At 50.2% G+C, this 140,235-nt stretch overlaps 4 protein-coding genes across 5 annotated transcripts in view; 3 read left to right on the forward strand and 1 right to left on the reverse strand.

Annotated features, from left to right (window-relative positions):
• The first annotated feature begins 5,769 nt into the window (after window positions 1-5,769).
• Window positions 5,770-45,865, forward strand: IPO9 (importin 9). The gene is made up of 24 exons (XM_066335872.1): window positions 5,770-5,936; window positions 15,969-16,030; window positions 16,649-16,735; window positions 17,683-17,884; window positions 18,329-18,417; window positions 18,691-18,777; window positions 20,425-20,544; window positions 26,442-26,542; window positions 27,814-27,872; window positions 28,370-28,521; window positions 29,568-29,666; window positions 29,799-29,905; window positions 31,476-31,615; window positions 33,246-33,405; window positions 34,350-34,576; window positions 34,782-34,930; window positions 35,776-35,904; window positions 36,835-37,110; window positions 38,746-38,912; window positions 40,860-40,993; window positions 42,472-42,591; window positions 43,463-43,564; window positions 44,334-44,410; window positions 45,011-45,865. Exons 1-24 carry the CDS (start codon window positions 5,786-5,788, stop codon window positions 45,119-45,121), a joined length of 3,108 nt encoding a protein of 1,035 aa, XP_066191969.1. The 5' UTR covers window positions 5,770-5,785; the 3' UTR covers window positions 45,122-45,865.
• Window positions 45,866-48,492: 2,627 nt separating this feature from the next.
• LZTR1 (leucine zipper like post translational regulator 1) lies at window positions 48,493-84,289 on the forward strand. The gene is made up of 20 exons (XM_066335903.1): window positions 48,493-48,728; window positions 48,801-48,863; window positions 49,072-49,128; window positions 49,744-49,823; window positions 50,905-51,013; window positions 52,623-52,706; window positions 54,163-54,220; window positions 54,798-54,937; window positions 55,107-55,308; window positions 69,416-69,526; window positions 70,685-70,777; window positions 71,687-71,782; window positions 72,843-73,026; window positions 74,863-75,032; window positions 76,870-77,026; window positions 78,307-78,433; window positions 79,519-79,668; window positions 79,880-79,985; window positions 80,666-80,746; window positions 83,489-84,289. The coding sequence occupies exons 1-20, from the start codon at window positions 48,553-48,555 to the stop codon at window positions 83,603-83,605; spliced, it is 2,361 nt and encodes a 786-aa protein (XP_066192000.1). The 5' UTR covers window positions 48,493-48,552; the 3' UTR covers window positions 83,606-84,289.
• Window positions 84,290-86,232: 1,943 nt separating this feature from the next.
• RNPEP (arginyl aminopeptidase) lies at window positions 86,233-94,466 on the reverse strand. Its single transcript, XM_066335531.1, has 11 exons — window positions 94,053-94,466; window positions 93,430-93,570; window positions 91,694-91,842; window positions 91,041-91,157; window positions 90,689-90,924; window positions 89,828-89,941; window positions 89,473-89,585; window positions 89,056-89,164; window positions 88,254-88,478; window positions 87,520-87,662; window positions 86,233-86,495 (listed from the first exon to the last, which is right to left on the reverse strand). Exons 1-11 carry the CDS (start codon window positions 94,464-94,466, stop codon window positions 86,331-86,333), a joined length of 1,926 nt encoding a protein of 641 aa, XP_066191628.1. The 3' UTR covers window positions 86,233-86,330.
• Window positions 94,467-109,119: 14,653 nt separating this feature from the next.
• NAV1 (neuron navigator 1) overlaps window positions 109,120-140,235 on the forward strand; it is a 60,081-nt gene continuing 28,965 nt past the window's right edge. Inside the window, exons 1-4 of one of the 2 annotated variants that reach the window (XM_066335687.1) lie at window positions 109,120-109,706; window positions 110,107-110,207; window positions 112,333-113,043; window positions 139,684-139,786. In XM_066335687.1, coding sequence (XP_066191784.1) covers window positions 109,120-109,706; window positions 110,107-110,207; window positions 112,333-113,043; window positions 139,684-139,786 — 1,502 coding nt within the window. Of the gene's footprint in view, window positions 109,707-110,106; window positions 110,208-112,332; window positions 113,044-139,683; window positions 139,787-140,235 lie in introns of those variants that run through there. The other variant, XM_066335685.1, reaches the window with a different exon arrangement.

Here is a 140,235-nt window from a genome sequence, read left to right on the forward strand (position 1 = left end):
TGCAAAGCTTTTCCAAAGGTGAAATTAATTGCAGGTCGAGTGCATGAAGAATTGCAGGTACAATTTGGGACTTGGCAGGGGCAGGAATGGGAGGTTCACACGGGAGGCAAAGGTGTGGGGCAGCTTCTCCTGCCAGGCCTGCCCAGCTGCAGCAGAGGGGAGACCTTCCCTCCCTGCCTGGGCTGGTGGCCACAGTGACCCTCTGTGTGGCCCACAGGGAGCTGGCTCTGCTCTGCCTCTGGATGGACTCCCTTCAGCTGCTTCTGCCTGCATTTAGCGCAGAAGCCTGAAGAATAAGGAGATTTCTGGTTCTCCCAAAGGCTTTTCAGGGCCTGTAGCTGGGGCACTGCAGGTGTGGCACCATGATCTGCCAGAAGAGACTGGAGCTCTGAGCAGCACAGCTTGAGTGTTCAGGCTCACCTGGCACTTCCCACACAGGGTGGCACCCAAAATCCCTTGGAGAGCAGTCACTCTCCAGCTGCAGAACACAGCTGGAAGTGGCCTGGTGACAGGGATGTGCCTCCAAGGCCTGCCACAGGTGGAACTTCTGGAGCCCAGGGAGATGGGAGGGCTGGGGATCTTTGTCTCAGGGAGAGCACTCTCCATGACAGTTTGTCCTCACCAGAACTGTGGGGGGCTTGGTGTTCACTCATCACCAGAAGGAATTTGCTGGTAAGGTTTTTCCCTGCTGGTTTTACCTCTTTTCCTATGGGCAGAAGTGCCAGGGTCACTGGGGTAGGGCAGAGCCTTGGAGCATCTGTGGCTGATGGTGGCATGGAGGGTCTGTGCACGGGATCATAACTGTAGGAATTTGGTCCCACATGGGTTTGGTTAGGGGTTTTTTTTAAACATTAATTTTTGACTCTTAAAAGAATCTTCAGCCTGGCCCAAGTGATCTGTCTGAAAGTGCTAGGGTGAGGGAGAGCCTTGAGCCTGTGTATATGAGTTGTGTCAATGCTTCCATGGTATAACTGGTCCTTTTCATTTAAGTACCAAAAGGATGCTTTGAGAAATAGGGTTTTTTTCCTATTTTTGCTTGGAAGAATCTTTGCATAATGCTGAGATAACAGTCTGAGCTGGGGAAAAACACTGCTCTGTAATAACTTCCTTTCAGAGGGGACAGACAGACAAACTGGAGCTGGAGCTGGAGCTGGCAGAGTGTCTGATGTAGCTGAATCATTACAGATTTTTCTCTGAGTCCCCTTTATTTTTTTTTTCTGTTGAAGAAATGGCTGTTTATCAAAAAAGTGCCAGAGGAAATGGGATGCAGTTAAGTTCAGCATGGTGATTCCATACAGGACCAACCATTGTCAGTTTGGGGACTCAGGGGGTCAGAGGAGACTTCTGGCATCCCAACAGCAGCATTTATTATCAGGATTATTGACTGCAGTAGAATTGGAGTGCAACTTTTGGGAAATGGCCACATTGTTGCTTGAAATTTTTCAAGAAATGGAGCCCCCAGTCCGTGGGTGACCTATGTGAGCTTAGGACTGCTGAAAAATTGGTCTTATTTGCTGCTGGAGCTGTGACCCCTGGACAGTGGTTGGAGGCTGGAAGAGGTGACAGTGCCTCCATGCCACAGACCCTGCCCTTGGGTTCCATCCCAAGGGTGAAAGGTGGATGCCCAGACTTGATGAAATCAGGGTTTGACTTCTGTTAAACAAAATAAGAGAGAAATTAGTTCACTTGAGGCTCTGCTGTGTTGCCCTTTGCACATTTCTCATCCTCAGGGAGGGTGACGAGGGCAGAACATGCTCAGAGTCTGGGTGCATGAGCTGCCCTTTTCACCCCTCCTTTTGTGCACCACAGATTTCCAAAGGTTAAGCCAGAACAGGAGAAAAAGTCTCTTTCACCTCATTCTGCTGCTTTTAAAAAAATTTTATTTAATTTTTATAATACAGCAACCAAGTACATCAAACCTCCCTGTATTGTTCAGATCCTAATTCTTTATTTAATGAGAATAGTTTATGGCTGCTGCATTAGTTTAATCATAAAACAAGGACAAAAATGAATTTAAGTAGCCCTACCTGTGGATTTGAGGCTGAAAACTCTCATTTAAAGCCTGCCTGTACCATGTGCCAACACCCTGAGATTGTACCTGCTGTGCCACCTTTAGTCCAAGGGATGTAACCTGTGTTGTATCCTGGGAGCATCAGAACAGCCCAGTGTGGCCACACAGCACCAATAACTCACCCAAGGAAGAGACAGGGCTTTGATTCCACTCATTTAGGTGCCACAAAGATGCTCCATGGGGCACATTCCCTCTGCTCTGGAGCCAGGCTGGGAGAGCTGGGGGTGTCCAGCTGGAGAGGAGAAGGCTCCAGGGAGACCTCAGAGCCCCTGCCAGGGCCTGAAGGGGCTCCAGGAGAGGGACTGGGGACAAGCATGGCATGACAGGACAAGGGGGGAATGGCTTCCCACTGCCAGAGGGCAGGGTTAGATGGGGTATGGGGAACAGATTCTTGGCTGTGAGGGTGACAAGCCCCTGGCACAGGGGCCCAGAGCAGCTGTGGCTGTTTCTGGATCCCTGGAAGTGCCCAAGGCCAGGCTGGAAGGGGCTTGGGGCACTCTGAGACAATGGAATATGTCCCTGCCATTTCAGGGGGTGGAACTGGATGATCTTTAAGGTCCCTTCCAACCCAAACCAGCCTGGGATTCCGTGATTCTATGAGCTTATCCTCTGGATACAGAACATGGAATTCACTCCAAGACTCTCCATCATTCAAAATTTATGGAAGATAAAACCAATGTTGGAGAGCATTTGCTGGGTGTTTGGGCTGCTCCAGGGTCAGTGCAGCTCAGGGAATTGGGGTTTCCAGCAGGGTTCAGCTGCCAGGACCCTGCCAGGGCATGCAAAACACCAAAAAATGGGAATGATGAATGTTTTGGCTGCAGGAGATGTCTAGCACACAACTAGAAAGGAACCATCTCCAGAAGGCACACACAGCAACACAAGGAGCTGAGATGGCTCTTTTGTGAATCTAGAAATGAGTGTGCTGTTCTGAGAGAGTGGCTGAAGTACAGCCCTGACAATTGCATTATCCTTCATTGAGGAGGGAACAAGTCTCATACTGAGAGCTTTCCTTCAGGATGTGAACACCTCAGTCTGTGGAGAAACAGCTCCTCACCGAGAGCACCATCAATGGAGATAAAAGTCTGTCTGGAAGAGGAGATAAAGCAGCCACAGGAGATGAATGCAACTGCAGGTTCAACACTCAGCTGCTTTGAGAGACAGACAAGACTGGGATTAGGGAGTTCCTGCAAAAAGGCCTTGGGTAGATGGAACAAATACTTTATGACAAAAAGAAAAGTCTGTGTGATCATGTGATAGACTGCCAGGTCCAAAATTCCGCTTGCTGAGAGGGAGGTTTGCTGCAAGATGGTTGAAAAGAAATAGTGATGTACCCTAAATTCAGAGGTGCAGCTTCATAAGCTTCACAAAGGCTCCTTGTGCACATCAGTTCTTCAAGTTCTGAAAAACTGCTTACAGTAGTGTTTTAAAGGAATTTAGCTGCATTAGGAATTCAGCTGCAATCTGTGAGAGCTGGGCTTCTAAACATGTGTAAGTTAAACCAGCAGCCCGCCCCCCGTCTAAAGCACATGGAATTCACCTGAGGACACTTTCCATTGTCCAGGCTTTATTGAAAAATTGGAGAGTGTGGGTCAAGTGTTTAGGCTGCTTTGGTGTCTGTTGGGATTTTGGCTTTTCATGTTTTTGTTACTGTCTGGAGTTGGATTTTAACAAGCAGGGGACAGATTGGGCTAACACCTTCTAACTCAGGCCAATCCTTTGCCTGCTCCAAGTGCTGCCCTGGTATTTCTTGGGGGTTTTTTGTTGGTTCCAGTAGTTCCATGCCACCTTCCTGTGGGGTCTTCCTTGGCATGGGGCTCTGGGGGGAGCTCAGAGCTGTGCTTTGAGCTGAAACAGCAAAGGGAGAATCATAAAATACCTTTGCATACCAAGAACATATTTTTGTGGTCAGGGAACTGTCCTCCCTAAAGAAGGTTAAAAAAAAAGGATGACAGAACTGGGATTGGGCTTGGAGGCAGAAGTATTTGACCAGCAAACTCTGAGTGCTGACTATGCATGAGGGATCCCTGCAGAAACGGGTGGGAATTCCAACCTGGAAAAACCTGGAAGATTCAAAAAAGGGCAGTTTCTACAAATACAAGAGGATGAGTCGGCACATTCAGAGTGGTTATGCATCACTTCAGCCAAAAGGAGGATGGGCTAGACTGGCATTGCTCTGGGACACCTCTCCTCTCCCTAAACCACATCCTCTTTTTTTGCAATGTGTCCGTAAGGCAGAGGAAACAGTTGCCATTGTGATCCCTTTTGTCTCTTCCTGACAGATCCTTGCAGAGAGAGATGTCTCAGCTCTGCTGCTGGCACTGAGAGCCAGTGATAGCCTGGTGTAATGGAATCAGAGAATCACAGAATCACAGACTCAAAAGGGTTGGAAAAGCCCTCCAAGACCATCCATTCCAACCGCTCCTCCAGCACTGCTGTGTTCACCACTAACCCATGTCCCTGGGTGCTACATCCACACATATTTTGAACACTTCCAGGGATGGTGACTCCACCACTGCCCTGGGCAGCTGTGCCCCCGACCACCCTTTTGGGAAGAAATTTTCCCCTCACACCCAACCTGAACCTCCCCTGGAGCAACTTGAGGCTGCTCTTCTTGTCCTGTCCCTGTTCCCTGGACCTCCTGCCTCACTGATTTTGGTGCAGCAGCAGCTTACTTATGTTTTCCACTAAGCCAACGTCCTGGGACAGTGCAGAGATGAGTGATGACCCTGGGCTTGCAGAAGTTACATTTATATAAACATGGGTTTATTCCTGCAGCAGAAGCAGCATTTTGGGAAAAACAAGAGAGAAAAATAAGATATTCCTCTTGCAGAGACCTCTCTGGGGCCAGCAATGACAGAGGGCTGGCATGAGCTCCCTGGCTGTGCCACTTAGGGTCTGGGTCGAGCAGCGTGGCTGAAATGTGCCCTTCTCTTGCTGCAAAAATCCCAGGATCCCTAGATGCTCCTGGTGGAAAAGGACAAAAGTCAGAGGGTCGACCAAAAAAATCGAAGTTTTATTAGTAAATCACTTGTCATAGAAATTGCTGTGTTAATCTCAGGTTTACTATCTAAGCCCACGGCAGTGGGGTTTGGATAAAGGGGAAGGAGGAAAGGGAAGAGAGAAAGGAAGAGGTGAATTAAAGAGAGGGGGAGAGAGTGATCCATCAATCAGTCAATCAGTCAATCAGCAGTCCTAGTTCCAGCCCGCTGGTGCCGCTGTCCGGCCCGGCCCAGGGGACTCCGGGGTCCTGCCGGGGAGGGTGGCATTCTCGGACAGGTTTCCCCAGCAGGAGCCAGGTTTCTCGCTTCCCACGCCGATGAGTTCTCCTGTACAGTCCCTCCTTTCGGACCCTCCCGAAATGGGTGGGAGCTTTGAGGGTGTTGCTGGTGTTGCCCGGCCTCCCTCCTGCGCTGCTGGAGAAACGCAGCGCCGGGCTGTGCTGATCCCCAGAACTACACGAGGAGGTCTGTCCCGGGGAATCGCTGCCGTGCCCCGCAGGGTCCCTTGTCAGCCCATCGTGCTGCTCCTCATCGTGCGGGCTTTTGTCATTCCCAGCTCTTCCCGAGCTGCTCGGGGCTGTTCCCTGTCCCGGGACGGCCGCGCCGCCGCGGTCCGCCGGGCCGCCAGGGGGCGCTGTGCGGGGCTGCCGGCCCGGCCCCGCCTCCCGGCGCGCGGTGCGTTTGGCGCGCGCGGCCCGCGGAGGGGGCGGCGATGGCGGGAGGCGGCGGCGGGCCCGGAGCCGGGCCGGTGGCGCAGGGGCTGAAGGAGGCGCTGGTGGAGACGCTGACGGGGATCCTGTGCCCGGTGCAGGCGGTGCGAGCCGCTGCTGAGGAGCAGGTGAAGGTGCTGGAGGTGACGGAGGGTGAGTGAGGGCCGCGCTGAGGGGATGGGGGGACCCCAGGCCGCCGCCGCAGCGATTCCCGGGACCGGCGCCTCATGGCTGCGCCCCGGCCTCGGCCGAAACTTCCAGTCTCATCGCTCGGGCCGACGGGAGCAGGCGGCCGTGGCTGGTTTCCTGCCGGCTGCCGGTGTGTGCTCCATGTCTCTCCAGGAATCACAGAAGAGTTGAGGCTGAAAGGGACCTTTGGAGACCATTCGGGCCAAGTCCTGGAGCAGGTGACACAGGGACACGTCCCGGTGGCTTTGGGATGTCTCCAGAGAGCGACCTCCCTGGGGATCTGTTCAGCGCTCTGCCTCCCTGAATGTAAAGGAGTTCTTCCTTATGTGGAGTTGGAACTTCTTGTGATTTAGTTTATTCCTCCTTGTCCTGTCGCTGGACACCACGGAAAAGACTCTGGCACCAACCTCTTTGCGCCCGCCGCGGAGGTGCTTTGTATGCACTGCTGAGATTTCTTTCTCAGTCTTCTCTAGACCAAAACAAGCCCAGCTCCCACCATCTGTGCTCACCAGAGAGATGCTCCAGGCCCCTCGTCATCTTTGTGGGCTCACGGGAGCCGCTCCATCAGCCCCGTGTCTTTCTCCGGGGCGGCCCGGGGACACGGGCTGGCTCCGGCCTGCGGCGGGCTCCCGGCGGGGCGTGTTCCCGGCTGCTCTGCTCAGGGGGCTGCAGGGCTTTGGGACTGGGGCTGGGCTGCCGTGGGAGATCTGGGCACCACGGAGCGCTCAGAGCTCACCGGGGCTAGGACGTGGAGGGGCTGGGTGGTGAAGTGGCAGGGCCGTTGCTCTGGGTTCCTTGTTCCACCTCAGCTGGAGCCCTTCCATCTCAGACCCTGCCCTACTCCCACAGCTGTCTTCTTCACCTCCAGATGTGTGTCCTGGTGTGTGCCCGTGTCCTGCAGGTTGTCCTCTGTACATGGTGTGTTTGAGGTTAGAGTGGTTAGGATGTAGCTGTGCCCTCATCCAGTGTGAAACTCCAGTGATGGAGCTCCACTCTCTCTTATGGAAAGCTGAGGACAAGCAGGACAGTGGAGCTGAATGGCAACTGGTCTATGGCTTTGAAAAGAAAAATTTTAAATGAGCAAATAGTCCAAGTTCAAGCAGTGTCTCTAATCATTCCATTACTCTTTGGCCTTTTTCTGGTGGCATTAGGTTAGTTCACGCATTAGCTGCTTTTTCTTTATGGAAGGTACATTTAAAAACATATTAATGCTGACATTCTTTTGCTTCAGCCCAATGACTGGAGTTTGTAGAAACCACAGGAAGATTTGCAGATGACCTGCTGTGACGGGAACTGGAGAGTGCAGCACTGCAACCCTGAAGTTTTGTCTGTGGCCTGGCAGCTTGATGGGCTGGTTTGGCGACCCTCCTGGAAATTTTGCCTTACCTTTAGTCTGATTGCAGTATTCTGAAGGTGTTTTGTGAAGTGTTTCTGCTCCTGAACTTCAGCTCAGAAGTGTTACCAGAGGCAGTTTGTGGTACAAAGAAGGAAGGTGTAAAGACGAGACAGGGCCAAGAGTGGTGTTGTGATTTTGCTGCTCTGGGAGTGAAGGCAGGCAGATTGTTTGACAAAATATTTGTTGTTGTGCGTTCCCTTAATGTGCTTGTACCACACTCAGCTTTTCCTGGCATTACCAGGAATTCTGTGTGTTTCCCCCACAGCTCTTGGAGTCTTATTGAGTGGTTTGATGACATTGCAGCAACACAAGTCTGGAAGTGCTGGGAGGTTCATTGACTGTAGAGCCTTGGCCTTCGCAGCTACTACTTCAGTGGCAGCTTCTCCCCAAAGAGTCTGAACTTTCCATAGTCTGTTTGGGTGACAGATTTCCAGAGAAGAATGTTTTCTGAGGATTGTAGGCAATGGATGTCCCTGAGGTGCCTTTAAAAACCCAGGATTGCAGAATTGCATTTAGTGGATATTAGGGTAAGAGGAATGGAGTAATCAGCCCTTCTGTTTTGTCATGGTTTTACAAATCTGCTGAAGTCCCCAATATTTCTCTGCAGTTGTAGGGCCAGAACTCTGAGGTCTGGTGCAGGATCTGTCCCTGTGACCTGGAGGAGGCTGCAGAACACCTTCACAAGCAGTTTGCAGGTGACACCAAACTGGAGGAGAGGTGGTTGATGTCCTGAGGGCAGAGCTGCTGTCCAGAGAGCCCTGCAGGAGCAGAGCCAGAGGAATCCAGCAAGGACAGATGGCATGTTCTGCTCCTGGGACATTCCACTGCCGGGATGTGGGTCAGGCACTGCCCGGGGAGCAGCTTTGGGACTAAGGGCCAGGAAATAGCAGTGGCTAGTGAGCTGGACAGGGCGTGCAGTGTGCCCTGCAGGCCACCTGCCGGGCTGTGTGAGCAGGAGCAGAGGCAGTGATCAGCCCTCTCTGGTCAGTGCTCCTTAGACCACAACTGGAATTCCCGGGCGGTTTTGCCCCCATCTCCCGTGATGAGACACAGCAACAAACGGGAGTGAGTTCAGCAAAGGGTCATGGGTTGGGTTGAGGAATTACAGCACTCACCACATGAGGTGATGCTGGGGTTGAGGGGTTTTCCACTGCAGAAGCAAGAGGGTTTTGGGGGCGGGTCTGACAGCAGCTTCTGGTAATTATGAGGAGATTGTCAGGACACTGAGAGGTGGGGGAGGATGAGGGTTAAATGGGCACAAACTTGAAACAAGAGGTTCCAAGTGGATATAAGGAGTTTTTAAGCAGATTGTCTGTAGAAGCTGTGTTATTTCCATCCTTGAGTATCTCCAGGACCTGCCTAGAAAATCTGAGCACCCTGGTCTAATGCTGCAGGTTCTGCTTTGATCATGGGGGTTTGATTGGAAACCTCTCGAGGTCTCTTTCAGGGAATTATTTTGCACACCTTTGATTCCTCCTCTCTTGTATTAGTTAAGCAGCATGGGAAGAATAAGCTATATTCTCCATTCTGTGCTGTCTTTGGTATTTGGAAGCTTGCAAAAACCAAGAGGAGGAGCTACAGGTGTCTGGTGTGTGCCAGAACTGTATTATTGAGGTAGAGGAATGTAGATCATATGTGTCACAAATACATTAAAAGACCAAAGAATGTATCATTTGGCAGCGTACTGAAGTAGAAGTGAAGGAGTAGGAAAGAGCACAAGTGTTGGCACTTTTAATGCAAACAAAAGAAAGTAGGGCAAAAAGAGATTGAGGAAGAACTAGTTAAAGTCATAAAAACTTAAAATGCTTTCAAATGTTGCAGAAGCTTTAAACACCTCTGCACCTCTCAGAGGTGTTCAAAGCCAGGGACTGACTTGGGAAGGTACATTCAGTACAGAAGGACTGCAGAAGAGCTAAATTCCTTGTGCTGATATTGACTTGACTTGTGACATTAAGGAGTCTCTACAGGAGACATGCTGGGGAATCCATGTCAGATTGAAGCCTGAGCAGAAGCAGTTCCACTCTCCAGTTTGCCATAAACAGCAGGTGCTAAGGAATGGATCTCCCAGAGTTTAGAGGGACTCAGACATTCAATTACTGTGCAAAAGTTGGGCTGTGAAACTCACCACTTAGGGACCAACTAAGTATTAAGCTGGTAAACATGGGGCAGCCTTTAGTGAGGGCTCCAAGGCAAGGAGCAGCAGGGGCTGGTGCAGGGGAGTGGGTGTGGGTTTTGCACTGCCTGTTATGGTTAAAATTCAGCAGGGATGGGAAGAGACAGGCACATGAAATTTTTGTGGCAGGAGAATTGTTTGTAGGAGTGCTGGGACTCACAAAAAGCCCATAGGAAGTTCACTTGCTGAAACTTTTTGCAGAAACTGAGCTGCTGAGCACAGCTTTAGACTGGCAGGGTCAGGATTAAGCTGAGCTGCTCAGCACATCTGTAAATGATGTGGAACGAAGTGAATAGTGGTGGGACAAAGTTGCTGATAGTGCTGCCCAGTCTGGCCAGAGTGGGAATCAGTGGCACAAATTACAGGATGATTTTACAAGGTGTGTTGAGTGCAGATACTGAAGCGAGTCAGTGTCGGTCAGCAGAGTGGTGTTGGGGGAGGGGGAGACAGTCCAGATAATTCCCTAAAAAGTTATGGGCGGTCCTAAGTATTGCCCTTGGGCGAAGAAATCCCATTGTCCGTGTGGAGAGTTCCCTGAAAATACCCAATCACTGCTCTGTCATGCTCCAAAAAGCCAAATGGACCGTTAAGAAGGGAATAGAGAACAAAGCCGACATAAATTCCTCGTGCCTGTGCTGCACGCATTGCTGGCCTGCTGCTTTGGCAGGGATCAAGCAGGGCAGCAAAAAGGCAGCACAGACACTCACAGAGGTGTGAAAAAGCTTCCTTTTTTTCAAAGGACCATTGGCTTTTCTGCCTGGGAAAGAGTTAGCAGAGATGGAGGCCCTGAAATAATAAGCTACAGAGAAGATGAGTTAGGAGGGATTGTTTGTGGCTTCTCATAAAGCTGAGATCACAGAATCATGGAATATCTTGGGCTGTCAGGGAAAATGAATCAGAAGCAGCAGAATTAGGCTGTTGCCCCAGTATGCAAGCTGTGGAATTCATTGCTGCTGGATATTAGAAGTGGAAATGGTTTTAAAATGATTTAACATTTCTGGAGGAAGAAACTCATCAAGAACCGTTGAACACAGTGATTGGATATAACACCCACTTCAGGAGGTTCCTAATGCCAGCATTTCCTGGGGAGTGTTGGGGCAGCATTGCTCTGCCCCCACCTCTTTCCCTAAGCTGCTCACAGACTGGGCTGTATAATGTGGTTAAGCCAATGCAGCTGTTGGCTCTCCTATGTGGTGTGTGCTGCCCTCTCCTCCAAGCAGGTTTTAGCCAGGTCAGGATGGTTCAGGTGTTTAGAGGATGCAGTTGAGCTCCCTGAAGCAGGGTGACAGTGGATCTGGCCAGTGCTTGTGGAAGGAGATGAGTAAGCATGCACAGTCTGAGCCTCTGGAACAGGCTGAGCTGTTTGAGGGGTGTCTCCTGTCTGACTCCATACGTCTGGTCTGGAGGAATATGGGATGTCTCCTCTGGATTAAGGACATGGTAGCAGTTTCTTCCCACCGTGTCACCCTTTGGCAACTGCCAGACATGTCCTCAGCCACCAATCTCTCACCTTCTTCTGCAACTTCTTTCTCCTGAGGAAACAGACACCACTTGCAGCTTGGGAATGGAAGATGCATTACTGTCATTCTCTGGAAAGAAGAGAATTCACCTGGTGACCTTTGTTGTCTCTGGATTTTAGTGGAACATAAATACAAGCAATGCCTGAGACAGCAGGGGGAAGGCAGAGAGCTGCAGCTGTGGGGTGGTGCTGCTGTGAGCGTGTCAAACTTGTCTTGGCTGTTGTATCAGCATGTTGCTGGTGAAAGTGGGGCTTCTATTCCCTTTATCTGGTCCATTCAGGTAGCACCACCTGATGCACAATGGTGTGCACTACTGCCAGTGTCATATGACCTGAGGTTAATTACCCAATGTGGAAAAATGATCTGTCCCTCTAAGCCTTACTGTAGTGGGGAACATGTGTGGAGCCCAAGTCATCTCCAGGAGTGCCAGAGCAGGGCAGTGACACTCTGAGGGGAGTTCATGTCCAGCAGGAGGGGCCCAGACTGCTGAGAATCACAGACTGTTCTGAGTTGGAATGGACCCACAAGGATCATCCAGTCCAACTCTGTTGAATGGCTTCCACCCTTCAGAGAGGAGCATTGTCTGCCACACAGTCCTCTAAATTATGTGGATAAGGAGGTTTAATGACAGCTTCTCAGGCAGTTGGAAAACACTGCTCCCTGCATTCCAGGTTAGATACCAGGTTTGATGTTTTATGGTGACAGTATTTAGTTTCTGAGCTGTTGGCTCTTGTGCTCTGGAAATGTGGTGAGACCTGAATGGCTCCAGGCTGGAGAATTGCCTTTCTCTTGCTTGTCTGCCTTATGTGTTTCTGTGTGTCCTTTGCACAGGTAGAAAGGCACCATAAGGGCATCTCCAGCATGGTTTATGTTGTGACACCCCATGTGTGAAAAGGTGCCTTCAGCTGAGTCCTTTACAAGGTTGTTTGTTGCCAGAAGCTGAGACGTGCAGGTGGCTGTGAAGATGGCACTGACCCTGGTAGATTGACTCGGGTCAGTCTGGGCATGCTGACCCTCTTGTCCATCTTGTTTGAGACTGGTCCTGTCTGGGAGACGACCAGTGCTTTGATTTGAATATGATTTCAGAATGGAAGACTGGCTTTATGGGTCTTATAAATGTTCTTTCATTATCTCCTCTTCCAGAGCAGGTGGGTCAGCACGATGCTTTAAAACTCGTTGATTCTCTGATGATATTTTCATGACACACTTTGCTGTCCATTTGTACCAGAACACCTACAGCTACCATAATGGTACAAAACATATTGCATCACTTGTGCTTCCCTGGTTCAGCATGGTTTTGCTTATGGTCAGCTCCTTCCCAACAGAACTGCTTTAATATGGCTTCAGGAGGGATTTCAGTGTTGCATCAGGTGCTCTGTGAATACATAATTTTATGCCATAAACCCAAACATTGTTTGGAAGGAGATTGTGGAGAACATAGAGACATGACCACAACGTGTGGTTGTGTGGTGCTCCTTTGGCTGTAACTTAAATTGTAGTAGAGTGAGTGAGGGGCAGAAATGAGTGGAAGTCCTGTGGGTGGATTGAGCTGAATTCATAACAGGAGTAAACTTTAACATTGAACTGATTTGTAACAGGGAAGTTGAAACAAGAAATGACCACATTGCAACATATGATACTGTCTGTCCAGAAGAAAGGTTATTCACAGCAGCAAACACAAATGTTTGCTCTGTGAAATGCTGCAGTTACCTTGAGTGTAGAGAGAAGTTCTGAAGAGGATTTCAAAGGAGGTACTTAAAATCAACACAGCTGCTGGAGAAGTGTGACCTCAGTCTTTCTGTCTTTTGCTGAGAAATGAGGAAAATATGAATGCAGTTTTAGAGGTGTGCAAACAAAAGGAGTGCTTCTGGAACAGTTCTTGAGCATTGTGATAGAGGATGAAGAAGTTCCTCAAAGCAGCGCATGTGCAGAGTGTCAGAACTCTGGCTAAGCATTAGATTCTTGCTTGATGTTTCCTCCTAGTCTGTCTGCAGATCCTCATCCTGTTCTGTGCTGGTCTGATCTTGTGGCTGACTCTGCTTTGGGCAGGAGATTGGACTGGGTGATCTCTCGAGGTTCCTTTCAACTCAAGTTGCTTTATGATGATGTTATTGAAAGCCAGTCCCATGGAAAACATATGTGCCTGTGTGGCTGAAGACCATTATGCACAAGGGTGGGCAAGTATTGGGTAAAGGGAAGCCAGTTTCTGGTGCTGCTGTGATGGTGGTGAGATCCAGCCTCTGCAGACCAAGTATTGCTTTAGTTTGGAGGGTCAGTGGCCATGGGGCCCTCTGGATTCACCAGACTGGCTGCAGCCCCTTCCTCCACCTCACCCTGACTCTGCCCTCAGCAGAGACCACAAAAGGGACCTTTAACAGCTTCTAAACCAGCTCTGTGTGGATGTGCTGAGCTGACTTTGTCAGTGCTGACCCACTTCAACTAGGCAGATAGGTGCAAAGATTCAGTAGAAACTTCTGCTCATTTATTCTTTCCTGCTTGCTTACTAGTAATTTTTGGGTTTATGTGGCTTAGTTTTGCAAAAATGTTGGGGGTGAAGAGGTTACATAAACTGGTTACATGGTAAATAGAACTTGTTGTGAAGGAGGTGGGTTTGATTTTATTAATATTGCAGTTAATGAAGAAGAGAAGCCGAGCTGGGGGAAAATGTTTTTGCTAAGGGCTCTCTATGCCAGCCCCTTCATTAAAAGCTTCTGATCTTTGATGTTTACAGACTTTATCTTGGGGAGAAGACTTGGTATTTCTGATATCTCAAATCTACAAAATATAAGTGAAGGAATCGCCTGTCGAGGTCCATTTGAACTGCATTTACCCATGATAAAGATAAAAGTTTCCAGCCAACTGGGAAAAAACCCAATCATAAACCAACCCTTTGAGAAAACAGGAGCCAGTGAGCTGTACAAGGATCAGTGTAATAGCAGTCCCTGGAAAGATTCTTGGAGCACCTCATTAGACAGCTTGTCAGTGTCTATAACAATAGGATAAATAGTTGCTACACAACTAGTTCTGTTTTATGTGATCCATTCTTGATAAATCCAGTTGATTTTGGTTTGACAGGAGAGCTGGCTTGTTGTTTAAACACGTGCTGGGTGTGAATGATCTGAATTCAGCAGGATTCCTGATAGGAATTTGCCACAATGGTAATTTATCAGTTAAGAAGATACAGTTTTATAATATTTTTAAGCAGGACATCGGGCTGAAAACCTGGGTGGGGGAGGAGAGGGTTGTCAGTGGCTTATTGTCACACCCAAGGGGTTTTTATGACAGAGCTCTTGGTCACTGCAGCAGTGAGTATTTCTGGTGTCCCAGCGATGGCGCTGCAGTCTGCCTGGGGAGCAGAACCAAGGTGATGGAAAATGGAGAGTCTAAATGTTGTGAATCACAGGCAGAGCACTGTATGCAGAGAGAATACATCAAATGCATGTATGTAAACAAATTAAGGATTGTGAACTAGAATACTGAGTTGTAGCTGTGTGAAGCTGTTGTGGTTACTCTGGCTTCCTTTATACCTATCTTTACTCTTTTTAGCTTTCCATTTATACTCTTTATACCCTTCCAGCTTAGCCTTTAAAGATGAGGCTGAAATGTAACGCCACACTTGAGCGTGAAAATCACAGATAGCATGTGGAATAATCACTGCTTCAGTAAAGAGAAGTATTATGTTAAGTACATCTTAGAATGAGGCTCCCTGCTTTCACAGCTGGGATAAGAGGGTTATTTTCCTCTTTCTTAAATGCATGATCTATGAAGAAAGGGTAAAGGAACTGGGTATGTTCAGTGTGTGCTGGGGAAAGTGAGAGGCAATTATCTCCCAACCCAGAAAAGCCTCTTAGCAGTGAGGTGGGTATTAGGAGACACTCAATAACCATTTGTGGAGCCCTCAGATGTGCTGCTGAGAGAAGTCGCAAAACTCCTTTTGAGAAGAATTTTCAGTCTGTTTTTGTCAGGGATGCTGTCAGCACCTTTAGCTTTTCTGCAGGAGGCAGGGTGTGCTGACAGGACCCCAGGGCATAACTTCTGTTCCACAGCTTGTAAGAACTAAAACGTCACAAATGTGTTTCTTAAGCAGACTAGTGAAATTAAATGAAGTATTTAGGACAGTTATCAGCTGCTTGGAACTTAAAATTGCAATTTTAAGCAAATTTATTGAGTTGTATGGATTTACCCTACCAGAATAGCTGCTCTTCCTGGCTTTTATTTCCTGTGCTCAGCATCAACACAATTGTTACAAGTCTTTGAATTTTGCCAAGCAAGCCTATGGAGCTTGCTTGGCAAGAAGCCACAAGAAGCTCTTGGTTTTTCTGGACAGATTCTTTGCAGGAGAAGGTCTCGCAGCCCCAAGGATCATCCAGGCAGTGCTGGTGTCACTGTGCTGGGCACAGTTTTCTTGGGAAGGAGTTTGGTGTGTCCTGGGCAGTCACAGGGTGAGGGCTGGGACAGCTGAAGTGATGCCTGCACTTCCCTGTGGATGAACCCAGGGTGTCCAAAAAGGGACTGCTGGCTGCCAGTGCTGCTGTCTTGCTTCATCCTGGATCTTTTCCATGCACCTCTCCTGTGCGAACTTGAGTAATGGTTTTACATCGTAGATAAGATTTTTATATATGTATTTAAAGTTTAAATAATTTGTTTGTTATTAGCCTGCATTGAAAAATTTTCTGCCCACGAGAGAAGAAAATAAGATGCCAAGACAATAAATGAAGTTTTTGTGGAGAACACAGGGAAGAATTAATGCTCATGATTTATTTGAGTAGCTGTGCTTTGGAATTGCCTTCTCCTTCCTACATATGAGTCACTCAATTGGTATTATGTCCTTCTGCAAAAATCTTGATGACTTTTGTTCTGTGGCAATAAAAATTACAATACCAATATTTGGGGTTTTTTCCTTGCAGAATTTGGTGTTCATTTAGCAGAACTGACTGTGGATCCTCAGGGAGCTCTGGCCATCCGGCAGGTGAGTTTGCCTGGAACTGCAGAAAGAATTTTGATGGTGATTTCCTTGGTTTTTAAAATATTCTTCCATGTTTTCAGGTGAAAAATTGGAAGTAGCTTTCTGTTACTGTTTCTCCACTTTCTTTTACATTTCTCTAGGGTCTTTCTTTCAACATTATTCAGGTGTTACACTCTTACATTTTTTTTAAAAAAATTTTTTGGACTTAATAAACCTGGTGCTGAGACAATACTGTACTAGAAGTGCACACAACTTAGGAGGTGGCTGGTAGACATCAGCAAGCAGAAGTGTGCCTTCTCTTTGCAGAAGCTTTTTCTGTAGATGTTTTCCTCCTTGGAAAGTAAGTTTTGATTCTGTATCTCTTTAGTTACTTTGTGACCTGTATCTTGTGCCTTTTTAGAGCTGCTGCCTTGGGTCGGTGCTGTGCAGACCATTGTTCTGACCCAGCAGTTCTTTTTACTGCAGTAACTTTGTGGTCCACTTCGTGGATTTTTTGCATTTTTGGCAAGTCTTGATGCCCCTGTAAAAGAAGCATGGTGGGACAGGAGGCTGAGCAAATGGGTCAGGAGTGATCATTGCACCAGGATATGTCTCTGATTCCTGACCTCTCTCCTGATACAGCTGGCATCTGTTATTCTGAAACAGTATGTGGAAACTCACTGGTGCTCTCAGTCGGAAAAGTTTAGACCTCCAGAGACCACAGAAAGGGTAAGACTTGGTTTCATGTTATCTACTCTGAAACACTTTATCCATCAAGGATATTAATTCTGTAGGCAGTTAAAGAAGTACCAGTGCCCTTGTGTATTTGGAGAATTAATGGCTTCAGTTAAGGTTTTTTGATATTTTCCACTTCAAAAATCTGTTTTCAGTTGCTTAAAAGACCGCTGGGCTTGAGAAACTTGGGCTGCTTCCTGTAGGGAAAGTTCAGCCACAATGCTCCTGCTACTCTCAGAACAAGACTAGAAGAAAAGCTGCTTCCTAAGTTTCACAAATACTGATTCTGGCACTCCTTTTTTGGAGATTTGCTAAATTTTTTGTTATACATCTTGGGACTTAAAGGTTATTTTCCCGTGACAAATTTTAGTTTAAAGCTGCTGGATTTCATTAAGAGTCTGTTCAGCAGGAGTATTTAACAGCTAGGATGGCCAGAGATTCCAGCCTTTTTCACTGACTGTTGATTGAAGCATCTTTCATATCTAGGGTATGATTCATCCCATCCAGAGATAATTGCTTGAATTATGCCCCAGAAGTGGCTTTTATTTTTTCCTGTCCCTTCAGGGCTGAGTGACTGTTCTTGTTTACTGAAATCTTCCAAAGTAAGCAAACATAGTCCCTGACACTGGAGCTGGGATTTATCTCAGCTCACCCTGGATATTTTCCATGTAGATCTGTACATCTTGTGTAGTTGCAGCTGTGAGCTATTTACTCTGTGCTTGTCTGATGCTGTGTGTGAGATGATGCTGTGTTAAAACACACCATGCAGTTTTCCCTAAAAAATTACGGGGTGTAGTGTGCAGGAGTGTTTTTGTCTCCTGGGTGTTCATTTTGTAAAACCAATATTGAACCAATATCAGGATACAGCCATAGGTCTAGATTTTCTTCATCAGATTACGCTATGGCTGTGGATCTACTCTAAACGCTGTTGTTTCCTACAGGCGAAAGTTGCAATCAGGGAGCTGCTGCCCAACGGGCTGCGGGAGTCCATCAGCAAGGTGCGCTCGAGCGTGGCCTACGCCGTGTCAGCCATTGCCCACTGGGACTGGCCCGAGGCCTGGCCCGAGCTCTTCAACCTCCTCATGGAGATGCTGGTCAGCGGAGATGTCAATGCAGTGCACGGGGCCATGAGAGTGCTCACAGGTGTGTGGGTGCCCTGGCTGGGCGAGCTTGCTGTGGGAAGCTCTTTAGGCTTTTCCTTGTGCCAGTGTTCTGTCACGTTTCGTGCAAATTGAAGAAATCGGAATTTTCTTCCTCTCTTCCCCTTGGCCTGGTGCCTGTCACTGGCTGTGGAATCGTGTCCTCAGCAGGTGTCATGAGAGCTGGGGAAGGAGGTGCTGTGCTGCAGGTTAAAACTCAGCAGGGACTTGGATTGTAACACCCTGTTTTCCAGATAACTACAGTTTCTGGTGTGATATTTTTCTGCTTGCCTTTGAGGATTGCCTCAGGTAGATCAGGTGACCCTAGTCTAGTAAAGTGCAAATCAACGTGGTTCAATACACTTAGTGTTTCCCAATGGTTCTATTGTTGCTGTTCTCTACAAATTGGATTTCTTTTAAGAACTTCTCTTCCTTTTCCATTTTTTAGAATTTACCCGAGAAGTGACAGACATACAGATGCCACTTGTAGCTCCAGTTATTCTTCCAGAGATGTATAAAATTTTCACAATGGCAGAGGTATGGTCTTCACAGGGAGGTTGGTATTGGATGAAATTAGTGGGAATATTTCTTGAAACAGAGAAAGTCCAGATTTAATGTCATACTGTAGTATGACTTAGACTTAAAGGATTTTCTTGATGATGGCAGCTAATGTTTCAACAGAAAAGTTGAAGTCAATAATAAAATAATAGAATAAAGCTAAAGCAAAAATGAAATACAGTTAAAAGATAATTAAAGGAAGTGTCTTTTGCAAGAAGAATGTTGTGTTCCTGATGTTTAACTTTTCTCTAGGTGTATGGGATTCGCACGAGGTCACGTGCGGTGGAGATATTTACCACGTGTGCCCACATGATCTGTAACATGGAGGAGCTGGAAAAGGCAAGAATTTAACTTGACATATAAGATACTTTGAATTCAAACTGAGTGACGTTCTAAATAATGGTTAATATGGAAATGAAACATTGGAAAATTACATACTGTGTCAGCTGGAATTTGGGGGTAGAGGCTGTAATTCAATACATGTAAAGTACCTGACTCTGCTTTACATGCATGCCTTGATAGTGGGACTTGATTTCCATAATTAAGGTTATTTTATGGTTTATCAACAGACATGTTTGTAAGAGCTCAGGAAAGGGAGGAGTCAGCATGGGGAGGAGGTAGAGTATCATCCCTTTGTTTGGAAATGCCTGGTGTGTGTCCCAGTCACCTGCTGGGCCTTGGGCACCTGGGTGACAGCAGACCTTTGGGTGAGGCTTTGGTTCCAGACTCCCAGAGCTTCACCCGTGCTTCAGGAGGTGCCTTGGCCTTGTGTTCCTGAAGGGGTGAGGGAAGCCAAACCCAGCCCAGTTTTGGAAGAATAGGTGCTAAGAAACAAATGCAGCAGTCAAGCAGCTTTATTCATGAGTCTCCTGTCTGGCTCCAGCTGAGCACATCTGCATTTTAAAGGGCCTTTGGCAAGTGGCTTTTCCAGCACTCCCAGACAATAAATGGTTATTTTTTACTTTTTGGGGTGTAAGGATAGGGAAGGGTGACTCAATCTAGCAGCTGGTCACTGCTGAGTGGCTCAGTGGGCTGTTCCCTCCCTGTTTGCACAGGGAGCAATCCAGTGCAGACTTTTGGAAAGTTCTGGTAATTGCACTGTGTCTATACTGCCTTGACAAGGTTATTCATGCACTATGTGGTGCAGCTGCTACTGGTATCCAAGAGATAGTATTAGGTCCTCACTCTTATTCTGGAGAAGGGCTGAAGGTGTCCTTTACATTGAATCCTAAACCTTTTCTATTGAAATTTTACTTAAAAGATAAAGGGAATCTTTTTGTAAATGGAATTTCCTAATTGATTTAAACATAGGACTTCACTGTCCTAGCTAGGGAGTTAAGAGAAATAATCTCAATAAAATTATATTGGTCCTGTATTACTTGCTCTGCCAAGGACTGCTTATGGAGTGCTCTGACATCTGGAAAAATACTTGCTGCATTTTCCTAGGAAGAATCATCCTGTAAATCTTCAGGCCAGCTGTTGATACTCAGCTTGTTTGGTTTGGGGGATGGAGGCTCTGCAGGGAGATAAATGCCAGCCGCAGTGTTTGGAGTAATTGTGTGTGATGGAGCCACCCCAGGTTGGTTTTGTAGCCTGGGGGTGCTGGGGTGCAGGGCAGGATTCAGCTGGTCGAATGGGATGCCTCTCTCAGAGGGGGTGAGCACTGCTCCTGGGACTCTCCAGACTGGATTGTCTGGATCTCTCTTGAGACTCCAAAGTAATGAGTTTGGATGCATGTGTTTTGTGGCAGCCTGTGCTGTGGGGTTCTGAAGAGTGGGATTCAGCTGAGCTTAGTTCCTAACACGGAGAGCCCAAGTGATGTCTGAAACAGCTTTCATGTGACTTTGCAATATTCTGCACTTGCCATGAGTTTCTCTTCTATTTTGTACCAGAAAAGTGCAATTGCTGTTGCTTATAGTGCTTTACCTGTCAGATGTGGGGGTTCTGCATCTGGTATTCAGCTGTGCTTGCATTGTCTGTAACCAGGGTGCTGCTAAGGTCCTGATTTTCCCTGTGGTGCAGCAGTTCACAGAAGCCTTTGTCCAGGCCCTGCAGATGCCTGATGGACCAACATCGGACAGTGGGTTCAAGATGGAAGTTTTAAAGGTGAGTCACTTAGGGCTGATTAAGTGAGAAAGAATTGAATACCAACACACTCAGATGTGCTGGAAAACAAACTCAGGTGGCATATCTCCTAGTATTGCTCGTGGTATGAACAGTGAAGGCTTTTGGCTCCCAGCACCATCCACAGTGAAATAAATTGCTTGCCTGTACTGAAGGTACCTATGCTGAGATCCGTGAGGATCTGTCTGTAAAATGATCCACAGGAATCTGGTCCATAGGACCATCTGTCCTTGTCATTTGCTGATTTAATGTATTTTGGGTATGTCTTGTACACCATAATCTGTAGTTAAATACCAGTCTTTTTTAAAGCTGCTGCAGAATTCTGCTGCAGTGAAGTTGTAAAAGTTTATTAACTGCAGGTGATTTTCTGGAACTTGCCTGGTTTTTAATGCTTAATGATCTCTGAGAAAGAGAGATGGAAGGTCTTTGTACTGTCATGGTTTCCTGGAGAAAGGAGATTGGATTGGAGAGCTCTGTATGCATGGGGATGAGAGCCAGTGCAGACTCCTGTAATGACTTGGGAAGCACTGGGAGTGGAGCCTGCAGCATGGGAGAGCTACGAGCCAAAAGCATCAGTGTGGTGGTTTCACATCTGCCAAATTTGTTTGCTAACTGGGAGATAGGATTTTTGGGAGGAAAAGACAAAAGCATGCTCAATTTAGAAGTAAAAACAAATAGATTTTATTAATATACACTAAGAGAAGAAAATAAGAAAAGAAAGAAAACAACACAAATTAATTTCTAAAACCAACCCTTTCTCCCACTACAAACTGCTCATTTTCTACCAACAATGTAAAGAGGCAAAACTCAGAACTCCAGGTCAGTACCACTTAGAGAAGTCTTTCATTCAGTCTTAAAGAGAGAGAAGTCTCTCCTGTTGTTTGGTAATGTTCCACAAGAGAAAACGGTCTGCTTGTGGCTTCCAACTCACAAGCTGCAAGCTTGCCTGCCCAGGACAATCTGCAGTTGTGGAACTTCCATATCATGTAGCCTTTCCCATGACTACATATGGGCCATGGACTCATAGATTGGGGTGGCACTTTTTAAAAATGAGCTGTTTCAAAAAAACAGAGGATCTTTTTTCAACTCAGGGAACGAGATCATCTTCTCACTTCTTCACTGGCAGAGGGCTTCTCATCTCTGTTCAGTCTCTCAGGGGGTCACAAAAAATCACAGCTGCTAATTCAATATTCACTCAGTTCATCACATATACCTTTGCTCAAATCCACAAATCATCTCCCCAATTTATATTGTCTCTGATTTAAAAGATTGTCTTGTTACCATAATCCGTAGGAGATTTTTCAGCCTAGAACCAAGGCAACTTGTCATCTCCACCACTTAAAAGTCACTCTTCCTTTACTGACTTTGAAAATTCCATATTGTCCCTTTACATGTCTCCAATCTGGCCTTTTATTCATCTCTGAGAAGGGTTAAAGTCTCAATCTGTGTCAGGAAATAGTTAAAGCTTGCCCAGGTCTGCCGTGGTCAGGTGCTCTCTGCTGTGGCAGCTGCAAATGTTTCAAAGCCATGCTGGTGGAGGGGAGGCTGATGGATACCTTGTCTTCCACTCCTCCATCTGATGTTGTGAGCTGCTCACAGCCGATCTGTAAGGCCCAGCATAAGGGTGGGGGGTGGATTCCATCCTCCCCTCGGGCTGGGGTGCCAGCAGCCAGGCTCCAAGGCACGGTCCTGCCACAGCCCAGCCCAATCCCTGCCATGGCCCTGGCCCTGCTGCTTCTGCAGCACCCTGGGGGCAGCCAGGGCCTGAGCTGGGGCTCTCAGCCAGCCCACGTGTTACCTGCTTGCCAGACAGGAGAGAAAGAGGGCATCTCCAACCCAGCTTCAGCTTTTATATGGGTATTACCAAACCCATCACCTTCTGTTTTCTGAGTGGTCAGAACTGCATGCCAATCTAAAACCTGCCCCCCTACTCCATAGGTCCTTGTCTTTTCCAGAGAATTCTAAGGTCCTAGCAGGGAGATACTGTTTAAAACCAAGACAATCAGTTGCAGGATTAAATCCAGATCTTTCATTTCCTTGCCTGTGTGCTGGGCTGAGTGATACTCAGGTCAGTGTGTACAGGTTTCTGAGGATGGGCACTGAGGCCCATTCAGATCCCTGAAGAAAGCAATAAAGAAGTTACTGAAGACAAGTTCAAAAGCTTTTCAGGATGACCAGCTTTGTGCTGAAGTAATGAAAATACATAGTGGGAAGGTGCTGTTGTGTTACACAAATCAGCAGCTCCTGAGCTCAGTGTTGTGGAACTTGTCTCAGTCCTGTTCCAGGTGGCAGCAGTACCTGGTCTGGGCATCCTGTGGCTTCTCAGTGAGGGGCTGCAGCTCTTGTACTCTAGGAACAACTGGAGCTGTTCTCACTGTGCAGCACTACTGGAAAGGAGTTTAGGGAAGGATGTTAGCAGCTTTTGCTGAGAGAGTATCTCTTGTGTTTTGTTTTTTTTTTCCTTTCTGTTGCCTGTGCACTGGGATTCCTGGGGCAGTGATTTGTGGCAACAGCAGCATGAAAGGAATGCTGCAGGGTATCACCTTGATTGGAACAGCCTGCAGCTCAAGAATACTTGGATCTCTTACTCCAGATACTCACATTTGGATTGTTAATGAGTAGTGGTGTTTTTCGGCCTCCACAGAAAGCAATTGTAACTGATGGCTTCACTCTAAACCAGGCCAGTTCTGTTCTCGTTATATCCATGTATTCTGAAGCCTTTTCTATTATTTAAGTAAATGCTTTCTGGCATTGGGCTGTTTGCATGAGTATGTCAGCACTGGTCCCATCAGGACGTTCTTGAACAATGTGACAGGCTGGGAAAGTCTCTGAGAAAATGTCACCATGTTCTTGCTCTGCTCTTTAGCTGTGTGAGGGCCTCTGCCTTTGGCCTCTGCAGGGGAGGTACAGCACAAGAAGATTTGGATCTGAATACACTGCTGGGTGTAGGGTGCCATCGATGGCAGCAGAGAATCATTGTGGATTTAAACAGTAAATTCAGATCTGCTTCTGACAAGTGGTTTGTAGGAGGCTCTTTGTGAAGAGATGAGTCTTCTAGCTGTGGACTTAAGGCAATTCATGGTTTTGTCACTTAGGGTTTCTAAGCTGATGACAGCAATTTTCTGAGGAAAAAAGAATTCAGGTGAAAGACCTGTGAATTGCCTTCTCTTCCAGAGAAGTGGATTTTATAGTCATTGTAATGCCGAAGTAAGAAACCTTAGGGGATTACTTAAACCAGCTCTACAGATGAGGTCATTATAAGAACTCCTTGAAAAGCTGATGCAATGGAAGAGGGAATTCAGAGTTTTTTATAGCACATTTTCAAACAGATGCAGACTCAATCCCATCTTCTTAATGAAGCGCTGTGTGGCAAATGACAGGAAGACTTTTTTTTCCTTCCCTGTCACTTGAAAGCTTCGTACTCCAAAGTTCATGGAGTTCTTGGTGGAAGTTAGAGGCAGCCCTGACCTAAACTGTTGTGCTGCCCATGTCAGAACGTTCTGCAGGACAGTGGCAGAAGCTTTAAGGAATGCTATTGCAGTGTGCACTGATCCCCTGCAACAGTTGTCCTGGTTAGGGAAGTGAATAGTTTAGATCACATCATGGGGAGCCGCTGATGGTTAATGTGTCCCAAGTTGTTCCCAATATAGTTACAAGTTTTTAAGCAGTGTTCAGCAGGAAATCAGGGCCTTTTATCCTTGGAGGAGATGGGAGATTTGGCCACAACAAAAATAGGAAGTGTGACGACTAGAAGGAAATACCCATGGTGTAATTTATTCTTGTGTTTGATAGTTCAGCATGAATTAAACTGCTGTCTCTAAGGATGAATGAGCTGCAGCTATACAGTTCTTGGATCCTAATTCCAGTGTTGAACATGATACTATTGATTGTTTTGAGAGAAACAGAGTGATTAAATATGACAGGTGACAGATTTAAGGCAAATTTCACAATAATGGAATACAAATTGGAATACAATGATGTACTTAGTGTGTGGTAATATATCAGGAACACCAATTAAACAACAATCTTGCAGCCTTGCTGTTGTGCTGCTTCATTTGTGCTTAGAAGCTGTTCAACACCTGTGGGTCAGAGAAGTTATGCTTAGATTTCTCCTGATGCTGGAACAAATAACTGGCTAGGAAAAAATAATTAATCATAACCTCTTTGTTCTTGGATGGAAGATGAGGTGGTATCTGTGTCTTGGAACAAACTTTCCAAGTTTATGAACAAGGTACTTCACCTGCCCCTGCTGAACTCTGACTGACCGTCAGCTTTAGCATGCTCTCTAAGTGCACATTTTAAGCTTTTTATCCAAAAATTTGGGGATTCCTTCTCTGTTTAAAGATGCAAACAGGAAGAGAAGCAATAAAAGGCTTTGATAGAGTGACTTGAAGGAGCAGTGCTCTGAAGAGAAAAGGATAAGGGATTTCTTGAAGGATTAATAAGTGGTGGAGCAACACGTGGGCATTGGCAGAGGATCTGTGAAGCAGTTCTTTGAGTTCAGACAAGCAGTGGGAATTGGCAGAATGAGGGGCCAGGGTTTGAAATACAACATCTGACAGGAGAGTGCTCTGATTTTTAATTACTTGCTCTGCAGGACTGTGGTGACCTTGCAAATGCAGCCTTCTATTGTTACAGCCACAGAGCCGTTGAGTTGAAGAACTCCCTTAGCACTCCAATAGCACTTCCTGCAGAATTGGTTGGGTGTAGAGATTAGAAACATTTACATAGGGCTTATATGCAGTGTCATATGGTGCAAGTCTGTTTGGATGCTCCTGTGGCCCTAGGCAGGGTGTTGAGTTTGCAGCAGTCCTGAAGATCAGGTTCACATCCTTTGCCAGCACCTGCATAATTTTTTTCCCCAGACACTTCAGCAGGTCTTTTCTGTTATGCTTCCTTCTAGCATCTGCCAGACTCATTCCCAAACCCACATATCTGGGTCATTCTTGATGCCTACTCATCTCCCAATACTGATATTAGATTGCAGTTGTTTTTCTGGAAGGTGAATTACTATTTTTTTGTTTCTGTCAATGTACCCAATGCTGCAAACAAACAAACTTCACAGAGTGGTTTGTATTGGGTAAGCACAAACAAACTGACACCTGTGTGTCTGGGAGCAGCTACCTCTCAGTCAGTTTGTGAGGGGCTGTTCTGTAGCAACTTTAACACAGCTGGACCTGTGTCCCTGGGGAGGAGAGGAGGGAATGAGAGCTCTCTCACTCCTGTAGAGTCCCAAAAAGCTTTTGACAAGTGTCAGTGGAAGGGCTCCTCTAAGTCAGGATGATCAGCTTCATGAAAATCCCGGCACAATCCCCTGTGGAGCTGCCAAGCTGCTCCCAAAGCAGCCCCTGTGCTGGGCTGCCACAGCCGCCGGTGTCTGCCTCCAAAATGGGAAGGGAATTGATCTGGGTAGGTGTTTGCTTCTCCAGCTACTCTGTGGGTGTGCAATGGATGTGTTGCTTGCATGAGTAGAAGTGTGGAAAATGGGCAGTTCTAGTTTTACAACTAGAACTCTAGTTTTCTAGAGTTCTTTTTCTGGGACAAGACACTTCCAGGATAGTTGTATCCAGACAGGGCTGCACTGTGATGTGCTTTGGATTTGAGTCATTGTCTTACCACCGCGTTATGGCATTGTCTTCACTCCAGAGTGCCACATCTTGTGTTATCCCTTTGCTTCTCTGCAAAAGAGGAAACACCAAGAGAGGTGTGTTGGTCAGTGTTCGAGCAAGAGAGTGGGTTAGAGGTCAGGAGTTAGAGATGATTTCAATGACAGGAAGACTTTGGATGATCTCAGTGATTAATGAAACAGCAGCCTGTGATTTGAGTGTGTTGATGGCTTTCCCAGTTTCACTTTTGACTGGTACTCTTTTTGGTTCCAGGCTGTAACAGCACTTGTGAAAAACTACCCAAAGCACATGATTTCATCAATGCAGCAGATCCTGCCCATCGTCTGGAACACCCTGACAGAAAGTGCTGCTTTATATCCTTGGTAGTGAATGGATTTAACTGGAATTAAATGAGACAAACTTCGTCTGATACCCACGAATGATCTGGCTGCTGGAAAAGCACAGTACATGGAGTGCTCTGCCCTACCAGACAAAACCGGAACTTTCTGTTACTTCTGGAGGCTCTGTTAAGTTTCTTTTAGCTTAAAATGTATGCTGATTGATGCATGTGCCTTGTAGAAATGCCATGAGCTCTGGATTGTTTCTGGTACTTTTTGGTAAAAATTGTCTTCTTAAAAAGATATACTGGTCACAGTGTCAAGACTTCAGAAGCAGGAGAACCAGCAATACCCCATGCTGCAGTAGAACTAATGGCTGACTGCACTTGCTGCAGAAGTTGATTTGCCATTTGAATTTTCAGTCAGTGTTCCACTGCACACCCAGCTGTGTCAGGGTGGTCTGTGGGTGTATTGCCCAGTACTTCAAAACTGACAACTCAGATCTCTCAGTTTGTTTTTTCAGACCCCTGTTACAATACAGTGGAGGATGTCCCTACCCATGGCAGGGGGATTGGAACTACATGGTCTTTAAGATCCCATCCAACCCAAACCATTTTGTGAATCTATAAAAATACAAGGAGCTCTTTGTTGGATTTTTGATGGTATATTTTTTGCTCTCCTGTCCTGACTCCTACTACAGTCCTGCTGGTACCTGAGCTCACAAAATGGGCTTTTGTTTGCAAACAGGGAGAGTCTTGTTCTTCCTTTCCTTGTGTTTGCTCTGGTATTTGTTGGATCTTCAGTTCACCGTCCCCAAAGAAGGCCCCTTCCTTCTTACCCCCAGGTTAGTTTTCTGCCATTTCCAAGGGCAGGCACTTGTGGAGAAGCTTGGTAGGGAGCAGGTGGGATGTGGGAGCATAGGGTGGCTCCTCACCCTTGGGCAGCAGTGAGGTATTGAATTAGATCACTACCTCTGAAAAGAGTGAGTCTGGGGGATTCTGTTCTTGCAAAGTTATCATAAATGAAGTTTTGGGTTACCTTGGTGAGTTAGATCCAAGTTAATCAAATAATATGAAAGATGTGCTGAAGTGATGTGTCTGTGGAAAGTGGTCTTTGAACTTGGGCAATGCACAAAGCCAGGAGCTCCTGGGGTTGTTGTCTCTATGAAGCACAGGACACTATACAAAATCAAAGGGTTTTTAAAGAACAAAACCTTCCCAACTTACCAGGAATTTTAAGACAGGAACAAATTAATTCCAAAATAGATGTTGTTCCTTAGAAAAAAGCGTTTCCTTAACTCCATCCACTTATGTCAGAACAGAAGTAAATTACACAGAAGAAGTGGAGGATCCTGTGGATTCTGATGGTAAGAACTTGCACTTCACTTCTGCTGTTTGAAGAGGAATGGAGTTACCTAAATATTGCTGTGAAAACAGTGACTGAAACACTTTGGGAGATTGTGCTAAAGGTACATTTACCATGTTAGAGTGGTGTCCGTCAATTCTCTGCAAATTATGTGTGATTGTAGTCAACGGAGCCACACAATTTAAGTTTTCTAATGGCTCAAGGAGTGAGTGAGTTCAGCAACAATTTTGAGGTAAAAGTACTGGGACATAAGAAAATCAAATAGGTTTTAGGTTGAGGTTGATAAATTTTAATGAGGGGTATATGGTGGGAAGAGAGCAAAAAGTGATGAGGTCAGAAATCCTCCTGGGGTTGCTGCTGCACTTGCTAGTCCAGGAGAATGAATAACTATCTGCGCAGACAAGCTAACAGTTTGTAATTATTTTCACATCCATTTGTACCTTTTTGTATGTTGACATATTCAGTCATGTTCCTTTTTGTTTTTTCCACTTTGTTCAGGTGAAGTTCTGGGCTTTGAAAATCTAGTGTTCAGCATATTTGAATTTGTTCATGCCTTGTTGGAAAACAACAAATTCAAGAGCACAGTGAAGAAGGCTCTTCCAGACCTGATTTATTATATCCTGCTTTACATGCAGATCACAGAGGAGCAGGTGAGCATGTTTGTGTTGTGTAGGAAACAAAAGAAATGAGAGATTTAAACCAGCAAGTGTCCTGGGAAGAGCTTCAATGCATGGAAGCTGGTGTAATCTAACAGGCTGTTCCATCACTTTGCTGCAGCAGCACTTAGAGGTTCCAAAATGGTGCAAGGTGGACACGAAATGACAATTCACGGAACAGTTTGGGTCAAATGGGACTTTAAAGCCCATCCTGTTCCACCCCTGGCCCTGGGCAAGGACACATTCCACTATCCCAGGTTCCTCCAAGCCCCATCCAGCCTGGCCTTGGACACTTTCAGTGATGGGACATTCACAACTTCTCTGGGCAACATATCCGGTGTCTCAGCACACCCCTTAGTAAGGAATTTCTTCTGTAATCTAAACCTACCATCTGTCAGTTTAAAATTTTTGCCCTGTCCTGAAGCCTTGGTAAAAGGGCTTTATTTTTAAGGCAATTATAAGGTCTTCCTGGAATCTTCTCCAGGCTGAACAACCTCAGCTCTTTCAGGTTTTCTTCCTTCATTCTTCCATGATGCATTGTGCTGTGAAAATGAAGATTATCATGCTGAAAAGAATAAACAGCTCTCTGTGAGAGCAAAGATGTTGTGCTAGTAGGGTGAAATAATTTGTGCTGAAATTCTACATAGCTCCTGGCCTCTCAAGTGTGACAACCATCATCTTTTAGTTTAGGTAGACATGCATAAAAACAAGCATTCTGTTAAAAGATTTATCTGCTTCTCCCATTCCTCATCTAAAAATAAAGCTGTGTACCATTGATTCCAGGTCAGTCATTAGATCTGTCAAACTCTGATCTCAAATGAAGGGCAGAAGAGCAAGATGAGCTAAGAACAAAGAGAGTTTCTTCTTTTCAAAGATTTCTCCAATGGAATAGAAGAAAAATCAGTTGAGGTTGAAGACTTCTTATGGCAGAGAAAAATTCTGAAAGTAGTTTTCCAAAACAGGTTGCAGGGAACAGAAAAGCTGCCTTGTACCCATAGTGTCTGAATTCTCAGCTGCCCTCTCCTTTTTGTCTCTTCCAGATAAAGGTTTGGACTGCAAATCCTCAGCAGTTTGTGGAGGATGAAGATGATGATACATTTTCCTACACAGTGAGAATTGCTGCTCAGGATCTGCTGCTGGTATGAAATATATTCCACATTTAGATACTGAAATAGTAATAACAAGTATCAAACCTACCTTCAGGAAGGACATTTAGAGAAAAGGCCAACTTTTGTCCATACAAATGAGTGCTGTCCTTTCCTTGTGCACAGGCTGTGGCTGCTGATTTCCAGAATGAGAGTGCAACTGCTCTGGCTGCAGCAGCAACGAGGCATTTGCAGGAAGCTGAGCAGGCTAAAAACAGCGGCGCTGAGCACTGGTGAGGGCACGGCACTGGGGCGGGTGGCAAGCTCATCTACAGCACTGGGTGCACCATGGTTTCATCAGATTTCATTTGTGACAATGCTGCTGATGGGCAAAGATGGAATTGAAGAGTGTTGTGGTTTGAAAACAAACCAAGTGAGAGGCTCTAAGTCAGAAATACAATTTAATGCGAAGAAAAGGAAAAAAATAAAATAAGTGCAGCAATACAAAAAGAGAAAACCACTGACAGAGTCAGAATTCACCCTGATGAGGGTGATGGAAGCAGTCCAGACAAGGTGGTCTTCCTGAAGCAGTGATCTCATAGAAAGGTCTGGTAGCTCCAGTCCTCTGGGAATCCAGTGGGTGAGGGCTGCTTGTACTGCTCCAAATCCCGGCTTATATCCAAGTGAGAATGCTTGGCTCCTCCCCGTGGGTGGAGCATCTCACAATGGGATGATGAGTCATAGAGGAGGTCCTTGATGGCCCATTAAAGAGAGATAGCTCCCGGAGGGAGTTACCTATGAGTCATGCACAAGGCATTGATGGGCCATTAACTGAAGATGGTGATAGAATACATCCTAAACTACAACCCAGGACAAGAGCTCTGATTAGAAGAAGCAAAAGAAAGTACAGCAGTTCTTGAGCCAGATAGTGAAATCTTCCTGTGGAGTACTTTGGGCATTCCTAGCACAGGCTATCTGTGCCAAGGCTCCTCCCTTCGGAACTTTATGTTCTTTAAAACATCTCATGGGAAACAATAATTAATTACACAAAATCAGAAGAGAAATTTGCAATACTTCATGTTCACTTAATTGGGATAAAATATCAGGAATATATATATAAATATATATTATTTCTTGACTTGATGTCAAGAGGAGTGGTGTTGTATGCGGATGTATTTTTAGAACTTCGAAGTTGCAGCTTTTAATGTTATTTGGGGATAGAAGAAGAAAACTCCACTGCTAGAGTTACCTGGTTACTGTCCATAGTGATTCTCTCCTGGTTTTATAGTGCATTGGTTCAGTGTTTGTGTTTATTTTGAATGTTAGTGTCAGAGTAGCCCCTCTGATAATGAGCAGCAATGGAATGGCTGCAAAATCAGACAGTAGGTCCCCATCTGCCTCAGTTTGAGAAGTTGTAAAGTAGGTTCTTGGTTTCACAAATAACAAGGAGAAGCGTATTTGCACATAGTTCTATATCATCATAATTAACAAAATGTTAATGCAAAATTAGATTTTTTAAACCTTTAATGTACTGGGTATCCCACTGCTTCTGCACATAAATTATGAAGGCATAGCTACAACACAAGCTTTCATGGAAGAGGTTCTTTTTTATTATGAACAAGTAACAACTATTCCACCAATATTTTAGGAAGTGACTGAAAATGCTGCCCATCCTGGGGAGTTTCCAATCCCCCATCTTGCAGTTTATGAATGTTAATCTCTGAGGGCTTTTTTGAATTCTCTTTTGGGATCAAGGAAATAGTTGTGGTAGCTTAGACCAAAGAGTCACTTGTGACTTCACTTCAGAATATGTATGATGTGATGATGGAGGAAAAGTCTTAAGGCATCTGAACTATTTTGCAGGTGGAAAATACATGAAGCCTGTATGCTGGCCCTGGGCTCAGTCAAGTCTATCATTACAGAAAGTGTGAAGAACGGGAGAATACACTTTGATATGCATGGCTTCCTGACAAATGTGGTCCTGGCAGACCTCAACCTTTCAGGTATGTGGGACCCTGCATCCCTGGGAATAACTGCTGGGTGCCAGGCACTGGGAGTCTCTGAGGAATCAATCAGGTTGATGTGTGCATCAGGTATTGGAAAATGCACTTGTGCACGTTACTCATGTGAAAAAGATCTTGTGAGTTCCCATGTGCTCCCAGTTCAAGTGTAAATATGTGGGACTGTGCTTTCAGCTGGATCTCACTCTTGGCTAGATGCATGAGCCTGTAGGGCCTGGGGAGCTGGGAGGAAAATAGCTGTTCTGATGTCTTGTGTCTGTTCCTGGGAAAGTCACCCGCAGTGGTTAAAGGCCTTCAGAATTCCTGCTGCACCATGTCATCCCATTTGTTTTATGCTGAGGCTGATACATTGTAGCACATGAATTCAAATAATGCTCCTGGCTAAATGGAATTCTGTTACTGGGAACTCAGCAGGATTTTGCTCTCTGTGTTATCTTACATCAATGTGCAAGAAAATGAGAGGAATTGTTGAAAATCAGACCTCAAAAGTCCTTGCAAATTAAAATTTTAGCAGTTAAAGGCAATGTGAGAATCATTGATGAGTCCACATTGAGTTGTCAGTGTAGAAAAAGCTGATTCTTGGGTTCCTTTTTCATCAAAGACACACTTATTTAGCCCGCTACAAAGAAGGGTTTTTTTCTTCTCTTTATATTAATATTGAGTGAAGAACTAGTGTGCAAAGTGCTTGGTGTGCAGTGCATGTAAGAAACCGACCTCATCAATTTACATACATTTACATTCATTTACATGCCTGGCATTGGGTTGTAAATGAGCTGCTGCTATCAAGAAGGGATCCTGGAGTCAGTGTGTTGATGGCTCTCTAAGGATATCGAGTTAATGGTCAGTAATGGTACAGACAAAGAAATGTTGTGTTTTATGATACTAACTTAAAAAACAAAGCTCTTCTCTTGCTGTACGTCTTGCACAGAGTGTTTTATGTCCTCATCTTAAAATTAGTACCTGCAGGAGCATAAATAATGGCAGTAAAGATGCTGAGGAACAGAGAGCATCATCACTTTGAGGCCAGCCTAGATAGCTATAAGGAGATTCATAGTCTGAAAAGGCAGCAGGATTAAATGTGGTAAAGATATATCATACCTTGATGAGTGCAAGCAGGTGAGTGGATAATGAATGTCCACTGCTTCTGTGGTGCTGGTGAACCACAGAATTCTGTTCTGTAACTGCAGGGTGATGGCTGCAAACTGGTAATGTGATCTGGGTATGAGATCTGTTCTTCTGATTCTTTTCCCTAAGATGCTGCTGTTTTCATCATTTGGGACAGAATATTGAGCTGGATAAATGGGAATAAGTGGAAAAGCCTCTGTTCTCTTCCTTTGCTTTTGTTCAGTGATGAACAAATTCAAGGGTAAATAGTTGAAGGGAGGAGGTTTTTTAATAAATGAGACATTACTCTTTGAAATTACTAAGAAAATTAACTGGATTCTGCCCACGAACAAAAATCCTTTATATGCCAGCACACTTGTCTTGTGTGTCACATTTCAGTGTTTTTCTATTGGGCTGACAAGATTTTAAATAATGGATGGAAGCAGCTGTGATTTTAAACTCATTAAGCTTATTCTGAAAGCACTGAGTTTTTTTTGTTTTGCTGCAGTATCTCCTTTCCTCCTGGGCCGGGCCCTGTGGGCCGCCAGCCGTTTCACCGTGGCCATGTCTCCGGAGCTCATCCAGCAGTTCCTGCAGGCCACTGTCAGTGGATTGCACGAAACTCAGCCCCCCTCTGTCCGGATCTCTGCAGTCAGAGCCATCTGGGGGTAAGCAAACCCCGAGCTATTCCACAGCCACAGCACAGGGGTATAAATCACACTGATAAACAGGTCTGTTAAAATAGCATTTCCGTTTGGCCTGTGGGAGGTTTTGCTTGGAATGAAATAGACGTCAGCTTAAAAAGTGTAAGCAAACAGGTTCAAAATAGAATAACTATAATGAGGAGTATGGAGTTGAGATTCAAGGTTGGCTACAGTAAAGTGTTATGATGGATATGGTCGCTGGAAGGGACAAAGGTGAAACCCAGATTATTCCTGTGTGGTCATAAAGGTGACTGACATCATACAGGCCTATGGACCCAGTCACAGCAATAAGGACGTTTTGGGGCTTGATTTTCTTACCCCGTTTTTGTCAGAAGGAAGCTCTGCTGTACTCATTCTAAAGTAAAAAATGAACATTAGTGTAAAATCAAAAGAAGTCACAAAAATCTGCTAAAACCTAAATGTTCACCACTTCCAAACAACACTTTGTCTCTTATTTGCACTGAAATGTTAACGAATAAATAAAGTCAGATTTATGACCTAGTTATTCCTGATATTGCTTTATGACTCCCAGCTCACTTGTAGAACATGGTAACGAAACACTTTGTAAGCAGTGCCTGTCCTAGACTTTTTTCCTTTTGTCCATCATCAATGGGCAGTTCTTAGGAGAGATCTGTCACTGAGGGGCAGTAGAAGCTAACATCACTTGGCTCAACTCTGCTTTTGTGGAATGCAGAGAGAAGATTTCTGTGAGAGCTTTCCTCCTCTTTCCTGCTGAGCTGCTGGGAGGTCAAGCAATAGTAGACTGAAGGAGAGAAGTCCTAGAGGAGTGAACTTAAGGATTAAGAATGGACAGGATAGAACAACTCCTTACGTATTATCTGGAATGCAATATATTTAAATTACTTCTATATATTAAGAATTATTTTTGTATCAAATTTCTCATCTAGCTACTGTGACCAGCTGAAGATCTCCGAGAGCACCCACGTGTTGCAGCCTTTCCTTCCCAGCATTCTGGATGGCCTGATCCACTTGGCAACACAGTTCAGCTCCGAGGTGCTGAACCTGGTGATGGAGACACTGTGCATTGTGTGCACGGTGGACCCAGTGTTTACAGCCAGCATGGAGAACAAGATCTGCCCCTTCACCATTGCAATATTCCTCAAGTACAGTAACGGTATGCATTCCACTTACATTCCCAAAGCACAGTTGGCTTTGCTGTTGAATCCTGCTGCTGAAAACTTAATCAATGGCCATTGAATGAACATTGATTCCTGTGGTAAAGGTAGAGGGGACACTTGCTGCTTTGCCCAGCCAAAATAGTGGTGACAAAGATTGAGATGTGTGTGTGCGTTTTAGTAAATGGTGCTTTCTCTCTCCAGATCCTGTTGTTGCTTCTCTTGCCCAGGATATTTTTAAGGAGCTAGCTCAGATAGAAACCTGCCAGGGTCCAATGCAGATGAGGCTGATCCCAACCCTTGTCAGCATCATGCAGGCCCCAGCTGACAAGATCCCAGCGGGGCTGTGTGCAGTAAGTGCTTCAGTGGGGCATGGCCTGGGCTGGAGGTGGTCCCTGTTCTGTAACCCCCGGGGGGCTCTTCTGCAAAGGGCAGAAAGGCTGCTGTGAACATGCTTTAGAGCAATGGCTTCAGTCACTGGGGGAGGTTTCTCTGTTGAGAAGAGGCAAACTGCAGGTGCAAGAAGATGCTTCCAAAAGCTTGCTTTAAAATGCTTCCCTGGCCTTCTTCCAGCCTTCACAGTATCAACCATCTCCAGTCATTTTGCTGTGACATTGCCATCTTTCAGCAGGAATAGTCTTATCTCTCAGCAGACTACACAGATTTTCCTTGCACTTCTTCCTAAGGCCTTTTCTGATTTATGCATCATATATGTATGAATTGGAGATAAATGATACAGATGCCCTAATAAAAGATGAGGCATTGACTGTGTAGAATGGAATTAAACCCATAAACATCTATATCAATATGCATATAATCTGTTAATTGGGAGGACTGTAACAATTGCGTATGGCTAATTAAAATAAATTTAAATCAATATAACCAAAATGGAACAACTCAGCTAGAACAGTTCTCTGGCTGTTCTAATTAGCATGCATCTGTTTGCCACATTTGAATGGTGACACTACTCTTAATGTGGGAACTGTCTTGGGAGCTTCTACAGCTCGCACCAGTGATGCTTGGGTGTATGACTCCAGAGTCCTTGCATTTAAAAATTATTCTAGACTCTGAGTTCAGGGTGTGGTTGCAGCAGTGGCCACATCTCTGCAGGTCACCCCTTTGATGTTTGCAGCAGGGGTGGGTAGTGCTGACTCAAGTTCTGTGGTTGCTGCTGTGACAGTTTGTGCTTTCCTTTCAGACTTCTATTGATATATTGACCACAGTTGTGAGGAATACAAAACCCCCTCTGTCCCAGCTCCTCATCTGCCAGGCATTCCCTGCAGTGGCACAGTGCAGCTTGAACACAGATGACAATGCTACTATGCAGGTACTCCTGTGGGGAGGGGGAGGCATGTGGCACTGTGGGGAGGGGGAGGATTGCAGGGCCATACCAGTCCAAGGGAGTCAACAGAGCCTTTGAGGAAACCCAAGCTGTGCTTGCCAGTTGTATCAGCAGCCTCCCAGAGCCTCTGCCACCTCCAGTTTGTACCTTGGAAGTACTGTTGTTCTGCTGTGACTTTTCCTGATCATTCCTGAATGTGGAGACCTACAGTAAGAAAGGCAGCAGCCTGGAAGTTTTTTCTATTTTTGTGTAGTAGAGCATGTTAAAAAACCAACCAACCAACCAAAGCCCAACAACACAAAAAAAAAAAAAACAAACCCACAAAAAAAAAAAAAACAAAAAAAAAAAAAACCAACCAAAATCCCAAACAACCAAGCAAACCTGTAATGTTTTTCTGCCCCATCATATGCCAGCTCCCAGAAGGCATATGAATGAATAACAAGGGTGGTTTCATTCTTTATGTAAGGAGTTCCATAGTGGCAGCTACTCTTTGCCACGTGAATACAGATGATGGGAATGTGGTCTTTGCCTAAACAACAGGCCAGTAAGAATAGGCTGGAGACTGTCAGCAGGGAGAGGTTGTAGATCTGCACATTGGTTGCTTTGCTGGGTCTTTGTGCTAAGAATTGAAAATCACTGCAGCTTAGCTGCTGAGCTATGTTTTGTTCATTTTGCACTTCTGTCTTCATGTCTCACTTGTTAAAAACTCTATGAATTTTTTTACGTACCAAGATCGGGCAGTGAGGAGTAGTGTATTTGATAATGAGCTGGGGTCTGTAGAACTTGCTTGTAAATCTTTGACAGCTGCCACCAGTTTTCCCCTTGCTTCCATCTTGGTTGAGGGTGGTTTTGGGATGGTGAAGGGGACGTCTGCCCGTGCCTGCCCGTTCCCTTACCCCCTGCTTGTCTCTGTAGAACGGCGGCGAGTGCCTGCGCGCGTACGTGTCGGTGGCGCTGGAGCAGATCGCGCAATGGCACGATGACCAGGGCCACAACGGGCTCTGGTACGTCATGCAGGTGGTGAGCCAGCTCCTAGACCCACGGACCTCGGAGTTCACCGCTGCCTTTGTGGGCAGGCTGGTCTCCACTTTAATTTCAAAAGCTGGGAGTGAGCTGGGAGAGAATCTGGACCAGATCTTGAGAGCCATCCTGAGTAAAATGCAACAAGCAGAGACGCTCAGTGTGATGCAGGTGAGCAGGCTTGGCACCCAGAAGACTGAGGAGAAGCACCAGGAGAAAAACTGTCATCATTTTCTTTAATTTTGTGCCCGTTTATTTATGGTGTGTGCAATAGGAGGGTCTTGTGTATCCTCTTGAAGTATTCTCAAAAATGCCTACTCTGATCAGAGAATCATGGAATCTCCTGAGTTGGAAGGGACCCAAAAGAATCACTGAGTCCCGCTCCTGGCCCTGCACAGGACACCCCAACAATCCCACTCTGTCCTAACACTCCTTGAGCTCTGGTTGCCTGGGGGTGTGCCCATTCTCTGGGGAGCCTGTTCAGTGCCCCAGCACCCTCTGGGAGAAGAACCTTTTCCTAACACCCAACCTAACCCTCCTCTGACACAGCTCTATGCTGTTCCTCAGGTCTGAAATTTTTTGTCAGGTTACAGGGTAAGCAAGATTCTCCTGGATAAGCTAATTCACCTTCAGCAGTCCCTCATGCGCTTATACTTGCAACCCTTCTTTGGAGGGACTGGCGTTGCTTCAGTAGGAATGTTATGGCAAAGGCAGCATGTCTTTTTGAGTGGATTTGTTCTGTATTCCAAGGATAAATGCCTGGGACTTGAGACAAGATGAGCTTTTGGTGGATGGGAGGCATAATTGCCCTGAGTGAGGTGAGAGACCAGACCAAAAGCATCACCATCTCTTCTAGCCTTGACCTACTTGTAGTGACACAGTTTTCTGGAGTGATCTTTTCCCAGCGGTCTTCATTCTCTCTTCTGTCTTTTTTGGTCATGCCCTCAATCTAAAACAGCTCGTGCTGACTGCCCTGGTTCCTCAGGAGCAGCTGGGGGAAGACATTTTGCTGGCACTGCTGGGCAAGATCCCATATCTGCCCCCAGTGCAGCACTCAGCTGAGCTTCACTTTTCTCTAACTATTTTATCTTATTTCTCTGATTTTTGAATGTGCATTTTTCAAGCCAGCATATGGTGCCACAATGGCCATTTCAATGTCAGCAGATCTCACCTGCTTTAAGATTTTTTACCCCTGGATATGCTGATAATTGTTGACTGTTTGGAATGGTTCTCACTTTGCTTGTATTTAAAAGATTTGCTTGGATTTAAAAGATGCAGAAGTTTAAATCTGAAGCAATCCCATGCAGCCCTTGTAGGCAAGCATTTTGCAATGCTGGATCCCTGTGTTAGCCTTAAAGATGGGCCTCTGGAGATGGGCAGCTATTCCCTGAGGAAGGTTACAGAGATGCCCTCAGACTGGGAGACTGACATTTAAACATACACATCGAATCAGTTCTGCCCCTGGTCTTTAGGAGTCAGACTGTAAAACTGCACGTTGTAACAAAACCTTTTCACAAGTTGCAGTTATTTAGTTATTTCCCTAAAATCATGTTCGAAATGCATTCAGAATTGGGAAGGTGCTGCTGAGTGATGATGTGATGGTGTTTATTGCCTGCATTTGTAGCACAGTGTTTTGCAGCTAGTTGTACTTTCCCTTCCTCCTGGGGTTGGTAAGCACAGCCTTCACTCCTGCAGGGAGCTTCAGCCTCCTTCAGCAAGCACAGCTTCACTCCAGCTCCTTAAATATTTGATAAAATATTTCCAGCTGTTAAATTATGTACGGCTAACATTGCCTTTCTCCCGCAGTCCCTGATCATGGTGTTTGCTCATTTGGTTCACTCACAACTGGAACCACTCCTGGAATTCCTGTGTAGCCTGCCTGGTCCCACTGGCAAGCCTGCCTTGGAGTTTGTGATGGCCGAGTGGATGAGCCGGCAGCACCTCTTCTACGGGCAGTATGAAGGCAAAGTCAGGTGGGAGCCACAGATACTCCCATGTTAGCTGCCCTCATCCCATTGCCATTGAGTGCTGGGTGTGGGGAAGGGGATCCAGCTCACATGGGAGCAGTGTATGGGCAGAATTGCTGCTCCCTGTGCTGTCAGTTCTGCTCAGGAGAGCTGTGGTAAATGGAGCAAGCTCTGGTCTTCCTCATCAGTGCTCCTGCTGCCTTGTGCTCCTGTGCTGGAACAGAGACACGAGGGGGAGGTGGGTGTCGTGCAATTACGGGGCTGCTTTTGGGATGGAACGTCTGTGAATGTGATGAGAAGAGCTTCCACATATGGAGTTGCCTTTATAGACTACTATAGAGTTCTGGGTGTGGTAGAGGGTTTCCTAAGAGAATCTGGTGATTTCTTGTTGATTTATTGATTTATTAAAAGTCAATCAAGAAATCAATTGCAACAGTGCACTCTCTCTTTTGCTGTAGGAGCATGTTTGTGTTCTGGTGGAGGCTGAGTGCTGTATTCCAAAGCATAGGATGCTTTGTGTTCATTTAAATTTTGTCACAGCTGCTGTATTAGATTTTTCTGGAATTGTGAAGCCTCACAGACAACTCTTAGGGGTCTCACCAGCTGTTAACTCACTTAGTATGTGTTGTTATGTCATTGCTATGGGCAGCCTGTGAAATAAATAATGAGGAAAAGCAGCTTCAAAATGGAAGTTAGTGAATAATCTTGAAGCACAAGCAGCAGATTTGGGGATCCAGTGCTCTTTTTCATCACACTTTGTTGGTTTCATCCCTAAGCCTGGCGGTTTATCCCCATTTTGACAGTGCAGGCCTGTCTGCAGGATCTCGAGGCTTATGGCACAGGGAAAAGCTAAGGCTGACCAGGAGAACAAGATTAAAGGTGATTGTTTAGGGCTGTTTGGTACAGGTGATGTAGCAGGGCTCCACACTGTATTAAATACTTGGATTTGGTTGGTTGTGGTGATGTTTACCATGCATTAGGAAATGCTTGGTGTTTCTGTGTCCTGAGGAAAAGCAGGGCCTGCTCTGAGGAGCCTCTTGTTCAGGGTTAGTAGAAGGACCCTGAAGGCAGCTGACACCTCCTGTGTGCACAGTCCCCATCCATTGGGGGCAAGATGAAGAAGTGGCTGTTGGGTCTTGATGAAATGATGGGAAAACTTTGGGCAGCTTGGGGTGGCAGGAAAACTTGGGCCCAAACCAGGAGTCAGAGCCACAGTGTGGGGGAGAGAGAGGGTGAAAAATGAAAGCACAGAAAGAGTTCAGTTCCACAGAACTCCAAAACTACAGTCTGAGATTCATGGAGTCAGGAGAGAGCGGGGGTTTAGGGGTAGCATAGATTGTCAGCCTTGACCTTAGTCAGCATAATCCTCAATATGCTTGAAAACAGCATGGAACTGGAGAAGGTTTGAAGTGTGGAGTAGAAATGTGAGCATCAGAAATGGAAAGAGGATGTAAAGGAGAGGATCAAGGTGGAAGATCTGAGTGTAGCAGAGCCATGAAGGACCAGAAGTGAAAATGAGCACTGAGACTGGAGAAAGGGGGCAGATCATCTCTGCAGATCAGCCAAATTACCGCTTTCTTGCCACTGCTTTCCTCTTAATTCCATCTTCATGTGCATGTGGCGCTGCAGGGGACATGTTTAACCTGGTGGCCCTTCTGACCTGGAGAAACCTTTAATGTATGTATGGATGATGTCTGTACTGTTGGTGGTGCTAAATCCAAAGCTTGACCAGTTCCCAGCTTGCTGTGCAGGTCAGGAGCTGAGTCCAGCTTCGGATGCTGACATAAAGCAGGAGACATGGGAAAATTCTGTCATACTTGTTCTTGGCAAAGATGTAGAAGAAAGGGCATCTGGGTGTCTGCTGTGGGACGTCTTCCCTGTTAGAAAAGGGCTATGAAAGCCAGACAGTTCGGGGAAATTCCAGTCTCTAATTTTCCTATTCTCTGCTCCCAGCTCTGTAGCACTGTGCAAACTCCTGCAGTATGGCATCAACACAGATGACAAGAGACTTCAGGACATTAGGGTGAAGGGAGAAGAAATATTTAATATGGATGAGGGAATTCGGACACGATCCAAGTCGGCCAAAAGTAAGTAATTACTTTGCTGGGTTTAACAGGGTTTTTTACTATAAGTAGGTGCTATGAAAGGCCTTAAACAGGTCTGGCAGATCACACAGAGCTGTGGGAGAAAGTTCCTGCAGAAGGTGTGTGTTGGTTTTTACAGCTAATTCATGCATTGTGGACTTAATATATCTGTTTACCTGTATCTATTTACCTTATTTCTGCCAAAGACTGGTTTGGAGGATTCCTCATGTCTGATTTAATATACCTGGATGGGGTGATTATGGGATGGGGAGTTCTTCACTGCTTTTTGCATCATGAGACAGAATTGATATTTCTGAATGCCTGGTAGCTTTTCTGAGAGGAAAGTGTCTTTAGTGCATACAGACATTTAAAACAAAGGGGTGTCTTTTTCAATGAGACACTTTCACAAAGAGCAATGATTCAACAAGTTAGAGATTTATTTTAAGGAAAGCTTGACCAGTCTCCTGCATAAGACTTGTCTTATGTTTAATAGGTTGAACCCAAAGTTTTTGACTGGAGGTTGCTGTTGAGATTAATATTTTAAATCAGAGAGAGCAGAGACCTGGGCAATTTTTCCTGAGGACTGAGCTCCTGGGAGAGAGCACTTGGGGGCTGCTGTCCTCAGCTGACAGTCAAACCTTGGTTGTGCCACTTGCTGTGCTAGAGCTCACGTGTGACTGGTGGTGGTTGGGATGTGGAGGCTGGACAGATCCAAACTGGGAGCCTGTTCAGTCAGTGCTCCTTGAGCCTTCAGCTGCCATGAGCTTGGGATCTGCAGTGAAGGACTAAGGTGACAGCTAAGGAGATGAATAGGGGCAAGCACTAGGGATTTTAAGAGGTGAGTAGTGGTCACAAATTACTTGCTATATGATTGTTCTTGGCCTAAAAAACCCAAACCAATGAAGGTCAGACAGAAAAATGGCAACTGCCAGCATTTGAGTTAAACAAAGATTAATACTAGCATCAGTAAGAGCTAAAACTAATGCTTCCAGATTCTTTATTTGATACTTTAATTTAGTAATTAAGGGCAAATACACTGTCTAGCTGTCCCTGTGGAATTAAGCCCTGCAGGAACACTAGTAAAGAAAAGTTGGAGCTTACAGTGCCTCAGGAGGGGCAGAGCCATGCCTGCACTGCTCATTTACATGAAAGCATTTGTGGATGTGCAAATGGACTTCAGGAAAGAAGGGTGACTCCAGATTACTCCATTAAGCAGCCTGCAGGAGTAGAGTCACTCATTCATTCAGCTGTGAAGATTTTCCCCCGCCTCCTCTTCATTTGGAATATGCAAGCTTGAAATTGCATTGAGATCTTTGGAAATGTAGCTCTGAGGGTATATGGAAAGAAGCTTTGGGGAGTTTATGTCAGTTGTTTTTCTCTCTCAACCTTACTAACAAAAAAAACCCACCTCAATAAAAAAGGGCCAGTTTTATAACTTTTAATTAAAAGCAACATGAATATATGTATTTTTCCTCTTACAGATCCTGAGCGCTGGACAAACATTCCTTTGTTAGTAAAAATCTTAAAATTAATAATAAATGAACTCTCTAATGCCATGGAAGCAAATGCATCTAGACAGACAACTGCAGATTGGAGCCAAGGTAAAATATTGGGTTTCCTTTTTCTCTTTGCATGGCTTAAATCTACTTAATCTTCTCTTGAAAAGTATTTAAGATACAATAACTTTGTGACAGTAAATCATGTACCTGTAAATGTAAAGTCTTGAATAGTGATCCAGAGGATAAGCTCATAGAATCACAGAATCCCAGGCTGGTTTGGGTTGGAAAGGACCTTAAAGCTCATCCTGTTCCACACCCTGCCATGGCAGGGACACCTTCCACTAGCCCATGTTGCTCCAGGTTCGGTCCAACCTGGCCTTGGACACTTCAAGGGATCCAGGAGCAGCCACAGCTTCTCTGGGCACCTTGTGCTAGGGCCTCACCACCCTTGCAGGGTACAATGCCTTCCCAATATCCCATCTAACCATCCCCTCTGGCAGTGGGAAGCCATTCCTCTTTGTCAAAGTCCCTCTCCATCTCTTGTTTTGTTGTACAGTTCATCATTAGCACGTCTCTTCCTTCCCTGTGCTGTATTTAAGTGCTACCAATCTCTTCCAGGTAAAAATAAATAAAATGGAAGAATGAGATCAGTCTGTTGTGTATCCTTAGACCTGAAAATTCTTTTGGGCTAGTTTGGAAGATGGGATCTGACCATGTGTGAATAAAGTTACCCTTTCATGGTGTATCTGCTTTGCCTTTCTTCCTAGTTCAAGTATCCATTCTTGTTGTTGCCTTTTGCTTGACTCCAGTTCTGGAATCATTCTAAAAGGATAAGGAGGATTGTAGGTCTTTCTCTTCATCCACCCACACATGCCAGGGATGTGTTTGCCTACAAACTGCAGTCCCCTATAGAGTGATCACAGACTGGACCTTTTGGATTTGGATAATTTCTAGAATTTTTTTTTCTAAACAGATGATTCAAATGATATGTGGGAGGATCAGGAAGAAGATGAGGATGAAGATGAAGGTTTAGCAGGACAGTTCTTATCAGATATTCTTTCCACAAACAAGTATGGTGAGTAACAGCTTGAAAGTCCTTCTTCAGTGCAATAATCAAGTCGGTGACATCCTAGTCAAAGTTTCCTTCCCTTGCCAGCAGTAAAAGGCTGCAGGCACCGGGAAGGAATTCTGCTCTGGAATTGTGAATAAGGACCTTCTGGAAAAGCCATGGCTTTGAGCAACATGGTGATTAAATTGTTGCATTATAAATAACATCACCTGGAAGTTTACATGCTGCACAGGCTTCACACCTGGGAGGTTCCTGCAGGTATTTCTTCTGAAGAGAAAATTGCTGCTCAAAGTTGTAGGTGTGACCTCAGCATGGCAGAGTCCTAGGGCTGGGTGAGCTTGTTTGTGGAGAGACCTTGAGGAGCAAGTGCTGCATAAAGAGATGAGAGGGTGCATTGTCTCTCATGTAGCCTCAGAACGAGAACCTGACAGGGAAACAGCAAGGGACACTGCTCACACTGGCTCAGAACTGGCAAAGTGTCACCCTCACAAGGGATTAAGATCTTCATTCACAGAATTCCCAAACATGCCTGTGAGTGTCCCCTGGGTGCTTGGCTCACCTTGTGTTCCTCAAGCCTCCACTGACCCTGGTTCTGGGCGTCAGTGGTTTCTATCACGTGACCTAAAGGAGCAAATATTCTGGATACAATTATCTTTTTCCCAGCAGTGCTGAAACTATTTACTTTTGGATCCTTGGGTTTCAGTCGCTTAATAGAAAACTTCCTGAGATAGTCCACTCTGTTTGATGTTAAAACCTGCTGATTTGCCTCTGACAGATGAAGATTACTATGAAGATGATGAAGAGGATGATCCAGATGCATTAAAGGACCCTCTTTACCAAATAGATCTCCAGGTGATGCTCTAGAATGAGGGGGTTTATCAGATTCCAATCATTCCCTATAAGCTTTAATTTTTAAATGTTGTACTTTAACAAATATGTAAGCACTGGAAACATCAGTTATTGATTGTCATCCAGAAGGCACTCTGTTAATTGAAATTACTTTGGAAAGAGCTGAGTGTCCCAAGAATTTATGCAGCTGTTTTTCCTTATCATTTCCTTATCATATGTAAAACATGGAAATGTGAATTAACAAAACTCTTTGAAGAGAGGGAGGTTAGACTTTTCTACTCATGAGCTTCACAGCTACTGGCAGAAGTCAGGAGTAGGCTGGAGAGTGAATATGAATTGCATACTCCGCTTGGAGATGCTCCCACCCAGTCAGCCCCTTTTGCTCCTGCTTTTCCCACCACCTGTAGCTGTTGATGGGCCCTTCCCTCTGCTCCCATCCTTTTCCCTCTGCTCCAGCCCTCCCCTCTGATTCCACTCCTCCTTTCTGTTCCCTTCAGTCCTGGGGATCTTTCTTGCTGCATGTTGAGATATGTCTCCTGACACGTGGAAGCAGCAGGATTTCCCAGGAGGGTGGTGCTGACAGGGTGTTTGTGTCCCTCCCAGGCCTATCTCACCGACTTCCTGTGCCAGTTTGCACAGCAGCCCTGCTATGCCATGTTCTCTGACCATCTCAACGACAACGAGAAGCGAGTGCTGCAGGCCATCGGGATATAGACCCACTCCAGAGACCACACCTCCCAGATCGGAACAAAAGGTTATTTTTGGCTAATTCCACGTTTTATGATTGGACATAAAACATTTTCCAGTGTCTGCCTGCCTTGTTCCAGGTCGACAATGGCCTCGTTGTTTTGAGCCTCATCTTAACACACATCAGCTAAGGGAAGGAATCCTGAGAAAGCAGCAAGGACATTGCACATTGGTATCACCACAGGAGCACTTTCATTTTCCACAGTAACTTTCCAGGAAGTTCTTAAAGATGAAAAATAATGTGTCCTTACTATTTTTAAAAGGAAACTGTCTCTACCTGTGAAGAGGCACTTTGAGTTTCCCACAGCACAGCTGGACAGAAAAAGGAGCCGGGTCACTTACGGATTGCTTGAGAAGTGGGAAGTTGTCCCTCTTGGCTGTTGTTCCTCCTCACAAAACACAGGGTAAATATCTTGATCCTACAACGTGACTTCTTTTATAGAACCACAGACTCTTTTCAGAGCTGCCTGGATGGGATGGAGCCAGTTCACAGGAGTTTGGAGGGGAAGCTGAGACAATGAACCTGAGTGCATATCTTCTTTCCTGGTGTGGACGGGGCTCTGTCGCTCACATCTCCCATGGGAGCTGTTCTTCACTAACACTTGTATGTGCACATGCTCAGAGGAAGCCACCACTTAAATTTCTGTTCCTGTGGCATGTGACTATGAAAGACTGGTTTTCTGGAACACAAGGAGCCACAGTTTTTAGGGGGGGGAAACCTGATTGTATTTAATATATTTGCTCCGTGACAGCCACTCTGAGCTCCTTTGCTTTTTTCACACTCCTGTGTGTATTTTTATAGAGTGGTAAAATAACATTTGCAAATTGATTTCCCCATAAGAACAGTGTGATGTATTTCACAACACCTCTCTGCCTTTGGTTCCCTTTTGGGGAAAATTAAATAAAACTATTAAAATGTACATTGGTATCCTTCTTATAAAACAGATTTAAAAGGAACTGACACTTGTTTCCTGAAGTCACTTTTTCAAGACGTATTTCTCCTTAGGACACATTCTGTATGTGCTGCCAGAGGATGTTTGGGTGTTCCATGGGAATAACCTGGACAGAAAGGGAATCCTGTGCTGTATCTGCTGCTTAAAACAAAAGGCTGAGCCATTACAGTTTCCTTTTAAGAAAGGCACTTGCTGTTACTTTCTGGAATAATTTGTTTTGACATTTTATCAAAACCTCCATAACCTGGAGTCCTTCTGTATCTCACTGGTCTCATATTGTGCCCAAGAATGGACAGAGCCAGGGGGGAGCTCCCCATCTCCTGCAGACTTCTCTGAGCCATTCTCAATTTTTTGTGTGCCTAACTAACTCTGTGAGAAGCAGAGTTTGAAACCTGATTTTTATGTGTCTATCAAGGTATAAGCTCTTCCCATGCCATTGACTCAGTGTCTTTATTCCCTGGGGATTCTCTGGTCTATAAGAATATCTAATAAACAGGCACACTGACCCTTCTGTCATACAGTCCAGTAGGAGTTTTGTTCTGAAGCCTTTGCCTCTCGGCTTTCACTGCAAGGGCCAACATGTTAAACTGTGCAGTGCAATTTTGAAAACCCACCAAGAAGCTGATGGCTGCAGTGATGTGTCCACAGGGCTGTTCCAGAAAGGTCAGGAGTGTCCTCAGATGAATTGGTCCCAGCTCTGGGAAGAGGCAGAACCAGCTTTTTTTGCCGTGTGTCAGCAGTGAAGGCTCAACCCCAGCCATCCAGACTTGGAGAAAAGTGGATGCTGAACATCTGGAAGCATCAGATGGTGGTGCTGGTCAGGGTGTCAGAGGAAACAGCACCTTGAAGGCTGGTTAGCCAGGGTCACAGAGGTGCTGGAGGGATTTGTGTGTGCTCCAGTGGGAGCTGGAGCTGGCATCCTCTGCCTCAGGGAGGGATTTAGCCAGGTTGGAGGATGAATTTAAACAAGACCGTGAAAAATGAGGCTGACATTAGTACAGACACTGAACTGAAATATCTAAGGGTATCTGTGTCAGTGTAAGTTCCAAAAGATGAATGGGTCAGTGCCATGTTCTTGCTGGAGCTCATCTCTGTTGGGTAAAAACCGCTTTGATTTGCAGTTATCAATGTTTTTTCAAGGCGTGTGAGAAGGGAGGGTTGGGGGGATAAAGTGCCACTGTCTCTACACAAAAAGATTCACTTACCTGAGTTTCCCACAGCACAGATGGACAGAAAAAGAGCACTGTGTCCCTTACGGATTGCTTGAGAAGTGGGAAGATTGTTCCTCTTGGCTGAACTGGTGCTCTGCACTCTCCTTCCTTCATCCTCAGCTGGGATGCAGCTACGCTGGCTGGGCGTGGTGCTGCTGCATGGCAGCTGGAGCTTGGGGCCAGCCTGAGGGGCAGGACTGGCACAGGGATGGTGTGCTTGTACAGCAACTATTGCCAGCACCATGTGCAATGTGCAGGGTGGTCTTGGCAAAAAATACTGACTCAAGCAATCCCTAGGAAGTGGCTGGATAGGATCTGAGAGAGTGCATGAGGCAGATGGTTTGAGGGACCTCAGCTGGTTCTCAAGACTTCGTTGCTTTTCTATTTAGCCACTGTCTTCTTTCTTAATATTCTGAAGGCTCCGCAATGTGTCTTTATACAAGGATTGTATAAAGGAACTGTGCCAAAAAACCTCTGACCCTTAACACAGCAATTGCTCAGGATGGAAACTGCTGGACTCTGTGAAGCAGTGTCTGAGGTCTGGTTTTGAGGTGCAGAACCACTTGTGTCGTCTGCTGTTGTGAAGAAACGAAATAAATAGTCATAGAGGTGACTGACACCGTGGTAGGAAACATAAACTAAGGGAAAGCAAAGGGTGGGTGAGCTGTGGGCGACTGCACAGCTGGGGGCACATGCCGCTGCTGCGTTGATGCCTGGCACACATCTCCCACTCAGGACTCGTCTGTGGGGATGAACTGGCCGTGTTTGCTCACTGACTGTCCTCCGGGGAGTAGCACAAAGCTCCGACCCCACGGACCATGTTTAATCAGCGAACCGCCCAGCTCGGACCCTGAAATGAGACTATGCATATTCATCAGTATTCTTCTTTTCTGGGAGTGGGGGTTTTTGAATTAACAAAGAAACTCTTGTAATGTAGAATCCCGCCTGGCTTTCCCGTCTTTACCCGGGAAACGCCGGTACCGGCTCAGCCCGGCGGGCTCGGCCCCCGCCCGGCCTCGAACGCGGCACCTGGAGCTCCGCCGAGGCGCTGGGGCCCGCCTCCCCTCTAGCGGTGCATGCTGGGGGCTGTAGTCCAGGGCTCGGCAGCTGCCAGCCCGGCGCCCGGGAGCGGCGCAGCCGGAAGTTGTGGTCTGACGGCGCGGCCGCAGGCGCACTGGAAGGCGGGCGCGCGGGGCACGCCGGGAGCTGTAGTCTACGGGGGTACGCGTGGGCCATGGCGGCGGCCGCGGCTCCGGCGGGCGGCGCGGGGCGCTCGAAGGTGGCCCCGAGCGTGGACTTCGACCACAGCTGCTCGGACAGCGTCGAGTACCTCACCCTCAACTTCGGGCCCTTCGAGACCGTGCACCGCTGGCGCCGCCTCCCACCCTGCGACGAGTTCGTGGGGGCCCGGTGAGCTGGGGAGCGGACGGGATGGTGGGAGGGGAGCTCCCGGCGCCGCTGACCTGTCCGTGCCGCCCACAGGCGCAGCAAACACACCGTGGTGGCTTATCGGGATGCGATCTACGTGTTCGGCGGGGACAATGGGTAAGGGCAGCCGGGAATGCGGGGAGCAGGGCCGAGGTTGGGGAGAGATGATGGATGTGAGGGGAGATGATGGATGTGAGGGGAGGTGGGTGTGAGGGGAGGTGGGTGTGGGAGGACAGACGTGTGAGTGGAGCAGGGCTGAGGGGCCGTGGCCGCCCCTCTCCGACCCCCGGCCCGGCTCACATACCTCTCCCGTCTCTTCCCGCAGGAAGACGATGCTGAACGATCTGCTGCGCTTCGACGTGAAGGACTGCTCGTGGTGCAGGTGGGCAGCGCGGCCTCTCGCTGTCCCTGGGGGCTGGCAGGGCCGGACACGCCGCGGCTTCCCTCATTAGCTCGGGCTGGGAGTAAAAGTTTGTGGCACTACCCGAGTACTCTAGAAGAAGTGTCACCTCCACCCAGCGCTGTCACAGCTGCTCCCTGCCAGCCTGCTGTGTGCTGGGCCGCCGGGGTTATAGATCCTGCCCGAGGGGAGGCCGGGCAGCCCAGCAAGGGAGAGGACCAGGGTCACCTCTGTTCCTGCAGACTGTGGGGGGGCAGGGGGACCAGGTGTGCTGCACCCCTCGGGCAAGGGAAGGTGCCAGGGGGGGCTCACACCTTTCTTATCTCCTTTGCTCTGCACTGGGCAGTCTGTCTTATCTCACCTGTGTCTCACTTTCTAGCTCTGCCAAATAGATGTCAGCAGCAGCATGTTTGTAACCATTTATACTATAGTACTGTTCCATAAAATCTTAGTGACATCAACAATCCGAAACCAATGAAACACTCAGGAGCAAAAGAATAACTTCTAACAGTTGTTTCTTTTCTGAGTCTGCACAGTAGCTCTGAGTGCCCAAAGCACGACCAGGATGTTTGACTGCTGCTCTTGTAACCTGTGCAGGGCTTTCACGACGGGGACGCCACCGGCACCACGGTACCACCACTCTGCCGTGGTCTACGGGAGCAGCATGTTTGTGTTTGGTAAGGCAGCAGGAGGTTGTGCTGTACTGGTGCTGTACTGGTTTGAAAAAAGAATGAGAGATCTTTAGGAAGTGTCAAAGATCTCATTCTGTAGCAAATCCAGTATTTTTCATGGCTAACTGTGATTTCAACTTCAGTTTGGAAATATTTCGCTGTTTTGTTTAAAGACAACTTGAAGCTCATTACTATAGTGTTATAAACAAGGTTGTAGATCCCGTGCTAATTTAAAAAATGGCCAATTGTTTATTGTAACAAAATGACTACTGGAGCAGCAAAAGGATTGGGCCAGTCCCTAATGCTTTACAACAAGCCAGAGAAACAAAATATGTACAGTACTCTATGGGCTCTTCCCCCTTTGGGAAACAGTATCCCTCAGGGAAAAGGCCTCCCTCAGTCCGTGCTCTGTCTTTACATCCTCTGTCCTCTTCTTGATTGGTGGATTCAGGATCCTTGGCGGGATTGGTTGTTCTCCAGAGTTCTGTTGGTCCTTAGCAGGAGCTCCTCTGGACTAATCATTCTTTCCTGCTTTTGAATCATCCCTCAGTTGTGTCCACCAGTCATGGCCCAGAGTGATGTTCTGATTTGGAGCCTTCTCTGGAGGAAGAAAGGTCCTCCCCCTTTCCCTTTTCTCACTCTCTCTTTCTCTCTCTCTGGCATCAGCGTTGTAAAATAGTCTAGCAATCCTTCAACTGAACTTCTTACACTCCTAACTATTCAGAACTTGAAGTGACAATTATACAAACTTTGCAACTACAACTATACAAAACTTGCAGTAACAACTACTACAACGTGAGGACTGGAAATGAAACTTATAAGATACATAAACATTTGTGACAAACCCATACAAAGTTACGAATGAAAAGGAAACTTATAAGATATTTATACCCTTAAAGCTAAAAAGGCCTAACTTTAAATATTTATGACAATAGTGATTCTTTAGGAGAAGGAGTGGAGGAGAAGTCTCCTTCTGTAGTAGTCCATTAACAAAACACTTTATGCAATCTAAAGTTTCTCCTAATGCAATGTCTGGGAGTGTGTGTGCTGCATTGCCTGGGAGTCTAATGGAATTCTTGTTGCCCAGGTGGTTATACTGGAGATATCTATTCCAATTCTAACCTGAAGAATAAAAACGACCTCTTTGAGTATAAGTTTGCAACTGGGCAGTGGACAGAGTGGAAGACTGAGGGAAGGTAAGAGCTGGTGTCATTTCCTCACGTTTTGGGGAAGTGAGGGTAGCTTGGCATCATTTCACATGGCACAGTCAGACCATGTAACAGTTAGGGTTGACGTTAGGGTTGCAGCATGTTTGCTGCTCTGCTTTCTCAACTAAAGTTTTTTGGTTCTACAGGAGTTTTTTTGAAAGGCCTCCATTCCAGAGGGCACTATAATGGAAATTTGTTCAAAATCCACTCTTCATGTTTCAGGTCCCTGACAGAAGGGATGGGAGCAACAGGAGTTGGGCTTTTTTCTGAATTGTTTCAGTTTCAAGGATAGCTTGGGATCAAATTGTCAATCCCTCATGAACATGGGTTCCTGAGATTCAGTGTTCCAAGGAAAAACAAAATCACTAACACATTGTTTCCTAAAGTTGACTTTGGATGTTTCTGACAGTGATTGTGATCCAACTATGGAGTGTTTTCTACAAGGGCCTGGACAGGATATGGGGGAATGGCTTCGTACTGACTGAGCAGGGTTAGATGGGATATTGGGAAGAAATTCTTGGCTGCGAGGGTGGTGAGGCCCTGGCACAAGTTGCCCAGAGAATCTGTGGCTGCCCCATCCCTGGAAGTGTCCAAGGCCAGGTTAGATGGGGCTTGGAGCCACCTGAGCTAGTGGAAGTTGTCCCTGCCCATGGCAGGGGATGGGACAAGATGGACTTTAAGGTCCTTTTCTACCCCAAACATTTCTGTTGACCACTCCCCAGTAAGGGTTATGTGGTGGTGTCTTTACCTGCAGTCCTGTACACAGCTGAAGTTTCTGAAATGCTGATTTCAGTGGAGAGAGGGGAGGGAACGTTTGTTATTGTGATTTGTGGAGAGGAATGAGGAATATACCATCCATTCTTGTGTTACTGTTGCTCACCTCTGATGAAAACGTTATATTTCAGAACAGAGATCATATCAGTAATTTCTCTTTCTGGCTAATTCTGGTAACTTGTGACATTTTGGAGTAATTCTTACTCAGTTTACAAACTCACATTTTGCTTGTTGTTCCCCAGAATTACAGTGTTCATGTGGCACAATGACCTCAGACAAGTGAACAGATGCCTTGTGGCATCACAGGTTTGTTTAACCTGGCTGATTTAGTTAAAACAACAAAGACTGTGGAAGAGAAGTCATAGGTTTAATTTTTCATTGAGGGCACTCCATCTTGGGAGCAACCCTGAATGATCCCAAATGAGTGTCCTGAGCTCTGTCCTGGTCTTATTTCTGTGTTTCATCTGCTTAGTCTGTGTGAATACATGTGAGATGTTCATAGCAAGAGTTGATTGCCACCTTGCTCTACCAGTGGGGCTATGAATTTTCCCATTATTTAACTACATTACACAAAATACTCTGGAGAGTGGTTGAGGCCTGGCAAGGAACTAGCTGGGATTTTTTTTTTCCCTGTCTGCATTATCAGCAAAACTAATACATGCCTTCAGAGGCTCACTCAGTGTTTGGAGGGTGCATGACAGAAGCAATTTTGTGTAGGGGACTTTCTTCTTCTTCTTACATGTGCATTTTAGCTCTTAGATCCTTCTGCAGCCCCTTTGCAGCTGCAGAGGAAAGATTATTGTCTGCATTTTCTTCCTTGCAGGCTGCCAGTGGCCAGGTCAGCTCACGGCGCCACAGTGTACAGTGACAAGCTGTGGATCTTTGCTGGATACGATGGCAACGCACGGTATGGGGCAGTATCACCCTCTCCTTGACTGCTTTTGTGAAATCCCAGCCCCTCACTTTCCACCTTTGTAGAGACATTTCCATATTCCAAGAGATTTAAACACTCAGCTGGAGTTTTGCAAACCCAATCTGTTGTTGAGCATTGCAGTTTTGTAATTCACTGGTTCTTGTTCAAATAAGTATGTGCTTAAAGCCTAAAGATCTGGTTACTCAGAGTGGTTGTGGATGTGTAATTTGACAGCGTGCTTGGTTGTAAGGGAGCAAAATGATCTTTGGAATTTGGCATATGCACATTTCTTGAAAGATCCCTGTCACAGACCAGCTGATGTTGCTGAAGACTTAGAGAACAAGGCCTGGATTTGCTATGAAAGCATCTGACAGAACTAAGAGCAACATGCCAGTTTTTTCTCAGAAGTCTCTGGAAATATGTAATATTTAGGTTGAAGGGAGGTGGAGTTTTGTATGGGGAAAGACTGGAAAGGAGTGATGCTGAGATATTAGAGCCTGGTGGTTTGTCTCACAGTAGCTCCTTGCATTTGCTGTTGGTCTGTCAGGGAACAGTCAATTCTGGACATGTCATTTTTTTTTTCTGTTGTGATGAACTTGAGGAGTAATTTATGTTGATGTACAATATTTGCATCACGAGAGCTCACAGAGATTGTCACAAATCATGAGCTGGATTGCCTCTTCTTCCGAGGAGAATCTTAAGAAAAGTGTCCAGCTCCACAAAGTGTCCAGGAGAACTGCTGATAATTGGGAAAACAGATGGGATGTCTTTGTTATTTCTGGAGGAGGAATTGGTATAAGATGCACGACTCTGTGGGATTGTTTGCTGCCAGCTTAGGGAGTCCCCCAGGGCCTTGGGTAGCTCTAAGGAAGGAGTGGGTGAGAGAAGCTGTCTTATTTATGTTAAATATGTCTGATCATGTTAAAAAATGTCTTTTTATGGAACTTGAGCCTCCAGGCAGATTTGAACAAAGGAAACATCTGTAGTTACTGTGAGTAAGTTGTTCTGGGAACCACACAGTCAGAGGTATGTCAGGTTACTTGCTTCATCCTCCTTTCTGTATTTAATGAAGGATTCAGCCGTTAAATAATTGTTGTGGTCAGTCTCAGAAGTTAACAGGGATGAGCAGAAGGAGCAGGATAATAAGGGGTATTTTGTAAAAATCCTGGAGATTAAATAGCTCAAATCCTTAAGCTCCAGACTGAATTACTGTATGTAGCTGTTAACTGCAGTGTACTTGTAACTAGAAAGATGCTGAAGCAAGCTGAGGTGGGGCTGTAAAATTTAGGTATAGGACAAAGGGATTCTAGTAATTATTTTTCTGTCAGTGGAAGTAGGAGATTCTTCCTGTGCAGAAGGAATGTTGAAATAGGATGAATTTCTGTCCTTTCAACACTATTACAAAAAAATGAACAGGTTGAAATGAAGCATTTTTTTTGTTATGGCACAGATTAAATGACATGTGGACAATAGGCCTGCAGGACAGAGAGCTGACCTGCTGGGAAGAGGTAAGAAGCTTTAATTTCAACTAACACATAAAATTCTCTTTTATGGTTTTAATGTACAGTTATTAAAATTCCCCATTCTAGACTGCACTGCTCTTTCTTCAGAATGTGTTTTTGACCCACAGTGAAAAGAAACTGTTTAAATTTTATTTGGTTTGGTTATTTGGAAAACCAAGTGTGTATGAAAGGGTGATTTTTTTGCTTGTGAATCTATGAACTGGACTTGGACTTCCCACGGGGGATTTGCTGTTGCCCCTTGTGGAAGGGACTGCATTCTTCTGACCGCTGCATTCCCACTCAGACCACTCACACAGACTGGGAGCTTTGCTGGCCAGCTGACCAAAGTCCTGGTGCTTACAGTACTGGGAGCTTTAAAAACGTGGCCTCCCAGCCTTTTTATCCAGGGAAAATGAGACACGTAAGCACAGCAGGAGTTGATTACCTGTCTCCAGCTTTACAGGGCCCATGCCATGTGCTCACCCTGGCTGTACCTGTGTCCTGTGGCCCTGCAGTGTACTCAGCATGTGGAGTTGTGCACTGTAACAATACATTTCTGATTTTGAACTTGATTACCTTTCAGATTGAACAAAGTGGTGAGATTCCTCCTTCCTGCTGTAATTTTCCTGTGGCAGTTTGCAAAGACAAGATGTTTGTTTTCTCTGGCCAGAGTGGAGCAAAGATTACCAATAATCTCTTCCAGTTTGAATTCAAGGAAAAGATGTAAGTGTAGACAGTTTAGTCGTGCAAAACCCACATAATCCTTGACTGCCTGAGTTGCGAAATGTAATAGCGACGGGTGTTGAGGGAGAATGCTGTGTCTCCTGGTGACAAAGGATAGAGTTAGAAAATTGAAAAGAATTGTAAAAAACCACCGTGTTTCCTGTCCCAGCTGGACACGGATCCCCACGGAGCACCTGCTGCGGGGCTCTCCGCCCCCTCCCCAGCGGCGCTACGGGCACACCATGGTGGCCTTCGACCGGCACCTCTACGTGTTCGGGGGGGCTGCAGACAACACCCTGCCCAACGAGCTCCACTGCTACGACGTGGACTCCCAGACCTGGGAGGTCATCCAGCCCAGCCCAGACAGTGAGGTAAAACCTTCAGCTCGCGGTTTTTTCCTTTATGCTCTTTTTTGACTCATTTTTGCCATGGAAACTTTTTGACAAAAGCGTTGGCGTTTAGCTAAATAGTAACAACTCCTTCTCACTGGTGGTTAATCAGCTCAAATATTGTGGGTAGCAGTCCTTAAAAATTAGTCAGTGTTGACACATCTAAGACTTCACTTAACACATTTTAAAGAAATACTATGAAACACTGATATGTGTTATGAGTCAATCATTTGTTCAGTGGAAAGCTGAACAGTGAGCTCAGTGTGTACCAGTGGTTCGTAGGTTGGCTGTGTGATCCACTTAAACAGAATTCAAAACTAGACGAGATTTGATTTGTCACTGTAATGCCCATGTGCATTAAATCTTATAAATTCTGATTATACATTGATGTGTGGCTGGTTAGAAGTAATATGGATGCTCAGAAAGGGCTGTTTTAACATACTTGCATTAGTAAGTGATATGAATTTTAAAATGTCTGTTTTTACACAGGCACCAAAAGGCTGTAGACCACGAAGAAAACACTCCAAATGAGACAATATTAAAAAAAAAAGAAAGATTAACATATTAATCTGTTTCTCTTGCTACTCATGCAAGCCAGTGATTGCGTGATAAAATGTTTGTTTTTTCTCATAGCACGCTCACAAATCCTGTCTTGGATCAGCTTGTATTCCAGGTGGAAGTGCCACAGGCTCAGCTGGTTTCAGTGCATATTTCAGGTCATGTAGGTGAGGGTTGTTTCATCCCAGAATGCACAAGTAGTTGTTCCCTGAAGCCCCTACCAGTGTGTGTACTTCCTGGCTTTGGAGCATCAGCATTGTGTTTATTAATGTGAGTAGATTTTACCTTAAGCCACATTAAGGTACTGCAGCTGATGTCAGTGGGTTTAGGGTGTGAGCTGCTCTGCAGATGGAGATGCTCCGTGTGTGTGTGTGTGTTGTGCACAAACTGCACAGCCTGAAGTTACACTTCAGACAGCTGAGTGTTGCAGGAATTAGGATCAGGTGCAGAGTTACTGATTTAGCCAGCACAGGTGTGACAGGGCTCACCCCCCAAGAGCTGTGGGGGGTGTTTGGCGTGTTTATGTGTTTGCAGACATGTCACAGTGTTGGATGAGCTGGAGAATCCCACACACACACACTGCTCAAAATTAACCATGCTCATGGGCCTTGTTGGGAACTGTTATTTGACCAAAGTATTTCGCAGCAGCCTATTTAAAAAACTTTGTTTTAAGAAGCTGATTTATTGTCACATGAAATTAATAAAGCTGCTTCAACTTTCTAAAGCCTTCTAAAGCCACAGTTGCCTTCAAGACTATCAGTCCTGTTCTGTTCCTGCCAGTGTTAGATGTGTGAGGCTTCAACAGGTTCTGTAGGACACAACTGCTTATCATTTCCAGGAGCAGAGCTGCTCCTGGCAGTGTTGTAAACCACCATTATTTCCTGAGTTGTCTGCTGCTAAATTTCATTTCAGATTTCAAAGCTCTTTTCTTCTTCTGTCTGTAATGCCAGGCAGAGGTCTGTTGCTTGTGTTGTATTTTGCAGTTTCTTTCTCTGGTACAGCATCTAGAGACTGATTTGGTAGAAATGGGAGGTGAAACTGGTGCTGTTGAAACACGTGATAGTAAATTTTCTTAAAAGACTGATTAACTGCAAAACCTGAAAGACTTTTGGTGTTTCAAGTAAGTTTTAAATTATTTTGTGTCTTCTGGAGTCATAACTAGGTATTTTCTCAGAAACATTTTCCTAAAGTTTCCATGAGCTTTTGGCAAAGACTTCTAAAGGTAACAATGAATCTCTAATACCATCCTGTTCGCTGGACACTCTAAACTTGGATTTTCCTTTTTTTATCCATGTCTGTGAACAAAATTATTCGTGTTAATTTGAAACAAAATAGAAGTCGGTAAGTGCAATGCTGTCTCAGCACTTGAGGGTTTGTGCTGTATGTGAAGTGATAGTGACCTCTGTTATTGTGCAGCAGAATGAACCTACTGTGACTTTCAGAGTTGGGTTTTTTCCTTTCCAATGGATGTATTGTACAGTTTACCTTTTGCTTGCTCTGTATTGTGTGGTATGATCTGAAAAATGCTCCATTACAACTTTGCTCCACTGCACTATAGCAGGGTTACTTTCTTACTTATGGTCATGTGATGCATAATTCTTTCTTCTTTTGGATGTTTAGCATGGAATGGGTAAAGCCTCTGGAGTTCAAAATAAGGTTTGGTGCTGATTAAGGTATTAATTCAGTGGTGATTTTTACAGTGCTTTGCAAAAGAGAGAAGAGATCACTTACACTGAAGGGGAGTAATAACTGCCATTCCAGTCTTGTTCTCTTAACTTAGGCCACCCTGAGGAGCTTTCCAGGGTGATCAGGGATTTGGACTTTTCTGACCTATTTGTGCCAGTAGCAGGAATAGGCTGTCAAGTGGAAATTGTATTTCCTCTGCTACCCCATTATGGGCAATGCAGAAGGTGACAAGTCACACAAAGCTGAAGAATCTCGGGGTTGTTATCTGGAAAAGGTGGCACAATTTGAGCATTAATCACAGCAAAGCAGAGTGAGTTCTAGGAAGGTCCTAGAGGTGCAGACAGCATTTGTGTGTCAGCTGCTGCAGGTGCCCTGAGACAGTCTGGCATTTTCTGCATTTTGAATAAACAGGTAGAACAAACCTGGGAATAGATCTGGCAATGGACCTGTTGTAGTTCTCTGCCCAGGGTGCTCAGAATTCTTGGTAGCTCCTTGCTGTGGGATGGAGGGTGGGAAATAGCTTAATGAGTAGAAGAGGGCAAATTGAGATGGAACAGGGCAGTACTTCAAAAATAAACCAGGAGCTGCCATTTTATGCTTTAGGATGTCTCCAGAATGAATAATAGGACATCCTTGCTGTGCTACACAATTGCAGTCTGTAGCTCCTCAAACCTATATATAATACATGTACATATATATTGTACAGAGCGCACAGAGCTGTTCCCCATCTTTGCTGTGAGATGATCTTCACAGCTAGGGGTTCTTCTTTCCTAAGGCAGCCACAGGTATATCTTGTCTGAGTCCTTGTCTGCCTGCATAACACTCCCAAAGCTTCCTGGCATGCTGGATTTTCTTTACACAGGGCTACTGAAGGATTTCAAAAGCAAGAAATAGATTTTTTTGTTTGCCTCAGGTTTTTCTATTGAACTTAAAATATCCTTGCTTTCTGAAGAAGGTTGGAGCAGCATAAGGGATCAGCAGGCAGTAAAAGGAAAAATTCCCCATATTGCACAGTTGACAGAGGTGTGCACATGGCAGTCATGGCTTGTGCTACAGAGTGGAGTGTTCTGCAGGGAATTACAGGAGCTCTGGCAGGGAGCACAGCCAGTTGTGGACACAGACCCACAGAATCCAAGGTGATGTTTGGAGCAGCCACTGCCTCATATAGGCAAGGGTGTTTTGTCAGGAAGAAGAAAATTCTCCTTCCCCACAGTTCCATCATCTCCCTGTGGCTGCAGGGATTGGCGAGTCGTCCATCTCTCCTGAAGTTATGAGGGAAATCTCTAAAACTTGTTCTGGGAAACGTTTCAGTCTCAAAATTAGGGCTTTCAAAGCCAAGAGTAATAAAAATCTCCAATTTTCAAAGTTCTTAATTTTTCATTTAGTAAGCCAAAAGGGAGGTTAATGTGCTGGTAACCTTCTTGGGCTTACCCGGCTACTCAGTTTCGGAGGTTTTCAGACAGATTACAGTGACATGGTTTGTAGGCAGCTGAGGAAGATTAAAAGGACTTAGTCATCCTCGTGAGGATGAGTCTGCCCCAGTCTCCTTTTGCAGAAATCAGTTACACCCCTTGAGGTATCTTCAGGCAAGAGAAATGTGTTACTGTGTGCACAATGCCCTGAATTCCTGCAGTGAGCCCCCTAACAAGATCTGCCTCACACGTGGGCTGTGTAGTTGTCAAGGTATGGTGCTCTACTGGGAGAGATAAAACTGAGCATTTCACAATCCAGAGGGAGGACTGATACTTCTGAGGTTTATAAATAATTGTTGTGTTCAGGCTTGCATCCTTTTTAAAAAACCTTTTTAAAAAATGTAGAGGCTTCATACCAGTGCCCTTTGCAGCTCAATGAGCTGGAGAGAGACATCTTGAAAATGTTTGTTTTTATAGGAATCTGCACATCACAGTACCTGTAGCTAACACTATTGTACAGCTCCACTTCTGCTTGTCAATTCTATGTTCATATCCTTTCTGAGGGGTGCTCATTATTGCATCCTTTTACAATATTCTTCTCAGAGGAAGTAAAATGCAAATGATGTGGATGATAGGCAGAAGGAATATTTCTGTAACTCACTCACTGGTAAGGAATTGTAACAACACAGATTTAACGTGACCTGCATTAAGGTGGTACAAAATTGAGTAACAGAAGGACTTGAAATATGCTTTTTGAATGAGGAGCAGTTGCTCTGGATAAACTTATGCCACCAACCTTGAAAGACAACAGAATCACAGCTTTCCTCCAATATTTACTAATTGTCCAGAATTTTGCCAATTACTGATTACAATAACAGTCCAGTCAAGGATTTTGATTTCTTCTTAAGGTGCATGCCGTCCGTGTTTCAGTTTGGCTGTAGGATACATTTATGAGCAGAGTGTGTGGTCTGAGCTTCATGGTTTCCCTTACGGCATCCCTGGAACAGTGACTTAAATTCCCAGCTCTTGTGGGGAGCTGAGAGAGCTCCTGGTGGTCTGAAATGGCTGGAAGTGCTGTGATATTCTTGGTTCTAGAAGCTGACACAGTGTAATGTCATTAAGTAACATAAATACATGATCCTTGTGTTTATTAGTTAGATCGTCAAATATAACGTCTCTCCATGTTATGTTCACAAACCAGGGAGGTTGTTCAGAGAAGAATGATTGAACATGGGAAGCCCAGTCACTAACTGTGAAGTGAAATCTCTTTTAGGTGTAGGAAATTAAATCTTCCCTGGCTTACCTGGGGAACAGAGGGTTTTTAATCTATCAGTGAAGGATAAAACAAGATCCAGGCACTTCAAGTTGAAACTAGACATAGCCAGACTGAAAAAAAAGGGAAAACAAATGTTTACGAATTGTGAAGAATTAGAGTAATTATTTATTGAAACATTTTATCAGATTGTTTTTAAGTCTTCGTTACACTTAAACTAGGATTCGATATTTTCTAAAACAAAAGTTTTCCTCAGGGCAAGTCTAAATTTCAGTACCTCTTCACAGAGGTTTGGTAGGTTGGTTTATTCAGGAAGTTAGATTAAGAACCCAGAAGTACTATTATGGTTATTGGATTTTTGAATGCACACCACATACCAAGAGAAGCAAATGGCTGGTCACTGAATTTCTGTCAGCTATTGTCAGATTTCAATATATGATCTTTTGTGATGCATTCATTTGATTTGGCTGGAGTTTGGCTTTTTCTTCAAACGGCTTTCTTTTCTCTGATGAATTGTACATGAACATTGCTCTTTAAATTTGCAACTGATATATACTAAAACAATTTTAAAGCTGTAATTTATTACAGCTGTAAATAAATTACAGACGGCCTCATACCCTGACCTTTGTGGTTATGCGACCATATGCTTGGATGTCACTGTTAATGAGTTTACCTTCCTGTTTTCATTCTGTGTTCTCCAGTGAATGCCAAATGGAAGAATCTTATCCTCAGTGTAGAGCCCAATTGCAAAGGATGTCTCTGTTGCATTCCCTGTCACTTACCATAAACAGAGCTGATATTGAAACAAGCTTTCCTCATTATGACTTTGCTTCTGTATGTGGTGATTTAACCCAGAACTTCCCTATGTCCTGGGCTGATCCTCCAGCGTGGGCAGCAGGGCAGGGAGGGGGAGATTCTGCCCCTGTGTCCCACTCAGGTGAGACCCCACCTGCAGAGCTGCCTCCAGCCCTGGGGTTCCAGCACAGGGAGGATGTGGAACTGCTGGAGTGAGTTCAGAGGAGGCCTGGAGCCCCTCTGCTCTGGAGCCAGGCTGGGAGAGCTGGGGGTGTTCACTAGGAGAAGAGAAAGCTCTGAGGAGACCTTGGACACCCCTCCAGTGCCTAAAGGGTCTCCAAGAGAGCTGGAGAAGAACTTTGGACAAAGGCCCACAGGGACAGGACAAGGAGGGGATGGCTTCCCACTGTCAGAGGGTGGGGCTGGTTGGGATATTGGGAAGGAATTCTTGGCTGTGAGGGTGGGGAGGCCCTGGCACAGGTTGCCCAGAGAAGCTGTGGCTGCCCCATCCCTGGAAGTGTCCAAGGCCAGGTCAGATGGGGCTTGGAGCAACCTGGACTCGTGAGTGGTGTCCCTGCCATACAGGAATTGGAACAAGATGATCTTTAAGGTCCCTTCCCACCCAAACCATCCTGTGATTCTGTGACTTATCCTAAGTTGTAGGGTTTTACATCAGGGTCTTGAACTTTCTATCTTCTGCCTCAATTCCTGACAGTCTCTTTCTGTATTAACGGCTCCATTTGAGGAAGTGGTGCTTACGGAGGTGATCGTCTGCTTTTCATCATTGTTAAGCTCCGATAGATCCATTTATGTTGACAATATAGTTACAGCATTCTCAATAAATAAACTGCAAAATATATTTGGCTTTCTGACATTAGTGTGTTGTTGAAGGTTCCATGAGATGTTTTGAGAAGTCTGCCAGTGGAAATCTTTTTTTTTTCTCTCAGGAACAAAATAAGTATTGTTGACTCTGTCTGGAGCAAAGGAATAGGAATAGCCTTTGAAGAGGTTCATTCTGTGTGTCTGTGATAGAGCTTTTATTCCCTGTTTTCTTGTCTGTACCATCAGAGGGGAAATGTAAAAGCTAAATTTCCATCTTAGATGTAAATTAAATTTCTATTTTAATAAGAGCACAGCTGAGCTTCCAGCCCTGCAGTATTGTTAAAGAAGAGGAGGAAGTCTTAGAATCACAAAAGCAGTTAGGTTGGAAGGACTTCCAAGGTTTTGAATCCAATACACTCAGAGCAGGTCTGATTTAGGCAGGCTGCTCCATTCCATTCCATTCCGTTCCGTTCCATTCCGTTCCATTCCAGTGTGTCTCTAGGGTTAGAGATCCAGCAGCTTCTCCTGGTTTCCATCCAGTGTTTGTCCACTATCATGATCAAAGACATTTTCCTTTCACACTGAGAAAGAACTTCCTGTGCTGACTTGAGTCTGTTGGCTCCTCTCATCCCATGGGGCACCTCTCTGAAGAGCAGCTCTGACTTCTCTGCAGGAAGGGGCCTCCTTTGCCTTCTTTTCTCTCTGCATCCTGTGCTCCAGCCCTCCATCATAACCTTGATGTTGGTGTCACTTCACTGGACTTATGTAGGTCAATGCCTTTCTGTGCTAGGGATCCCAGAACTGGGCAGAATGCTTCAGCTGGGGACTTGAAAATAGTGAGTAGGGGAGGGCAAGTCCCTTCCCTGAGCCCGCTGGCACAGCTCAGGGGCTGCTGGCCACGGTGCCAGAGGATGCTGTTGAACCCTCTGTAGCTCCCTGTCTACCACATCTGTGTTCTACAGAGCTGTGTTCTGGACAGCCAGGCCCAGTCCTGTATCATTGCAAGGAATGACTGTACAAAGGCCAGGACTTGGCAGAACTTCCTGAGGTGCCCACGGCCCATTTTCCAGCCTGGCTCAGTCCATTGGAATATCAGCCTCCAGCATTTAAACTGCTCCAGACAATTTGCTATCAAGCATTGACTTGCTGAGAATGCAGTGCTCTCCTATAACCCATGAAGTGTTTTGATAGGGGATAGATAGATACAGGTTAGTCAGGAAAAATTTGCCCTTGGTAAATCTTTGCTGACTGATACCAGTCACTTCCTTCATGTGGTAGAAGTAGCTTTCAGGATGATTTTCTCCATAACTTTCTTGGGATAGTAATGCAGTTGCCTGGCTCATGGCTAGCTGTATTCCCAAAGTTCATACCAGGCCAGACTTTTTTAATTAATAGGGACTTTTTGGGTTATAAACAGCACTTTGGTTATTCTTGGGTACCTGCAGTGATAAACTGGATGACTCCATTGCCATAATCTGAGAGGAATGACAGCCTAAGGAAAGGCTCAGTTAAGGAACAACAGCCTATGGAAAGGCTCAGTAAAATCCTTGAGCATTTGCCTGCTTCTCTTAATTCGTAGAGCTGCATGTCTTGAAGTTCATTCTAACATGTGTCTGTTCCAATTTTGCCTGAAAGCAGAGATTGTCTGCACTCAGCATGGGAAAACATTTTAAATCCTTAAACCTCCTTGAACCTAAGGACTATCCAAAGCTCTGTCTGTCCATCTGTTTGAATTTGATGCTGTTGCCTGGTGTAACAGTGTGGAAACATCTCGGGTATCAACAGCTCCCAATCTCCCAGTAGTGACAGCTCATTTGGACCTGCAGCTTATGGTTTTCTTCCAGTTTCAGAGAAAAATAGATACTTTTTTAACCTTTTATTTTATGTTGGTTCACCAGGTTGGTTTGTTGATGGCTTTAGGTCTTTTTATTTCTTTTTGGCTTTGAGCTTTTAATGATTCTGAAGGATGGAGAGGCTCATTGATGTTTCTAGGTTGTGAAAGAAATCTGAACACATCGTTACTGACTTTTGAGTTCAGTGCAATGATTACCTTCCGTAATACATGCTCATTCATAGCTGAGTGTAAGGGAAATTAACATTTACACAGTTATAAATCTATTCTTTAAATATAAGAAGGCTTTTGAGGAGCTGAGAGTAAGAAAGGAACACCTTGAAACAACTGGAGAGGATTTGATTTTAGCAATGTCCTAGTATTGCCCATAGCATTGAAATTTCTATCACCAAAAGTGCTGAAACATATTAAAATGCTTTGAGAAAAGAGTCAGAGAGAGAAGATAAGCACTGCAGCACCACAAGTAGTCACAGCCTGCAATAATAGCATAGTTAATACATTCCTCACAGCCAAGAGTGAATCTCAATATGAGGAGGTTGAATCTTTGTCCCTGACCCAGTTCTGCTGGCTGTACAGAAGAGCTGGGCAAGGCCATGGGTCTTTGTGTGCTGCCAACCTGCCAGCTGAGAAAGGGTTTTACTTCATCCTCTTCCAGTGTGTCAGTCAGCTTTGACATAAAACACAGGTTGTCACTTTGGGGTGATCCATCTGCCCTGTTTTTTCAAGACAAAATGTGGGAAAGGCTGTCTCAGAATGGGAAGGCTGTCTTGGGAATTTCTGATGGATATTCCCTCTTCACCATTTTAGCTTGTGATCTGTGTTTTGCCTGCTCGCAATGAGCAAACCCCTCAGCCTCTCATCCTCATCCCTGGAAGTGTCCATGGCCAGACTGGAAGGGGCTTGGGGCAACCTGGCCTAGTGGAAAGTGTCCTTGTCCATGGCAGAGGGTGGAACAAGATGAGCTTTAAGGTCCCTCCCATCCTGAGCCAGTGTCTGTAATTTGTGAAGCGCTATTGGGAGGAAGAGGGCAGACAAAAAGCAACTAGTGCAAAAGATTTCATTGTGGTGTGTCTCTGTCATTGCACAAACCTTGAGAAAACTGCACAGCTAAAATGTTAATGGTGCAATCACAGTGATGGGCTCCAAACAAGACCACAGAGCTTTCTCTGGACTGACCCTGAATATTCCGGATGCACAGGGACAATCTTCTGGAGTTTCAGCTGCAGGGGGCTGCTGCTCCATGTTCAGTCTCTCATGCTTCCCATCTATACTTTTACACACTTTTGTTTTTAAACCTTGTAACCAGGTGTCCTACCCAGAGTATCTGTCCCAGAGGAAGCTCCCACTGTGCCTTCAAGAGAACAGGGTTTAAAAAAATCTTGGGATGTATTTGGTTTAGATTTCAGCATAGCAACAGTTAAACAAGGACCTACAGCAGAATCAGAGGTAAATAAACATTTGAAAGTGAAAAATACTTGAAAAATGGAAATTAGACTTATTATAGGAGAGAGAAATTCCACCTTCATATATGCCTTTTCTTCTCTGCTCCTTTTTCCCCCCTTGCAATTTATCATGAGCTATTTAACTTAAGCTGTAATCCAAGAACCATTTAAGCATTGGCTCTGCATGTGCAAGTTCTAAATTGCATAGAGCAGGCTACTATTGACCCCTGAGTGGAAATTATTCATTTTACTTCTTTCACTATTTAATTTTACTTTACAATGTTTCAACTTAATTTATTAAGAACTTCAAGCAAATGTGTTCCTGGTGAGATCAAAATTTAAATCAATGAGTTTATGAAGGGGTTTGCAGAGGTATTACTGAGTTTATTTTAAAGTACATGTGCTCAGGCCCAGAGCTCATGCTCAGGGCAGTAATCTCACCTATTTGAATGCTTGCTGGATGCTCTGGCATAGGAAAAGGCAACTCTAATGCACGGCTTTGGGAGTCAAATTAGAACCCTGAGAGCAGCATAGGACAAACTCCGTTTGTGCTGTCTGGACATGCTGCAGTGTGAGTCTGAGCACAAGAAATGAGAGGGAAAAGAGACTTTTGAAATACTTTTATTTTGAAAACGATGGCTTGAGTCATGCCAGCAGTGTGGAGGGGTGTACTGAAAGGGAAGCAAAGGTGACTGATGAGATCTGCTTTTGAAAGCAAAGATTCCAGCTTGTAAAGATGCAAATCTCATTAACCTTAAATAGAGAAACTACTCCAACAGATGAAACAGGGCGATGTAACTCAGAGAGGGGTGCCAGCCCCCATCATTGGAAGTGTCAGGATTGAATCCAGAATTTCTTCTGTCAGGCATGGTTAATAAAGTAAGGAGATCACACTGATGAAGAGGTAAGTACAGGATCTAGAGCTGACAAATACATGCAGATTAGCAGTGCCTCTTTGTCTGTGATTTTTAGTATTCCTGTATGTACCAGCAGTGAGAAAGACAAATCCCTTTGGATTCACACAGGACCATCTGGAGTTGTGCCAGCAGATGAAATTAGAATCAAAGAATTACAGAACTGTTAGGGCTGGAAAAGACCTTCAAGGTCATCAAGTCCATCCAGCATTGCCATATTCACCTCTAATCCATATCCCCAAGTGCCACACACCTTTTGAACACTTCCAGGAATGGTGACTCTATCACTGCCCTGAGCAGCCTATGCCAATGTTTACAGCCCTTTTCAAGAGAAAATGTTTCCTAATACCCAACCTAAACCTCCCCTGCTGTAATTCGAGCCATTTCCTCTCATCTCATTTCCTCTCATTTCTGACCATCTTGCCTAGCAAAAGTAGATGGGTTTTTGTAGTTGTTTCTTATAAACTCTACCCGGGGTGAGCGTATTCAGCTTGGGTATTTGGCAGCTTGGGAGGTCTCCCAGTGAAAAATTCGAGATAGGGCAGGCTCTGGATGTCTGGTATTGGTGGATGAGGAGTGTGGGGACCAGATTATCTCTCCAGCTGTTTGTGCTCCTGAGCTCTATTGACCTTTTTTTCCTCCTGAATATTTTATTGGGGACTCAGCTCTCCTTCCTTGTGCTGGAACAAAATTTCTGTGGCCAAATCCTTGGTCCTTGGAGGGCTGAGCATTGTTCCCCGTGTGGGTGGCACCAAAATGTCACCGCTTGCAGCGATGTCATCTCCACATGGGGGTTTGTGCTGGCCTGAATTCTGCTGTTCTAATTCAGTAAAACAAACACCCTGAAACTCTCAGCTGCACAATGTTTTGATGAACTGGACATGGCCTTTTCTGTTCCAGGCTGTCATTCCATCTCTTTAAAAATGTGGTCTGTGTATTTAGAAAGTGAAGTTGTTTAATTACTTAAATTATTAGTAGCTGCAGAGCTCTGGTTCCTTGGCTAGTACCAGCAATTACAAAAGAAAAATCATCATTACAGTGTTCCATAAAGATTGTTGGAGTTGAATTTGATGTGACTGGCAATATCTTACTTGGTTAAATATTCAGGTGGTTATGTTTGCTTTCTGGCACCAGTAGTTTCAAAGCTGTTAGACTTTTTGATTGAAAAAAAAAAAAAAAAAGGTTGTTAAATTCAATGGCAGCTTTTAAAAGCTAAATACTAGAGAATTTTGAGAATTATTTTCGTTAAAAGCAAAACTAAAATATTATTTGTTTAAAAAATAAAAAGAGATACAGAAAATGACCTGAATAGATCTGATGGAGGTGGACTGCATTTGAGCTCTGCTAGAACAGTTCTTTATGTTTGTTTTGGTTGCAGTTAGTTATGAGACAGATGTCACAGTACAGCTAACACCAGCCTGCCTAGCTGTGGGAATGTCTTGGCAAGCAAACTTCTTACTTTGGGATGAGGTTGGAGCTATAGTTGATGAAGGTGACAGATGTATTTTTAACCCATTATAATATGGTTGATTATTTCAATCAGTACATCTTATTTAGTTAATGAGATTACTGTTAAGAATAAGCAGAAGCTGTAGAAAATAGATGATATTTGACAGTAATCACATCTTTTTTCAGAGTGGTGTGGAACTGGGTCCAAGCAGGGATGTACTAACAGATCAGTGTTATTTCATAAACCATCACAGTATTTATTAGAACCAACTCTGAAGTTTCCTTGGTAAAGTATCCATGAAACATACTGGATACAGAAGGCTTCTTGTTTATCCAGAGGAATCCAGAGGGTTTGTTAAACCAGCACAGCCAAATGTGCCTTTTAAGGTGAGCAAGTCTGTGGTTTGTACATCTGAGAAAAATACCCATGTCCTAGGTACTGACTGGGGGATTGTCTCCTTAAAAGCCATAAAAAGTTTGAGGAAAAGAGCAAGTCATGGAAAGTGTGGTGACTAACAGGCTAAATGAGGCTGTTGTGTGATACTGTGGTGAGAGGGCTGAGTTGGTGGGAATGGGAACTGCCAGTTAGCATGGCTTCCTGGAAAATCTGCCTCTCCAGATAAACATAATCTTGTTTCATGTTTGACTTAACTTGAGTGGTGTCTATAAATATGTACAAGAAGGAAAGATTTCTTACACCAGAGGGCCTTTTATTTTGTAGGCAAAGATTTAATGAAATTTACTGCCTGGAAGATGAAAAGCCTGATCAAACTAGGGGGAAAAAAAAAAGGAAGTTTCTCTCATAACTTGGAGCCTATCTGTGAGCTCTCAGTGAGATATGCTGATGTGTTCACACACCTTTGTGTAGCCTCAGAAGCAATGAGTAAAAATGCTGTAGTGTCTCCTCTGCAGGACGGTCACGGTGGCTTTGGCTTGCAGTGACTCTTCAAAAATCACCCGATGCTGCAGCTCCGAGGTGGGGTGTGTTGCAGAGATGGTGTGATCCCTCAGCCCTATAAATAGCTGCAGTGTGGGGGGCTTTACTTTCTGTGGAGCTGGCAGGATGGAGACTGGAGCTGTGGCTCTGAGGTGCCAGCTCTGCCAACAGCTCCAGCCTTGAGCTCCTGTTTGGCACTGGACATTGCTGGGGCTTTAGCCAGATGGTTCAGCCCTTCAAGCTGTGGGGGAGGCAGGCCCTCACAGGCCTGGGGCTCAGTCCTGCTGAGGTAGATGATCATTCACCTCTCAAGTTCCTTGACAGCATTTGGAGTAAGCTGAGCTTGCATAGTGATCACATTTGCAGAATCTGCTGATTTCTAGAAGTATGTGTGGGGTTTATGTGGAAAATGATGCTGGGTTTAATTTTATAAGTGATACATTTTTTAACTGCCACCATATGTAGACCTGTGTAGGTACCACTCTGATTAGAAGGTGCAGTGAATGGGCGTTCTTCAATGTGACTGCACAATATGTTCTAGACATGCCAGGAAACAATCCTGAGGTACAGCAAATGGCAATCTGAGGATGCAAGTGCGTGTCTGTGTGTGTGTGAATGTGTGTGTGTGCATGTGAGAGTGTGTATGTGTGTGTGGGAGTGGGTGTGAGAGCGTGCAACCCTGGACTGCATTGGTCTGGTCAGCATTTAGTGTTGATAATGCCAAGGTTGTGGGTTTGATCCCCATATGGGCTATATATACTTAAGATTTTGACTCAGCAATCCCTGTGTTTTCCTTCCAATTCAGATATCCTGTGATTTTCCCTTTTCACTGTTGATCTGTTAATAGCAGATCTTTCTTTTTTTTTTTTGGCAGAAGAATAGGCTTTTATTTATTACCTTGCCTTTTTTGTCCTTTTCTTTTTGTTTATCCCATATTTTCTTTCCCCAGTTACCCAGTGGGAGACTCTTTCATGCAGCTGCAGTTATCTCAGATGCCATGTACATCTTTGGTGGCACAGTGGACAATAACATCAGAAGTGGAGAGATGTACAGGTTCCAGGTAATTGGCTGATAAACATACTTCCACTCCAGTTCCACATGAGTCCTGTCTGTGAAGTGTCTGGTTTAGCTCACCATGAGTTCCACAGCTTTTAGTCCATGGCCTTCCTACAGGCAGACTCTATTTCAGATTCAGCTTTCAAAAGTCAGTGTGTGTCTTTAAAATCTTCTGAGAGATGTTATTTGGGCAGACATTTTGGTAAGGTCAAGCCATCTAGTGCCTTCTGAAGTTCTACAGAGATCATGACAACTTTGACAAATCACTGGAAAGTGTAGCAGATGGGATTTGCTATGTTATTTCATTAAAATGGGCTGTTCCTCTTCGTGTGCTGTCCTGTCCAGAGCTCTGGGGCAGAATGTTTTGTATTGTGGTTTTATCTCCATGCAGCATTCCCGTCCCACAGAACTATGGGAATTGAAAATTTTAAATTCAGGATACTCACACTAGATTGAATCCCATGTACACTCAAGTTTATTTTTATTGCATGGCACCCTCAGACAAGTCCTGAGAGCAGATGAGACTCCCAGCCTCCGAATCCTCATATCTGGAAATTGTGATGAGACACAATTCTTCCATGTTATGCTGTGTTATCTGTCCTTACCCTCACCATGGGGGAAGCCCTTCCACGTGACATTCTACTTTACATGCTACACTGAGGCTGAGTTAATAAGAAAATCCAGTGATAGTAGATGTGACCTTGGCACTTTTGGTTATAGAATCATAGGATCAGGAATGTCCTGAGCTGGAAGGAACCCACAAGGATCATCAAGTCCAGCTCCTGGCCCTGCACAGACACCCCAACAATCCCACCCTGGGCATCCCTGGGAGTGTTGTCCAAATGTTCCTGGAGCTCTGGCAGCCTTGGGGCTGTGCCCATTCCCTGGAGAGCCTGGGCAGTGCCCAGCACCTCTGGGGGAAGAATCTTTCCCTGATATCCAGCTTAACCTTCCCCTGACATGGCTCCAGCCATTCTTTGGGTCCTGTCCCTGCTCACAGAGAGTGGGAGATTGAAGCTGTCCTTCCACTGCCCTTGTGAGGAAGCTGCAGACTCTGAGGGGATCTGACCTCAGGCTCCTGTGCTTCAGAGCGATTTGAGATTTGAAGTTTATATAGCCACTGAAATTCATTCTGTCTTCTGTGGGGTTTTATTTTTTCTAGTTTTCTTGTTACCCTAAATGCACTCTCCATGAAGACTATGGAAGGCTGTGGGAAAACAGGCAGTTCAGTGACTTGGAGTTTGTTTTGGGAGAGGTGAGTAGAATTTATTGGAAAGTTGCCAATGGGGGTGTTAGTGTGTGTGTGGTGTGTTTGCTGGGAAAAAAGCAAATTGTGCAGCGGTTGTGCCAGAAACCCTGAGAATGAATCACTGGTGAACTGTCTGCCTGGTTTAGTAAGTTTCACTAATCCAGATAAAATTTTAAAGCTGCAGTGGAGAAAACTTTTAAATTGGGAAGATCTGTGGGTCACTGACTTAACCTGAACTTATTGAAGCATGTTACATAGAGTTGCAATATGAAAATTTAACAATGACCTCTGTACTACCAGTTCCCAGTTGCCTCCTCGGAAGGCAGGTCAGTGTTTTGCAAACCCATTATCATTTCAAGAGCCATTTTTAATTACTGAAATAAAAGAGAATGAGAAAAAGCAGTACAGGGGAATTGTTCTCTAGTAATGAAAATAGTTAAAAAATTTAATAGAGAACAGGTTTTCTGAAAATAAACATGAGAAATTTGAACTTACCTGTGTTCCTTTTGCAAAAAGAAAAGGTTAGAAAAAGCAAAGCTCAGAGAACAGATCCTCAACAACAGATGAAATAAATTATGGCAAAGAATAGCAAAAACCATTCTGTTATTTTGAAAAGGTAATATTAAACAGAAAATCAGCTGCAAGAATAAAATGCACTATATGTGACACAGCAGCTTCCACTCAGTGAATGTGACACAGGCTCTTTCCCAAATGGTGTTTGCCATTAGCCTTTGGGGAAATAGGTGTTGAATTTCATCTATATGTGCAGAGCAGATGTAAGGCTGCCTTTGACTCTAACTTGAAATGTGTTGTAACCTGGGGTTCAGCCCAGGTTTCTATGACATCTGCCATCTGCCATGACCATGTGATTCGGGGATAAAAGTTGAATGTGATTTCTGTCTTTGCCTTTGGCAGAAGGAGGAGCGAGTCCGGGGGCACACTGCTATCATCACTGCTCGCTGCAAGTGGCTGAAAAAGAAAATCATGCAGGCCAGGGAGAGGGTGAAACAGGTAAATATGCTGGAAAAGTAGCCTTGTAGCAAGGTAAGGCTTATTCTGCCCTGGTTTGGGAATAAGGTTGTCAGGAGAAAAGTAATATCTGCTGAGACAGCTGGAGGATGGGAGCAGTGTCTGATGCTAAGGTGCTCTTGAGCAAGTAAAATAAAGAGGATCATTAGTATTAACGAAGGCTACTGGATGTGTATCAGGAGTGTAACATGGAGGAGCCAGAGTTAATCCTGTTATCTGGATTTGACAGTGTGGTTCTTGGAAGCTCTTGTAGCTGTCTGAGGTCTAATCTTGTGGAATGCCCCAGAGAGGTGTGTGTACCCTTCCCGGTGGGGGAGGTAAGAGCTGTGTCATGGGGATGCCCCACAAGATCAGACACATTAGAGGGAAGAAAGGCAGTGCTAAGAGTTTCAGCTGCATCTGTTCCCTTGACCTTTGTATTTTTTTTACTTTTTTTCCAGAGATGAAATTCTGGTGCCTCTGATCATTGTCTATTAATTTTGACTACTTCCAGCTTTTCAGCAGCAAACATGTAATGGCTTTTGGGGAGGTGGTAACACACAATCTGCAGTAAGATGTGGGTGCCTCATTGTCCCCCAGTTAAATGTTTTGCCACTGGAAGGCTATGGGGAAAGGCTGTCAAAGTGAAACTCGAAGTAATAGAGTGCTTTAAAATACTTCAGTGAAGCACTTTGTGCTCTGCCTTTGCAAGGCAGGGTTTGTGGAATCTGGTCCCACCTGTCCCTCCTTCACAGAGTGAGGCTATTCCTGCTGTGGGCAGAAATGTGAGTTCAGTGCAGTTCATTCCTCCCTTGCTCTGATGTCCTGCTTCTGACCTATATCCAGGAGCTTACTTGTGCTCTGATCCATGTGTCCCCCAGGTTATGGAACAGTAAGTCTAAGACATATGAATTCCTTGTTATCTTAAAGATAATCCTGAAGCTAAAGAGATCCTGGGTCTTGAAGAGTGTGGAGTGAGGAGAAGGATCCTCTGGTTCAGTGGTAACTTGTGTAAACTGGCACAGGCTTGTGCCATGTTTGGGTGGTTTTTCTGTTTCGTTAGAAATCAAAGCAAGACATTGAAGAGGAGGGGCACAGCACATGCCAGAAGGATGGGATTGATGGGAATGTCAAGCTGTGCCGACTGCAGCCACTGCTGGAAGTGCCCATCCGAGAGGCCGAGGCCCAGCCCTTTGAGGTGCTCATGCAGTTCCTGTACACAGATAAGATAAAGTATCCCCGCAAAGGTAGGGCAGCAGGGTGAAGTAACACTGCCACTAAGGAGGGGAGGGGGGCAAATGTGTTTGGAAACAGCAGGATCCAGCATTTGCAGGTGATCAGTCCTGTCCTGAGCATGTAATCACTAACCTGAGATTAAACGAAAAGCAGATTTTTATGAGAGTGTACTAACCATGCTTTTTTTTTCCTAATTCTTTTCAAATATCAAGGAAGAACAAGTTCTTGATCATTCCAAACAGTGAAAAAAAACCCTAACAAACAAAAATATTGTGGTATTTTGAACATCACAGCATTGTGCTTGGAAGAACCATGTATCTTATCCTGGCTTGATTTATTTCATTTTTCTGATATTGTTTTCATCCATTTTAAACTGAGCCCACATAGAAAGGTGCGCAAGCCAGTATTTATGACCTGTTAAAAATCCGAACTGAAGGAATGCCTCAGGAAGACAAAATCCATTTTATGTATTCATTAAAGTTCTCTGAGTTAAAAACAGAGGAAGGTTGGGGAAGTAATAGCCAGAGAACTTGCAACTCCCACACAGGGAATCCGGCTCCTGGCTGTGTGAGTGGTGAGGGATGTGGGGCAATGGGAGTGAGTCTGGATACAGCGAGGAACTCCAGCTGCTGGGGCTGGGGAAGCTGCAGCCATGGGACACAGTGAAGTTCTGTGAGGTACAGCTGTCACAGCACTGATCTTTGCTTCAGCTTCACTCCAAGTTCATCCCTTTCTGCAGAGGTCATTCTCAGGAAGAAAGTCATATGTGTCCATTTGTGCCAAGGCTTTCCCTGTGAGGAGGCCTGCCTCAGAATGGTCCCACTGACTGGGGATGAGGGAACTACTCCCTGGATTCTGCTGACATTGTCAGATCCAGCTGTTCACTGGTACCATCAGTACCTTGGTACCATCACCTTGGGACAGGCTTAGGCCAAGGGAAGGCTTGGACCCCTGAGCTCTTCCCATTGTTACAGTCTTCCCAGGCAGCCTGCCCTTCTTCCCAGCCCATGAGAGGTTCTTTCTGGTGCTCCTGCTTGGGCTGGGATCCTCCGTGGGCCCTGCCCTGCCCATTTGTATTCCTAGTTGCTCCTCTCAGTTCAGAGAGCAGCACCCTGGGGACCCACCCGGAGGCTGAGCTAATGGAATTGGGCATGCTCATCAAATGGGATTTTCCAATTAGACACGGGGAAGGCACGTGACAGGCGAGAGGGCTTTTCTTTTTTATATTAAAAAGCAGTTAGAGCAGGTGGGCAGAGATCTCCTGTGAAGAAAGCAAAGGCCATGGGGGATTATTCCTTGAGTTGGTGTCCCAGTAGCCCCATTGCAGTGGCCCACAAGGGTCCCCTCTGGCCCTCTCTCACTTCAGCACTCGTAGACCAGCTGTGGGTCTGTGCAGGCTGAAGCAGAGTGAAAGCACAGAGTACCTTCATAAGGGTCTGTCAGAATCAGGGATCTGATTGTTAATAATGTGTAAAACACTAGGACTCTGACAGGGCTGTTGGCAGCTGGACACTGAGAAATTTGGCTTCAAGCTCCAGGGCTTGTCAGGGATTTTAGAGACTTTGCTTTCTGTGGAGGGTTTCAAAAAATTGTGATCCAGACTGTCACAAAATCTTAGTCAAAAAAGTACTTTGGGTTGACTTTTGCATACTTCAAATTTGAACCTCCTCTTCCAGTATTGATTCAGATTTTACCTAACCAGGAATGGAATTTTTTCCCTATAAAAATATTCCAGCCACTGCGTGTTCTACTATTCTGATTGCTCTGGTTGATATAAAAATACTTCTAGAAGGGTTCCTCTCTTTGTTCTGTGAGCTCTCCATCAGTTTTCCCTCTTGCAATTTCAGGTCATGTGCAGGATGTGTTACTCATTATGGATGTGTACAAACTGGCCTTAAACTTCAAGCTCTCTCGGCTGGAACAGCTCTGCCTTCAGTATATTGAAGCCTCTGTAGATCTGCAGAACGTGCTCATTGTGTGTGAGAATGCTAACAAGCTTCAACTGGATCAGCTAAAGGTAATCACTCTGCTGTATCAGAATTACATTCTGCATACAAAGTAACTGAAACATTTTTAAAACAATTTTTAAAAAAAAATAAAATTTATGTAATTAACATTTGGCCAAAGGTATCAGCTTTGGCAAATTTGTCATTCCTTTAATTTCAGTCACTTGAGTATATTTAGCATGGCTTGTCCTGCTGTGGCTTGTGATATTATGTGGGCCTTTTTCAATACATGCTCAATATTTTTGCGTATATGCTTTGTAGAATGTCAAGGGCAGAGTGACTTTGGCTCTTCATCAGTTCACTCTTGCCGCAGCAAGATGGAACCAGTGCATTTCCTGCTCTTTCTGTGTTACATATACTGACACCGCAGATAGGTTCTTTCATTTTCTAGATGGAAAAACTAAACTCTGTTCTCAGGCCTTTGCGCTGAAAAACAAAATGTGCCAGTGATTCTGTGTCTCTGTGGTGGGTGAGAGGCTGTTGGGTGTCAGTACCAATCGGGGTGGGGTTGCTCACTGGCTGTAGCCCAAGAGGTGCTGGCTGTGCTGATCCCAGAGCAGTGCCCAGAGCCAGTTCTGCTGAACCTGCAGGGGAGCAGCTCCTGCCCCCAGTCCCAGAACCAGAGCAGGACCATGCTGATAATGTTCAACCTGTGCTCACCAGTGACCATATTACTGGTGGCTGCAAGCACAGTGAGGCTGGAGAAATCCGTATGCACCAGCACTTCCTCAGGCACTGTGTGTGCACTGGATTTGGGAGAGGAAAGGCCTCCAGGGGGAAGCAGCAAGGCCAGCAGCAAGTGTGTAAATGCCAGCACAGCCTTTGGTGCATGGCGCCAGCTGTCCAGAAGCTAAAGCTTTGGTGGATCTGGTGCCCCTACCTGCCCTGGCTGCCTCTGGAGTGACCTCAGGGCTCTTGCATATGGCTGCAGTTGGGCAGGATCACCATTAGCTGCCATCCTCTCTGCTCAGGTGCTCATTAGTCCTCATGGGTGAGTCCTCTGTAGAAAGCTGCTCTTTCTGGCATCTCATTCACAATTTAAAACATTTCACAGGTGAGTCCTGACAGATACCTTTGGATCCCAGGTGAAATAAATGACAGAAACAGGCAGTAGTAATGATTCTTTGAGTGAACTTGTACCCACCTTATGGTGAGCTGGTGTAGATTGCATTTATTGCTTATAAAAGTGTCCTGAGGGGAGCCCTTGGTTCATACTGGGAAATGAAATGCCCTTTTTATGTCTCAACTGTTTAGCATTAAGTCTGTTTCATTTGTCCCTTTTCACCACACTGATTTTTGTAAGAAGTTTTGTCACACAAGAGCCTTCTAGAGCTCTTGAACTGTTTGCTGTGTTTGTGGAAAAGGTTCAGGCAAAACCTACACAAGGAATTCTTTAAGCTATTTGGACCCTTGATGGAGAGTGTCAAGAGTTAAGATTTCTTCACCCTTTTAATTAACTTTTGATATCTAATTATGTTAAAAGTTATTATGAGGTAGCAACCAATCTTCATTATCTCCGTGAAGTTTTCAGTATCTCCTGAGACTCCTGTTTTAGAAAGCTTTGGAGCAGTTAATGAGCAGTTAATATCTTCCTTGTTAATATTTCTAGTCAATTTTTTCTAGATGCTTAGAGTTGTCCTGAATTCCCTGTTCAAGTAGGAGCCTAAACAGTCTTTTAGGAAGAATAAGGATATGACTGTTGGGTAGTTCCAGCTGCAGGATCCATGTGGAGGTTCAATGGACAGGATGGCGAATGGCGTATGTAACACGTGGCATGTATGGGATGCTTTAAGATGACTTCAAACAATATACCATAAATGTCTTGATCAATATTGGTGTATTTTTAAGGAACATTGCTTGAACTTTGTGGTGAAGGAATCCCATTTTAATCAAGTCATAATGATGAAGGAGTTTGAGCATCTTTCTTCATCCCTCATTGTGGAGATTGTCCGGAGAAAGCAGCAGCCACCTGTCCGAACACACTCTGACCAGCCGCTCGACATTGGTAACCTTCCTGCTTTGGAGTAATTCCGTGTGCTGGTTTGGCTTTGCTAATGGTTTATTTGGCCTGGGGAGATGTCTGGGAAGCAGGCCTCTGCAGCCCACCAGTTCCCAGTTGGGATAACTGCTCAGGCTCTCTCCCAGACTGAGACAGAGCACAATGATTCTTTTCCCATGTGTTTCAATCAAAATGGTTTGCCATCAAAGTAAATGGGAAATATAGCTGTGTTCTTGCAATAAACCATCCTGATCCTGTTCAGAGAGATGAGAGAAGGAGCAGAAGGGTGTTAAGAATGATCAAAAAAAAGGCAGTGGACAGTCACTGTAAGTGGCTGAAGGATGACAGAGCTGAGCAGGGAAAGAGCCTGCTTGAAGGTGTTCAAGGAGGAGCAGGAGGAAGGAGGAGGTGAATCAGACACTGCTCTGTGTGTGTGTGAAAGGAACAGGAGATAGGGAGGAGAAGAGGAAGATGTAATTTACAGTTTTATTGTGGGCTGATTTGGGACTAGTCCTACTCAACGTTTTAACATCCTGACACACAGTACAAGGAATGTAATAATGAAATTTTCTAAGGCCACAAAGTTCAGAGGCATTGGCAGAGTTGGTGTGGAGTGCTGCACAAAAATAATTGGGAACTGAAGAGAAAGAGAGGGAAGCTAGTCCTGGAAGGTCAAGTAGAAAGGCTTTGGCTGGCATTTGTCCCACGGGAGAGAGGTGCACTGGCTGGGAAGGTGACAGAGCCAGTTCTGTATCTAGAGTTGGAATGGTGTAAGAGACCCAAACATTAAAAACTGAAAGATGAACTTTGAAAATATGTATGAATATGGAGCAGACTTGGATGTGCTCTATTTCTCAGTTGTGTATTTACAAAGGTTGATTAACATATTGAATAAAAGAAGCCTTTTTGCTGATTTGGAAAAGATTTTTCATTAAGATACAAAATTTTATATTCCTTGTGGTCGAAAATATTGCAAAGGGAGGAGAAAAATCAGCTTTCATATCTGTAGAGAGCACCTGTCAGTGTGGCCACAGCTGGAGTTTGCTGTCAGTGGCAGAAAGCAGAGCTGACAGGTGTGGTTCTGGGAGGGGCAGTAGGGAATGAGCTGTAGTGGGGAAGGATGAAGCTCATTTTGCTCCAAGATTATGAGGAACGACTTGACTCAAATTCACACTGAGAGTCCCAAAGGAAAGAGGGGCTGGAGCTCTGACTTGTCCATGTATTAGTTGGATAGTACCTGGTCACCTGGAACTATCATGTCTTTATTTAGTTATGTTTTATTTCAGGAACATCTTTAATTCAGGACATGAAGGCTTACCTGGAAGGAGCCGGGACTGAATTCTGTGATATCATCCTGCTCCTAGATGGGCACCCACGGCCAGCCCACAAAGCCATCCTGGCAGCTCGCTCCAGGTGAGCCTTGTTCTAACACTGTGCCAAGAGTGTGTGTGAGGGACAGTGCAGGGCTGGCCAGTCTGTGCTCAGCTGGCTTGGTTTAGAAGACAGGGAGGAACTTAAATCTGGATGAAATGTTAAGATGCAGCTTTGCTCAGTGAGCGTAATAAGCCTTTAAGCAGTAGTGATTAATTTTTTTTTCCATTTCATACCCAGCCAGCAGGGAAAATAGGAAGAAATTAGAACTGCAGAGATTCTGCAGAGGGTGTGGGAGAAGCTGCACTGCAAGACAAAGCATCTGTAAAATTACAGGAAGGGGAAAAGGATGAAAAACATAAGGTGGTTTCAGTGAAGTGGAGAGCAGCAAATGTTCACTGAGGTCAGAAGGAGCCTTCTGACAGTGAACAATTCATATTGTATCATGTGGAACTTGAATTTCTTTCTCACTTTCTGATATTTAAGACTGGTTATGAATAAACATAACAAAAAATGGTGCATAACAGAGACTAGAGCGTTACGCTTTATGCAGAGAAAGGAGTTCACCCTGCTGATGGTGGGACTGTTGTCCCTCCTCAGGGTGTAGCTGAATTGGATTTGTCCTGCACTTGTGTGTTCTGTGGACCTACACCTTATGTTCCACCAAACATTAAGTGTTCATAACATTTCTATTTCAAATACCATAACGATTTTTTCCAGACCCAGTAACAATATCAGTGTTAGTTACCGTGGTATTTTACCAGAAGCATTTCACAGCTCTTAAAACAGCCCTGATGATTGGCAGCCTGTATATATCAAGGAAATTCATAATGCTTTAAGCTCTCTGCTGGGTCTTATGCAAATTAGAGAAAAAGCAAAGCACCATGTGTCCTAATTTTCAAGAAAAGACAAATTTCAGGTAGTCCTGATGGTAATTAGGGGGATTATATTTGGAGTTTGCACTGGCAGACATGCATGAAAAAATAAATGAGCAGTGTTTTTTGCCCAGGTTGTCACCTGAATTTGTTGCTTTAGAAGCTGCAGTTCTGAATAGAAGCCTTCAAACAATACTGGGTTAAACCATTTGTCTGCAGAATGTGTTACATGAGTTTTATTTCCCTTTCCAGTTACTTTGAAGCCATGTTCCGTTCCTTCATGCCAGAAGATGGGCAAGTGAACATTTCCATAGGTGAAATGGTTCCCAGCAAGCAAGCATTTGAGTCCATGCTTAGATACATCTATTATGGAGAAGTGAACATGCCTCCTGAGGACTCCCTGTATCCTTAGATTTGAAGGAATTGGAGGATCTGTCTGATTGCATATCCAGCAGGTCACCTTCCTTTTTGCTTTGGATTGCCTGGCACAGACTGGGAGGATGGTCTGTTGGGGGTCATCAGCAGGCTCTGCACTTCCAGTCCTCACAGGGATTTGTTTGCTGTCAGTGCTCTCACCTTCACTTTCTGGTTTATTCCTCAATGGGATGAACAGATACCTCTTTGCAGCACCTTACTACTATGGCTTCTCCAACAACAGGCTCCAGGCCTACTGTAAGCAGAACCTGGAAATGAATGTCACAGTGGAGAATGTGCTCCAGGTAATTGTCCCCAAGCACTTCAGTTAGTCACTTAAAGGAAAACCAAGGGGTCTGGTCAAGTGGGTACCCCCAGTGCCAGGTCACTGAGACTGCCCAGTGGCAGTGGCCCTGTATGATGACATATATGGGAGCCCAGCCTTCAGCAGCATTATTCCTTACCTGGTACTGTGTCACTTCTGTTCCTGTGCTGCAGGCTTCACAAGGTACTGCTCACCTGGCTCCTCCTGAGCTCTCATCCCCTGTTAAAGAACTGTGTTTCTAAAGGTCTGTTTAAGATGACCACATGCACTTGAACTATAAACCCTTTTTGGCAGACATTTGTTCCAGGGCAAATGGTGGTCTGCAGGTAACAGACATTAGTCTTGTTTTATCAGTGATGCTGACAGGATCTGGCAGTGGAGTTTGAGCTAATAAAAGATATTGTGTGGTAAAAAGGCCAATGCCAGCTCCCAGGCAGGCAGCCTGAACCTCTGCAGAACAAGCAGAAGCAATTCCTGCTGATTAGCTCTTGAGGACTCCATACATTTTAAATCCATGGCTTATCTTGGAATAGTTCAGAAAAGATCAGTTTGTAATGCAAAATGGAGATGTTCCCTAGCTAAGACGAGTTACCAGCTCTGGGTCAGGTTTGAGCATCTGAGCTGTGCAGAACAGAAATCACATTTTTGCTCCTGCTCTAGATTTTAGAGGCAGCTGACAAGACCCAGGCCCTGGACATGAAGAGGCACTGCCTGCACATCATCGTCCACCAGTTCACCAAGGTTGGTTGCATCTTTTCTGTGGCTTTTGAGAGCTGCTGTCCTCTGTCACTGCCTTGGTTAAAGACATGTTCCTATAGAAATCAGTTTAATTCTCCTTCATGTGAAATAGCTGAGAGCTGGCTGCGTGTTACTGACGCTCGCTGACAGGACTGCTAGGCACACTTCTCACACCAAAGCAAATTAAAGACTAGAACAAGCTAGTCTAGAAATGGGAAGCCCTTCCAAGCAGAAGTTACCCAAAATTGCTTTCATTTCCAGTTGTTCCAACTGTTAATTTTTTGCTGTGCCCTTGTTGGGTTCGTGTGTGTGTAGCAGGGTAAGTTTGTTGTATATTGAGGGCACAAATCTCTCTCTCACTAGCAGTTATCAGTGTGCTTCCCTTAAAGTATTCTCTGTCATACATGTTTTATGGTCATGTGCTCTAAAACAAATTACCATGTCTTGGCTGGGCTCTGTATGATTTCCATATTCAACAGTTGGACCCCATGGTCTTAGAGGTCCTTTCCAATCTTAAAAATTCTCTGGTTCTGTTTTAATGGGATTATGCATTAGTGGCAGGAAAGGTCAAGAGCCCAGTGTGCTGATGTTCCTGTCCACACTTGAGAGAATAAGGATATTGTCATTTAATTGTTCCTGTGAGATGTGGTCCATCCATGAGAGTTCCCCAGCATGTCATCAGTTCATTGCTCAGCTAATTAGCATTGCTGAAATAGGTAGATACATCATAGGAATTGGGATTTCTGGATGCTACACACATAGGGATAATAATTCCCTAGTTAATATTCAAGTAGCTCACTCTCCTTTGTATATTTAAATTCACAATCCTCCTGGGGAAGAAGAGCACTGCTACATCCCATTAGTGTCTGGAGAGGAGATGGGACAATGTTCAGGCTCTTCATTAAATGCCAAAGTTGCTGGAGCATGACGCATTTTACATTCAGAAATAACTGAAATTGCATAAAAAGCATTGGGAGTGGAGCCAGTATCCAGAAATCACTCCCAGAGGAGAGTCCACAGCAGGAGGTTGCAGCCCCTGTCTTCATCCTGTCTTTTTTCTTCTGGCCCCGTGAGTCCTGTGGAGCTGCCCAGTTCAGCAGGAATGGGGAATGGTCCCACTGCAGGGTACAGGACATCTCTGGGGTTGGGGTGAGTGCCTTGCACCCGCTGAGGGCTGAACTATCACAGTATCACTTCCCAGTGGAGGCCACATGAAGACAAAGAGGTGTGATTCTCCCCAGAATGTACAGGGGGAAACGGACATTGCAACACTGGGAGGCAGCGATGGGAGCTGGAGGGCGTTCCTCAGCTGTACTTCCTCACCAGGATGGGGGGAAATGTTTCATGTTTAAACTGTTAACTGATAGAACAGTGTTCATCAAAACGTGTCTGGAAGTCTGTCAAGCAGATGTGCACAGAGAAATCTCAATTATGCAATGTTTTCCCTTGGTCTGAGAGGCCTCAGTGTGTGATTCTTGGCCTGGGCTGGGTGATTCAGTGTGGCTGGGCACAGACACTCTCTGCTCTGCTCCTGGGCCAGCCACGGGCTCTGAGGGGGATTTGTTCTCAGGCACAAGCCCGGTGGGTCACTGGAGCTCAGGCAGGCTGGGTCCCTGGCTGTGGGATCTCCCGTTCTTCCAGTTACTTAACGCTGTTCTGAATTTGGACTGTTAAGGAGTTTTCCCCACAGCAGGAGAATTACTGAAGAGCTGTTTCCCAGAGGGTCACTGCTTTGGGCAATGTGTTTTCAGGCTCTTGTGTGTCAGTGTTGTGCAAAAGCCCTAATAAACCTGCTGTTGTGACGTGCTTATAGTGACACCCTGATCTGTTCTGCAATGTATGCCTGGGGCGTGGGCAGGATCCCACCAGTGGGGGATCTGGGGGTCTCTTTCCCTTCCAGTCCAGGCAGAGCCTTAGACTGAGGGTACTGCTACAAGCACATCCTGAGCTCTTTCTGAAAGCATCCTCAGCCATTTCCTTTCTGGCCTTCAAAGTTTGCTCAGAACATCTTTATTCATCCCAGTGCATCTCCCTAGAACAAGGTGATAGTGTCAGTTCAGGTAAGGCAGATGGGTGAGTGCGTGGGCACAATCTGCCTGGAGGCTGGGTGTGTGTTAGTGCCTCTAGACAGAGAGATTACTGACTCCTTACCATGAGGTTGAGGAGAAGGAAGTAATGTGTAGAGTGCCTTTTTCCTAGCAGATGAGCTTCTGAACAGTCCAGAAGCATGAAGTTTGTTGTAGATTCTCATCTATCTGATGTGGTGGAGTTTTTTGTTGGCAAGTGCTCCAGTGACCTGCTCTGACTGCAGGAAGAATGCCAGCAGAACCAGCATGGACACTGAAAAGAGCTTTTCCTAAGGAGCACAGGAGTAAAGAGATCATGCCCTGAGTCACATTTTCGGTGCGCAGCCACCGATCTCAGAGCTCAGGCTGTGCTGGTGCCCAGCATTGCTCTTAGGAGAGTGCTCAGTCAGTGTCTTGTAGGAGCTGTCAGTACAAGAGGGGCAGCTCTGGGGGCAGAGTCCTGCTGCTCTCCACTCCCAGCAGTCTGAATTTGGTTCTAAGCCCCGACTGGAGCCCCATGATCTGTTCCCTGCAGCCCAGCCCCACAGCTGGGGTCTTGCACCATCTGCGCCCAGCCAGACTTGCTGTGGGGTGCCAGGGGTAAAAGGGTAATACACGAGCTGTGATTTGGGGAGGTTTTTAATTTCGTCCTGTTTTTTCTGTTTTGTTTTCCTTGAAGGTCTCCAAGTTGCCAAATCTCCGCTCGCTCAGTCAGCTCCTCCTCCTTGACATCATAGATTCCTTAGCTACCCACATCTCAGACAAGCAGTGTGCAGAGCTGAGTGCAGACATTTGACATGTCTTGGTAATCCACCTTCTCGTTTGTTCCTGACAAACACTGGCACTTTAGAGCTGGCTCTGGTTTACTGTTATGTATGGAGTAGCTCAATGTGTGCACAGTACAGCAGCCCTGGAGGAGCAGGGACAGCTGAGGTGCTCTCTCTGGATTTGCTGGGTTTGTACCTTTATGCGGTGTTTGGACTTCGTTACATTTGTTACCCAAATGTAGACTTGAAATCACGGCAGGTGTGAATTAATTCCACGTGGTTTGGGGAGTTACTGAGTTCGTAATCAAGCCCATTATTACTTTCACACTGTAAAATCAAGCAGTCATGAATAAGAGTTACTAATCCTTTGAAACACAATATTTAAAGAATACTATTTAAAGAGCTGACCCAGCCCAAGGGCTGTAAGGGGAAGTCAGAACAAAACTGGGAACAAGAGCACGTGGTGTTCACAGGGAGACTGGCCCTTGGACCAGAACTTAGTGACTTTTCAGATATGCCATAGTGTGGATTAACAGATAAGCCCCTGTGCAACTGCCCAGATTGGTGGGCTATGGGAATCCAGACCTATGCTCTGCAGCAGGTCAGACTGGAAGATTACAGCAGTCCTCTCTGACCATCAAATCCATTAATACTGTCTTGCTAAGCCTTTCTAAATCTATTTATTAATAAAGAATTAACATCTTCTCCTGGCATTTAATGATTGACTTGGATTTCATTTCGGAAAAAAATTAAACAAAAAACGTTTAGTGCTTGATGAAGGTCACATTGTTAAAAATAACTCTGTTACATCTTGTTACTAATTTTATATTGAAGTGTCTCTGTGAGCTCTTGCCTTTGCAGGAAGGTGAATGAAGGCAGAGTGCCCTTCCCAGCCCCTGCAGGAACTGCTCCTGTTCTCCTCTTGCAGCCCCCAGCTCTGTGCCAGATGCTTCCTGCTCTGCAGAGTGGGGAGAAGAGGAGCTTCACCTCTCCTCACAGCTGGATAGAGTTGGTTGGAGAGCACCAGAAACGTGGTGTTGGTAAAAGTGTCTGGTGGTGGAACTGTCCCAGCCCTGCCCAGAGCCCTTGGGGCTGCCCTGGGAGGGAGTGAGAAGCTGGGAATCAAAACCTTGTCCTGTTCCAGCTGCAGGGGCTGCTCTCTGCTTGTCTGAAGCTGGAGTGGTACAGGATCCCTGTCGAGACATGCAGCTCCCAGCCCTCACATTCCCATTCCTACCCTTGCAGCCATAATTTTCATTCAGTGAAGTGTTCCTGGAGCAGCAGTTGTGAGCTCCTCATCAGCATCCCACAGCCTGACACACCTGCACATGCTCCGGTGTGCCAAGGGTATTGCGGTCTGTGTCATGGAGAACATGTCATGAATTTAATCCCAGGGAAGTGCTCTAGGGACTGCCCCACCTGTCTTCCTGGTGGCTTGCTCAGGTGAGACAGACCAGAGGTGACACATACTTCTGAGAGCCAAGGGCACCTTTTAAACCAGAGAGATTGTTTCCAGATGCCTCACAGATAGGGGAGTCTCTTATCAGAAGTCATGATAATTGTACCGACAGGCCTTTTGTTCCCTGGGAAACCAGACTGGCAGCTGGGGAAAAGTTTTACACTGCAACTTGAAACAACATTACAATCTATTTCCAGTAATGCTGATCCACTAGAGGACACCCATTGCCCAGGGAAGCCTCATTCTCTCAGGCTGAACAGGTTGGTGGTTTCAACCATGCCATAAACAGCCCTCTTTAAATCCTGAGGCCACCTGTGAGGAGATGCTCAACCTCTGCAGCCTCTGAGCAGGCACTGTGGGGTCTTGGCTTTTTGGGGCTTGGGCTCAGTCACGGCTGTAGGGACCACAGTGCTGGGTCAGATTTAGTGTGAAAACTTGTAGCCCATTGAGATTTGGCTTTGGGCTGCTGTCCTGCAGAGTGCCAGAACCGTGCACCTCTCTGAGAGATCAGCCCCAGGTTTCATAGGAGATCACAGGATGGGGGATGTTGTAGGGGCACACAGACTGTGGGGTACACGTGAGCTTCCCAGGGCAGTTTAGGGGATCTTGTTATCACCACCTTGTTATCATTATGGCCAGCAGGCCCTCAGGTTCCTGATGTTTCTGCAGCCTTGGGCAATTTTGTACTGGAATGGGTGCAGTCATATCCCTGCCTTTGATAAGGAATAAGGAACACTGTGGCTGTCCAGCTTTGTCTTGTAAGTCTCTGCCACATGCAGGTCCCACTGGCTCTTTAAAGCCCTTAGGACTGCTGGTGGGAGAGCAGGAGCATCCCTTTAACCCATGTGAGCCTCAGTGGCAAAAAGCAAGGTGGAGAAGCAATCCCCAGCTCCTCTGGAGCAGCAGCTCAGGGCACTGGAGACAGGAGGTCCCAGCTTTGCCACACTGCACCAGCTCCTCATGTCCCTACTGTCACACATGACCTGTAGCAGCTGGGCAGGAACCCAGCAAGGAGCAGTGTGGATCAGGGCCAGGAGATGCTCCAGTCCTGCAGGCACTAAGGCCAAGGCCATCCCTCCCGTGCCAGCACCAGGAGAAGCCAGCAGCACCCTAAGTGCCCAGATGCAGGGCTGGCAGTGCAGCAGGGAGTCACTGAGGTGGCCTGCGGCTCAGGGGGAACAGGGAGAACACACAGAAAAAAATTACACATTTTAATAAGGAAATGTGCAGTGAGAGGGAGGCACTGAGGTCCTGTCAGCATGAACACCAGTGGAGGGAGCAGAGCCCAGGCTGCCTCAGGCCTCAGCTCCCCCCAAGCCCAGGATCTTCTTGACGTAGTTCTGGACGTTGACGTGGAGCTGGGGGGCCGTAGCAGAGAAGGTCTCCATGGCCAGGGCCCGGGTGGTCTCGGAGCCGCCCCACATGGCGCGGTACAGGGGCAGCGTGTACTTCTGCTTGCCCTGCAGAGACACGGGGCAGTTACAGTCCAGACTCCACCTCGGCCCCAGGGGGGACGCTCCCATGGCCCCTGTCCCCAGCACCATGCCTCCAGCCTTGTGCTGCTCTTAGCGAGGCACAGAGCACATGGCAGAGGGAGAGGTGGGGAATATTGCCGTGGGCAGCCCTTGGCACCGCAGCACCTGGGCAGGGGAGAACACCTGGACTTTGGAGAAGGAGCAGACCCAGAGAAGTTCACAAAGTGCAACAAGGCCAAAGGCACAAGGGTTCTGCACCTGGGTCAGGACAGGACAGATGGAGGGATGGAGAGCAGCCCTTCAGAGAGGAACTGGGATGACAAATTGGGTGTGACCCAGCCATGTGCTCTCCCAGCCCGGAAAATGAACTGTGTCCTAGGCTCATCCCCAGCAGCGTGGGCAGCAGGTAAGGGGGAAATTCTGCCCTCTCGTAAGACCCCAACACTGGAGCACTGCATCCAGCTCTGGAGTCTCTAGCACAAGACACAAATGGACAGAGCAGGTCCAGAGGACTCCATGGAGCTGCTCTGAGGGCTGGAGCCCCTCTGCTCTGGGGCCACACTGAGAGAGATGGGAGTGTTCAGCCTGGAGAAGAGACAGCTCCAGGGAGACCTTAGAGCCCCTTCCAGTGCCAAGAGAGCTGGAGAGGGACTTTGGAGTGACAGGACAATGGGGAATGGCTTCCCACTGCCAGAGGGCAGGGTAAGATGGGATACTGAAAAGAAATTTGTCCCTGTGAGATTGGTGAGACCCTGGCACATCCCTGGAAGTGTCCAAGGCCAGGTTGATGGGACTTGGAGCAACCTGATCTAGTGGAAGGTGTCCTTGCCCATGGCATGGGGTGGAATAAGATGAAGTTTTAATGTCCCTTCCAACCCAAACCATCCTGTGGGACTATCAAAAGCAAGAGCCAACCGCTGTCTCCCTGGCACTGAAGGCCATGTGCCCCCTGCCCTTCTTTCCCCACTGGCATGCTGCTGGGCACTACCACCACTGGCCTGGGACAAACCTGGCTGTGCAGGAAGTCCTTGACTTTGCTGAACTCAGCCTCCAGGTTGTTCTTGAGGACAATCTGGCACCAGCGCAGTCGCAGCTCAGCATTCTGGGCCTTGGAGATCTTGGGGTACATCTTGCTCAGCCTTTTCACATTGCCTGTGAGAGGGGAGCAATCACCATCCCCCACAGGGCTCTGACCCAGCTCCCAGCCCTTCCTCCCAGAGAACCCAGTGAGTCCAGCCCTGCTGTGCTGCAAATTCTCCAGGATCCTCACAGCACTGGGTCACCCTGCCCCTGCCCAAGCACCCCTCACCCCCAGACTGGAGCACCCTAGGCACTGGCTGGCTCTGGGCAGGACGGTGCCCATGCTGGGCCTTCCAGGCTGGGCAGCCCTGCAGGGCCATGTGCTTGGGGTGCCAGCACAAAGTCGGGGGAGATTCCTCAGGAAAGAGGGCAAGGAGCATTGTGGTGACATGGGGACACAACAGCCCAGCACAGCCAGCCTGTGGACAGCAGGATTGCACATGTCCTCATAAATCCAGGGACATGCTTCCCGTGGCTCTCCATCCCCCACACCAATCAAGGCTTCCCTGAAACCAGGACCCACAGAGCAGTTGCAGAGGGGTGATGGCCACACACCCATGTCCCCATGATGTGCACTCACATCCCTGGCCAACTGGCTGGATTAGGCACATCACCCTGTGTCTCCTCTGGGCACTAGAGCCCTGGCAGTGCCCTGGCACTCACCTTCAGGCAGCGGGGATTTCTGCAGGACCTGATCCAGGAAATAGACCAGCTGGTATGTCCTCCAGCCTGTGATGTCCACAGCTTCAATGGCCTCCATGTTCAAGCCATCAGCTGCCCAGAGCTCTGCTAGCTCATCCGCCGGCTTCATCAGCTGCTGCCCCGGTGACAGGTCAGGCAGGTAGGGCGGCCAGCCCGGCGTGTTTAGCCAGCGGTCAAATTCAAACCCTGCAGCAAGGCAGGAGGGAGAGCTGGGAATAGATCTCTGAGCCCCACACCAGGTGCTGCTGCCCAGACCCCCCACTGCCTTCTCCCAGTGCTACCAAACCTGCCCGAGGACGGTGATGACCACAAACTAATGGGGGTGAGGCCATCAAACACACGGGCTCAGGGTGTCTTGTGGGTGTCAGCCCCGGCACCACCAGCAGGATGAGCTGGCTCCAGCAAGGAAAGCTCCTGCCAAGCCTGGATCTCCAGCAAGGCTGGGCCAAGCCCAGACTGCAGGCTGGGCCTGATCCCTGTGCTCACCAGACTCACCAGGCTGAGTCATGGACACCCCATGAAACAGCATCCAAGTGCAGAGCACGGACTGGGTTTGAATGGAAAAAAATCAGGCTGAGCCTGCACATGCCCAAGCCTGGGCCTGATCTCAGCAGGCCAGTGCTGTCCATGCCTCCTTTGACAGAGCTGGGTTGGCAGCAACATCTCCAGTAAAACACACAAACCAATGTGCAAAGGCTCCGGGGGACATGGGCAGCTCTGACACCCACAGGCTGTTCCCTGGCCAGGATGGTGCTGTGCTGACCTGGGATGGAGTCCACGCCCTTCTCCTTCAGCTCTGGGAAGTACTCCAGGAAGAACTCGAGGGTGTCATCTGCAGTGATGCTCTGGAACTTGAACCGGTTCACATAGGCCTGTGGGGATGGATGGGGCTGATGCCAGACACACTGATCCCAGCATTGCTGCCCAGCCCTCTGTGTGCTCCACCTCATGGGGGAACCCATTCCAGCCCCTCTTCCCTACAGAGGCTGCCCAGCCCTTTGTATCCCCAGAGATACTCCTCAACATTCCCAGCACCTGCTGCTAGCACGAGGCACATTCCCGTTTCCCGCCTCTTCTTCCTCTCCCCAGCCACCCTCTCAGTTCATCCTTCCCAGGGTCCTGCTGTGCCCTGGCCTCCTGTCATGGCATGACTTTGGATGACTTTGCAGCTCCCACCCACCTGGAGGAAGGCATCGAACTTGCTCTGGTTGCCCACAAGATGGGCCAAGTAGCTAACGAAGCAGTACCCCTTCTCATAGGGTGTTTCATTGTACGTGTCATCTGGATTGACACCTAGAAAAAGGAAAAACCCTCAGAAATCCTCTGCCCACCTGCAAAACAACACAGCCCTCAAGTGCACCAAGATTCCCCCATTTGTGCTGGGTGCAGCCTATCCCATCCATCCTGCAGCCATCATCTCTCCTGGGTCCCACCACTCATGCTGGTGTTATTGCCAGCCATGGAACAGCCCAGCTGCTCCCAGCACATCTGTCACTGTCCCACTCCCCTGCAGCCTAGGGACACCCCACACAGACCTGGCTCGATCACCACCCGCAGCTTGTTGAGTGGGTGGTCCTCCCCCGTGGCGTCCATGTGCTGGCGCAGGAGGGCCCTTCCTGTGGCAGCCTCCAGGCAGGTGTAGGGCAAACCTGGGCAGAGACAAGCAGAGGCCTTTGGGGAGCCCGGCCAGACCCCTGTGCACTGCGACGGGAGAGGAACAGCATCAGTGCATAAGCTGGGAGAGCAGGAAACCGACAGGCGTGGAGCTGTGATGGCAGAGCTGCAGGGAGGCACCGGGCCACCCAGCCCCAGGCAGACAGAGATTTTTCAAGCCACTTGAATTTGTGTGGATAGAGCAAATTGTGCTGGGAGAACACAAGCCTTGGACAGGACTCTGCCCAGGGGGAAGCTCAGGACAGCTGGTATCAGCTCCACACGGAAGCTGCAGAAGGATGAGGAAGGTGAGGCAAGGACACGGTACCCACATTCCTGGCAGGGGTTGCAGAGAACTGTCCATCTCAGAGCAAAGGCTACCAGAAATCAGACTGTTTGGGCTGGAAGGGACATTGAAGATCATCTTGTGAAGGCACCTTCCACCAGACCAAGCAGCTCCAAGCCCCATCCAACCTGGACTTGGACACTTCCAGGGATGGGGCAGCCAAAGCTTCTCTGGACCACCTGTGCCAGTGCTTCCCCAAACTCACAATATCTAATCTAAACCTGCTCTTTTTCAATTTACAGAACCTCACAGGACTTGCAGCTGCTGCCCTTCACCTCTTCTGAGATGCAGCACAGGCTCCATCCTCACTGGCAGTTGGAGGGACGTGCTGAGCTGTGGGACACAGACCCCAGACCCACGTCGGGCTCAGCACCCCAGAGCCAGCATGGCCACGCACCATAGACCTCGGTGGAGATGCGCCTCTGGGCGTACATGGTGAAGCCCTCATTCAGCCAGAACTCGCCCCACGTGGCATTGGTGACCAAGTTGCCAAACCAGCTGTGGGAGATCTCGTGGATGATGACGTCCACCAAGGAGCGGTCCCCGGCCAGCAGGCATGGCGTGACGAAGGTGAGGCAGGGGTTCTCCATGCCACCAAAGGGGAAGGAAGGTGGCATGAACAGGATGTCATACCTGCCAGGGAAGGCTGGGCTCAGACCCCGCTCCTCCTGAAGATGGGGCTGGGGACAGAAGGAAACTCTCTCCCTGTCCCTGGGGAACCAGATACTTCAGGAACCTTCCAGCCATACCTGCCCCAAACATAAGGTCCAAAGAGTTTCTCTCCAACTACCAGGAACTCCTCAATCACTCCATCATACTCCTTCTTGGCAGCCTCAATCAGGCAGGGCTCAGCCCAGACGCGGCTCCTGGCCAAGTGCAGAGAAGAGGAAGTTTAAGCGTTAGGGGACTTTCACCTTGTTGCTTCATCAGACAGAAACTGCACAGGTTTAATTCAAAGCAAAATAAAACCTTGCTGACAAAGGCATCTAAAGAGGCCAATAGTGCAAGTTGGTATGATTTCTTTCCTTGTCTGAATGTCAAAGGGTGTTTATATGGCTGCAGTGGCAGCCAAGAACTCAAGAAAGCACCAGCCTGTGAGGAAATGTGGAATCCTCCATGCACGGGGACCCACTGCCCTCATTCACGTGCAGGGTTACATGAGCAGAGCCAGGGACCCTCCTGGAGGTGAGGGGACACAGCATCAAGGCTCCTTCTCACTCTCCAGTTCAAGGACTCTTACCCCATGAGCTCACAATCTGGTGACACAGACAAGGGACTGACTGTGCCCTGTTTATGTCCAGTGTCTCTGCTCTCCAGAGCCCCATGGAGAAGCAGGAAGTGGCTGCTACAGGAGCTTCAATGTGCAGCTCCCACAGCTCTGGAGCCCTCCTGAGCCCCTTACCTTGGGCCAACATCAGCAGACACAATGTCCCCAACAACCAGAGCAATCAGGTAGGAGGGGATTGGCTGGGACATCTTGAATACAAAGGTGTTATCCTTCTGCTTCTCCCAGCTCGTGGCACTCATCACAGCCGTGAAGCCCTCAGGGACCTGAATATGTGGATGAAACCATCCATTAGATCCACAGCATTCACAGTGGTAGGCCAGCTGGGATGCCACAATGTCTGATGGCAAATGTGTCCCAGCCTGAAGGTGCTATGGGCACTGCAGGCTTTGGGGAGCAGAGCAGGAACACTCCAAGTTCCCAGTCAGGGTCCTAGCTGCAATACTAGGATACCTGGAGCTGCCCCAGGTGCTCTTGGGAGCTACCAGGAGATAAGGAAATGTAGGCGTGGAAGGGCAGAGGATGAAGATCCCTCAGCTGCTGGCTCCCCTCCCAGTTCTTGCACAACTCATTTTTCCTGTTCCCAAGCTAGCACAGAACCCATGGCAAATCCAGCAGCCTGGGCAGAGCCCAGGGAGACTGATCTAGTGTCACCTATCCCAAACAGGGGGTGAGCCCCATGGTGCACAGGGAATACAGTTTCCTTGGTACAGAGCATCACACCAGAGCTCAGCAACAGCCCCATCCCATGCTTACCTGTGGCACCAGAGGGGCTCTGCCCTAGGAGAGCAGAAGAAACCAATCCTGGCACATCACCAGCTGATACCACCACAGGCCATTGGCACTGGCATGGTGTCATGCCATTAGCAGTTCCCCTTGCCCACAAGTAGGCCAGCACGCTGTGGTGGCCCAGTGCCAGTGTCACCACGTGCCCACATGCAAACAAGGAGGGAATCTGGATTTAGTGGCATCTTTGGGGATCAGCAGCTGCTCCTTCCTAGAAGTTTGGCAGCCCCAGAACTGCCACCAGGACCCAGCACCAGCACCCTCCTCCACCTGTTTTCCCCCAAACTCAGCTCCTCCTGCTACAAATGCCAGCAGCTCTGGGCAGGACGGCCAGGCCAGCACATGCACCTGCTCCCAGGCACCAGCACTGCAACTAGGGAGAGGCAGGAGCAGCCTGGGGATGCTTGCCTTCACCCAAAAGGGCATATAAGAGAAAAATAGCCCAAGTACAGATGAGTGATTTCTCAGCTGGGGCCTGAGGAGGAGGGTTTGAAAGCTGTGTCCCTGTGGTGATGCCCCAGTGCTTTGGCACATTCCCTGAAAGAAACCCAACAGCTCAAAACAGTTTTAGCTGGAAGTGATGTTAAAGCTTATCACGCCCTTGCCACAGGCAGGGACACCTTCCACTATCTCAGGTTGCTCCAAGCCCTGTCCAACATGGCCTTGGACACTTCCAGGGCTGGGGAAGCCACAGCTGCTCTGGCCAACCTGTGCCAGGGCCTCCTCAAGCTCACAGCAAAAAATTCCTTCCCAATATCCCATCTAACCCTGCCCTCTGGCAGCGGTAATCCATTCCCCCTTGTCCTGGCACTCAAGATCCTTGTCCAAAGTCCCTCTCCAGCTCTCTTGGAGCCCCTTTAGGCACTGAAAGGGCCTCTAAAGTCTCCTCGCCACCTTCTCATCTCCAGGTGAACACTCCCAGCCTGCCTCCAGAGCAAGCTCCAGCCTTTGGAGCATCTCCATGACCTCCTTTGGACTTTCTTCCCCAGCAAACTTTGCACTCATGGAGGGTTTTGCTCCAGAGGGTGCGAGCGAACAGCCGGCGCAGCTCCTGGGGCTCCGCTTACCTTCACGGTGGCCGAATAGGTGAACTTGGCTGAAGGGGTGTCGAAGCAGGGGAAGAAGGACCTGTTGAGGACAGCCTGGCCCTGTGTGTACATGTAGGGCTTCTGCTTCCCCGCCGTCTGCTCAGGGGACAGCCAGCACACCTGAGGAGGGACCGAGACCCGGGTGAGGGGGCGGCTCAACCACAGATACTCCCTGCACTGGGAGCTGGGAAGGGGCTCCTCACCCGGAGGTGTTCTGCCCACCCCAGGCCTGGACCACCCCCAGCTCTCTTCGGGTGCGGCAGCCCCAGTGTACACCCAGTGTCCTCCCGGTCCTCGTGGGCCCGGGTGTCCCACCGGGCCCGGCGTCCCTTCCATCCCCCCAGTCACCCGCCGGGCTCAGTACTTCCTCGTCCCGCTCTGCTCGTCCCGGCCGCGGCGTCCCGCAGTGTCCCCCCGCTCACCCCGGGCCCGGTGTCCCGCAGTGTCCCCCCGCTCACCCCGGGCCCGGTGTCCCCTAGTGTCCCCTCGCTCACCCCGGGCCCGGTGTCCCCCAGTGTCCCCTCGCTCACCCCGGGCCCGGTGTCCCCCAGTGTCCCCTCGCTCACCCCGGGCCCGGTGTCCCCCAGTGTCCCCCCGCTCACCCCGGGCCCCTCGCCCGCCTCGTAGTCGATGAGGAGAGTGAGCAGCTGCCCGGCACGGGGGGCCTGGGGCAGGGCGATGTGCAGGGCGCTGCCGTAGCTGGCGAAGGGCCGGCTCTCCACGGGCAGCGCCTGCCCGGCCGCGTCCCCGGGCCCGCCCGGCGGCGGCAGGAGCGCGGCGCGGCTCACGGACAGCGCGGGGTGCGCGTCCAGCCGCAGCTCGGCGCCGTCCCGCTCGCAGCGCAGCTCCAGCCGCGCCCGCCCGTGGAGCCGCCCCGCGCCCGCGGCCGCGAAGGACACGCGCAGCTCCAGGTGCAGGTGCCGCAGCGCCCACGGGCCCGCGCTGCTGGCCGAGGCCGGGTCCCGCACCGCGGCCCTGCTCCGCGCCGCCACCGCGCCCTGCGCCGGGGCCGCCATCGCCGCGCCGGGCCCGGGAGCGGATCCCGCCCAGGGGCGGGGAACGGAGGGGCGGGGAATCCGTGGACGGGGGCTGGAGACGCATCTGTGGGCGGGAGCCACCGGGGATCCGCGCGTGGGGAATGGAGGGGCATCCACGGGGTGGGCCCGGGGGTGGGGATCCACGAGGGGGCAATGCGGGGGACACGTGGTGGGATCCATGGCCGGGGATGTAGCGGGATCTATGGCGGTTCCGGAGAGAATTCAGCAGGGAATTCATGGGTTGGGCAGAATCAAGAGCGATCTTGGGGAAACAGGGATGGGAGAAAGTCCTTTGGGGCAAGGGATCTAAGAAAATCTAAGGGATCTAAGAGGATCCGCGGGAATCCACGGGGCAGGGAGGGGCCAGACTCCAGAGGATGGGAATCCATGGATCAAGGGAGTTCATGGCAGGGCACCCCTGGACAGGAGGGTCTGTAGGGATCCAAAATGGGATCCATGGCAGGGCTCCTGTCGGACTCCACGGAGAGAGGATGAGAGGGGGGACACAGCACAGGGGTCCCTGGGAAGATCCAGGGGGAGCTCGAGGAAGGAGATAGATACAGACAGGTGGGAAGATCAAGTGTGGGCGGGTGTGTCCAGGGGTCGGGATCCATGCGGGATACGGGGAAATATACGGGGGATCCAGAGGGCGTCCAGATCCCCCGTTTATATGGGGAGTAGATCCAGAGGCGGGGGTGAGGTGGGGCAAGATCCAGCAGGGGAGTCAGGGAGGGGTAGAAGGAAAGATCCGTGGCAGTGGATCTGGGGAAGAGGGGGGTGGGGGTGGATGGGGTCGGGATCCGTGAGAAATTCGTTGGAAGAGTCCGTGTGGTATCCGGAGAAGTGCTTGTGGGGGACAATGTCAGGATCCATGGGGAGGGCATCGAGGGATGACCCATGGGGGGGCTCGTGGGGACATCCGGGGAGGGTCGAGGAGGGATATCGAGAGGGATGCCTGGGGGATCCACGGGTTCAGGGCGGCCCTGTGGGATCCATGAGAAATCCGAGGAGGGGATGTTCCGTGGGGGACGGGGCGGGGGGATGCGTCCGTGGGGTTTCCTCGGCTCAGGGTCCGTGGCTGGTTCCAAGAGCCGCGTCTCGGCAGCCGAGCGGCACCGGGGGCAGCGGGGACCGGGGGGGCCGTCCCCAGGGACCAAGGGGGCAGGGGCGGCCACCACCCCCCCGTCCGTGCCGGGGCCGGGGCCGCGGAGGACACCCCGGGCGGCCGGAGCGGAGGGGCCGGGCACGGGCCTGCGCGACTCCTCCCCCGGCCCCGGCCCGGCCCGCGGGTCCCCGGCCGCGCTGTCACTCCGCAGCGCCGGCGGCTCCGGGCGCTGCCCGCGGCGCTGCGCGGGACGGGCCGCAGCGAGCGGTGAGCGGGGCGCCGGGATCGGGGCCGGGGGGCACTTCCCCGTGGGAGCGGGGAGACTCGTGAAACACGCCGGTGGGAGCAGGGGCGATGGAGGACATCCTGCGTGGCCGTGGAAGGCGGGGACACTCCCGCGGAGACCGGCTCTGATATGGAACACCCCGACAGGGACTGGCAGTGACATTCGGGGACACACCAGTTGGGTCATTCTGTGGGGATCGGAGTTGGCAGAGGGGACAACTAGTGGTGATGGAGGGACAGCCCGTCGGGGACTGGCTAGATACGGTGGGGGCGGCAGATGATGGGGAACACCCTGTTGAGGACCGAGGTGCTGGGGTGGTGCTGCGGGGAACAGCAGGAGAGACACGCTGGCAGGGACCGGGGAGCGCGGGCAGCGGCTGTAGGGGCTGGCACAGCCTGACACTCCGGGCAGCCCCCGTGTCCCCTCTCCTGTGACCCACAAGCTCTCCGCAGAGACCCTGTTTCAGCAGTGGGAGCTGCAGCGTGACCGGGCTGGCAAATTCCTGTGTCCCAGTGCCTTGGGTGCCCCTTGGACACCCCCAGTTCTTGTCCCCGGCAGAGAGGGGCTGCGGGAAGACGCTGTGGTGCCTCCCTACTTCAGTCCTGGGGAGCACAAAATGGCCAGCTAAGGCTGTCAGAGGAGACTGAAGCACGGGGACCGTCAGAAATGTGTGTCCTGCTGCCCCACGTCTCCTTGCCAAAGGCAGAGCAGTTCGGTGCTGGCAGATCGTGGTGTCTGCCCTAATTTTTGACATGGGAAGGTGTTACCGGGCTGTAGGCATCCGTGGGTGCTTCCCGTGGGGATTCTCCACCAGCTGGGGTGAAGGAGCCATCCCCACACTCCCTGGAGCTGGGAATGTTGCAGCCAAACCGGGATGGCAGAGGACAGAGGGAAAACTTTGAGAGGACTTCATGGCACGCCGTGCCCTATGAGACACGGAGGTGCCCGTCCCCCTGTGCGAGGGAAGTGCTGAAGACCCGCCGAGTGCATGTGCCGGGACGACGCTTTTCCTGGATTTCACCTAGGAAAAAAACAACTGGGATGGGAGCCAGGGAGTCTGGGTGTGCCGGGATGCCAGGCCCGCAGCCGGCCCTGCTGGATACCCAGAGTGCCCAGAGCGGGCGAGACCCCGCGCAGGCAGGGCTTGCCCGTGTGTTTTTGGGGTGCTGCCTTCCCTGAGGCTTTGCCGTAGCTGCCATGCCATTATCCCGGTGCCAGAGATGGTCCGTGTGCTCCCAAGGGGATCACAGGGATGGGGGAGCTCCCTGCACCCCGCAGCCGTGTGTGTTGGTGTCCGTGCTGTAGGAAGGAGGGGCTGGACCCCCCCCGGGCCCCCCCAGTTTCACAGCCGGGGGAGCTGAGTCAGGAAATCCCGGCTGGCCCGGCCGGATCCTGGCTGAGTCATTTCGCAGCGCTGAGTAAGAGCCTGTGCCGGGGGCATGGGGCTCCCGCACCTCCTGCAGGGGACAGGGGCTGCTGGCACATGCCCCAGCAGTACCCCGGCCCTGGCCTCGGGTCACTCCCAGCCTTGCCAGCCCCGTGCCTCAGTTTCCTAGGACTGGGTGAGACACAAGGCATGTCACACATCCCAGCACAGGAGCTGGCTCTGAGAGGCCAGGGAGAGGGGATACAGGTTGGGATGGGGTCTGTGGGACTGGGTGAGCTCTGGCACTCACTGGGAGGAGAACGGTATCCCCAAGGCAGGTTTTGAGATCCTCCTTCTAGTAGAGGGGGTCTCCAGTCTTGGTGTGTTAGGAGAGGATTGGCATTGAGGAGAGGAATGGGGGTGAAGAAAGGATGGGGATGAGAACTAGGATAGGAAATAAGATTGGAATGGGGAGAGGGATGGGGATAGGGAAGGGGTGGGGATGAAATTAGATATGAGGTGAAATGAGATATGGTGATATGTGTTGGGGGTGGAATGAGGATAGGGATGAAGTGGGGATAGGGACAAGATGGGGGTGAGGATGGGAATAGGATGGGGACAGGGATGAGGCTGCCAGGGCTGGAGCAGAGCTTTGGGTGCATGTGGGGACGTGGAGGGGATCAGGCTGGCCCCACTGGCAGCAGGATGTAAATAACCTGCCAGGACACGAGTTTTTTTCCTGCTGCCCCCCCATGCAGCCCCACAGACAGGAAAAAGGTGTTTCCGGCTGCGGATGGGAGCGGGGCCCCAGGCCTGGAGCGGGATGTGGTGCCTGGGCCACAGATGGGGATCAGGTGACCCCCTCGGGCTGGATGTTGGGGTGCAGCCACTGATCCCATGGCTGGCGGGACCCCTGGCTTCAGCGGGGCTGCTGCAGACCCTGGGCCCTGGCTGGGCTGGTGGCAGGAGTCCCCAGTGCAGGCTGGCACCGCTGTGGGGACAGGACATGGTGCCACCAGGCTGGGACACCCTGTCTTGTTGTCTTGTCCTCAGTGCCATCAGCCACGGCAGCCACCAGGTGAGAACCCTGGGGACGTGTTCCTCCTTTCTGGCTAGAGCAGGATCTGTGCAGAGCTGGAGCAGCACTGTGGGACAGTGCCTCCCCTTGCCCATGAGCCTTGCAGAGTCCCCTCTGCTCACTAACCAAGCAGGATGTCCTGATGTCCCCTCACCCCATCCACTCCCTGGGGAGGTCTGGCATGCTTCACCACTAACAGAGCCTGGCCATCAGCCTGGGCTGGGGACAACAGTATGGGATTGAGATTTCAGTACTGGATGGAAGTCTTCAGCATTTGTTCCCACCACCATGTGACCCCCCTCCACCTTGCTGCTGACAAATGGGACAGTCCCCCCTCAGCTGTCTGGGATATCCATTTAGTGGCAGTCAGGACAGGGACAGCACCCTCTGTCCTCCCACAGCCCTTTTGTGTCCTGTGCAGTGGGAAAAACAGCAGTGACAGGGAGGGAGCAGCTGGGACCAAACTGCCTCTGCCCACTGCCCTGTGTGTCCCCAGAGAAAGCCCATCTCATGTCACTGGCCTGTCGTGGCTGGGCAGGATTGGTCCCCAAGGCCTAACCTAGCCCAGAGGAGTGCCAGCCCCAGGAGGGCTCTGCGGGGAGCCAAGACCTGCTGGGGCAGTCAATGGCAGTGGTGGTGGCAAGGCTGGTGGCAGTGCATGGGGAAACTGAGGCACGGGCTGCAGGCAGGTGGCACTTTGCCAACACCTGTGGGAACTCCTCGAATTCTCCAGGTGACAGATCAGCCACCAACCTGTCCCAGCAGGCTCTGGTGGCTTCTCTGATGCATTTGCTGACACACCCTGAGTCCTTCTCTTTAGCAAGTGACCTCTAATGAGCTTTGCCCAGTCGTGCTGCAGGGTCTGGGCAGTGCTATGGACATTGGGCACTGCTGTGGATTGACTGCCTGGATCAGGAGATGCTTGTTGGGAGAGGGGCTGGAGGATCCCCTGGCACGTGGCACCCACGACCACCATCACAGGAAGTCACAATCACTGGGGAGAGCAGGATTTTAATTAACCAGGCTGGGAGGAGATCCTGGATGAGTGGCCCAGGGCGGGTTTGAAGCTCTGCTCTGTCCCAGGGAGTCATGGTGGGGTAGGAGCTGGAGTGAGGCTGTCTGGCTGTGGGGCTTGGTCCCTCTGCACTTCTCTGGGCTTGTCTGGTCAATGTCACATCCTGGCCCAAGTCTCCTGTGGCATCATCCCTGCCCTCAGGAATTTTATGAGGAGCTCTGGGTCACCCCATCTGCCATAAGTTTCACTGTGGGATCACATCCTGCAAGTTCCCTTCCACGAGAGCTCAGCAGCAGGTTTTGGTGCCACTCTGACCCCTGCCCTGCTGCCACCACTGGGGATTGGAGTGCCTCAAGGTATCGCGGTAGGGACAAGCCACCCACGGCCGGCACCGGCTGGGGCAGTGCCACTGGTATCCTGGCACCCTCTTACCGCCGGAGTGGGGAATCGGCCTCCGAAGGTCGCAGCTGCGCTGCGGGGAGCGGGTTTGGAGCGGGAGTCAGCCCTCGAGTTAACGCGTCCCGCTGTTTGCCTGAATTCCCTGGATCCCCCTGCTCCCGTGGAGGAGAGGAGGTGGAAGCCGGGGGAACTGGGTTTGTGCTCGTTCTCCGTTCTCATCCTCAGATCGCGTCCAAGGCCCGTGCGGATGCGGCCGGGCGGCGCCGCCTCCGGCAGCGGAAACTCCTCGAGCAGAGCCGGGCGTTAAGTCCCGATTTCTCCACGCCTTCTCCCCTGCCTTCTCTTCTCCTCGCCCCTCTGGGCTCTGCCGGCCCTCCTCGCTCCCTGCTGGGGCGTCCCTGCCAGGGGATGTGCAGTGTGGGGTGGCCGAGGGAATTCCCGTGGGTTGTTCGCTGCGGGCCGGCAGGCTGCTCAAGGGATGATTGAGGATATTAAAGGGATGTTTGAGGCGTGCTTGGGCTCCCCTCTAGAAAAGCCAGGCATCTGCCAGATGTGATGGCCTCGTGATGGCTCCGTTGGCTGCATCCTTTGGAGGGAGGAGGTTTAATATTAGGTATAAGAGGGTCGTGGGACTGGAGCTGCTGCCTGTGCTGGGGCTGGTGAGGGGCACTGGGGCCGGGGAGGGCATTGCCAGCCACTGCCAGCCTCTTCCAGCCTCACGTATTAAGTGAGTGACAGTCCTCAACTCCCTTGGGATGTTGGCATCATAGACACACTTGGAGTTATTCTGATAAACCCTGGGGATGTGGATCCCCCTGGAGTGGCGACTGTTGTTGCAACACACACACACCCAGCCTTCGAGCAGGGAGGTGTTTGCCAGCAGCCACTGCGGATTTGCAGCTCACTGGAAAATCCACTCATCCCATTAAGGGCTCCTTGTGGCTTTTGCTTTCCATTGCAAATACCTGGTTATCCCAAGGGAAACCCCCTTTGAGTGCCAGTGGGTGTGTGAGGCTCTCGGGGCAAACCCTGCAGAGGAGTCCAGGCTGCAGGAGCGGCTTCGTTTATTACAGGATGGATTAGGGGGGACCCATCTCCCTTGGCCAGGTAAGACCAGCTGGGGCAGTTTACCTCTTGGTAGGAATGGTCTGTGATGGGAACGGCCATACTGGGGCAGTGATTGAGGGGTTCACTTTGGAATCTGATCCATTCACTCGGTTCATCACCCAAAGTAGGTTCAGCATCTAAAACCACCCCAATTTGGAGCTTGGCTGTGATGATGGCACATCCTCAGCTCTGTGTCTCTGCTCTTAGGGCTTAATCTCTCACTTTGTTGGCACGCCCTGTTGCTGTGTCCCTAGTGATAACCATCCCATGTTCCCAAGTGGCATTTTTAAATCCTTAACCTGCTTTAGGAGGGAAAAATGCCTTTTTGGGTGCCCCATGACTCTGCTCTACTTACTGTGTGTTGAGAGAGCCAAGTGTTGAATGGAGCAGACAGGCAGTGAGGGTCTCAACAGTGAGTGCTGAGGGTGCTGAGGATGCACTGCCAGTGCCAGGAGTGGGGGACAAGCCCAGCTGCCCCCTCGAACATCCTGACCCCCCAGCACTCACATACACCTGCAAAGGTAACAGCATCTGACGAGTTAATGTGTTTTGCAGCCCCACTGTGCAGCTGCCTCTCCCCACCACCCCAGCAGCCAAGCCAAAATCCATCAGGGCCTTACAGTTTCATGGGTTGAGGACCGGGGGGGGCCCGTTTTCGTACAGCAGCGATGAATGCAGACACTGTGACATCTTGGTCTTGCTCAAAATTCTCTGGAGCAAAGGGCCAGGTGTGTGATGCTGCAGGAACATGGGACTCAATAAATGATGCAACCGGCTTCATGGGGTTTTGGCCCAGACAAGAGTTCAGCTGAATGTCACCGGAGCTGTGGGACAGCTCCTGGCCCAGGGCTTGATCCAGCACTGGGAGGTCCTTGGCCCCATGGCAGCACTGAGGTTCTGGGAAGGTTTTAGGATGCTGTTCGGAAGGTTTTGAAGCCCTTAGTATGTGCAGTAGGAGATGTTGTATTTTGGCTGCGGTGCTGGGTGCTGGAGGGACCCTGGGCTCTGAGTGGTGCCTTGTGTGCTGGAGGAGGCGTCTGCAGGGCTACCAACGGCTTTGTGGCTCTTATTGCCACAGAGCACAGGACGAGCAGGAGGCCGAGGAGAGTGAGAGAACCTCAGGCACAACCCAAACCTTCCCAAATGACCCTTCACTGCAGGGGCATCTGGAGAGGGTTCGGTGGGGTGTCACCTTGTGGAGGGACAGCCCAACCCTTTTCTCTGTGGGTGCTGGGGACACCGAGACATAACAGGCAGCGCTGCTGGGGGACAGATGGCGCCAGGCACTGGACAGATGGCTCCATCCCAGACAGGCAGCCGAGGGGCCGGGAGGCCGGGGACCTCCGTCGCTGGGCTGGCCCCTGGGGACCCCCTCTGCCGGCCCCCGGCTGGCGGCGGTGGCCCGAGAGGGACAGCCACCAGCGGCCATAGGCGGTGCGGGCACTACCGACCCGGTATTACACGGGCTCGAGGACGGGCTCGTCCCGGGGGAGCTGCCCGTCCGGGGGAGGCGGTACCGGACCGAGGAGAGTGACACCGGTTCGGGGGGAAAGAGTGAAAGAGTGACATCTGCTCAGAGTGACCCTCCCCGGCGGAGCGGAGGGTGACAGCGGCTCGGGATGGAGATCGCGGGTGGCGGTGACACCGGTCGGGGCGGGGGTGACCCCGGCCCGGGGGGGCGGTACCGGGGGGGCGGTGCCGCGGGCGGAGCTGTCCAGCATCGGCGTCTGCTGAACGTCCGCGGCGCCGGGGGCGCCCCCACTGCCCCCGCCTCTGCCGGGCGCTCCCCAAATCCACCCGCCGGGGTCCTGCCCGGTGCAGGGGACACACCTGTCCTGGGGCCCGTGGCCCCGGCCTAGGAGGTGTCGCAGCCACCGGCAGGAGCCAGGGCTGTGGGACCGGGGTGGGGACGGGCTGGGGGAACACGCTGGGGCCGTGGCGAGCTGGGCACAGGGTGGCCGGGATACCCCTGGGGACAAGCCTTGGACGTCGACGACCCTTGCCCAGCCCGTCACACCGTCCCGACCCAGATCCTCACACAGCCTCTTGCACAGAGCCCCGCACAGCTCCCAGGCTCGGTCACAGCCCCAGACCATCCAGCCTCGTCCTGCAGCAGAATTTGTGCCGGGCACAGCCCAGTCCGGGCAGAGTTCGGTCTCCCGGCCGTACCCGCGGGTCGGTGGCAGCGGCTGCTGCAGCAGGTCCAGCCCAGAGCTCAGCTTTTCTCAGAGCCGGTTTTATTGAAGTGGGTTAAGTGGCTAATGGGATTGTTGCGGAGGGGCTAAGGCAGGGATTAGTGCTGTGGCTACGGGCTGGGCAACTCTGAAAGTATTCCTAAAACGTGTGGATGTAGCACTTGGAGACATGGTTTAATGATGAGAATGGCAGTGCTGGGTTAGCTGTTGGACTTGATGGTCTTGGAGGGCTTTTCCAACCTGATAATTCTGTGATTTCTCTATGATCTTGGACCACAGCTGATTTCTGTCCTTCAGTGCCTGCCCCTGTCCATCTCCCAGCACCTCCCAGAGCTCCCAGCATCATGCTGGGTGGAACAGACATCCAGAACAGGCAGAATTGTGTCTGGCTGGCCTCCACTTCTATCTGCCTGCCCACCTACTGCCTGCACCCAGGAGAACCACCTGCCTGCAGCCAGCCCGATATTGCCCTCCAGAGGGGCAGGAGAGGGGAGCAGTGAGACTTCCCTGGGGAAGGACCCAGCCTGGTGCCCTGGCGATGTGGGTGGTGGCAATGTCCCAGGCAATGACACTGGCTGGTGGGCAGGCCAGGTCCTGGCCAGGGCACGAGGGCTGGAGGGCTGGGCCTGGTGGCTGAATTGGCAGCTTGTTCTCCACTGAAGGCCCCTTTCTGCCCCGGCTCCCTCTGTTTCTCTTTGGAAAGTTTTATGTTCCTTGTGTCACAAGGAGCCTTTTCTTTGTCGCCCTTCCTGAGCGTGCCAGGGAGGAGGCTGTGCTGGAGCATGGCCATCCCTGATGGCAGCTCAAGACTGGATGCTGCACAGGGCTGCAAGGTGCAGGGAGTAGCCTTTGGGGGCAGCTGTTTCACAGCACGAGGGCCTGTCCCTTAGCAGGGGCTCAGCTCCTCATGCCACTCACACCCTGGGGCTCACCCCTGGGCTGCCCCCTTCACCCTCACCCATAAAAATGAAGGGTGCTTTGCAGCCCCTGAGCATCTCCCTGGGCACACCTCGCACACTGCTGCAGCCCCTGGTGTTCATGTGCTGCCAGTCCCAAGGGTGTCTAGAGGATGATGTACAATTTACAGAGCTGTTCTGCACCCCAGCAGAAGGATCCATCCTCCTTTTGTCCTATTTGTCAGCCTGGTTTAGCTCTCTTACCCCTTTCAGAGGCTGTGTCAGGATGGGGAAACAGGCACAGAACAGCAGCAAGATACCAGCAGAGGCTGAAGGGTTGAACACATTTTCCATCACTCAGTGTCCATGCTCACACTCCTGCCACATTTATCCTGGGACATGGGACAGCATGTCATCCCTGACAAGGATCTAAACTGTGAGAGATAGGAGAGAAGCAAATTTTTTGTCTCACTTATGAAAGTCACCCCAAAATGCTACAAAATACAGAGCAAAATGCTGGCAGAGCCATTTGCTTTCTCTTGGGAATGTGGGAGGCCCCTGTGATTGGACCCCTCCAAGGAACAGTGGTGGAGCCAGGGGCTTCAGGCACTCATTGTAGCCCCTGCAGGGCTGGAGGCTGTTCCCAGCTCTGCTCAGGTGATGGATGGCTCCAAAGCGGATCTGCCTCAGTGCTGGGAATGCTCCAGTGACCCCTCTAGGTCATGGAAATGGGGACATGAAATGAGACCAGGCTCCAGGTCCCTGTTCATTTCTGGCTGCTAAAATCACACGTGTGAGATGGATTTGGACATGAGGCTGAGGGAAGTAGTTCAGGCTCTGAGCACAACAGATGCCTCTTTGAAGGAGATGCCTTCAGGGATGTGCTGGCTTATGTCTCTCCTGGGATGAAGGACACAGCTCGGCCAAGGCGTTTCCTTCAATGTGACCACCCATAACTCTGTGTATGGCATCATCTGAAGGGATCAAAGCCCTCCTCACCTCTGGGATTAAAAACTGAAGTTCGCCTCCAGACCTGACCTTTGGAGGCACCTGGGATGAGTGTCCTCTGCTTGGCTAGGAGATGAACACCTCTGGCTGCCCAGGGGGCTGCGCCTTGATGCCCGGCACAGCTCTGCTGCCCACAGCACTGCTGTGGCTGCTCCAAAATATCTCCTGGTGCTAATATACCTCATGTGCACCTGCTGCTTTCCACTACCATGGGACCCAGTGATACCAAGTTGGTCCCCAGGGGAGTGATGGGGCCAAAAACTCACCCAGCAGCTGGAAGTACCCAAATAAAGCATCAGGTGCAAGTTCCCAAGGCTCATGTTACCCGGAGGGGGAGCGGCAGCCTGTTCCTGAGAGCTGTTCCTGGGCTGAAGGAGAAAGTTGTTTCCCTTTTGAGCTAATTGCAAAGGAGCTGCTGGGTCTATCTGGGTCAAGTCATGACCTGCTTTAGCCAGGCAGAAGCAGAAGGATGCCAGCGTGACACAGTGTGACACAGCGTGACACAGCACAGTGGGATGCTCCTCCACTACCCTGCCATTGTCACACATGGGGCACATGCCAGGGACACCCAGTCCTGGGGGCAAAGCTTGGATAGGGTAAAATCAGTCTAGAGGAAAAGGAAGGATTCTTTGGGAAAAAAAATGGGCTGAATCTTGCCCACGAATGGTTTTAGTTTGTGGTGGTTGATGCTAGATGGGTAGGGGGCTTCTGGGCAAAGGAGTGGCTCCTCCTGGAGCTGCTGGGGGGAATAGGGACTTAGGAGGAGTTGCTTTGGTTTATCCCTTTGATGGCATCCTTGGTGTTGGATCCCAGCATGAGGGTCCAGCTGCTTTCACAGGCTGCAGGAGCAGGGCCACATCACCCTTCAGCCATCCCCCAGGAAAGCCATGGCATCTCTAGTGCAGGATGAAGCCTGGGGAGGGGTCAGTAGCCAGGCTCAGGAGAATCCTTGGAGATACCTGAGGTGTGTGTGGTGGGAAAAGGACTGCTCTGAGCCCGGCTCCTAGCAGGTATTGGCATCTCCTGAGAAGCCTCAACCCTGTGAGCACAAGAGAAGGATTGATTTTCTTGTGGCCAGTGTGGCAGCTTTGGCTTCTGCTGCAGCTGTGGCATCACTGGTGGGCTCAGAGGGGGAGAAATAGAAGTTGTATGCATAAGAGAGAAATCCAAAGTGGAAAAAAAATCTACAAAACCTGGTTACAGCCCCAATGCTACATACCCAGGAAGCAGGCAAGGCTGGAGGAGTGCTGCATGCTGCTGGTGCTCAGTGGGTGCTGGGGAAGGTAAGGTCATAGCATAAATCTAGATGAAGATTTTGCCCCTGAGTTGGCTGAGGATGAGCTTGGGACAGATTTTTATGGAGTGAGGGACAGATGATCTACCTCTGTGTTAGGAGAAAACTCACCAGAACCAGCCACTGGGGCTGGAGATGTTTGTGTGGGAGACCTCAGGGTGAAATGGGTGACTTGGGACCAGTAGTTTCTTCATCCTTGCACCTATGGGGAGGAAGGTTCCCTTATCCTTGGCAGTGTTCAAGGCCAGGTTGGACAGGGCTTGGAACAACCTGTGATAGTGGAAGGTGTCCCTGCTCATAGCATGAGGTTGGAATGAGATGATGGTCTGTATGGTCCCTTCCAACCCAAACTGTTCTGTAGTTCTATGAAGGTCAACCTTGTTTGTGTTTGCACAAGGTGTTTTGCAGCTCAAGGCTGTGAGCTGTCCCCAGGCAGGGGATGCCTTAAAGAGAGGGGGAAAAAGTGTAGAATTGGGGTTTGTAACTGTGGGTTGTGAGACACAGCTTGGGAACAGACTGAGGGACAGAGAGGAGCTGCTCTCTGCTGATATTCACATCTGGTTTGGAAACATTATGTCCGTAAAACTGGTCCGTGTCCAGCTGGGTGCTGAGGCCTGGCCTCCACGCTCCAGGAGTGACCTTTGTAGGTGTAGGGAATCCCACTGGTGCAAGGAAAGCCAGCGAGGAGCCTGGCTCCTGCTGCCCACATTGCAGCACTCCTGGGTGCAGGCAGGTGCCAGCACAGGCCCCTGCCCTGTGGGGCTGTGGTTTCCCCCTGAACTGGATCTATGTGCCCACGTGGGAGTGGCAGAGCCTCTGTGCCTGCCTCCATCCCACCTCCCGCAGTGACTCAAGGATGGATCAGTTCCAAAGCCCCCTGAGTGCCTGTCCCAGCACTGCCTCCACCCACCTCTGCCATTGCTCAGGGCCATGACTGTGGCGAGCAGAGACAGAGACAGCTCAGCCAGGATGTGGGGAGACATTTTCTGAAACATCCCAGTGTTTCAGAGGCTTCAGGGGGAGCAAGCCCAGAGGTGTGTGTGTCAGTTTCCTCCCCCCCTTAATTAAAATTGCCTTGGAAAGAGACCTTTGTAGCTCCTGGCTGGCACTGGAATTGGTGCTGCAATTCCTTGATCTCATGCGTTGCATCAGCACTTCTCCCCGTGACCCATGGCTTCACGATCAAATGATCCAGCTCATGTGGGGCTGAAAAAAGGGAATTTGAGTGCATTCACCCCAGTGTTGCCTGTGGCAGAGATGCTGTAATCCCAGGGTGGGAGAATGTGGAGCGTGGTTTGGTCCTTGCAGACCCCCAGAAGCCTGGGAGAAGCAGGGCTCAGGGCAGCTCAGGTTGGGGAAGAGGCAAAACAGGGCAGTTTGGGACATTTTTTGGACTTTGTTCATGTAATACCCTCCACTGGATGCAGGCTGAGGCTGGGTTGCTGTTCCCATCGGGGTGATGGAACCATCTCCCTGCAGCCCACAGCTTCTCTCCAGCTCTGGAGAAGCTCTGTCTCGGCCGGGTGGTTTGAAAAAGGAGATATGTCTGGAGGTGGGTACCTGGAAGGCTGCATTCCCCAGCCCACCAGGAACAGCCTCAGTGGGCTCCAGTACACCCTCCAATGCATTCACTGCACTCAGCCAACACCAAGCCAGCACTAGGTAGAGGAACCCTTACCATGGGGTGGCCAGCCTGGAGCTGATGATATCCGCAGAATGCTCTGGGACCCCAAAAAGCTTCCCCTCCTCAGAGGTTTTCCTTCAAGGAGGCTGAGTGAAACCATGTTGGAGCAACATGTGGAAGGTGTGTCCTGGGAGATATGTGGCATCTGGTGCCTGTGGGGCCATGGCTCCCCATCTTTCTAGAGATCATTTCATCCCCTGGAGAAAACATTTTTCTCTGATTTTTGAGATTTTTTCCTGAAGGGCTGCAGGCGGGAGGTAGTTGTAGATGGAGCTTTGTTCCACGGCTGCTTTCCTTGCTGAGCTCTGCTCTGCCTGCTTGGGCAAATCCTGTAGGCATGAGGAGTGATGAGCTTCTCCACTCACTGTGACTGTGCTGACATCCCTGTTACTGGTGGTGGCAAGGATTGCCCTGCACGTGGGTGTTTTGGGTGGGATGAGACCTCATCCTTATCACATGGAGAAAAACATCAAGGCAAGGGGAAGACACAGGGCCCTGAGGGGTAACATGGAAAGTCACCATTGGGGCAAGCAAGATGAGACTGGGAGCATGAAGAGGTGTGGCAGGTGGCACCACATGAGGGGACACTAGGGATAAGGAGGGCACTCCATGGTGGGGATGGGACTCAGACACCAGTAGATGGGGTCACAGAGCTGGTCCTCATGCCACTAGAAGGTGGTCTTGAGTGACAGGAGATTGTTTCAGGTGACAAGGAGTTGGTCTTAGATGACCGGGAGATGGTTTTCGGAGGCCAGGAGGTAGCCTCAGATGTCTGAGAGGTGGTTTTGGTTGATCAGGAGCTGGTTTTGGGGACCAGGAAAAAGTTTTGAGTGGCCAGGAGGGCCCCACCCTGCCTGTGGTGCAGCCCTGGGTGAGGATCTGTGCCCAAATGTCCTTGCTGCAGAGACCTGCTGTAGGAACTTGGGGGCATGGGACTGGGGCTCCACAGGCTCCCTAAGGGAAGACATCACATATGCCATGGTCCTGTGAATCTCTGTCAGAGAACATGATATGTGTGCGTCCTCACCCCAGGGTGTGGGCTGCAGTGGCCTTCTCCCAGGATGGGGACACTGAGCACCCATGGCCAGTAGGAACAAAGACCAAGGTCTGGTGTAGCTGAGGGGCTGTGGGTGTCCTCTCTGTGCTGGGCTGTAATGAAACCTCCTCTTCCTCCACAGCCTTGCCAGCAGCTCAGCAGGATGAAGGGAACAGCCAATGTCAACTCCACTGGCCGCAGCCACTACCAGTCTGCCATCCCAGTGCCCCGTGCCATGGCCCATGGCAAACTGCACACCACAGCCCTCCTGAGCACCCCGGGGTCCCCTGTCCTCCACAGGGCTCTGTCTCCTCGGCCAGGGAAGGTGCCAGCCCCTGGTCCCAAGACTCTCAAGCTCAAAGCCACTGACAAAGCTGCTGACCATGAGCCAGCTGAGGGCAGGGAGGGAAGCCCCAGTGTCCCTGCTCATGGTGGGCAGAGAGAGCTGTCAAGAGCCCTGGTGTCCCCTGGGAAATGGCCAGAGGCAGTGGGCAGTGGGAGGAGAGGGGCAGGCAGGGTGGGGGAGCCCACTGAGTTGTGCAAAGCTCCCCTAGCACAGGGCAGGGGTGGGGGGCGGCTGGGAGGGTCCCCTGGGAAGGGCAGCGGAACAGCCACATCAGGGACAGGGCATGAGTCTCACGGTGGCTCACAGGGGAGGGGCCCCGTATTTGGGTCAGGGGCCATCACTTTCTCCTCAGGACCCCCACACAGCCACCCCATCACTGCCACTGTGGCACCCTTCCAGTACCGGTGAGTCCCTGGGGATGGGGAACATGGGGATGGGGGAACATGGGGCTGGGGGTGCCTGGGGACACGGAGCTGTGGGGGGCATAGGGACAGGAGGAGGCAGGCAGGCCCAGCAGGGGTGGCCACGGGAAATGGTGGGGGTGGGTCAGGGGGCTCTGTACTAGAAGGAAGGTTCCCAATGGATTTGGGGTGCAGGGGTTCCTAAAGCACCCATGGGAGCTGACATGGGGCAGGGGATGGACTCATTGGGGAATAGGGTGCCCTGGGACCCCTTGCCATGAGACCAGTGTCCCCAGACCATGGCAGAGCCTATGGCTCCACGTTCTCATATCCCGGGGGTCCCCAGGAGGGGGACCAGGGCAACTGCTCCTGATCACCCACCCTCACCCCCTTCTGCCCACAGGCTGCAGGAGGACCAGGAGCATGAGAGGGCCACGACCCCGGGTGTTGAGTGCTCCAGTCCTGAGAAGGGATCTGACCCTGACCCCAAGCCCAGGGGCCTGGGTGAGTCCAGAGGGGTTGGTCATGAATGGGGGTGTCCTGCGGGGGGACCGTGACGGAGCCAGGGGACAGAGGCTTGTGCTGGAATGGAGCCAGGACTGGAGGGCAGTGGAGCAGTGGGGGGAACCCTCACACTGGAGGTGCCCCAACTCCCCTGGGAAAGGCTTGTCTGCAGTTCCAGCATCAGGTGACCTCCGTGGCCAAAACGTTACACTGTGAGAAGCACAGCGAGCTGATCCCTCCAGGGACGGCGCCAGGACATCACCCTGGCTGGCTCCTTTCCCTCCTCTTCCCAGTTCCCCGGCGAGATCCTATTGACCCATTTCCAAGGAACCGGCGCGGAGGGACCGCTGGCTCCACCACCAGATCACCCCCTTTTCCCAGGGCTGAATACAAGCTACCTGCTGCAATGCTGAGACCACCCCAGTCCCCTCTGGCGCTTGCTTTGGGGGGAGATTTTGGGGAGGCGGGTCCAGGGAGGATGCTGGGGCGACGGTTGCCAGGGCAGCGGCAGTGGAGGATGGCGGGATGCTCTAGAGATGTGCAGGGAAGGGGAAAAAGAGAGACGTGAGCTTCACCGGGTGATTTGAAGGGACAGAAGTCGGTCAGATCCACGGTGGGTCCTGGCAGAGCCCGGCTTTGACCTAGGCTCCCAGCACCTCAGTCACAGAATAAGCAGCGCTAAGCCCCGATCTGGAAAGTGCTGAAGCCAGCGGCAAGCGGGAGGATGTTCCAGGAGGAAGCAGGAGGGAGCGAGTGGGGCTGGCATGCGCCCAGTGCAGCTGCCCTGCTCCTTGGGGAGGTTTTGGGATAAAGCCGAGCGAGTTCAGCACCGGGGAAGGGGCTGGGTCCTTTCCCTCACTCCACGCCTGCTCCAGTTTCCCTGGCCCGCGGCACCTCCCACGGCTCCGCTGGGCCACAGGGAACAGGGAACATGGGGAGACCCCAGTAATCACCTCACCAGCCTCAGAGAGACACAACACCCGCAGATTTGCCCCCTATAGCGGGGCCTACACCCCGGCAACAGCCCTCCCCAGAAACCCGAGTGGCTTTGGGGTGCAGCTTGTGCTTTTTTTTTGGCACCCGTTATTGTCCCATCCAGGCGGAGTTCTCTGGGGACTCTTCAGCACTACCACGGGCTGAACCCCGGCTCACCGGGGCTGGGCTGGGGGTTCGCACCACCCCCGGTCCTGCCGTCCTTATCTCGGCAGCAGCGATGGGCTCTAATGCAATATTTCCCGGCGGTTGCCATGGCAGCCCGCGTGAGGTCACCAAATAGACTTAATTCACCCCTCCCAAGGGATGGGTAATTAATGAAAGATGATGATAACCAGATCCCCCTCCCCTTCTTTCTCCGCCCTCACCCCCCGCCCATAATTCCCTAGGCTCAGTGGAGAGGCCCCGCTGGGTTTGGGGGCTGCAATGTCCCTCGGGGGAATTCCTGGGGCCACCCTGAGCTCTTGCTGCAACAATTTGGAGAGAAACGGGGATGCTTTGACTCCCCTGGGAATGGGTGCGCAGTGTCTGGGTGGGTGTGGGGTCCATGGCGGGCGGGACAGGGGGTGCTTCAACGCAGGGAGCTGAGGCGTGGGACCCCCGCGCTGGCTTCATCCACCTCGCACCCGGCACGTCCCTTGCTGCGAGGGGCTGCGGAACGGGGCGGCTAGGCCGTGGTGGCGGGGGTCGCGGGGGCCATCGCCGGCTCCGTGCTCGCCAGCTGGATGCTTGTCCCCAGGGGTCCCGTGTCACGGTCCCGCACGGAGCACTGTCGCGGGCTCCCGTTGGCTCCCTCGGTCCCACAGGCTCGGCCGCGCGCGCCCCCGCCCGGCCCCGCCCCGCGGCGCGCGCCCCCTCCCCTCCCTCCCCTCCGCGGGCGCGCGCCCCGCATCCCGCCCCCTGGCCGCGCCAGAGGAGGGCGGGCCCTTTTTGTTCGCCCCTGACATTCCGCTGGTTCGCAGTGTCCTGCCGGCGGCGGAGCGGCGAGGTGGGGCCCTGCCGCTCGGCCCCCCTCCTCCCCCACCCCAGCTCCCCGCCCGCGCCGTCCCCTCCCCGCTCCGCCCCGGCCGGTGGGACGGCCGCTGACGGTGCCTTTCCTTCTGTCTCGCCCGGTGTGTCCTCGGTGCCGCAGCGACAGCAGCAGCGCCCGGCGGGTTAAATGGTTGCAGCGCGGGGATGCTGGGGAGCAACCTCAAGAGCCTTCCCGACGTGGAGCTGGGCGAGGAGGAGCGCGGCTTTCGGCGGGGCCCCGACGGCAGCACCGTGATGCCGAAGCGGGCGAAGGCGGCGGCCGCGGGGCCGCGGGGCGCGGAGCTGCGCGTCTTCAAGGCGAGCAGCGCGGAGGGGCGGCTGCCGACCGGCTCCAACCTGCGCAAGCAGAAGTCGCTCACCAACCTCGCTTTCCTCACCGACGCCGAGAAGAAGCGGCAGCTCTATGAACCTCGCTGGAGCGACGACATGGCCAAGGCGGCGGCGCCGGGGGCGGCGGCGGCGGGGGGCGGCGGGCGCGGCGGCCCCCGCGGGCGGGACGCGCCCGCCATGTCGCGGAGCCTGTCCCGCTCCGAGCACTCGCTGCTGTCGCCGCGCCCCGCCGGCCCCGCCAAGCCGCCGCCCGCCGGGAAGCCCAGCCGCATCCCCCGCGGGCCCTACGCCGAGGTGAAGCCCCTCAGCAAGGCCCCCGAGGCGGGCGGCGGCGGCGGCAAGTGCGACGACGAGTTGCTGGGCGGGAAGGCGCCGGCGGTGGCGGCGGGCGCCGAGGAGAAGCCGTACCTCAAGGTGGACCCCGAGCTGGTGGTGACGGTGCTGGGCGACCTGGAGCAGCTGCTCTTCAGCCAAATGCTGGGTGAGTGCGGCCGGTGCGACTGCCGGGCTCAGCGTCGAGATGGGAATGGCCAGAGGTGGCAGCTGGAGGCATCTGGGCTCCTGACGCTCCGTGAGGACCCACTGGTGGCCGCCTCAGTGTCTTGAAGTGATGGGAGGCTGAGGGGAAAAGAGGCATCAGCCTCGGTGTCTCCAGTCACTTAGAAACACAGAATGGTTTGGGTTGGAAGAGACATTAAAGCTCATCCTGTTCCACTCCCTGCCACGGGCAAGGATTCCTTCCATTAGCCCTGGTTGTTCCCAGCCCTATCCAACCTGGCCTTGGCTGCTGCCAGGGATGGGGCAGCCACAGCTTCTCTGAACAACCTGTGCCTGAGCCTTCCCACCATCACAGGAACAATTTCTTCCCAATATCTCATTTACCCCTGCCTTCTGTTAGTGGAAAGCCATTCCCTCTTGTCCTGTTACTCCTGACCCATGTTGTAAAGTCCCTCTCCAGCTCTCCTGGAGCCCCTTTGAGCACTGAAAGGGTCTTTAAGGTCTCCGCAGAGCTTTCTCCAGGCTGAACACTCCCGGCTCTCCCAGCCTGGCTCCAGAGCAGAGGGGCTTCAGCCATCAGTGCATCTCCAAGGCACGATTGAGAGAGGATGCTGTCAGCTGCCTCTTGCCTTGGAGGAAAGGCAGTTCCTCCTCACAAGGAGCCGTGGCAGGTGGTGGTGGAGCTTGTCCTCCCCCACGTGTCTTTTCGGCCATCCCTTGTCTCAACACCCACCAAACACGATGGAGGCTGCACAGCTGGGTGCCACAGCTGCTCCCCACCATCAGCATGGCTTGCCCTGGGGGTGACCTTGGGAAGTTGCTGTTGGAGGTGCCGTGAGAGGTGTCCATGCTCCTGCTCCATTTTGGGCAGATCCAGAGCTCCACTGTGGTCTGGGGCTCTGGCAGAGGAGGATTCTCCAAGGATGCTGCTGTAGGGTTTGCGTGACTCCGTTTCAGACTGTGGCTGCCTGCGCTTTGCTATCCCTGTGGGTTTGATCCCCGAGCTTGTTGTGTGCATTGTGTGCATAGTGGGTTTCCATGAGAACAGTGAGCACTGGCTCAGTGCTGGCTGTGCCCTGGAACTTGGAAGCCACTGCCCTGTCGTGGGCTGCAGCATTGGGTCTTGGGACAGGTGAACCCAGCCCTTGCCATTCTCTCATGCTGCATGCTGATCTCTAGGAATTGTGACTGCCTCGGCTGCCCTCTGCTTCCCACTGACACCCTGTCTTCCCTGCATCCCAACCAGCAGTGCCTGGGGTCTCAGCTGGGCAATGACTGTGGCTCTGAAGAGCTGTGTTTGGTCTGGCAAACTCGCGTGTGAAAGTGGCAAGGGAGCCCTGCACAGCCATCATGGGGCTTGCTTGGTGCTCCAGCTGGCCAGCTGTAAAGTCCTGGTGCTTGGTCGTGGTGGGGGAGCAGCAGTACAGGCAGGAGCAGTGTGTCCAGTCCCTTCAAGTTCCCTGCCTGGGACCTCTTTTTAGGGGGCTGGGAGCTTCTCTGGTGCTTGAGCTGGCTTGAGATGCCTTGTCCTTGGTATGTGATGAAGAGAAAGAGCAGAGATTTGCTCCAGCTGAGGCCTGGGGGAGGTGGTTTGGAGATGTGGAGCACACTGGAGTGTGTGCTGGAGCCAGCTACCTGGAAAGCCACACTAGCTGAGTCCACTTCCCTGTGTACCCCTGGCTTCTCCAGGAGCCTTCGGGCTGTCACAGCCCCTGCTCCAGCAGGGCTCTGGCACAGCGTGTGCTGGCACACAGGCATAGAGCCTCCCAGACCATTGCCCTTGGCCCCCAGCCATGCCTAGCCATGGGGGCAGCAGCAGTGCCCTCCTTGGCAGGGTCTGCCCTGATGCTGGTGCACCCCAGGGCTCGCAAGTGGAAGGCCACAGAGTGAGCTCGAGGCCTGGGCAGGTGGACTGTGGGGATGAGCAGGTGGGATGCAGGAGGTCAGCCTGGCTGCGGGGGCGCAGGCTGCCCCGGTGGTCCCACAGCTGGGTTTACAGACATCCATCCTCAGGCCTAATGCCACAGTAGCACCAGTGCCATGAGAGCAGGGCAGGATTGCAGGAGGATTTGTCACTTATGGGACTAACAGACTACCACTCACTGATGTTGGGATGCCTGGGGGCATCTCAGTGTCCCCGCCCATGATGCTTTGCTCTTAGGTGGGAGTTTCCTCAGCATCCCCAACAGAAATCCTTGCAGGATTGGCTCACTTGGGAGTGACTCCCAGTTTATGGTACTCTGGAGTAGCAGAGATCCAAGACAACATCTTGTGCACATTCTAAGGAAGATCATGGCTGTGCCCCCAGCAAGGGATTTGGTTTCTGGGGTGTTGCCAAGCCTCCACCTGCATCAGTCAGGGCTGACTTTGACCTTGGGAGGTGTTGAACGTCCCTTTGGACTGTACTTAGTGTCTGAAGACTTGGTCAGCTGGTCCATGAGGCCCAAACTCTGCCAGATGTGTCCTCTGTGTATTGCCAATAATTTTCCAAGATGTATGGACTGGCAGGCTTCCTGTGGGGGGATCGAGGGCTGTATCTAGAGTTGGATGGGGTAGACAGAGCAGGAGATTCACCATGCTGAAACTTCCCTTCCATGGGGTTGTACTTCCCACATTGATGGGAGTTATGATGTTGGATCACACCTACTTACCCAAGCCAGCCGTGACCTGTACATACATGACAGCCTGTGTCATGGGGATGCCACCAGGAGCCTGGGATGTGGAGAGGAAGGAGCAGTGTGACAGTGGTGCTGGCACAACCACAACTCGAGGGTGTGTAGACACATGCTCAGCCTCCAGACCCCTTTGTTGCAATCCAGGTGGATGAAATCTTCCCCAGTGGTGATGGTACCTTCCACAACCTGGCTTCTCCAGGAAGAGGTGGGTTCCTGTGGTGGAGATTGCAGAAGGAATGGGATCCCAGAAGAGTTGGATTCAGAAGAGTGAGCTTCACACCGTGTTAGGGTAGGTGAGGAGCACCAGGAGAGGGGCTTTCTCCTGGTTGCTACAGGAGATGCTTGGGAGGGAGGAAAGGAAGGTCTCTGCTGTTTTCATCAATCCCTTTGGCAAGCGAAACATCAGCCTGAGCAGTTTAGCAGTGTCTGCTGAAGGACACTCTATCCAGAGTGGCATGGAAAGACCCACAAGCTTGGTTTGTGCTGGCAAGAGAGAGGCAGAAATTGCAGGGATTTCCAGCCTCTGCAGATACAGTTGTCCTTGAACTGCTGACCTGTGTTGAGAAGCCTGTGCAGCTTCTGAGCTCCTAGCCCTGCCAGCCACAGTGGCTTCCAGAGACCTTGTGTGTCTTTGGTCTCCACACCTGAATTCTCATTTCTACCTCATGCTTCTCCTGCCAGAAGCATTCCCAAGACTCTCTTGGCCAAAAATACGGTTTATTCAGTAATGGCCAAATGTTACCTCTCATTCAGTCACTGCTGCTGCCTCATCTGTTTGATGCCACTGAAGCCTTTGTAGCTGAACCACGTTTAAAGAGCAGCCTGCGCAAGCGGGGAGAGGTCACCGGCACGCAGCAACCACATGTGCTTTGTAGAGGCTATTTCCATCATCCAAATTATACATTTTGCATCAACCCAAGACTGAGGCTTCTCATCAAAGCTGGCTGGCAGCTGGGGTTGCTAATTATGCCAGCGCCCAACCACAGGATGAAGGGGATGGAGGGCACGTGGCCAGAATGGTGGAAGAGCTGGTTGTGCAGAACTCACCATGCCCATGTCTGTGTGTGATGGACAGGGCCAGGCAGGTGTGCAAGGGCTTTTTTGTACAGGCTGTGCTTATGGTGCCTGGCGTGATGGTTGCACTTACCTAGAGCTCCCCAGAGCCCCTCCAAGATCCTGCAGCTGCTTTCTGCGGCCATTTCCTTGTCCATGTCTTGCTGGATGTGGTGCCTCTTAAGCTGCTGCTAATTGGCATCAACAAATAAGTGGTCAGTGTTGTGTGGGCCAGAACTCAGGCAAACACACGTGAGATCCCAGTGGAGATGGTGTTCCCCGAAATGCTCTCTGCAGGAGTCTGCAGTCCTGCCAAGCTCTTCAGCTGCAGCTATAACCCTTCTCAGTCCTGCAGCCCTTGGGCAGGCCATGCTACCCTTCCCAGGGGGCCCAGCAGGGGTGTCCTTGCTGGGCAGTGCATACCCACAGGGAGTTGGTACCCTCATGGTGCCAACACGCAGGCAGGGCAGAGCCTGGCTGTGCTCAGGCTGCTGCTGGGTAGGCAGTGGGTGCCGGCAGCCCCTCAGTGGTGGGGAGGAGAGCCAAGGACTTGGAATGGGCTCTGTGACAGGTGGGAGCTGCATGTTGCATCTGACTCTGGTTTCAAAAGTAAACCACGGTGCAGAAAAGATTGGCATCTGACATGTCCTGTGTGAGGACATTCTTGATGCTAGTGGAGATGGGAACCAAGTTACTCCCTTCTGATTGCCATCCTTGCTGGGAAACACATGATATGGGATCAAAGAAACACTTCTGCCCCATGTCATTGCTCCCTCTGCCCCGTGTTGTTCCTGCCTAATGTGCCCGTGGCAGCACTGGGCAGCAATAGCCAGGCTCTCTGGCAGGAGACCATGAGGAGGTCAGAGACAAAATAGCTCTTCACGGTGGTGAGAGTGGGTTATTGCCTCATAAAGTGCTGTGGCTGTCCTCTACTACTAATGCTATTCCTCTCTTAAGGTCCCTGTGTGACAGTATCTGTATGACGAGGTCATTGGGATGGGGATTTATTTCCTTTTGCCCACGGAGCTGGACTCCTGCCTTTGGGGTAACAGTGAGGAGAAAGGGGACTGGAACACATTTGTGTTGCTGCTTCCAGCCTGCTCTCAGGAGCTGACAGCAAGTAGTAGATGTCTGCTTTCTCCACGTGAGATGGCTACAGCAACTGAGGAGAAGATCTGGAAATGGGATCCAAGGGCCCCAGAGCTTCTGCTGAAGCTATTTGAGATGTGCCCTGTTCCCAGTGATTATGGCAGTGTGGAAAAAGGGCTAAGAAAGAAATAAATCCAGATGTCTTTCAAAATTTCCCATGGAAAGGTATCAGAGCAAACACTTGAAAGCAAACATATTTGGGAATGCACTGCTGAAACAAAGTTCTCCCCAAAGAGCCTGAAAATCCCTGCTCAAATGGGGCTTTCCCAGTGACTGCCTATATCTTGCCCCCAAATCCAACATGTCTAAAAAGAAAATATGTAAATTAATAAAAAACTGTGAAAATTCTGGAAGTGCTATTTGGGATCTGCTGATGGGATGTGACCACAGTGGGACCTGGGTGATGCCACCTGAAGGTATTAGTCTCATGGGTGTGACTGCTGGGTGCTTCTGGGATAGACCCAGCCCACCCATGGGTCCTGCCTGGTCCTGCCTTGTGAGCAGTGTGCTTCCATGTGGGTGGCACTCAGAGCATCATTGGCAGTCCTGGGTCCTTCTAGAGAGCATCTTCCACACGCCGGTTCCCAACTTGTGTCTTTGGCTTCCCATGCTGTGGCACGTGTCTCTGTGCCCATAGCACTCCCTTGTCACAAGTCCCCCCACCATCAATCACCCTGTTTTGTCCGTTTAGGTTTCCTGCTCTTTGTCTTCCTGTGCAGCTTCTCATGATGCCAGAAAACAATGTCCCTGGTCCCTTCTACCTGCAGACCCCCCTGCCCACTCTCACTTGAGCATCTGAGGACACTTGGCTGATGCTTGTGCCCATTGCATGGGGGAAGATTTGTTCCAGCTCAGCACAGAATCAGACCCTGCACCCTCTGAGGTGTGTAACCTGTGAGGGATGCCAGCCTCCAGTGCCAGCCCATTTGCTGTGGCCAGCATGTGCCTCCTGGCTTCCCTGGCTCAGCTGCAGGCGTGAATTGGTGGTTTGCTGTAGGACTGCAGTCTTGGGAACAAGACTGCCTGGCTGTGCGGTGTCAGGTGGACCCACTGGCACATTCTCTGAATCAGTCACTTGTCTGGTCCAGAGTGTCTTTTGTGGCACTGTGCTCATGGCTTTTGGTGCCCTGCATGTGCAGTCAGGGTCCTGGGGTAATGTGCATGTGTGGTGTTTCTAGTACTGGTGACCTCAGTGTCCTGGGCGCCAAGTGTGTGGTGTTCCTGGTACCGGTGAGAGTGGTGTCCTAGGCTTGTGTGTGTGCAGAGTTCCTGGTACTGGTGGCAATGGTGAAACTGCTGAGCCTGGATCCACTCCCTGGGTGGAGTGTGGACAGCTCCATCCCTCTGTGGTATCTGGTGTCCAGGCTTTGCACCTTGGCTGCGTCTCATGCAGAGCTGTGGGGACACAGGAGATCGGATACGGTGCCGTTCTGCCATATCCCCCACCCTGCAAAGTCACGTCCTCCTCCAGACACATGGAACAGCTCTCCCGGGGGAGCCGGGGAAGGGGTTGCCAGTTCTCTGGCTGGAAGGCAGTGAGCCTGGGAGGGTGGAGGACATGTGAGGCTCGGAGCTCAGCTGGGAGGCTCAGTGTTGCCTCGTGGTGGGGTGGAGGGGTAAAAGGGAGAGCAGGGCTTGCCCACGCTGCTGCATTGCAGCTCGAAGCAGGGAGCTGAGCGGGAGGGGAGCTGGGAAGGCAGGGATGCTGCAGCCGTGAAGCTGGGAAGTCAGGGGATGCTGCATTGCAGAGCTGAGATTAGAAGCTGTGCAAATGGAGATGTGCTTGTGTCAGGGTGGGAGTGACACTGAGGAGTGGTGCCCCGTGCCCACCAATTTGCTGGTCCTTCCTCTGATCCAGTTCTTCCACATTTTGTTTCGCGCCAGCGTTTCTCTCACTCCTTGTGCTGGTATTTGTCTTGTTCAGTTGAGGGCATAATGTATTTTTTATTAATTCAGGAAGAGGACTGAGATTCATCTCCCACTGAAGGACCTGCTGGAATCCACATCAGGAAGCTGAGCAGAAGCTCAGCACATTTGGGCAGGATATTTTTCTTGCTCCTGGGAGCAGCCATGAATTGGTGAGGTGGCTTCAGAGCCTTGTGGCTCTGGCAAGTGAGCTGCCTGGAGGGGGGACCTGAGCAGACCTTGGGCACGCGTGCCTCCGTGCTGCCCAGTGAAATGCAGGTGTGTCCTGCAGCTAGACATGTGCCTCATTGGGATCTTCCACCTGGTGTAGATATCAGTGATTCTTAATCACTCCACATTGCTCTGGTGTTATGTCAGCCTTGTTGTCCCTCTTCTTAGCTGTCCTCCTCATCCAGAGGTGAGCACTTTGCACTTGTCCTCTGTACCTGTGAGGGTCTGGCCTCAAGCATCTCCTTGACATTACAGAAAGATTTTGTAGCAAATCCAGAAATTAGCATCTGAAGATGCAATGACAGGGCTGCTCTGCCTTCTCCTCAGGCTGGATCTTGCCCAGTGGGTAGGGAGGGGATGGTGAGCTGGCTAGGAGGGACCCAGGAAGTGCCTTTCAATGGGGAACTGAAATTGAGGGTTTGAGCTGCACTCATGAGGCCGTGGTTCCCTTGGCAGGTTGTGAGCCTGACTTGCAAGCCACAGGTGATGCAGCAGGAGGGGTGGGCTCTGTGCCAGCTCATTGGCTCACCAGCCGGTTGGCTGGCTTTGGCTGTGGGATTGCAACCTCTCCTGCTTGGTGAGCTGGAAGGATGGCTCATGGCTGAGGTCCTTGTTCAAGCTGCCAGAGGTTCTGATTGTCTTCATGTAACCCAGAAAAATGGGCAGAGCTGTGCTGTGGGTGCTGCAGCCTGTGCTGTGTGAGCTGGAGGGGAAATTTTAGAGCCATGGAATGGTTTGGGATAAACCATTAGAGATAATCTTGTTCCAACCCCTGCCATGGGCCAGGACACCTTCCACTAGCCCAGGTTGCTCTAAGTCCTGTTGAACAGGACCTTGAATTTGTCTAGGGACAGGGCAGCCACAACTTCTCTGGGCAATCTGTGCTAGGGCCTCGCCACCTTCACAGGGAAGAATTTCTTCCTGATCTCTAGTCTAAACCTGTTCCATTCAATTTAAAGCTGTTTCCCCTAACTGCAGCATGGCAGATGAGTAGTGCCATACCTTTAGCATTGGAGAAAAGTAGAACCACCTTTATTTCTCATGTCAGCCCTGCTGGCTGCTAGCCTGCATGATTGGTGTCTGGGGGTACTGCCTGTCCCACCTCTGTGCATCTTGTGCAGGGTTGGGTCATCGAGAGTGGCAAAGCTGGCAGTGAGACCCTGCAACTAGATAAGCTTGTTCAAGAGCACCCAGTCGTGGCCAAAGCTAGCCCTTTCTGGTTGTGTTGGGAGCCCAGACTGCCTGAAGCTCACACCTCTGCTTTTTCATGGGCCTTAAGCATCCCTGGCACTGGCTCTGCCCCAGCCTGGCTCTCCCAATTCCACGAGCTGGCTTGAAGCACGTTCAGAGCTGCGCTGCAGGTACAACTCTGTTGCTGGCTATTTATAGCATGTGAGCTTTCAGCATTGCTGAGAATAACTCACTGAGGAGGCACTTCTCAAAATCACACATCTGTCACCCATGTGCAGCATCATCATCTCAGGCTTCCCACATGTCAGCTGGGGGTCTGTCTTGGTCCTGTGCCAGCCTGCTTTGACACTAAAAGGTGTGTCTTTTTTACCCTGGTGTTTTTTCTGGCCTGGAGATTCAGCTGGTTAATCATGGCAGGGCTTTGTGGCCCAGTCCTTGTCAGGACGTCATCAGCTTTTGCCAGGATTGTGGTGGGGAGCAGTTTGGCCTCTGTAAAACCCACCTCACAGAGAGCAGCCCTTTCATGGTCCAGCATGTGAGATGCAGGCACTGGCAGGGAGGGATGTGCATGGAGGAGCACAGGAACCTGCTCTTCAGGCTGGAACCTGTGATGATGAAACTCATCAGCTGAACGAACCCCTCGGGCTAGAAGTGTTAGGCGCTGCCGGGGTTTTTCCAGTTCACTTTATCTCTGGCCTGGCATTATATTTCCAAGCTGATGCAAACAAGTGGAAGAGTAGATAGCGGCTAATTCACATTGATTGCTGTGATGCTGGAGCTCCCCGAGGTGAGCTGGGGCTGGCAGGAAACGTGCTGTGGGCCATTTGAGGGGGCCAGCACATCCCTCCCTGGCTGTTTCCCCTTGTGGTGCCACAGGGGACACGTTGTCAGTCTCGTGGATGCTTGTGCCCACATCCCGAGGTTTCTCCCAGCTTTGGTGGTTCAGAGGCCCAGGTTCAGCATTGCCAAGGTGGTACAGAGTCATGGGCTAAGATGGCAGTGGTGAAATCAGGTAAGGCAGGGTTGTTTTGACAGGCTCCAAGGTCAGAGCACTGCTTTGTGGAAAGGGAGACAACAAAGTTCTCCTCATATTAAAAGCAGGAGGGAAGGCATTTGACCAATTCTGTCTGGAACCTGGGACTGTTCAGCTCTGCCAGAGCAGGACCAGTGTGGAGCCAAGTGTGCTGGGGCCACCATCAGCGCAGGACCCTGGCCACCCAGCTGTGGCGTTTCACAGTCACCTTGCATTTAGCCTCCAGACCTTCACTGCACCAAGGGAGTGACAAGGAAATGGCTCCAAACTCCCAGCAGGCAGTGCAGAAGCAAGGGAGGTAATGAGGTTCAGCTTCCTCCCATCCCAGCAGGGAGGAAGGACAGATGATGTCCTGCAAACTTCTGCTGCCCTGAGCCCAGAGGGTTGTGTGCTGAATCCTGAGGAGCTGGACTGGCACTGCATCCAAGCTGTGCAGGGCTTGAGTTTCTGCAGACTGAAGGGTGGGAGTAAATTGAGTCTGGCTCTGTTGGAGTTTGGCGTGGGACTTTCTGTCCTGCTGGATCAGGGCAGGGCAGGGCTGCTGGAGGGAAACAGCTGTGCAAAGTCAATGGGGACAGCCTGGGGGCTTTTCTCTGGATGGGGTGCTGCCCCATCCACTGGGCACGATGAACGGTTGCTGCCCTGCATTCCTGCCTCTCCCTGACCCCAGGTTGATTTAAAAATGTAACAAAAGCCCTTCCAGGGAATTGGAGTCACCCTGGACAGTCCATGCATTGCACCTCGGGGTGGGCAATGGAGAGAGGCCCTGGGGGCAGAAGTGCCTGTTGGCTCTTGGTGGTGGTGGTTTCTCTTCCAAATAACGTGCAGATAGACTCAGTGGGGTTAAATCCATCGTGGCCTGGTATGATTGCTGGCTAAGGGGAAGTACTAGCATTTGCCTGACTCTCAGCAGGCCTGAGTCTTCTCTGCCCCAGGCTGTATGTAGCCTGGAGCTCACAGCTCATCAGTGCAAGGTCCTTTGGCAAATTCCATTTTGATGTCTCACTGAGGGTGATTAGAGGCTGGATTTATCACTGTCTGGACCTCCTGTCTCCCACTGTTGGGTGGTTGTATGCATCAGAAGCTGGCTGCATCCTGACCCTGTGGGGAGGAGCAGTGCCCAGAAGCTACCCCAGGCCTCTTGCTCCTCAGCCCTCTGCCAGCAGTGCCATGGGCATGGCTGGGATGGGGCAGTGAGAGGCCTTGCCCTAAGTGCTCCCTCACCTTTCTCCCCAGGGCTCTGCCCTGTGCTCCAGTGCTCCCGGCTGACTACAGCAATTGTTTGGGGGCTGATGCACCAGCAGACTGAGATCCTCCCTCCTTGTAGGCTGGATCATCTGGAAGAGGGCAGACACTCCAGCAGCAGCACCTCCAGCCATCCCATTTCCCTTTCCCTGAGCCCTTTTAGCTGTGCTTTTGCTGTGCTGCGTCAAACAGCATCCTGGGACTGCTGAAGCACTAATATCCATCATCTGGCCGCGGTCTGTAGAGCAATCAGAAATTTGGTGCTATTTTCAGTGAAGTTTTCCAAGTTGAGCTTATTGGCTCATGGGCATCTGCTCCCAGATGGAGAACATGTGGCCGGTTCCTATGAGGGGAGGGGAAGGGCCCACTCATAAAGCAGCAGGGGGGATGAGTGAGGGAATCTCATCCTGGAGCCTGTGAGATACTTTCAGGACTGTGCAGAGTGGGGCCTGGAGGCTGGGCTTTTAAAGCTGCTCCTCTGAAAGCAGAATCTGCAGTGAGAGGTCACTCATCAGATATTGTGATGGGGAAAATACAGTAACCTGGAGGCAGGATTCGATCTCAGTTCAGCTGCTGTTTGCACCGCTGGGCACTTCCCACCCTGCTCACTTTCAAAAGTGAACAGCAGGTACTTGGCAAACAGTCACTGTGCTAAAATGGTGAAACTGGTGGTTCCTGCAAACCTCCCTACCTGGAACTTAGAAATGAGCACTGGCGAAATGTAATGGCACATGAATCCTGAGCTCCAGATCAGAAGTAAATTTACAAAGCAGCTTTTCCTGCCTCACATTCCCAGGTGGAGCATGGTAATGCGTTTCCAAGCCCAGCTGCTCTGTGCTGCAGTGGTAATCAGTGGGACAAAACCATGCTCTCTTCCCTCTGCTCCCCAGTTTCTCCATTGCTGCCTTCTGGGGGCAGAGGTGTGGGTTTGTTTTGGGCTGAGATTCTCATTCGCTTTGCGGAAATAAAGCAAATTGTGTTTGGTTGACATTCTCTATAGCTTCAAAGTCAAATAAAATCTGGGTTGCCAGCTTCTTTTTGTCTTTCAGATGATGTCTGTTTTCCATCCCAAACCCTCCATGTTTTGCAGCTCAATAGCACATCCCAGACAATGGCTTTAGAAATCAGACGCCTGCATTTTGGACCCACAGTGCTGAGGCATTGCCAAGTGGTGCATGGGGTGCCAGAATTTGTGCACATGGGGAAAAAGAAGGAGGGCGACAAAAAGCTTGCCCTGATGGGATGTTTCCACAGAGATCATGGTAGTGATCTTCCATTTCCATATAGCTTTTTATCTGCTGGCAGGGTGTGCATACTCGTAAGCTGATGCTACACACATCCTGTGTGGAGAGTGCAGCAGTAGTCTTCAAAAATCATGTTGTAAGAGGGAAGCTCTGGAACAGCAGAGCAGGATCTGCCTAGGGTGAGAGTGACCCCTGAGACTGTAAGGATGCTCAGGGATGCAGGAAGGGATATTAGAAAGAAATACATTACTGTAAGTGTGGTCAGGCCCTGGCACAGGTCGCCCATGAAGCTGTGGCTGTGCCATCCCTGGAAGTGTTCAGGGCTGGGGTGGATGGGGCTTGGAGCAACCTGATGTGGTAGAGGGTGTTAGGTTGAGATGGTCTTTAAGGTCGCTTCCAACTCTTCTGTGGTGATTCTGTGTCCCTGCACCACTGGGTATGGGAGCATCCTTGCTCCTGTGTAAGCATCAGCTTAGTCCTTCCCCAAATCAGCGTCGCCTGTGGGGTGTGCCTCACATCAGCCAGTGTTCAGCTTGGAGCCGTGCCGTGGCCAGACATGAGCTGGCACTTGTCTTTCTAGAGTAAGAGCCCTGCCATGAGCTGGGAGCAGCAGTCAGGGTTTACGGTCGGTGCTGGAGCAGGCTGCATCCCACACCGACACACAGGGTTGTTTTCCTGCCTCATCCATTCCTTTTTCCCCTGGTTGCCGTGATAGAGGAGCTGTTAGGCCATGGAGGATCACAGAGCTCTAAGGAGGGTCAGTGAGGCCACATTTACTGCCAGAGCATGCGGGAGGTTGGTTAATACACAATATTTCCTTGGCCTTTCTAGTGCCTCTCGCTTTCCAGGAGCAGGAAGGTGAGTGTGGAAGTTCTTCTCCCCTGTGCTGTGATGGGTTTGCAAAAGCTACAGTTTCTTCTGCCTATTTTTTTTTTTTTCCTCTTTTCCTGCTCCAGCATTTTTCCCTTGCCTGATGAATTTTTAAACAAAAACATGGTGAGAAGAGAACAGGAGAGAGGGGAGAAAACCCAGGAGAGGACATGAGTAAAAAAAATGTTTTCCAAATCAGAGGGATTGCAAGTGGAAGTGAAAGTTTAGGTTGTGTTTTTAATTTGAAAGTTCCAACTAATTTTAAGTCACTTTACTGATGGGAGAAGATACGTTTCCTAATATTCTTTTTAACAAACTCCAATTTTACAAGCAGTAGTAGTAGTAGTTGGTTGAAAAACACCATGGAATTATGGAAGCAAAAGGCAGCTGTTGTGCTCTGTAATTCCCCCTGCCTGTGCTGGGAGTCAGTGTTCCCTGGAGGTGGGGGACTGAGGCTGGAGGAGTGGGTGACACAGACCCCTCTGCAGATGCCTCTGGGTGCTTGTCAGCCTGTTCACGGGGGATTGCAGGGTTGATCACCCACAGGGTCACTTCACACAGGGACAGAATGTGAACAGATGTGGTTCCTTGCCTATTGGTGCAGGGCAATGAGCAGATATGGGACTTTGGGTGCAATGGGTCAGAATTTGGCCCAAACTGGAGCCTTCCAGCTGGAGAACTGGCTGGTTAGCGCTGGAGAAAGTGGAAGGAGGCAAGAGGGAGCACAAGGCTGGAGAGGAGAGGTGGAGGTAGGAGGGGGAGTTGGCTCATTGAGCTAAGCATTGCCGGGGAGCCCAAATCCCATCACCGGGAGGGCTTGTCCTGCTTCATAAGCCAGGCTCTGACCTGTGACAATCATCTGGAGAGTTTGAATCGCTAATGAAATAGTGAGATATCATGGATACCTTTTTGTGCCATGTCTTGCCCTTCCAGAAATGTTCCTCCACTGTGTCCTGCTGATGCCAAGGCCAGAGCTGAGCACTGTGACTGGCCACTCTTACTGCCATCCGTCAGGCCGGGCTGGCTTTTCAAAACTGTTGCCTTGGCAGGTAGACTGAGTGTTGTTGGAAAACCAGCTTGTTGTTGGAAATCCACTGCCATCACACTGTGCAGAGCAGAGAGGGCTCCTTGCAGATCTCATTGTATTTCAGGCTGAAAAAGAAAAAGAAACATTTTATGGTAATTTTTTCAATGACTTTCCAATTTTTTTTTCTTGGTAAGCTGTCTGCAATTACTTACAGTGTTCCTGAAGGGATTAATTACTCACTGGAACTCATTGTGCGTATTTGATATTCTGAACTGTTGGATGTGATGTCTGCCTTGGATCGAGTGAGGGGTCACATGGCATTTCTTTTTCTATCCTTTTCCCTCAATTCTGTTCTATCTGTCAGGCTCCTGGTGTGAACACTCCCCATTGCTGCTGTGGTGGGTGCTCGGTCAGCACTCCGCACGTGATCCTGATTTCCCTGCTCCGCACTCCTTTTTTCAAGGGAATGTAGCCAGAATAAGACAAATTACTTCCTTGTTTGAGTGACTTTTGGCTGATGCTTTTCCCCCAAGCTGTAGTGTTGGCTCGGCTTCTCTTGCAGCAGTGGTGGCTCTGGGCTGTGCATTGTCAGTGCTTGGACTGGCCCCCGGAGCAAATTTGGGGAGAAGAGCTCAAAGCACATTGCAGAGCTGCTTCCCACGGCGAAAAGGGCTTGTGCTGTGCAGGCAGCCATTGCATGGAGCATGTCTTAGGGGAGATAAATCCTGGCTGCAGTGCTGCCAGGGACCCCTCTGCACTGTCCTTGAAGCGTGGCATTCCCAGAGGGTCTGCCTGTGGGACAGTGTGTGCTGGCACTTGGACAGCTCAGGGGATGGAATTGTCTCCAGCTTTGCTGGAGATCCCAACTGTCCAGGCTGGGGCTGTAACTCCGTGTGGTCTAGGCATTCTTAAAGGGATCCTGCAGTCTGCTGGAGATTGGGCTTGTTGATATGTGGTGTACAGAGGTGAGTGGCTGCTCTCCCTCCACTGTGCCTGGAGGGTTGTGGCCACTGTCATCACATGTCACTCAGCCCTTGGTGTTGGCAGGTACGTAGTGAGGGCAGCCACAGGAGCTGGAACATGGTGGAGAGTCCAGAGGCTCCACTGAAATCCCTCTGATTGGCAATGGTGCCTGTTTTGGAGCATTTTCCACCCTGTCCATCCCAGGTACTGCCAAGCCCCCAGTAAAATTTAAGAGTTGTAGGTGGAACAGCAGCTCTTTGCACAGAATAGTAGTGTGTGTCAGCATCCCTTCACACACTGTAACGCAGGTGGTGGATTGGAGGTAAGGAACACTTCTCCATGCGGGCCCCTGGGGCACATGGGTGGGGACTGGGTGGTGGCTCCCACAGAGCTTTCTGGTCCCAAGCATGCCCTCCCCTCCTGTGGCACAAATAGATTTCCTGAAGGAGACAGGACCTTCCTTCTCTCCAAATCACCTTTAGTGGGAAAAACACAACTGCTGCTTAAGGAAATCTTTCCCTGGTGGCGGGGACTCTCTGAGTGCGTTGTGAGAGGGGGGAGCAGGTCTGGAAGCGGTTGGAGAATGGTGTGGGCCAGCACCAGGAATGGGGAACCGTCAGTGCTAAGAACACACAGTTTATCTGCATCCCTCTCTCTGTGAAGGGTGCTCGATGCACTGTGCAGCAATTAACACAAGTTTTTAATAACACTGCTGGCAGATTGGCAGTGCAGCCTTTGGAGCTGGTGTCGAATTTGGCTGAGTGTGGATGTGGGAGGCTGGTGCTGCTGAGCTCCCCAGCATACACCCAGCATGTTCCTGGCACAGGCATGTGAGGCACAGTCGTGGGGCAGCAGGATGGAGTCCTGGGTGCTGTGTGTAGAGCCCCAGGATGGGGAGAAACGTGAAGCTGGTGCTGTTCCTGGCTCCAGTGGGTTAGGCACCTTTCCCAGGGAAGTTTGGAGGAGCAGGTAACAAGGCCAGCAGAGATAATGGCGGTATTGGTGGGGAGGGGAACAAGCTGAGGGCTGTGGCAGGCATGATGTTCTGTACCCCTGCCTGCAGTGAGGGTGGCCCTGGGTAGTCAGCACAGTGGGCAGGGGAGATCACCTGCACTGATCAGGATCACTCCATGCTCTCTCCACTGAGTTAGCAGGATTCCTCATCCCTCTCCTGGGCAGAGGGCACGGGAGACCTGGGGAATGCAGGAGGTTATTGTGTTGCTGTCCGAGCCATGGCACCCTCTTCAAGCAAACCTCCTGCCACACACCATGCACAGCTCCATCTTTTGGGAGGACGTGAGGGGTTTGCTTTGGGGTGAACATCAAGCTTTGGGGTGAACATCACCTGGGCAGCTGATGCTGCAGACTGAAGGGACACCAAAATCTGTGATAGATGTGCTGGTCTTCAGCCCTGCCTGGGCTGCTGTTGCAGATGCTGCCAGGATTTTCAGGGTGGACCTTGCCCAGTGTGTGGTAGGACCAGCAGCCCTAGGCAGCCCAGCAGTTCTCACCCACCCCGCTGCCAGGGGACCGCAGGTGCAGGGAGAGCCCGGGCCTTGTGGGATCCCGGTGATCATATGTACAGCAGACTTGTTTCTGGCTCCCCGCAGGCTGCTGCTCCTGGTGCCAGAGTGAATTTGGCACCTGGCCCTCCTGCGAGGCTGGGAAGGGGGAGAAGAAAGGCCAAGCCCTCCTCGCCGCAGGCAGGAGATTCAATTCTCCCTGGGCATGCACAAAGACCGTTTATCTCCGGAGCAAAGCCCTGGTAATCACGGGGCAGAGCGTGAAGGGCTGATTAGGGGCTGTTCTAGGAGGGACGCTGGGGTCGCTTGCAGGCACTTCCCTTCCCATTTCCAGGGCTTTCCATGGTAATGGCTCCTATTCTTCTCTGTTGTTAGGACGTCACTCACATGCAGCTCCAAAGACATCTGTCAAAACACGTCTCTCTCTGTCCTTGGCACTCCCGGGGAAGAGGGATCCTTTGGCCCCATAATGAGCCTGACATCAATTAATCATCAGCCTTAAAAATTAGCATCATGGCAGTACATGTTGGAGGAGGGCGATTCCCCAGATGGAAGCAAAAATAGCCTGTGTTATCTCCCTCCTCCTGCTGGACCGTGGCAACAATAGATCCACTAATGAACCTGGAACTTTTTAAGCTGGGTTTGCTCCCCGAGGTGCTCTGCCTCCTGCCCAGTCTCTTCTCTCAACGGGCTCTTGAGGGACCCTCTCGTGCAAGGGCTGATGACCTACCCCGGGCTCTGGCTCTGCTGTCAGCTGGACCCTCGTGGTGCACATCCCCCAGGCTTTGCAGGGAGCCCACGGTGTGTTTGCAAAGCTGAACCCCTTTCCTGAAGCTGAGCATTTGGAGGGGAACAGCTGTTCCAGGACCTCGCTCTTCTGGAGTGAAGGATGCTCATCCCTGGGTGGTGCTGCTGGGCCGAGATGGGGTTCAACTGCTGCCTCAGGGACGTGTCCCGCTCTGGGAGAGCTGTCCCTTGTCCGTCTCCAGAGTGACAGCTCCGAGGACTGCTGGTGCCCACAGCTGAGTGAGTGCCTGCTCCGATATTCTGGAGCGCGGCAGTGGGCTGGAGGGTTCCAGAGGCACTCTGTCTGGGGAGTGGCTGGGCACCTTCTCTGGAGGCTCACGATGAGCTGCTCTTTGTGCCTGTGCCATGGTGGGATTTTCCATGCTCCGAGCTGCTCTTCCTTGCATCCGGGTGAGCTGTAACCCCAGAGAGCAGCTCTGCTGCCCGTAGCTGCCAGCCACTCTGCTGCCCACCCCGGGTCCTTGGGAGATGAAGAGTCCCCTCACCAGTTGTGTTTTGGGTCCGTTTGGGTGGCTCTGATCTCTTAGTGTGGAGCAGCTCCACAGGGTGCTAGGGAAGCTGGGGAGGACATTTTGCATTCCTGCTGGAGACACATGAGGACTCTGGCTGATCTGGTGATGGACAGACAGACCAAGTGTCTACCAGAGCCCAGCTGAGGCCAGGGAGAATTGTGTTTGCAACGCATTGCTCTGCACAAAGCTCTCAGTCACAAGGCAAGGGGGACAAAAGGCTCCCTGTTCGCTTCGTCCCAGTGGGTGCAATTCCAACAGTTAAAAAGCAAATGTGAGTTGTTTGTCTCTGTGAATATAAAGCTTCCCCAAGCATGGCTGTATTCTGGCTGGGAATGGGAAATTTGGCTCTGCTAATGACTGACTGTTCTCCTGCAAAACAGAGCCGACTCGAGCCAAGAGCTGCCCGGCCGAGCCCTTCTCTGTCGGCCCTGGTGCAGAGATGTGCCTGGGGAGGAGAGAGGCTCTGGGGACTGATAAATGCCCTTTCTGCCAGGCCTGGGCACCCAGTGAGGAGCAGCGGGGATAGATGAGTGTGGGGACCTTGGCCTCTTGTACACAGGGGTGACTGCCACCTGTGAGCACCCTGCCAGTGCCTGGGACCTTCTCCTGTGCCCAAGGAATTCATTATCATCAACAACAGGGAGCCCCAGGCAGGGGGACATCACATCTACAGATTTGAGGCATCTGACTGAGAGTCCAAGGGCTACTGTCACAGGGGCCTGGGGTGAGGGTGGATCTGGGAGGAATGACTGAATCATGTGCTGCACCTGGGCTTGGGGCGTGGACACATCCTCACCATCTCCATGGATGATCCCCAGCAGTGATCGGGCTGTTAGGATGGCATTGGTGCTAATGAGGAACGTGCCCTGTGTCTGCCTGCATGTGGCTGCCCTGTGGTGCTTTACCTCTGTGTCCGTGACACAGCCAAGCCAAGCCACAGCCCATGGGCATTTCCTCCTCCCCAGCTGCTCCTGCATTTGCCCTGTTGTCCCCTCAGCTCTCTGGATCACAGGGCCTTTGGAGAAGGGCTGTACACAGTGAGGGAGGGTCATTATGGGGTTAGGACATGGCTGTGACTTGCACAGGCCCTGTGCCCTCCCTTCTCTGCAGGGAACCCAGATCGATCCTTGATACGCTGTCAGCAGTGGGTGCAGGATTCCCCTTGCACCCACATCCCCCCTCCTCCACCAGGCAAAGCTTGGAGCGAGAGCTGGCGACGTCCCCAGATGCAGGGCACATCTGGAGGGCACCAAAGCAGTTAAGTGAAGAGCTGATTTGTGCTATAGAAACCCTCAGTTCCTTCCTTTGATCCTCTGAATCAGCCCATTGCCTTCCTCACATAAAGACCCATTTATCTCTACTCTTCCTAGTAAGTTTGAAGGCGGTCGTAGCTCATGGCTCCTCAACAGCAGCGAGGAGCCCGGCTTTCTCTTCCGCTGAAGCAGAATCAGGTGAAATCTCTATGGCAACTGGCAGATGACAGGGAGTCTTGTTGCCTTGGAAATGAGGCAAGGCAGAAAAAAACCCCAAAACCCACCCAAAAAGAGCCATCTGGAATTTTGAATTTCCACAATGTCCAACCTGCGTCTAGTGATGCGTGGGGAGTGTGAACCCGCTGCTGCCGGCTGCTCTGGGGCCTCTGTGCTGGGGCCTGGCTGTGCTGTTCTGCCTCACCCGGGAGAATTAGGGCTTTTTTCCATTTCTTCCCCACTTTTTGGTGTTTTTTGCACAGGGTCTGCAGCATTGCCCTGACCATCTGCTGGTGGCTGTGGGAAAGGTGTTGTGTCTGAGGTGTTGGGAGTGCTGAAACCAGGCTGGACACAGCTGTGCCGTGTTGGGGACCAGCATGTTGGGGACTGGCACACCTTGATAATGCAGAACCCTGAGGAGAATGGCACGCTCCAGGGCAAACTGAGGCATGGAGTGCTGTGTGACCAGTCTCACCCTCCTCTGTCAGTTTAGGACAAACCCCAGGTGCAGTGACCACTGGTGACACTGTCTTTGTGTGCCCAAGGCCTTGGGGCTGTCAGCAGGGAGTTAGTGTCACCATGTGGGACTGCCGCTGTGTGTGCCAGTGGCCAGAGGCTCAGGGTACCGCTTGGAGCATGGATTTGGCCTGTTGACCTACCATCCCCCTCCTTCCCAAGCTGCACAGGTATTTCTGTGGATTATTTTGGAGACCTGTGGTGCTGGGGACAGGGATGTTGGGATGCTCTCAGCTCCTCTGATGCTTTCAGGAGCAGCTTTGGAGGTAGGTGTGGCTCCGGGATGTGCAGTGCCTTGTGCAGGAGCAGGGTTTGTCCCAACGCAGGGGATTTTAGGCTCCCCCGGCTCATCAGCATAGAGGGGCAGAGGGCAGCACAGAGATGGAATGCTTGGACATGGAGCAGCTAGAGCCTCTGGATCTGGAAAAGGAGCTGTGGTTTGGATGTGCAGGTGGGGTGGTTTGGGGCCAAGCACAGCATCCATTGAAAGAATAATCCACAGATGGGCTGGAGGCCCAGTCTGGATCTCTCCAGCGGGTTCACTTGGAAACTTGTGTATGTGAGAGACCCAATTAAGTATATTTATGGCTGCTCTAGCCTGAGAAAGTCTGAATCCCTTTTAAAAGCTTGGCTCACTGGAGCCAGACGAGGTCCAGGCTCCAGGTCTCTCAGCCCTGCCCTTGTTACAAGCAGTGATTCGCAAGGCTTAGCAGCCACGATCGCCCCTAAAGTGCTGATTCGGCTCAAGTCCCAGCCTGTCACTGCTGCACAGCTGCTTATTGTCTGCTCTCACCTGCCAGCGGGGAGAGGGTGGTCCCTTCCCACAGCATGGGGCTGCCCCAGTCTGCACTGGTGGCCGTGGTGGGGATGGTGCTAGTGATGGGATGGGGATGTTGGCAGTGATGATGACTGCAGTGGAGGGGATGTTGGCAGTGATGGGGATGGTGGTGGTGCTGATGGGGATGTTGGTGGTGATTAGGATGGGGGGGTGACAGGGGAGGTGTGCTGATGAGGATGGTGTGGCGATGATGGCAGTGATGGGGTGCAATGGTAGAGTTAGTGAGTGCAGGCAGGGAATTGGCTCCCTCCCCCTCAGCAGCCACCCTTGGAACCTCCTGCAGAGCCATGTCATTTTGAAGAAGGGTCACCAACATGTGAGACATGGAATGGCTGTGCCAGACTGGGATCTTGTCACCTTGCTGGCTCTGGCTCCGCAGGGACTTGGGCTCTGCAGGACACATGCTACCCCCACAGTGCTGCCCACTGGAACCCCACTGTCTTCCCCAAGACTTGATGCTGGCCTCTTTTCCCTCAGACAAAGGCAAGTGCAAAACGTGCTGGGCTGTGTCCAGCCTCATCCCACAGCCTTGCAGGGCTATGTGCAGGGCAGCAGCATGTGCAGAGGCCAGCCTGCCTTGGTGGAGTCACGGGTGGGGCCCTCAGGTAGCCGCAGCTTCCCCTGCACATCTGATGGCAGGAGGCTGTGCTTCTGTGTCCGTGGGAAATAGCACCTCTGGCTCCACCAGCTGAGGGACTGCTGCTGTCATTCAGGGAATGGTGGCCAGCCTTTCCCCATCCATCTGCCTGGGGTCAGCACAGCACCAGTCAGCTGTCCAGGTATCCCAGTATCCCATTATCAGGGTGGTGGGTGACCCTGTTCCTCAGGGAGCAGGATCCTCTCCTGATACTGCTGCAGAGAATGCAGAGCTGACAGCCAGCTCTCTGCTTACACCAATGAAAGCAATTAAGCCAGGAGTGCTAATGTACCTGCTGCCTTCTGGGTGGGGCAACAGGTTTGCAGGAAAGAGTGCGATGCTTTCCCAGGGCACTGAGCAAGTGTGGAAGACATGCTCTGCCTAGCTTGGGCATCTCCAGAGAGAGAGGGGTGATTTGGGGTTACTGGTACATCCTTGGTGGGAGCATGCAGGAATTGCAGGGATGGGGCTGAGCTGGAAAACAAGGCTGGCCCTGGAGACTTGGCAGTCACCCCACAGAGCCCTGTTAGCCATCTCCACTGCTCATTCTGCCTGTTTGGGAACTGCTGGGGGGAAAAGACAGTTAAGCTCCAAAGAGAAGGATTGCAGGCTGGGACCACCCCTCTGCCCAGTCATCCAGGAGTGGGAATCAGAGCTGGATATAATAATGCAAGATAAAGCCATTTACTCCATTCAGAAAGACTCTGCTGTTGGTGCACCCAGATGCTGGTGATAGAGTTGCTGGCTGTGGAGTGTGAGTGTGGAACTCACAGGGCTCAGTGAGGTTCACACTGGGCTCAGGCTGTTGAGTTTCCCCTCAGGTCGTCTCTGAGTGCCAGAGTGGAAGATTTTCAAAACAATACCAACAAAACACCACCTGTGCTGATTCATTCATAAACAGGACTGGGGCCAGGGGCTGGGGCAGATGGAGGCAACAGTGTGAGTCTGCTCAAGGGTTCGTGGAGCCATGGAGTGCAGTGGGGCTGGAGGAGGCTCACAGCCCCATGAGGATGGGTTTTATTGCAGAGTTTAGTAGTGGATTTTTCAATGCACTGGAAGGAATTGAGCAAGCACTTAAAAATGTTTTCCAGCCTGGGGAAATTCGTTACAGCTACTGTGTAATAGAGGCCCACCGGAATGACTCAGGAACACCACGCTGCCTTTCCCGGTGAATTCCTGCTTGCTGTTGAAATCTTTACTGGATCAACAGGAGTCCTTTCACAGTTGAATCCTCTGAAATGAGACCAGTTGGGTCGCAGAGGGCAAGAAAACACAAGTGTGAGTGCCACTTTCATGCTGAGTGAAGACAGGTGCAGACGGTGCACCCATGCAAGCCTGGCACTCTTGTGCCAGTGTTGGTATCATGTCCTGTTGTCCCACTGCCTGCATATTGGCACATGAGCACATGTGCAAGGTAACAGGCATAGGTGATACACATGCACACATGCATCTTTCTGCAGGCTTTTGTTTCCATGTGGCCCCCACATGAATGATGCAAACACATACACACACTCACAATATGAGTTTCTGTGCCAAGGCACATGGGGCACATGTGTTCCATGGATGTGGCCCTGCGTGGCCCCAGTGGGAGCTGGTGACCACATGCTTCTTTGAAATGAGCTGTCAGAGCCCTTTGGAGTTGATTATTTCCTCATTCCTTGACGTACTTGGCCACGTTGGCAGCACCCGGCTGCAGGGCCGTGGCTGCACCCTGACACGTGGACAAAGGAGCTGCCACCACTTGCTCTGGGAGGTGGCAGGGAGAGCTGGACATGAGCACAACCTGGAGCTCCCTGACCTTGTCCAGCCGTAGTGCTGTTGCTGCCCATCACAGTCAGACTCAAAGCAAACAGTGCTGTGCCCTGAGCCAGCCATTCCAGCACAGCTCTCTCCTTCCTCCTCCTCCTCCTCCTCTTCTTCCTTGGCTGCCTCTGGCCCTGCATCCCACCTTGCAGATGCTCCTTCTTGTGGTGATGGTACCTGTTGCTGCCCCGACTTGGTCAGGCAGGAGATGGGGGTGGTGGGCACTGCGTGGGCGCTGCCAGGCACCCACAGTACCAGGCTGCTGAGTGTGTGTAATTTGGTCAGTGCTGGAAGCCGTGCTAGGGAGTGCTGCAGGTGAGGGGGCGGTCAGGGGTGGGCTGAAGCTTCCTGCCTCAGTTTCCTTGTGTGCCAAGTGGAGCTCTATCATATTTGCTGATATTGAAGAATGCTCTGAAAGAGCTCAGTTGAGAAAGAAGTGTTGAGTGAGAGCTCTCAGATGACTGAGAGCTGCTCAAGCACAGCAGAGGGTATGGGCAAGTGAGACCCAGCCTGGCACAGGAACAAGTGATTTGGGCAATGGGGTCTGCTGACCTCCCAGTGCAGGGCATGGGGACAGTGGCTGCATCTCAGAGCTGCCCTGTGCAAGGTCACAATGGGGGGAAAGGGGCCAGAGGCAGAGGGAAGTACCCCCTTCCCCCTGTAACAGCAGGATGGTTGGAGCCTGCAAGAGCAGCGGGATCTGCTGTTGGGCTGCAGGCCAGCCTGGGACTGGGGCAGGGAGACATCAGTTCCTGAGCCTGCAGCTCCAGTGGAGTGGGGAGTGCCACAGGACACATCTCAGCCACAGCTGCTGGGAAAATGAGCCTGGCCTAGGCCGGGTGTCTGACTGACCCCACCACGGCACGGGCTGAGTCTTGTCTGCTGCTCCGTGCTCCAGCAGCTGGAAACATCTGGCTGCACAAGCTTACTAAATCGATGTAGGGAGGAATCCAGCACTCTCCTGCTGTTCCCACACTTCAGCCTCTCCCAGTGGCTCTGGTTTCGACTCAACTCTGGCATGCAGTGACTCGATGAGCTCCAAGCCAGCTCCCGGCCCCTTGCTGCCCCTGGGGAGCAGACTGCAGGAGTCTCTGTGTCACCACCTGGACAGCACTGTGGGGGCAGATGGTGGCACTTAAGTGCTAGGAGAAGGATGTGTGCCAGAGGTGGGTGAGCAGCTCTTCCAGTCCCAATTTGGCCCTTTCCTGGGTGAGAGCTGCTGCTTTTCTTGGAGTCCAGAGTGACCTGGACTATCACCCAAAAACTGGGGTGATGTCATCCAGGCATGGATGGCGAATGGGGTAATAGATGCAGCTGGGGATGCGGTTCAGTGCCATTGCCCTGCAACTCATTGTCCCTGAGCCCTAGGATGCTGCTTCTCGTCATTGGTGCCCCAGCAGCAGAGCAGGGCAGGGGAGGTGGTGTCCCAGTGCTGGCCCCTCAGTCAGGGCACCTGGGGACACAGCACAGCTCCCCCCACTGCTCCTTGGATGGGGATGGCTGTAGCAGCCCCGCTGGCAGTGGCGCCCGGGGAGGAGGCAGCGCCAGGCCCCACTGGCTCTGTGCCCAGGGGAATGGCTGCGGGTGGCCGTGGGGGAGGCAGACGGGGTTTTGGGAGGGAGCCATGCCCGGGAGGAGCGCGCTGCCGAGCTGGCAGGGGTGGAAGCCACTGCTGGCGCCAGGGGACGACAGTGACTCTTCATCCCATCCCACTCTGTCCTGCCCCAGTACACAGGGATGTGGCACTGCTGGGGTGTGCATGTCACCTTCTGTAGCTCCGGGAGCTGGGTCTGGGTGACAGCATGCACCGAATGGCTCCAGTGAAGGAGCTGAGGGTGCAGAGTCCTTCCCTGCATGGAGACCCACCTGGGGACACTGGTGGGTGTTGTATTGCTGTTCCCTGAAGTTCAGGGAGTCCAAATCTCCCACTGCCCTATGCACTCCAGTGTGACGGCCGACGACTTGGCCACAGGTTCCTGCTCTGCCATTTCAAGCCTGAAAATCCATCTTCACAGGCAACTTGAGGGCAGGACCTGGCAGCTTTGAGGTGCTAACACGATCCTTTCTGCCTGCCCCACCAGACAGGCATGGTGGCCCCTTGTCCCTGGGTGCAGAGCAAGGTGGGTGCCACCCTTCAGCACTGAATGCCTCTCGAGCCTCCCCTGCACCCTGGTTCCATGTGTGCAGCCACCTCAGCTCTCTGAGTACATCTCTCTCCTGTACTGCCTGTGCATCCCCATTCTGTGGCTCTGGGGACCACTTGGAGCTTCTGTGCCTTTGATTAACATCTCCAGTGGTGCAATGGATAAAACGGGATGTGGGTCAGTGCCATTGGAACATGCACTTGGAGCTTCTGTGCCTTTGATTAACTCCTTCGATCTCCACAATGGAGATTTAAGAATGACTTAATAATGACTTGTGTCCTGCTGAGCCAGATTCTGGGAGCTGGACTGGGGTGATTGGACACATGCAGGGATGGGTGTCCTTATGCTCTGATGCGGCTGGCCGCATTGAGTGTCCTGTGGACTCACCAGCCCTTTTACCTCATCTACGACTGACTTTAACCTGCTTGATTGAACCTGTCTCATCGGGGCTCTTCCTGCTTGTCATCCCCTTCCAGACTCACGCAGAAATCAGAGACGCTTCACTTGTCTGAGGTGCTCCTGCCCAGGCGAGTGGGCAAGGGGAGTCTGGGGACAGGGCAGCATCACCCATGGGTGCTGCCTTCAACGTGGCTAGAGTGTGATGGGGACAAGGAACACTCAAGGAGCCCTGCTTGAGCAGTGGCATGTGGCTGTGCCTTTGTGGGGAGCTGCTGGAGTGTGTGCCGGTGGTGTCCTCCATCCTCGTGTCCCTGCAGCTGGGGTGTGTGCTGTTGGTGTCCCCTGTCCCCATATCCCTGCAGTTCACACGGTGCCATTGCAAATCCTGAAGCACTGGTTGCCATGTTACATTAGGAGGAGCCACATCCCGTGTCCCTGATGCCTGCTGTCACTGCAGATCCATGGCAGGCTGCAGCTGAAAGGCCTGAAATCAGGGATCAAAGCTGCAGTGGCATGGCTGTTAGTGCCCGGGGTGCACGTGAACGGGACAGGGACTTGAGACTGGAGCCAAGCACTGCTGGGGCTATGCCAGGAGTGACCCCCTTCCTCTCTCTAGGTGTCTGGTTCTTACACATCCATGCAGGTGCCTCTGGGGAGTATGCACACATCTGTGTGTGCAGGTGTATGTACATGTTTGTGGATGTACCTGCATGTGTCTGCACATGTGCACAAATGGTTGTGATGTGGGTAGATGCATGTGCACATGTGCATTTTGGGGGAGTGCATGGCTCTGTATGTGCGTACACACCCATGCCATGGGTGGGCACACCTGGACAAGTCCCAGGACAGACAGAGCTCAAGGGTACTCAGTACTGAGCTGTGCTTGTGGGGGCTCAGTCCCACCAGCTGCTCCAGCCCCACACAGAAGCAGCCAGTCCTTCATGAGTGGGGCTCTGTGTCCTCTACTCCCTGACATCCCCTCAGTCCCACTGGCTGCATACCAAGTGATACTGCTCCAGCACCCATATTCCCAGGCTGGAGCACCCCTGGGGCCTGGGGGATGCAGGGGCAGGTTTGGGGACATTGTTCCAGGACTGCTCTCCTGTCACCTGTGTGAGTCCTGTGGCCCCACTTGGTCTCTGCCAGCTCATCCTTTCTGGACTAGACATTACCATCCCAGCTGCATGTTTGAGAGAGGCATTTCAGGGTGGTGGAATTCCAGCCTAGTGCCAGCCTAGTCCCTTCCTGATGGGCGGAGCCAGGGCTGTTGGTCATGGCCACGGGCAGGGGGGTGCACCATTCATCCATCCATCCATCCATCCATCCATCCATCCATCCATCCATCCATCCATCCATCCCTTTAAACCCATCACCTTTGTCTCTCCACAGACCCCGAGTCCCAGAGGAAGAGGACGGTGCAGAACGTACTGGACCTTCGTCAGAACCTGGAGGAGACCATGTCCAGCCTGAGGGGCTCTCAGGTGTCTCACAGGTGAGGGCCCAGCACTGGACCCCCCACACCCCTTCCCCATAGTCAGTGTCCTTCCTGGGGTGGACGGGAAGCAGCTCTGCTCCTGGTGAGGTCCATGTAGGTGGGAGAGAATCAGTGGTGCTCTGTGACCTGGGGACCATGTGCATGGAGGCTTGGAGAGAAGCCCCCTGATCCGTGGGGTGTCGTGTGGTGCTGCAGCAGAGTCCTGTCCCTGAAAGTGCTCTGGGACAGTAAAGGTTGGGGAGTAGTGGCAGTAGGGGAGCTGACAGAGCAGAGGGAGGGGGTGAGGTCTGTTCCCAGTGGTCAGGTGACACTGAATGGACTACCAGAGGTGAAGTTATTACCTGTACCCACTGCGGTTTGCACCAGAGGCTCCATCCCTATCCGTGACTTAGTTTTTCTGCTCTGTGTAGGGTGATGACAGAGGAACTCTGAGCCAGAGCCCAGGA

Source organism: Sylvia atricapilla, chromosome 25 (assembly GCF_009819655.1).
Source record: "Sylvia atricapilla isolate bSylAtr1 chromosome 25, bSylAtr1.pri, whole genome shotgun sequence".
In the NCBI taxonomy this organism is placed as follows: domain Eukaryota; kingdom Metazoa; phylum Chordata; class Aves; order Passeriformes; family Sylviidae; genus Sylvia; species Sylvia atricapilla.

Coding starts and splice junctions, on each gene's coding strand:
- RNPEP (XM_066335531.1), bottom strand. CDS start 94,466: ATGGCGGCCCCGGCGCAGGGCGCGGTGGCGGCGCGGAGCAGGGCCGCG. Junction 91,843..93,429: donor CCTATTCGGCCACCGTGAAG/GTAAGCGGAGCC, acceptor CCACATATTCAG/GTCCCTGAGGGCTTCACGGC. Junction 87,663..88,253: donor GAAATCCCCGCTGCCTGAAG/GTGAGTGCCAGG, acceptor CCCCTCTCACAG/GCAATGTGAAAAGGCTGAGC.
- LZTR1 (XM_066335903.1), top strand. CDS start 48,553: ATGGCGGCGGCCGCGGCTCCGGCGGGCGGCGCGGGGCGCTCGAAGGTG. Junction 52,707..54,162: donor GGATACGATGGCAACGCACG/GTATGGGGCAGT, acceptor GTTATGGCACAG/ATTAAATGACATGTGGACAA. Junction 77,027..78,306: donor TGACCAGCCGCTCGACATTG/GTAACCTTCCTG, acceptor GTTTTATTTCAG/GAACATCTTTAATTCAGGAC.
- IPO9 (XM_066335872.1), top strand. CDS start 5,786: ATGGCGGGAGGCGGCGGCGGGCCCGGAGCCGGGCCGGTGGCGCAGGGG. Junction 16,031..16,648: donor GAGCTCTGGCCATCCGGCAG/GTGAGTTTGCCT, acceptor CTCCTGATACAG/CTGGCATCTGTTATTCTGAA. Junction 27,873..28,369: donor GGATCCTGTGGATTCTGATG/GTAAGAACTTGC, acceptor CACTTTGTTCAG/GTGAAGTTCTGGGCTTTGAA.